General features: G+C 40.3%; 3 protein-coding genes across 11 annotated transcripts; 1 reads left to right on the top strand and 2 right to left on the bottom strand.

Moving 5' to 3' along the window:
- Positions 1-9,167: 9,167 nt before the first annotated feature.
- Positions 9,168-70,063, bottom strand: LOC131258148 (sister chromatid cohesion protein PDS5 homolog A-like). 7 transcript variants are annotated; one of them, XM_058259256.1, is made up of 34 exons: positions 69,835-70,062; positions 63,372-63,575; positions 63,055-63,236; positions 59,450-59,576; positions 59,007-59,225; positions 58,448-58,664; positions 58,203-58,348; positions 57,961-58,106; positions 55,231-55,380; positions 55,047-55,095; positions 54,772-54,963; positions 54,453-54,635; positions 42,520-42,677; positions 42,306-42,432; positions 42,042-42,191; positions 41,892-41,948; positions 41,320-41,456; positions 41,052-41,169; positions 40,718-40,855; positions 40,365-40,564; positions 34,240-34,390; positions 33,929-34,075; positions 30,032-30,112; positions 29,239-29,904; positions 29,027-29,131; positions 17,853-17,929; positions 16,516-16,567; positions 16,339-16,425; positions 16,180-16,217; positions 15,471-15,539; positions 15,212-15,366; positions 10,580-10,663; positions 9,993-10,135; positions 9,168-9,904 (listed from the first exon to the last, which is right to left on the bottom strand). In XM_058259256.1, exons 1-34 carry the CDS (start codon positions 69,940-69,942, stop codon positions 9,869-9,871), a joined length of 4,899 nt encoding a protein of 1,632 aa, XP_058115239.1. In that variant the 5' UTR covers positions 69,943-70,062; the 3' UTR covers positions 9,168-9,868. The 7 variants fall into 7 exon arrangements, with proteins under 7 accessions (XP_058115239.1, XP_058115237.1, XP_058115238.1 ...); XM_058259254.1 differs by having other exon boundaries at positions 15,212-15,372; positions 69,835-70,061; XM_058259255.1 differs by having other exon boundaries at positions 15,212-15,372; positions 40,718-40,852; positions 69,835-70,060.
- A 21,318-nt stretch (positions 70,064-91,381) lies between these two features.
- Positions 91,382-125,879, bottom strand: LOC131258145 (probable L-type lectin-domain containing receptor kinase S.7). Of its 3 annotated transcripts, none has more exons than XR_009177898.1 (3): positions 123,354-125,879; positions 122,840-123,219; positions 91,382-91,790 (listed from the first exon to the last, which is right to left on the bottom strand). XR_009177898.1 is itself a non-coding variant. In XM_058259253.1 (2 exons), the coding sequence occupies exon 1, from the start codon at positions 125,401-125,403 to the stop codon at positions 123,355-123,357; it is 2,049 nt and encodes a 682-aa protein (XP_058115236.1). In that variant the 5' UTR covers positions 125,404-125,878; the 3' UTR covers positions 91,382-91,790; position 123,354. The 3 variants fall into 3 exon arrangements, 1 of the variants encoding a protein (XP_058115236.1); XR_009177899.1 differs by having other exon boundaries at positions 122,870-123,219; XM_058259253.1 differs by lacking the exon at positions 122,840-123,219 and having other exon boundaries at positions 123,354-125,878.
- LOC131217423 (uncharacterized) lies at positions 91,604-101,285 on the top strand. The gene is made up of 4 exons (XM_058212345.1): positions 91,604-91,783; positions 98,107-98,548; positions 99,523-99,617; positions 101,199-101,285. Exons 1-4 carry the CDS (start codon positions 91,604-91,606, stop codon positions 101,283-101,285), a joined length of 804 nt encoding a protein of 267 aa, XP_058068328.1.
- Positions 125,880-130,773: the final 4,894 nt, after the last annotated feature.

Below are 130,773 nucleotides of genomic sequence, written 5' to 3'. Positions count from 1 at the left end.
GGTATTTGTGGGAGCCACTGGTGCAGTCCTAGGGGTTTGAGATTGAGATGTTTCGGCTATCGATGAGATCCTAGATCGCATGCCTAGGGAGAAGCATCTTTCCGTTATATGATCTCGGCCTTGATGGAACTCACACTACTCGTTCTCATTGTAGTTCATCAACAGAGAATTTGGTGGTCTCCTAAACTTCATGTTCACCTGTCGATTTTGATGGGGGTATTGGACATTTCACTTGAATTATTGATGTTGTTGTTGTTGTTGCTGTTGCTGAGGTTGTGGTTGTGGATTTTGTCGAGGTGGAGGTGGTTGTTGATACCTCTGTTGTTGATGCTGAGGACGGTACTGCTGATGTTGTTGGCGCCCTTATTGAGGTGCACGCTGGGTACCTTGAGTTGTAGCAATGATGTCGTTGCCTTAGGCAGCACCTTTGCCATTTCTATTTCCCTTTCATATGCGTCTTCCTTCGACCTTGTTCCGCTTGAACGGAGCAGCCCGATGAGGCCATAAGGAGATTGTTCCTACACATATTCCCGCTTCCACTTGCTCTCCAACATGGATAAGTTGAGTGAAGTTCATGTAGGTATGCGAGATCAGATATCCAGAGATGCCCGGATTCATGGAATGGACGATCATGGAAATTTGCTCCTCATCGTCGATTGGAGTGCACATCCTAGTGGTCATTGCTCGTCATCGCCCTACATATGCTGATAGCGTTTCGTTGCCCTTTTGTCTTAAGGCTGTCAAATCTGCTCTTCTGGGAGCCATGTTGAGGTTGTAGGTAAACCTATCGACAAATGCTTATGATAGCTGTTCCTAGGTATTGATTGGTGGCAATCCAAGGAAGTATACTAGTCCAAGGCATTGCCCTTCAGATATATTTGAAATAGGCGGATAAGCGCTCCTTCATTTCCTACCACTACATTTAGTTCCCCACAAAATGCTTTGAGATGTGTCGTAAGACATCTGCTGCCATCGTATCTTTTGACTTTTGGTACTTCGAATTTTTGAGGCACAAGCGCATTTGAAAATGGACACAAGTCCCTAAATTTTGTTAAGGGGAGATCGACCCCTTGCTCTCTCTGAAGCTAATTTTGCATAGTTTGGAGCTACTCCTGTAACTCTTCTATTTCTGCGTAGCTCGTTTGAGGGATCGGCGTCTCTTGCGGCAAGGCCCATTCCGCTTCTTCGGCATAGTGATCGATTTCTTCGATCTTATGGCTCCCGTTAGGGGGAGCTTGTTGGAATGTAACCGTATTCCCGTGTGTGGGGAATTGAAATTAAAAAGAACTCCTGGTCGGGGGAGGTTGAGATACTAGGAAGTGACCCCCTTGTTGGGTATTCGCCACGTTCCGCTGATCAAATTGGGCTTGACATTGACCCCCATTATGGGCATTCGCCAGTGATACTCCAGGGCTTTCGGTTGAGGGAAGCTGCTCCTTGAAATTGATTTGAAATCCTTATTGCGGGATGTGCTGGAATTTGATTAGGGACCATGTTTGTTGGATCAGTTTGAAATTGAACTAGAAATTAACTAGAAGTCTCGGTTGTGGGATTTATTTGAAACAGTGTTGGAAATTGACTGAAAGCCTGGTTGTAGGATTGGTTTGGAATTTGACTAGAGACCTTGTTTATAGGATCGGTTTGAAACAAAACTAGAAATTGATGGGATGCCTCGGCTGCGAAGCTGCCCTGAAATTGACCGGAGATCTTCTTTGTAGGATCGGTTTGAAACTGAGCTGTAAATTGATGGGAAGCCTCTGTTGTGAAACTATCCTGAAATTGACTGGAGATCCTGTTTATAACATCAATTTGAAACTAATTCGAAATCCCAGTTGCGGGATTGTTCTGGGATTGACTCTCGGCTGCGGGAGGGTACTGAAGAAAGTGCCTTATGGTCGAGGGTTACGCTAGCTGGTGTCGGTGGTCCCGTGCAGAGTCCGACGGTTGTGGTTGAATTGACCTGGAGGTTGGAAAGAGCCTATGAGTTTATTGTTGTTGTTGTTGAAACTCGACCAACTTAATTGTTGGCTACAAAAACTTGCGCTTGCATGAATTGTCGGAACATGTCTTGTATCGCTTTCATGCCTATATCAATTCTTGGATGTAGGCAATTGACGCGGCTTCTGCTTGTTGTCGTTGTGCAGGCTGAGCTTCTACGAGATCGAGAGAGTGGAAGGGTTGAACATCTTGCTGATGGTGATCCATTGTTGCTTGGGATCTAGTGCAGATTATGTTGCGATAAGGGAGAATTTTTCGAGGATGCCTAACTCGTAGAGGCGTAAATTTTTTATTCCTTTTAGTATGAATGATGATGTAGATGTAGATACAAATGCAAATGCAGATGTACGAGAACTTATATTCTTCAGGAATCTATTAGATTTTGTTTTTCAAATCGGATCGCGACTAGTGTGGCTAGTTACTTCCCAGTGGAGTCTTCATTCCGTGGACGCTGGAGAGCGGACTTCCTGAGGATACAAAAGATCTACTCTATTCTTTCTACTGATTACCTCGCTCAAGAGCTTTTTTATTGGGGTAAAAGGGTGTAATATTTGACTAGAGTCGCCACTAACTAATTATTACGATTCTAAAGTCGATTAGAGCTCGTAGAAATACTTAATATTAAGAATCTAAATATCCTTAAGCCCAAGATGACTCGTGAGTTTACATTCCAGAGATTCCAAGCAAGGGACCGTAGTTACGGAGAATGAGTATGTTGGGCACCCACTTTGCCTATATGGATGGTCTTTACTTCACAAGATTTAACTAATTTATGAGGAATCAGGGTAGTTATCGCGTGCAGAAAATGTAATGCGACGCAATAGTAGTAAGGATTGACTGATCCAAATTTTTAATCGACAAGATCTAACTATATTGGCACGCCACAGAGTATACGCTCAAAACGATCAAGTGCAGAGTGCAAAGTATGAGATGCTTGATATTGTATTAATGCTTATGATAAAATGATGGCCAACCGGCTAAGGTTTCTGGTGAACCTGCTGTGATTATATCGGTAGGTTTCAGAGCATATGCTCGTCTATTAGATACGATGAAAAACGATGGAATACAATGTATATGTTAAAATAACAGCTAACTAGTTAAGGTTTATAATGGGTAAGATCCGATTAGATCGGCAAGCCACAGAGCATACACTTGCCAGTCAGATGCGTGAAAACGATGAAAATGCACCATGATATTGATGTATATTTAGGAGCAGTGGGGTTGAGAAGAGAATGAATGTTGCATGATGCTAATGCGCTGATTTGTTAAAACTGATAGAGGCTTGAATGGTAGGATGAACGGTAATGTCGCAAGGTTAGATTGAATGGCTCAGATTTGAACTTAGGTGGCTCAAGAGGCTTGAACTTTGGCTAAGCTAGGCTAGACCAAGGTTGAGCTCTCTCTCACTCTCACTCTCCTTTGTGAAGGGATGCTTCTACTTTCCTTGGATGCTTTTAAGTGCTCTGAGATGCGTAGGTGTGTTGAAATGAGAAGGAGAAGGGACTATTTATAGTCTCCCAACTCAGTTTGCTGGTAATTCCCAGTGATCCTAGGGCCAAAAGGTGGTTGAATGGATGGGAACAAAGATTGTCACATGACATCATCTCATGGGTTGGGTGAGCTTTGGCAGGCAGCATCCTACAAGCGTATAAAGGCTCTGATGTGATGGTTGTTTCTTTGAGGTTTCGGTAATTTCTACGATTGGGTTTGGGTTCAGGCTTGGTTATGGGCTAAACTATGTAGTTGACTGGGTTATTGGATTAGGTAGGCTGACTAGTTGAGTTGACCGGGTGAGTTGACTTGCCAAGTTGACTCAAGCTTCTAGGGTTTTGGGTTCATATGGTTTAGGGTTAGGTTGTATGAGTTGACTAGGTTGAATGGGTTGAGTTTAGGGTTTAGCACCGGGGTTCCTAGGGTTTAGGCTTCTAGGGTTAGGGTTTAAGATTGGAGTTCGGTTGTTCATCCATCCGTTCAAACTCAATCAACTTATCAACCTAGGGTGAAGTGCCTGTGGATAGTCACCGGTAACAATAGCAAGGACATTTCTCTTTTTTATGAAGGATCTTAACTGAGTTTTTGCTATAAAAGATCTTTTGATTTGCCTCGTCGAGCCAAGATGGAGGGCTAGAAACCTCTTCATTCTCCAACAGTTGTGTGCAATAAGTTATCTCGACACACTCGGGTGAACCCTTCTCTAATGTTACCACTTATCGAAGTGTGGCAGGAGCTCTTCAATATTTAACGTTGACTATACCCGACATCTCCTTCACTGTGAATGAGCTCTGCCAATTCATGTATGCTCCCACCTTCGATCATTGGCTTACTGTTAAGCGGATCCGACGTTACCTTAGGACCTCCCGATCATGGCCAACATCTTCGATCTAACTCATTTCAGTTATCAGCATTTTCTGACACGGATTGGAGATAATATTATTTCTTGGAGCGCCAAGAAAAAACCCACCATGGCTCGCTCATCCACAAAAAGTGCAGAGCTTTCATGGATTCAAGGTCTTCTCAAAGATCTTACCATTTTCTTTGGAATTCTCCTATGATTTGGTGCGATAATATCAGATTATCAGTGCTCTTCATGTTGCAGCCAATCCCCTTTTTCATGCCTGCACCAAGCATGTTGAAGTCGATTATCTTTTTATTAACTAAAAAGCCAATTTACGATATCTACTGGTTAAATATGTTGCTTTTAAGGACAAAATTACTGACATCTTCACTAAAGGAATGTGCAGTGCTAGATTCATGAAACTGAAGTCCAAGCTCAACGTCGTGCCACCACCGTTGATCTTGCGGAGGCATGTCAACCAAGATAACAATCACACGTGTGTTGAAAGATAAAGCCAGCCATGCATGCTTATCTCGACATCAGCCCATTCCTAAAATAGTGATTGCTTCCATCATGTCAAGAGATTTTCTCTCCTCCAGCCATGTAATTAGTTTTACATCAAGATTGTAATTGTATATTCATGTGTAACACTTATCTATAAAAAGACAACTTTTCCTTCTCCTTTCTATAAGAATTCTATAAGGTGGGCCTTACTAATCAACAGTCTAGATTATCCCAAGGGTTGAATAATGTGATCGGCTATACCAGTAGGCCCCACTAAGTTGTGAGACATTAAGAAATTCATGTAAAGGGTGGAGTGCTACAACTGTGATACACAGTAGTCAAGATGAATTAGGATTGTCAAGTTCATGAGGGAGAGGAGTTTTGATGGATTTCAAACTCCTCTGCCCTCTCCTACAACTGTGATACACACACAATCTCTTTCATCTCTAATATTCTTTAGAAACCTCCTTTGGGAACCCCTTTCGGAGGTGCATCCAAAGGGCCCGTTAGTGTTTACCAACTTTGTTGGTTGGAGAGGGGGATTTTTATTGCCTATTCTTACAAGTGGAGGATCAAATGGGGTTTGGCTTAAAATGACCCTTTGAGGGTGCGTCCAAACGGGGCCTAATCTTACCAGCAGAGAAAACCTTCCAATTCGTGTGTTAAATGAGAGCAGAGATGTTTATAATTTGTATTTATTTCATTCCAAAAAAAAACAATTACAGTGAGGCCAAGGGTCCATCCAAAGGCTGTTCCATTACAAACAGCCATTGATAAGTGTTAGTTTTGGACACTTGAATGCCTCTGCCTATGAGCCTCCAAATGCAATTAGTTCGAAGTACCTATCATGGACTCAATTTCACCATAAAGACTGGTTATATGGGATGATCCCAAAAAAAGATACATTGATACTCTAGCAACATGTGAAGGATGATATGCAGATACTTAGAAATAACTAAGCAATTCATATCATGGGCCCACTTTAGACGTATCATGAACTGAGAATTAAGCTTTTTTGTTTTGACCATCAGATTGGTGGACATTTCTTGAACGCTTAGTAAGGAAAAAAAATATGGGATGGTCCTATTTCAACAACAAAATGTATATTAGTTGGTTTTAATTTATGCCACATGCACAATTCCTGTGTGCCTGCTTATCAAGTGTCATACTCTGCCAGAGTGTAAAATAACTAGTAGGTAGGTCTGGGGCTGATATTGTGGATCCTTTTGACACCTCAGTGGAAGTTGAAAGGCATATATATTTTTATTTTGCCGAACCCAAGGAACAAACCAAGGTCCAGTCCAAGAACAAGATAGATTTTATAACGTCTAGGCACCCTGCATGTGAAGGGAGTGTAGTCATCTAGCCGCTAAGCTCGTTCGCAGATTGAGTCTGCCGCTGATGGCTACTCTTTGAGGAAGATCGCTATATAACGTGAGAAAACGAGAGACACGAGGTATAGTTTCATTCATGTTCAACAAGCAGATTTACACACAATAAAGAAGGCTCTTCATGTTGGAGGAGAAATATCAACGGTGCCCAACTTGCATGATAGCCCATGGAATCTATGCTTCTTTGTAAAAGAACCTGACAATCGATCGTCCCTTCTCACAAATGGAAAAGTAATCCGTTTTGCCTGAAATTTCTCTTTGACAAAATGACAATCTAATTCCATGTGATTTGTTTTATAATGGAACTCGAGGCTAAACACAACAGAGATGGCTCATTGATTGCCAAATAACTCCTCAATTAATTCGTGAATTGTAAACTTCATGTCTTTTAAGTATCTACCAACTAATGTCTTTAATAGGCTCCCAGAGTCAAGCTTAACTCAGAATGGGTGTTAACATCAAGTAACATAACTCATTGCCCATTGGTGCTACTCCCAAGTTCCCTTACTTGCATTCACTTCTAATTCTATCCATCATTGTATTTCCACTCATCCACCTCAATATCATTTCAGCTATGCCCATCTTATGAACATTTTTTTTAACACATGCACTCACACCACAGTGGGATTTCACCACAAGGGGTACACAAACCCATGAACATGTTGTTCCCCAACCGCCCAAAATCCTTTCCCCATAAAGCATGGCTGGTCTTATAACAAATACTATTAAATATCCCCTTTAGTTTCATTGGTACACGGCGCATCTCCAAAGGCACATCCCCATTTCATTCTAAATTATCAACGCATGTATTGAAATGCCAAACAATTGAACTTGGTTTCTCCGATAAGGCTCTCCGGGTGATTGTTTAAAACCATACATTGTCTTCCTCAGCTTACAAACCACATATGCTCCCCCTTTCAAGGATGTCTTGATGAAAGCCTCGTATTGGCTCATCATTTAGATCCCCTCGTAAAAAAGTTATTTAAAAGAAAAATAAATAAATAAATCTAACTGATTAAAAGGCCATCAATGATTAGCAATGACTAGGGTTGTACATCGAGCCGAGTCGAGTCTAGGTGGGCCGAGCTTGGCTTGATTCATCCGTGCTCTCCCCGAGCTCAAGCTTACCATTGGAACTTGGCTTGTTTGCCAAACCTTTCGAATCGAGGCGAGCTTACGTCAAGTCAAGTGGAGCCTGCTCCCAACCCGCACCCAACTCAACCCAGCCACCCGACTCAACTAACCCAACCCGCACCCAACCCAACTTCCAAATCAAATATTCAATTAATAATATGTATAATATTAGATAAAGCCATAGAGGTACCTTGTTGTTGGTGCTGAGAGAGAGCTCAAGCGAGTGCAGGTCATACAACTGAGACGAGCTAGGCAAACACTAAGTCGAGCTCGGGCGAGTGGCGGAGAGAGAGAGAGAGAGAGAGAGAGAGGAACTCGGGTGCGGTGGGTTGGGTAAGGAAGGAAAAGAGTAAGAGAGGTAGGGTAGGTTTTAAGTTAACTTTTAAAACCTTTTCCTATATATATATATATATATATGGGAAAAGGTACTATGTGCTCTGTGGGCCCCACCGTGATGCGTGTCGACCATCAACACTGCATTTGATGGGTCCCCTCTAAATTATGGGATATCCCAAAAATCAGCCGTATACGGAACTCAAGTGGGCCATACCATCTAAAATCATGTGAAGACATCGTTAAAACATATAAAAGCACTTGGTGGGGCCCACCTGAGTTTTGAATGCTGCTGAAACTTGGTCTGAACCCTCATCCAAGTGGGAAACACATAATGGATGGGCTGGATTTGCAAACCGCATCTCAGTGGGCCCAAAAAATGATTATGAATGTTTTAATGGTGCACGGCCCCTCCCCACTTTTATATGTTGTGTGGCCCACACAAGTCACGGATTGAGTTGATTTTTGAGACCTAGGCCCACGATGGAATGGTGCATCTAACTGATGGGGTAGATGTTCGAAACGCATCACAATGGGGCCTACACAGCTCGACTTCATGGGACGGACTCGTGAGGTCGAGCGCATAGTACCTTTTCCCTATATATATATATATATATATATATATATATATATATATATATATATATATATATATATATATATATATATATGAGCGAGAGGGGCATGATGGAACTCCATAAACGGAAACTGTTGAAGGAAGATAAGGTGTGTAATGTGGATTTCTGTTGACCTCGAGTCATCGTTCAAGCCGAGTTAGATCAAGCCAAGCTGAGCAAGCTTTTTGAGCTAGCTTGGCTCGTGTACAGCCCTAGCGACAACTAAAAGTTGTAGATGTACAAAGCTCAGCTTGGTAGTTGAAGAGAGTTTCCGAGTAGTCAATACCATAAGTCTAACTAAAAATTCTTTTTACAGCCAATGTAGTCCCATAACTTTTGAATAGCAGCATCACTTCTATATTCGGTCTTGTAAATTCATTTACACCAACACCATCATCTAAGCCTTATCCTAATTAATCGGGGTTGGCTACACTAATCATGTTCTATCATTCCACTCTATCACAAACCATATTCTCGGTTAAATCATTCGAAATGTAGTGGCTAAATCATTACACTGGTTGCCAACATGACATGATCACCCTCCTTTATCCAGGCTTGGGACCGGCAATGAGAGTGCAAAACTACCAAAAACCAAAAATGGCAATTTCCTTCACCCAAGCACACCATCTCCAGGTGTTATTCTTGTCCAGGGCAACTAATCCCCCATATATAGCGTCTTCACATAGTTTTGAGATTTTGCATCAATAGAACTTAATGGTTCAAAAAGATGCAACAACAGCAGCAAGAAACATAATGTGTTCATTTTCTATTTCAAGGAGACAGATGATTGAATTGGATCAATAACATAACATGAAGGAAAAAAGAAAAGTAAAGAAAGGATAATACAAGTGGGAAAAAAAAAAAAAAGAGGAGGATCCGTTGTACTAATTATAATGCATAAACTACACATCTGAAGTCAAGTATATAAACTATTTCTACAATACAACCACATACACATTGATATGGACCATCAATAAATCTACTGACTGTTCCATGGCATGCAGCCCAAAAATCAAACCATTGAAAAGACCTCAACACTTAGGTCCAAGGCCTTTTCTAAAGACCAACTGCTGTAAGGGTAAGATGTCAATCTGACAGCAACTTTACATCATACAACCCATCGATCAATGGCATGTGCACCAACTGGAGGGATGGGATAGGTCATGCACCAGAGTTTGTATGGTTCATAAATGGAATCATCTACCTTCTCTACTAGCTCCTTTCCTCTCAAATCTCATTGTATTTTCTGAAGCAACATGTCAGTGGGCGCCTTTGAACTCTCGCAAAAGGCGCAAGAGGGAGAAAAGCACTCTGAACTTTTTATTTCTACTGGAGATATGGCAACATGCAGATGGTTTGTTAAACAACTATGTTACATGGTACACAATGACCCGCTTCCCTATCCTGGCAATTGTGGCACTATCATTTACTACCATCTGTGTGAGCATCAACATTCATCACTTACCATCAGCAATCATATTGAAAAGCCCAACTAGACCGTACCACATGGCTGAAATCCATCCATGGGTCCTCAAAGAGAAGGCCAACCTCAGGCTTTAGGCTACTTTTACTGCCCGTAGCTTCCACATGCTCTGCATTAAAAGAAACAAAATGGAATTTAGAGTGGAACTATATCATGTTTGGAGATTCTGTTCATGAAAATAAGGCAAGAGGGATTACAAGGGGCTCGTCCTCGGAATCCCCACCGGGCCCTGCATTGGGAGAATCTGATTTCTCTTCTTCATCTGATTCTTTTAGGTCTTTTGGGTCTTCTGACTTCTCTGTGCCTTCCGAGTGGGATGCTTGTTTCTGTTCAGAATTCTCTGGAAATGAAAGAGCAAAACTTGAGAACTGATGGAAAAATAAGATCTCCTTCCCTACAAAGGTTTTCATAGATAAGTTTCGATCTCTTATATAAAGAGAATCGTAGGATTCAGTATGTTCATGAGCTCATTTTGGATGCCCCTTGCAAAGGAGGGGCAAGCAGGATATCTTCCATCCAGAAGTAATATTCTGTCGTTTTTCAGGTTCCTGACCTGAAATGCAACTAATGTTGATTTGTGTTGGAAAATGGTGGAAAAGAAGAAATCCACAAATGGGGGAAAGAAAGAGGAAAACTGAACCTATTTGATTGGACATATACCAAATTGAGCTTGCAATGTTCATCTTTATATGCCACAAGGTCCGAGAAACTCCCCAATACTGGACAGTGGAATATAATTACCAGCAGTATTCTAGTTTTGAGAAATTAGAAATGGTGAGCAGACCTGAAATTAGGGACAGATGGGACTGTGGAAGACTACACCCTCCTAGTAGAAAATCCACTAGAACAAGAACAAGAAGAATGCACCCTTCCCAATGAAAACAAATAATATAAATTAAATATCAACATATCATGACTCTTTAGATCCATATTTATGGCTATATGTAACCCTTTTGTATACAAAAGAAGAAACTTATAAACCCTATTAGTTCATAGTAAATTGCTTTATTTAATTCAAACTAGCCTAAACTACTTGTAATAAAAGCAACAAAAGAACTTGACCTAAATATTTCAGAAGTCCACCTCAAATTATAAAAAATTCTTGTGCATACACAACCAGACAGTACAAAACCTTGTTTTATTGCACACAATGCTGTACAATTTTACAGAACCTTGTTTTACGGTATACAGTTTGTGTAGAAACCCTAGAGAAGTAACTGATTGGACTTGTGGATCCCACATCTAAGAGGTCCATTCTCTTGGCCGTTCAGTTGGATCATGGGCCCCACAGTCAAAATGGGACCCTTAATCTGGTCGAGGTCTTCAACAGCCTGCAGCAGGGTCCACTTTTGGACCTTTTTATGATATGAGAATCCTGCATGATCTGCCCAATGTGACTACAGTCTTTTGTGCTGTCCAAAAGAAGATCAGATAACCACTTGTTCTACCAATAGAAACAGAATGTTAAGACAAATGCTAAGAGCCCATTTGTTTCACCAATTACCCAATAATGTAAAGGAAGTGTGTCATCATTATGATTTTACCATTGCCAAACGAAAAATCAGAATCACTGGTCAAATGCATATGCATTTACGAGCCATGTAAATGAATTTGTAACCACTTCAATTTTTCATGGCATTACCATGAAAATCTCCTATCCAAACAACAACAACAGTATATTTTCATGATGATTTGACATTAAAGTAATGCAAATGCCATAATCGCGATTTTACTGCCAATAATCCAAACATGGGAATCGGCGCTAAAATGCAGTTATTGTCAGGAGACGGGTGAAGCAATTTGTAATAATTGCCCATTTCCTTGGCCATGTAAAGGAAACTGATGACTGGCGCCAGACTATGATTTTCTACACCTATGCTAAATGTGGAGAAAAGAATTGCAAGGTGATCATCAATAGTGGCGACTGTACAAATGTGGTCTCCATTAACACATTATCCTGTTTGGGTTTAAAACCCAAACCTCACTCTCAGCCTTTTAGAGTTTCTTGGGTTGACGCATCTTTCATCCCCGTCACCTAGTGATGTCTTGTGACTGTTCATTTTCAGTCCTATATAGACTTGTTGTGGTGTGACGTCCTGCCCATGGATGTTGTATACATCATTTTGGATAGGCGTTGGTTATTTGACCGCGATGTGACGATATATAGCCATTTGAATGTGTGTTCATTCATGCATCAGGGCAAGAAGATCACTTTAGTTCCTCTCCCCACCAAAAAAGCAATGCAGAGAAGAAGTCGAATAATCTAAGGGATACGAGGAAGTTCCAACCTAAATCTCTCCATGTCATAAACGCCAAGGAGTTTAAGTGAGAGACTGAGGTGGATTTGATGGTTTACGCCCTTGCGGCTAGGGAAGTTACACCCGAGGTCAGTGTAGGGGGACCCCTGAGGTGAATCCGATTCTGGACGAGTTTCACAATGCATTCCCAAAGGACTTACCGGATGAGCTTCCACCCATGAGGAACATTCAACATGCCATTGATCTTGTCCCCGGGGTGACCCTACCAAACCTTCATCATTATTAAATAAACCCTACAAAGCATGTGGAGTTGAAGAAGCGAGTAGATGAGCTCCTTAGGAAGGGTTTCATTCAAGAGAGTTTGAGTTTGTGTCGTTCCAGCGCTTCTTACGCCTAAGAAAGATGGCACGTGGCACGTGTGTGTGGATAGTAGAGCCATCAATAAGATCACAGTCAAGTACCGATTTCCCATACAACGTCTTGATGATATGCTAGACATGATGGCAGGTGCCACCATCTTTTCAAAGATTGACCTCAAGAGCGGGTATCACCAAATACGTAGACGCCCAGGAGATGAATGGAAGACAACCTTCAAGATAAAAGATGGGTTGTACGAGTAATTACTCATGCCCTTTGGCTTGATTAATGCCCAGAGCACATCTATGAGAGTGATGATCCAGGTGTTGAGACCCTATATGGGTAAGTTCCTTGTTGTGTACTTCGATGGCATTCTTATCTATAGCACATTAAAGGAACAACATCTCCACCATCCGAGACAAGTTTGCTGGGTCCTCGGAACTAAAAAGCTTTATGCTAACCTTAAGAAGTGCACATTTATGTCAGAAAACGTTATTTTCTTAGGGTTCACAGTATCATCTAAGGGCATAGGAGCGGACCCTGAGAAGGTCAGGGTCATAGTAGAGTGGCCTGAATCGCGCAATATTCATGAGGTGCGGAGCTTTTACAGCTTAGCAACTTTCTATAGGCAATTCATTAGAAAGTTTAGTTCCATCATGGCTCTCATTACCGATTGCATAAAAAAGTAGAGTTCGCATGAACTAAAGCAGCCTCAAGAGCATTCAAGGAGATAAAGGGCAAGATGAGCAAAGCTCCTGTCATGGGCCTTCCAAACTTTTCTAAAGTCTTTGAAGTTGCGTGTGATGCAGCTGATATAGGTATAGGTGGAGTGCTTAGTCAAGAAGGGCACCACATTGCTTACTTTAGTGAGAAGTTGAATGAGGCAAAGCAACGGTACTCTACCTATGACAAGGAATTCTATGCGGTAGTCCAGTCCTTGAGACATTGACGACATTATCTGCTGCCACAAGAATATCTTGTTTTCTTATCACGAGGCCTTGTGTTATCTTAGCCCCTAAAAGAAGCTGAACCCAAGGCATGCTAAGTGGGTTGAATTTCTTTAGGAATACTCATTCGTTTTGAAACACAAGGCCAGGGTCAAAAACAAACCTGTGGATACCCTTACTCGTAGAGTGACGCTTCTACAGTCCATGAGCATAGAGGTTATTGGGTTTGAGCAACTTAGAGATGAATACCTTACTTGCCCAGATTTTGAGAAAGTACATGCATCGCTCTTGGTTGACCCGTCGAGGAATGACAAAGGATTTGTCCTGAATGATAAATTGTTATTTAAAGATGACAAACTCTGCATTCCCTGCACCTATCTTCGGGATTGTCTTGTTTGGGAGCTTCATGCTGGAGGAGTAGCAGGTCACTTTGGTTGTGACAAGACCATTGCCCTTGTGGAAGATCGATTGTATTGGCCAAGTCTCAAGTGAGACGTAGCTAAAATTATTGGGCAATGTAGTACTTGTCATTTGGCAAAGCAGAAGAAGCAGAACACAAGGTTATATACACCTTTGCCGGTGCCACACACGCTTTGGCAAGACATTAGCATGGACTTTGTACTTGGACTTCCCAAGACTACCAAGAAGCATGATTCCATCTTTGGCGTAGTGAACTGTTTCTCTAAAATGGCCTACTTTCTTCCATGTTTCAAGACATCGGATGCCTCTGACATTGCGAAGTTATTCTTTGGGGAGGTAGTCCATTTGCATGGTTTGCCCAAAACCATTGTGTCTAACAAGGATGTTAGGTTCATGAATTATTTTTTGAAGACACTTTGGCACATAATAGGCGCGAGACTCCAGTTCTCATTGGCATACCATGCTTAGACCGACGGTCAAACTGAGGTGGTCAATAGGAGTCTAGGGAATCGATTGAGCTGCCTCATGGGTGACCACATCAGGACTTAGGATGTTGTCCTTCCTATTGCCAAGTTCGCTTACAACTCATCAGTTAATAGGTCCATAGGCATGAGTCCTTTCGAAGTTGATCAAGGTTACAAACCGAGGAAGCCTATCGATCTCACACCCATGTCCTTGTCCCATAGGCCTTCGAAGTCTGTAGATACATTTGCATGTCGCATTCATGACTTACATGCTGAGATTAGAAAACGGATAAACATAAGTAATGAAAAATACAAAGGATCTGCTGACTCACATTGCAGATTTAGGGAGTTCCAAGTAGGTGATTATGTAATGACTCGCATGAGGCCAGAGTGGAACCGTTAAAAAGTTATAAGCCCATAGTATGGGACCCTATAAAATTGTCAAACGATTAGATCCTAATGCGTATATAGTGGAACTTCATGGACAAGGGTTGTTAGAATGAACACACACTTATGACGGGATCACATGTGTGGTCATCTTGATTGGGTTCAGTCTTTATGTATTGGAGGCATGTGTACATGAGCCTTTGGCTCTTTGGTAGTGCTTTTTAACTATTGAGGGTATTCTTGATATTTCACATTTTAAGTGAAAGCCCTAATATAATAAAACAAGTGGTGGGACATGTGGGGCTCTAGAGCATCCCATTCTCTCTCTCATGTTTTTCTCCTTTTTTGCCCTTTTTTTCTCTCTTTGCTTTTCTCCAAAATCAACAAGGGTTGAAGGCATAAAGTAAGGACTAAGGAGCGCATGTGGGCAATTCAACTCAGACTATAGATAATGGTAAAACAGCTCACAAGCAGATATGATCAAAGGCTTGAACATTATTGGTTTTTTTGCCCCATCCAACATGAATAAGACATGGTTGTTGATATTAACATGGCAATGGCCAAGTCAGAGAGGAAGGCTCACCTAAGTTATCATCATCAACTTTGGGAACAGTTTGAGTGTGGAAATTTGATGAGTGAGAGGCATCTCTGCTCTCAGTGTCACTGGAATCAGCATCAATGTTGCTTTCTGATATTCCAACATGGATGTGCTCTTTACTTTTCTTTGGAGTTTTCCTTCTGAATCTAGAAATGAAAAAAAAATAAAAATCACGCATTCCAAAAATCACTAGGCAAAATATATGCAAGATACAAAGAAACCAACAATGAAAGATTTTGCTTACTTCTTAATGGAATTCTTATTTTGTCTTGAGCTGCCTTGTGGCCTTTTACCCTTTTTCTGTTCTGGTGATCTGCAGAATAAAAATATAGATGAGATGTGTGTTGGAAATGGCACTGCCAAAACCATTCAGTTTAGGTAGGTCATCTATGGTTAGACGAGAAATGATCTGATCTTTATGCCATGGATCAAGAACAAGTAAGACTGCAGAACTACGGCTGCATCTGGAATTTCCAGTTGGCCAGTTCCCAAATCTGATATATAGGCTGACGCCAAAATCCAACTGAGAAATGTTTGGCTGTTTGTAATATTCCAAAACATATATCACCTGTGATTTGGAGCGGACATAGAAGCATTCTGGATGTGTTTAACATTTCCCATTGGCACCTCAGGTGCTACACTCAGAAAATCCATCCAACAGCAATTTCCATTTACTTTAAAAAATAAAAAAAATAAAAAATAAAATAAAATAAAAAAAATCCTGTAAATCAGTCTGTTCACTATCAAAACGAGGGCATCAACAGAACATCCCACATGTTTGTCAAGTTAAAGCAGACATATTCAAGATTCTTGTGCTATCCATTGTGTTATCTGTGATTCAGGTCATCCGACCCACCATAATACAGATCCTAGTCTCTCCAAAGTGACTTCCCACTGACAAAATCAAGAAAATAAAATCCACACCCAAAGAAGGTTCTGGGAATGCTACTTACGTCACTTGAGATGGAGAAATGCTTGGTGATTTTTGTTGCTGTAAACAGGTTGAACACATTATACACTGTATTAAAACCTCATACATGTTTTCATAGCTTCAACTTGTTGTAAAATGAAAATTACAAAAGAATTATAAAATTATAAAATACAATCCATACCTTCCTAGGCGTATAACCATTACTGACAACCTCCCACCGCTCCTTAGCTAACTGGAGAACTTCCACATCTCCGTCATCGTACAATATCTTCAATAAAATATCAATAATCAGAAATGAGTCTTAGATGCAGAAGACACCATAGATATATAAGACTTCTAGAGAAGTTTTGCATCTTACCACATGTTTATTCTTTGTCGGGTCATAAGATTGAACCATGCCTTCATAAAACCTGTCAATAATGGCATTATTTACTATGTATACAGCAGCAAACAAGCCCACTTCTAAATGTCTGATTAGCATCCAGAAATCCGAACTTTGTTGCCACCATGATGTCAGAAAGTCCTAAATCATGTGGCAATACAGACTCACGGAAATGGATTATAATTTTGTTGGGAAGCTTTTACATCTTTGATTGTGTAAGGAAATTCATAGAACATAATCAGTGGACTAAATCACTATAGTTCAAGTCAAGGTAACAATTGTTTACAGTGAAAGAGTTTATGAAATGTTTTCGCGAAGAATGCATATCTTTGCCTTATGTTGAGAAAGAACAAGGACATTGCTCACACAGTCACACCTTGCTAAGGTGTCCAGAGAGGTTGCCTTGTGTTGCAGCTTTGTTTCCTCTACCCTAATGTATCTTTTGTACACTAGTATGTATATATTTTTTTTTCAGTTAATGATCACAAAAAGAAGAAGAAAACAACCAAGCATGAAAGAAAGAACCATGAACATCAGGCAGCTCAACTTAAACAACCTGGAATTTTATGACCACAGTGAACTATAATTTATGACAAGACCAAGGTATTCAATAACGGTAATGGCAGTCCAAAAGTTTTTTTAAAGGAAGAAATTGTATTAGCCCTGTATCCTTGAGGTCCATATTGACCCATTATGCTCCCATATTGGCCCAAAAAAGTACTGACCTTTTTTTCAGAATGGGCGTTACAGCCCCGTATTGTGTAACAGGCTCCACCATTACCATTACATAACAATGTTACATGATCATTTTTTAATGCCATGAACAAAACATGGACAGTCAAATTTTCTATCTACAATTAATCTGTATTATAATCTTCTATGGCTCATCAAACTCCAAGGCCATCTTGGAACCTAAATGAAAGATTCAGGGACAAGGTTAATGATCCATCGCCTTTGTGAAACTATACTATGTCATTTGACTCCCAGTAGTATTATTCATGAAATGGAGGGCAGACCAGGAAGAGAAGTTTTCTAGAGGCCAACAAAGGTCTGTGGCTATAGTGACTGATGCATATGTAATATATTAATTCTTACAAAGTTCTACTCCTACAAGACATTTAACACATCGTTTGATAGAGATAAAATCCTATGGGTCTCTTTTGTCTATATATCACATACCACATTTGTGCCTAACCCTGAACTTGAAGAGCTGGTTTCCACTTTTTAGTTTTCTATTTGCATTTCCACAGTCGCATCCTTTATTATATACTACAAGCTCATCCAGAAACACTAAACACAAAACAAGAACTTACTTCTTATCCAATGGCCACCAAATTTTTACTCTGCACCCAATCAATTCCTTGTGTTTTTCAGCACTCTCAGATGAACACTGCAAAGACAGTAAAGAACCCATTGATGGGATGGCATATTATTCACAAAGGTGAAGCTTTGGAAATTGTCAGTACTTAAAATTTGACCAGAGAGAAGCAACCAAACATAACAAATGCATCATGTAGTTGAATATTTGCTACTCCATGAATAATCAATGCATGCAGCAAAATGCCATGACGAATATTTATTTTCAGCTGTATGCCTGCAGTATGCATCTCCATTCATCCTAAGGTATTAAAAACTTCAATTTGGCGCAAGCATGGTCATTGTTTAGATAAAAAACTCTAGTACACCTGGCAATAGGACAGGTCAGCCTGTGGCCTAGTAGGCCTGGCCAGCTTCTTAGCCAGGTGCGGGCCACGCTTAATGGGTGGTGCCGTGGTGGATGAAGTTCGAGCCAGAAAATGAGACCCATTAAGTAAACATGTAACGTTTGGTCTGCCCCACCAGATATGACTCAATCCTCTCATAGGAAGTTCAAAAACTGTAAATGTAATTGTAATAGACAGCTTTAGGGTACCATTTGGTAACATTTCGGGTGAGAAAATATTCTTGAAAGAAAGACTATCAAAAGAAAATAACCCGGAAGAATACTGTTTTAATGTAAATACTGTGGAAAAATAGATTCTAGGCTTGCTTTCATATTGATTATGATAGAAGGTCCAAATATCAGTCTGGATGATGCATTTCGCTAAGCACTTCATTGGTTGCACAAGACCTTCCACAACTATTTTGATCAAATTGTCTAAACATTGATCATTGGTCAATAAAATGTACTGCCAAATTCATTTTTTGACAAAAAAAAGGGGGTCTGACCATGGAACTAGATCATCCATCATGTGGATCCCACCTTTAATTCCTCCTACCTCTCAAGAATCCCTCTGATTTGACAATCGTATCCATCTGATCCATGGCCAACAAAATGGATGGTCAAGACCATTAAAATATATAGTAATGGATTTGGACTGTCCACCATGTGGGCACCTCTGATTCCTTCCTCTTCGGAATCACTTTGATATGACAATCCAACCATGATCAACAAGTTGTATGGTCCAAATCACAATGACAGAAGTTCTATTCATGGGTCTAGACCATCCATCTTGTGGGCCTACATATCGTTGTGGATTAGAGGTGTGGCCCACATGGGCATGGATTATCCACCATGTGGGTTCAGAATCCACAATCATTTTACTAACAAAAGGAAGGGGAGAGAGTTATGTCACCTGGATTGCTTACTTGGGCAGGTTCCGTGGGACCTCGCTTTGTAATTTGAAAAGGAAGAAGGGAAGATTAGGGGATTTGGCATCCAAACACTCAAACACACAAAGGCATCCCTCTACTCAATTCTCTCAATTCTATTACAAAGGCCGAAAAATCCCTCACAATGCTTATTGCAAGTTACACATAGATCTCCTACAACCACCCCTTGCTAACTTCCAACAAATCCTACTGAACTCCTAATTAATCATGATTAACACTACCTAATTATCGTGATTAGTTGCTAATCACAACTACCCAACAACCAAAAACTAACTTAACAAACTTTGTAACTCCCTAACAAGCAACTAACAACTAACTAATGTAAGGAAATTACAAAGATACTGTCCGAACTCCAAAATTAACAAAAATGCCCCACTTGACCTCATTTGTCTCATGTGTCTGACAGTGCAGGCCCCAATCTTGGGTAGTGTGATCCAAGCCGTCTGAGTAGGGCATGGCCACATTCCTATATCAGAGAGTGAGAGAGTCAATTCTCAAGAAACATAAGTCCCTACTATTTCTCAAGAGAATTCTGGCCTTCTTTTGGAGCCCAAAAGAAAAAAATAATAATAATAAATAAAATAAAAAACTTCTTTGAAAAATTGCTTACTAAACAGTTATTAAATGGGTAATAATTTCTTCTGATGAAAAGATGTGACAAGAATTGCATCTCGGGTGTTACCAAATGCATCCTCAATCCCAATTTCTTAAATAGTACTAATAGCCTAGAAAATATGCCCGCTCAGTAAACAACTCTAGTTGAGTGGGGCTTGGTACTAAGAAATTGTTTTGATTTGGGCCACGAGCTCAAATTCTAGACCCTTACAGTAAGGCTGTGATACATGGGTAATGGAATGGAATTCGATTTGACTTCTTGACCATTTATTGAATAGGTCGGACCAAGCTGACCCTGACCCAACCCACTGCCACCCCTAAATCGTAGGCCTCCAAAAGGATCAATGCTAAACAAGCTAACTTCATGATAAGGGCATGCCATGATGTTTTAATTAAAAAGAATAGGCATGAAAACCAGAAAAAAAAAAAAAAAAAAAAAAAAAAAAAAAAAGGAGGAGAAAATATAAGAGAGCAATTCTTCGAGACCGTGGCAATTACAAACCCGAAAATTTGACTAAGACGGGTTGGCCAGGTGACTTAGGCAACTTTAATAAACTTTGACAAGGTTAGTCAAACCAAAAACAGAACATAGAAAGGAAGATAAAATAGGAAATGTTGAAATATAGTTTGAAAAAGAAAAGAATTAGAATGTTATTTTGGGATTTAAAAAAATCATATTTTAAGAACATATACAATGATCAACAGCAGTAAAAGAAAAGAAAAAAAAGGTCTTAATAAATAGAAATGAGAAAAGATATCTTCTTGATCATATGTAGTGTTCATAGTATCAATATCACTAATACCCAGAAATGTAGCGCTGACTAAGGGAAACATTGGAGAAACATGGGGAAAACGGTGGAATTTTTCAGTGAAATACAAGGAAATGCTAAAATACACATTTACATATTTAGGAATAAAAAAATTGCAAAAAGAAACATATATAATAAGTTTCCATTTCATTGGGAGCTTAAAGCACGTGCTATCGTAGCAAATCAGTGCAATAGTAACCAAAATAAGTTCATAGAATACAAATGCAGTAACCAAAAAATAACTTAGACACATACACACATGCATAATCCATCCATCCATGCATACATACATCCGTCCATGATCCCATCATCCATGCATGCATACACACACGTACATACATAGACACATCCATAATCCATCCATCCATCCCCCCGACTAACCAACCATCCATCCATGCATGCATGCATACACACACGCATGATCCATCCATCCATCCACGCATGCATACATTCACGCACACACACGCAAATAGATATATTTCATCATACAACCATGCATCCATACAAAATAAAAAATAAATCAAATGGAATCTTTTAAATAAGTAGATTTTTATTTTTTATTTTTAAAAAAATGATTTTCCACCAACATATACAACCCATTGATCATAAACATGGACCAAATAAGAAAACATAAAACAAAACAAAAATCTGAAAAAAAAAAAATGTTAAATTTATTTTTTCAAATTAAATAGATAATTTCAAACAAAAGAGGAATGACGTTATGAATGGTATGGATGGCATGTAAACATCACTATCGATGCCAGGGAGGTTTCAACGGTAGGAATTTCCCTACCCACCTTTCCTTTAGTGCGGCCCACTTGAGTATTGTATCCCCGTTACTTTTGGTCTCAAGTCCTAAAATGAGCTCAAAAAATGGATGAACGGGGTAGATTTTTCACAAACATCATGGTGGGCCCCACTTAGGTTTCCAGCACGGTAACTTCCTATGAAAGCTGGGAGCGGATTGCGTCCAAAGAATCCAGGAGCGGATTGTGTACTGACAACAGGTTTCCAGCAAAAGCCTGCAGCAGAAAGTAGGCGTGCTGGGATGCTATCTGGAGCCCACTGTGATGTTTGTGAGAAATCCACCCCGTTCATCTGTTTTGTGAATCATCTTAGGACATACGACCAAAAATGGGATAGATTCAAAACTCAAGTGGGTCATACAAGATGGAAAATTGGGAAAAGACTTTCCTACCATTGAAACCTTCATGGACTCCACCTTGATGTTTATATGCCATCCAAACCGTTTATAATGTTATTCCTAATGGGATGAAGTAAATCACAAAAAACTTGGCCCGATAAGTAGCTTTTGTGACCGAATGAATGTTTCAACGGTAGTCATTGAATCCCCATTGTTTCATCTCGTGCAACACAATAGATTTTGGATCCACTCCAGTTTTGGCCTAATGTACTAAAATGATCTCGCAAAACGGATGGACGAGGTGGATTTCTCACAAACTTCATGGTGGGCCCCACCTAGCATCCCAGCGCAATAACTTCCTGCGAAAGGCTTCCATAAGAAACCTGCGCCAGGAGGCGTGAATGTGGGAGAGCATCTCTCTCTAGGAGGTGCGAGTGACCGAAACTCACTCTCGAACTCGCACGTCATCTACTCATACATTAGATCATACGGCTAACATCAAGGTTTGCACATAATGACATGCGAACCGGTGCGTGCGTGTGTGTGTGAGTAATGCTCACACACAACTAGTTGGACCATTCAAATTGGTCCAACTAGCTGTGTATTAAATAGCACAAATTCCTCTTTCAATTCAATGTAATGCACCACGTGAAGATGTGTGAGATCAAGTCTCCCCTAAGTGTCTTGGAAATAATTTGTCAAAGATACAGTCTGTTTGTCAAATAGGGTCTATTAATTAAAATTTATATACTAAAAATTAGTAAATAGTTCTCATCATTGCAGCCACACATGTAAATTGAATATGAACCATTGGAATGGATTTTTAATAGCCTATTTTATTTTATTTTTTACAGAAAAATAATATATTATTGATCACAAAAAATAAAATAAAATAATGTCTTCACCTGCTTATAGGGGACCTTACCTAATCAATATATTGGATTTCTTACATATATGTGGCACTTCATCCAAATACATAACGTGTGTACAATTGTTTTAGTCATCCTATTTTCTTTAGAAAGAATCATCTTCCTCTTTTTTTCTCTCTTCATTGAATGCATCTATCTCGTTTAATGTAATCTCTCCCGTTACAAAAATGAAAGCGAACCTAATTCTCTTCAACCTAGAGAGGGCTCTTGGAGGGCCACCATGATCTATGGCTTTTATCCGCGCTGACCATCCATTTTGTTGGATCATTTTAGACTATGAAACCTAAAAATGAGGCAGATCCAAGGCTTAAGTGGATCACACAGTGGGGATTGAACGCCCGCCATTAAAAACTTCTCAAAAGTTAGAAGTTTTGGATCAAGCTGATATTCATGTTTTCCCTTCAGCCAGGTCTGTGTGACCTTGTGAACAGGTAAGATGGCAAATAAACATCATGGTCAGCCCCAAGAAGATTTCAACGGTGGGATTATTGTCGCAACTGTTTTTGGTGGTGTGGTCCAATTGAATTTTGGATTTGACTGGTTTTTGGGCTCATGCACTAAAATAATTTGAGAAAATTAATGAACGGTGGATATAACACATGCATCATGGCTGGCCCACAGAAATTTCCATGTCAACACAGCACTGAGAACTGTCAAATGTATAATTAGGAAACAAATATGAGCAAAATAAGGAAACAAACAAATACAATCAATTACACGTTTGTAGGAGAAAGTTACGCCAATAGCTGGATTATTTTGAATTAGTAACAGAATGGATGGAGTGAAGAATTGGTGCAGATGCTCCTGGATTTTCTGCTGAAGATTCTGATAGTCTAACAGCTGTGTCGCTGCCCAATCTGAGTCAGTTTGTAACTCGGGTGTTGGTTTGTAACCCTGGGTCACACGTTAGTGGGTGTTTTACTGACCGTGGGGCCATGTTCATGTATGTGTTGTATATCAATGACGTACATTAGTTTTTCTAGATCCATTTAGGGCATGATCCCAAAAATGAAGTAGATCCAAATCTCAAGTGGACCACACCACAGGAAACAGTGGTAATTAACCATTAAAAACTTTGTGGGGGCTACAAAAGTTTTGGATCAAGATGATATTTGTGTTTTCCCTTTATCTAGGTCTCTCTTACCTTATCAACAAGTTGGATGGCAAAAAATCATTACCATGGGCCTTGGGAAGTTTTTAATGGCAGGCGCTCAATGTCTATTGTTTCTTGTCATGTTGTTCACTTGAGATTTATATCCACTTTTTTTAGACCATACACTAGGATGATGTGTAAAAACTTATGAATGGCGTGGATATACAACTCATACATGAAGGTGGGCCCCATAGTCTGGGAAACACCCCACTACTTGTCATTTGGGTAACACGTATCCAGTCCCACCTTCTCAGTAGCATCGCACATTTTCAAGAACTAACAGTCGAGAGGAATGCCCGCCCTATATTTTGTACGGGGCCCACTGTAATGTGTATCGTGAGATCCACTCCGATCATTGAATGTGTAATTCCATGCAGGGCTCAGACAAAAAAATCAAGCTGATATATGATCCAAGTGGGCCATACCAAGAGAAACAGTTTTAAGGGTTAGTTTTCCCTGCATACTATTTTCAATCGTGTGGTCTACTTGAACCACGGATAGGGCTGATTTTCAGGCTCTTGGTGTAACGTGGGGTGACTTATCTAATGGCTGGGATGGATTTTACATAAACACCATGGTGGGGCCATCCCAAGCCAGCAACTCCTCTCATTCTTTAATTAACTTTCCATAGGCATCATTTGTTAATGTTAATTAGCATTTAATTCAGACAGCTAGTTGGACTGTCCAACTAGTTGTGTGTGAGCATTTCTCTCTCTCTCTCTCTCTCTCTCTCTCTCTCTCTCTCTCTCTCTCTCTCTCTCTCTCTCTCTCTACACACACACACACACACACATATGCTTAGCTGCGCACCAGTTTGCACAGAACTCGTGCGAACTTTTTCGAGAACTCATCATACATGATGTGACTCCAAAATTTGAACGGTCCACGTGAAGCAGCACCTCATGAAACCCCCTGGGCCCAAATTTTACTTTGATCCAAAACTTTGGTGGGCCATGAAAATTGAAAACAGTTTCGTCCCTTGATTTGTATTTCTCTTTTCTATGACCCACCTGAATTTTAGATCAGGGTGAAAATTTTCCCCTTAGGGTTTCATGGGATTCTGCATCACATGGACCGTTTGGATTAGACACCTATGACACGTGTGCAAAGGTGCGCATGTGCGTAGGTGAGCATGACTATATATATATATATATATATATATACATACATTGAAATGTGCAATGGCAATATATTGACGAGATATCATCGAAACTTGGAAAAATCTCAATTTACAGTGTTCTTTGTATTGCTAAGGTCGGTGGCTGTTACTATTATGATACAGGCCATAATGGCCGTGACGGTTCTCATATAGGCCATTACGATTCTTTTTTTAAAACTATTTTTGGACCGTTACAAGACCATTACAACTCTTCTTCTTCTTCTAATTCTTCTTCTTCTTTTCTTTTGGAAAAAACAAAACTGTTTTTGGACCATTATGGGTTCTTAATAGCTTATTTTTTAAGTTACAGCCGTTTCAACCTCATGATCAAAGGTTGGAGGTTCAGTTCATATCATGGTGTGCCAACCATTATGGGTTCTTAACAGCTTATTTTTTAAGTTACAGCCGTCTCAACCTCATACGTTACGAGATCATAACGGCTGTAATAGCCGTTATGGAAAAAATGACCTGTAATTGCCATTAACGGCATGCTACATCCCCTATAATTATAAAGTCCATAATAACCCCATAATGGTCTATTATGGGATAGATACAGGTTTTTCATATTTTTTAATCAACATTACGAGGCAAATACAGACTTTTCGGGGTTTTTTTCAATAAATAAATAAATAAATAAGAGAGACCGTAATGGCCGTTATGCCCCGTAACGTAAAGGTAACAGTGGTGGCCGTTACGGCCACCGTTACCGTTACGGAACATCTTGGTTCATATGCTCCTCCTTAGGTCAAGGTTTTCTATTGGGTGGCCATGGCCAACAAGATTAGGGCATTCCGTAACATTAACTGTGGCTGTAACGGCCACCACCATTACCTTTACGATACGGGTTTTAACGGGCCTTTACGACTATTACGACCTTGTAACGTGTAACGGTTGCCACCGTTACCTTTACATAACAGCCTTTACAACCCCATAACGGCTGTTACTGCACACCATGAACAAGATACTAAGGCTTAATAACTTCGATAAAAGAAATTGGTTGCTTCTTAAATCCCTAATTGCGCTTCATGTCTTGGAACCTAGTAGGACGTGAAATCGATGAATCACTTGTTTCACTAGCGTGAGGCGGCTTCCTATACTTAGTGCTCCCAGTGTTTTGAGTATCGACGATATCAACCGATATATCCCACGATATATCTTGTATCCCACATGTGTGATACGAAACGCACTAGTGGGATTTATCCTGTGTGTTCGATCTGGTGAGCATTTTCGATTTCAATCCTTTTTTTAATGTAAATCATGTTAAATCAATGTCAAATTGTTACAAATTCATAATTTTTCATGTTTTGCATGAAAAATCATGGATTGGGAGCTTCGATTTCGAGATTTGGAGATGGGTCGAGTTGCGGAAATTTGAAAAAAAAATCAAAATTTCCCAATTTCTCACAAATTGGTTGCAATGTTTGTGTCCAAACATAAAATCAAACGTGTATGTAACCTAATCTAGTGATTCTTCTTTTGTTTTTGAATATATTGTTTGTCTTTCCACACGTCTTCTTACATTTATAAATTATATTAATAGACTTTGAATACACTTGCATCAATTCAGTTAGACAGCGCATAGATTAGGACCCTATACAAAGAAAACCTATTATACGTTTTTTTTTTTTTTTTTTTTACTGCTTTGATTTATAAGTGTGTATTGATGTCTTTTTTAACAATCACTGAAGTTTCATTGAAAAAATCGACCAATTTCTCAATGTTTCCCCATGTTTCCAACAACAACGATACATTACGCGATACAACCGATATATCTAATGCGATAACCGATACGTATCCATATCCTAAGGGTGCGATATGTAACGCGATACGATATTTTGAACATTGGGTGCTCCTTTTAACTCCTCGTGATTGAGTGTTTTTTTCGGGGCTTAATTGGTAATAAGCCTAATGTTATGGATGTCTGTGAAACAAGCTTCTCAAGAAGATGTAAAATCATGTGGAAGATGTTCCCTCTTAGTATCATGGGCATATAAAAAGAAAGTATTGGAGGCATCTTATAGAACTAGATGTATAATTTTCTGGCTTGCAATACAACTATTTTCTTAGGTCAATGGGGACTATCCACAACATTGATCTAAATTGTTCATTCACGTTTATCCATATTGGCAAGTGAAAGATGCAATCATGTTACTTTTGTCCTTTAGCAATCAAACTCTATTATTAAAAATTAACAATTTAAGGAATTTTATTCTCGTGGACATCTTGATCAGTAAATGACAAATTAAGTGAAGGGAAAATGTCGACACAAAGTTGCAACCATTGTTCCTACCACAATATATGTTGTCACACTTAGTGTTCCAAATATTGGAGATATCAACGATAATATCATCAATATTATATTTATCAGTATAGCTGGGTCAATGATATCGAAACCCCAAGTAATATAGGAACTTCCAAATATCGCCGATAATTTCGTGATACCAATGGTTATTCTCTTAACAATATAAAAGTTCACTGGTGGTATCAACGAAACCAGCAATTATTGCTGGTATCATGATACTTCCGTAAAACCCCGGAAATTAATGAGAAAATCTAGAAAAAAAAAAAAAAAACTCCAAAATTGAAAAAGTCATCTTTTTCATATGATTTTTTTAAAGGGGGATTCCCAAAATTGAATCAAAGCTTGGATTTGGGGGAGAAATCTTGACTCAAAGCAGAGACAGGCTCGAACTCAAATGTACCAAAAAATTCCATAGAAACTTCACTTTTTTTCTTTAAATGTGAGCATGGATTGCAATGTCTATGCATGATTCTCATGCACTAGCATGAGTTTGTGGCAAATAAATCAACATTCGAGTGGGTGAATGGGGAAATTTCAGGAAAATACTAATTTCCTCCATTTTTACCTTTAAATTGAGAATTGATATTTTATTACTTGCTTAAATTGAGAATTGATGTTTTATTACTTGTACTGTATGATATTTAAATGATGTGAACTCATTTTGGACATAATTGCGCTGCTTTCTCCGAAAACACGTGATTTAGGCCCCTATAAAATGGAAACTTAACGTGTATAGTTTTTAATTTTGCAATATGTTCATTTATAAATGTGTAAACTATCTTTCTAAATGTGCAAACACGTGTCTTTTAATATCTCCCGAAGTTTCATTGAAAAAATCCACATTTTTCTTAATATTTCCCTCGGCCAGCAATATTTTCCCTAGTATCGGTGATAATATCAGTGATATTGATACATGTTCCATATTTCTAATCATTGACAAATATAACAGTACCGATACCCTGAACATTGGTCACAGTACCAAATAAACTCTAAATCCATTATTTTTCAAAGGAAACATTTACTTTTGGAATGTGGCATAAGCATCTTTTTGTTTTTGTTTGGGTTAGCTGGTTAGTACACACCCTGCTGTTAGTAAACCCTCCACTGTTAGCCACCCCCACTGGGGAATCGATATCATGACCTCAGTGTTGAAACGAGGTATCTTCTGTCAGTCTACCACTTGAGATACAGATCAGGGTGTTTATAAATATATATATATATATAGAAAACTGTCCAAGTTTGCAGCATTTTTCTTAATGTATGAGACAATTTTCGCTGATTTTTTATATTTTTTTAGTTAATTTTTCAAGTTTTATGATTTCTTTCTTTAATAGTTTCAAGTGCGTCATTCAGTGACATCAGATTGATTAGCCAAGCTACAATTAAAACATCCCATTCTTTTACCCTTGAGCTTCATAATTTGTCATCATAAACCTATCCTAGCAAATTGTGGTCGGCTTTACGAATCCTGTTTTCCAATCATATCTTAAACGCGCGCGCGCGTGTGTGTGTGTGAGAGAGAGAGAGAGAGAAGAAAAAAGAGGCAACCCATAGCAACACAGTGACAACTGACAATGAAGCTCCTTGTATTGGAGTTACTCAGTAACAGGTTCTACTTCCCCATAAGTCTTATTCAAAATAAAAACTTAAAGTGAGGAAGAATAAGTAGAACAGAGAAGCCACAGCAATGCAGATTAAAATAAATAAAGGGATGAAAGAATCACCTTTTCCAGTCCAATACTTCTTTTACGCTTTTTGCCAGACACCAGGGATATTTTGGGATTATCGATTGAATTCTTCTCATCAAGCTCTACTAGTGGAGAGGACTTCTGCAAACATGCGTCCAAAAGTAATGTGCATTCTTACATCCAAAACCAGATATGGGAAAATTTGCATGATTCCTATAAACTTGAACAGTGATCTATGGCAAAGTTACCTTTGGCTCATGGTTGAGAGCTGCAACAGAAGGATTTGCCAAGTCATTAGACTCCGCGTGTTTCTTTTTATGTCCTGAAGAGTTTTTAATCATTGGGGAGCATGATAACATCAAGTCTGGTTTGGTGAGTTCTGCCATTTCTTTGGCCTTAGAAGGTTTTTCAATGGATTGCAAGGTGGAAATTTCAGCTCTATGCAAACTTTCCACAGCATCTTTTCTCAGGCCCTCTGCTGACTTCTTTGAGAAAGACCATGCATGAATGTCCTGACCAAAAGGTGGTCTCTTGCTCTTTGGAACTGGTATAGATTTTTCCCTGCTGCTTCTCTTTTTCCTTTTGACAAATACAGGAACTTTCGTACTAATTTTTTGATAAGCGGTTTCTTCTCTTACAAAATGTTCATTATCATTGGCTAACCTGCCAAATTCCATATCATTGGCCCTTTCCAGATTATCCAGATTTATTTCTCTCACCATTCCCAAAATATCGACATCATTTTCAGGGTTATTTCTTTCATCCAATGGAGGGTTTTTCGCTGGTTTCTTTTTCTTGGTACCCCGAGATTTCAGATGTTTCATCACCTTCCGCAAAGGCACTTGGGTCTCAACTTCATCACCATCTTCTACAGCCTCTTCAATGTTCTTATCATCGGGATTGTCTGAATGAATCTGAAAATAAGTCATGGAAAAGAGACCTCATGAAGTTAGAACAATGGATACAAAATCAGAGAATCAGATAATTTAGCATGGTTCCCTGAAGATTTAAAGAGAAAATCACACACGGAGTAGAACACACCGGTTGCTCATTCTCACAGTAAAGTGATTCAAAATGAGCCAAGACGCTGTAACCAGCCAACCACGACTGCTCTCTGTTGGCCTAGAGAAACAATTAGCAAATAAGGTATTATACAGCAGGGAATAATACACTGATTGCATTAGCAGAAGAAACAGCTCAAATGTGCTTTCAACACTTTTTTTTTTTGGGTGAAAGATAAAAGCTACAAAAGACAGCCCAGAAACCAATAAAAGGAGGTGAGGCCTCATAGATGCAAATAATGCAAGGCATAAAAAAATAATAAATAATAAAATAATGAAAGACGAGTGACCCCCTTGTTACTCCACAACCTGCCCCACAAAACCACTCTGATCATAGAAATACAAGAAAAGACACAGAGAAACACAAGGTCCCTAAAGTACTGATTTAAATGCCTCAGGACCTGTTTGGTTTGATTTAATTATGAGTAATTTCTCTCAAATCAGCATTAAATGCATACATCAAACAACACGACATGCGTTTGAAAGCGAAGAGGAGTTGCCCCCCATAAGATTTCATGATAATTCAAAGCCAAAGCTTGGTGGCCCTCACCATGATATATTCCATCCATTCATTAGTGCCACACTACATAATATACTGGAGATTGAACACTAACCATTTACACACTCTACCTGTATCTGACGGGTTTTGTATTGCTGGATTGCGATACCAATAATATCGGCCGATAGTATCAATATTGCGAACACTGGCCAGAGGTATAAATACAACTCCAAGCTTCAATGGAGCTAATATTATGAAGATATCTTTAATTATTTCTACTTGCGAACAAGGCCTTGATCTGCGTTGTATATTGGGCAAAATTCTCTTGATGACATTACTACAACCATTTCAACACCATCTCTATGACATGTTTATGCAGTCAGCAGTATCGACATTGGTGTTTAGAAAGCATGCTGCATTTACTAAAAATTCAATTAAGGTTATTAAATGATTATCACATATAAAAGAATTCTTGCATACAAAATTAAAAATTAAATACATAACAACCTGGGTAATGATGGGAGTTTTCCTTCCACCTTGCGTCAATTATCTTGATTTGTACACTTTGTAATCCATGGTTCACAACTTTAGCACTTGCTTCACCCTCGCAATCTCATTATATATATGATAAAGTCGCCTTCATTTCACCATCCACCATCTTCAAAACTAGGATCATTAGATTGTAATTGGGACAATCTCTTCCTTATTGAAAAAGGAATTAGATTTCACAATATTTAGGATCTGTTTAGTTGCACCTCTCCACTTGGCCTACTTTGAACCCACCAACTCATGAAACACAAACAATTGCATAAGTACACTCTTATATTGCATGAGTTCTCCAATAATATATGATATAACAAATCATGTGATGTTCGGTTGTAACTAGTTGTTGTTGCCTATGAATTTCTTCATCAAAGCTACCAACCATATGTGGTTATAAATGAAGCTGGTGATCCGCTCCTTAAACTGACAAAGCACTCAATATTCAGTAACTTAATAATATGCTCCAATATGAGGTCTACATAATGTGTTGCATGTTGGGTCCTGAAAATTGTTGGCCTTTTCTTCATCAACTCATTCCTCTCTTTCTCATAGGACAATTTGATTATCTGTGATTATTTTCATAATGTCCGACTCACCAATCTCACCCACCATAGCAACGATCAAGCCAAGCACATGTATTTTGTTCATAATCTCATCGGATGCATCAAATGATTTATAAAACATTGTACATGTTGTGATCTGATCATGAAGTAGATAATGAACTCCTTCATTGGACATGTCAATTCACCGCACATGATTGTGCAACGATAGTTGCTCCAACTCCTCTGGAAGGTCTTTATGCAAACCCTCAACTCATCGACATCAGCAAAATCTTTCCAATATTTCATACGAGGTAAGGCACAAAATATGTGAACCTGCCTTTTAAAGCTCATGGATTACCAAGTGATGGTATGGAATATTGGCCACATTCGTCCGAATGTGATTGTAGTGGAAGAATTTAGAAATCACCCAACTATCTGTTTCAATGTCTTGTGCCATATTCCTTCTAGTGTTTTCTTCTTACTACTAGAATTTCTCATCCATATGAGGTATATGGGGCCTATAGTACTGTCACCTGCCCCCTATCTTAATGCCCTTCATCATGAACAACAACTGTCTACTAGTGCGCCAAGCATAACAACTCATGAACTCCCATCCTCACCGCCGTACTCCTTTCCCTACCTGATGCATTGGAAAGGATTGTTAAAATCGTCCAGAGCTGCAAAGCTACTCTTGCTCATACTACTAATGACTAGCACTAAGGCCCCTATACAGCTCTTTAAGATCATCACCCCATCTTCATCTTCAACACCAATGCTAATGCTAACTCATCTCCCTGTGTTGCTTACCAATCTTTTTTTTCTCCTTTTGAGGACCAAAGACTTCTATCTCACTACGTACTTGTACCAGCACATTTTCCCATCTCATAGGGTCAAAGGATTATCTTGGTTTATAATAGGATTGAAAAGAGAATGCAAGATCTCTCATTCAACTAAACCTGATTAATGTACCCTTATGTCTAATTGTTTGGGACCAACAGCCAGCTTGGACGAGAATTTCATGGTCAAAGAAATCAATTCTGCAATGATTACAAAATCCCTTTCCACCATGTTGGAAATGTCTTGATCAGGATTCCCTTGATAAGACAACAGTGGATGTTTGGATTAATGGATTCCACAACGTAATCATTAGAGGCTTATGCATTGTCAGGATTATCTCGGGCAAGAAACAAGGTGAGCATTTTCTAATGAATCTACAATTTCTACTTGCTATCCGAACAAGACCCCTTAATTTGGAATCCTATGTTTTGCAGTAAAAAAGGAAAGAATCACACATAATCATTACACTTTACATATCCACGACATGGATTTTTGCAATCCAAACATAGCGGAATTGTAATAATTTCAGTTGTGATTTCTTTCTCCAAGGAGTTCTCCAATCCAAACTTGCCCTAAGTTATTATCTAAATCACAGTTGCATGAAGCATGAATGAAAGTGACAATGATTCGGGTGTGGAAGCATGAAGCATTTGTTTCAACACATTAGCAATTATAAATAGCTAGGAAGGGGAAGCTGGAGCACGAGACCAAAGCGTGATTTGAAGCAAGAGCGACAACTTGGTAGAAGGTTCATTCAACTAAGGTCCTAAAGTAGAAAAAACTAATATTAATCCGTAGTGCACCTTTTCCTCCATTTCTGTGTTTCTTCATGTTTAATTGGCATTGATTTATACAAATTTGCCGTGAACCATGTACAGTAGTTCACAGCTACTAATTTATAGATGTCTTGGGGGACGCATGATATTTTACACATTTTTTAATCACGTCTTTTGTTAAAGATACACCTTGGCATAGTCCTCTCCACTGGTTCTTCCACCTGCCATCAATAGATGGGATGGGGAAATTAAGTGGCTGAACTATATTATTTTTCTTGAGTGTCTGTTTCAACAGATAATTAAGAGAGAGGAAAGGAAGGAGGGTCATCAGAAACTGATACTAAAAGTTGCAAAGCACCCAGATACTGTTGAACCATTTTCATTACCCAAGCAACAGTAAAGGATAAAGGAACCATTTTTTTCTTTGTTATCCTTTCGCTCTTTCACTTTTTTTTTACCAAATTAAGAATACAATAACCTCACTCACGACGACAGAATAATAAAAGTCAAGAACTTGTATCAGCAGAGCAGTCTGGTCCATAGGACAATGTGGATTAGCATTTAGCATGCCCAACCAAATCTACCGCACCAATCAGCACCTTTACCTTTTGCAGGGTGGTCAGCCCATTCGAAATAGACCATAGAAAAGCTAAATCAATTTAAAGGTGAAAGGTATTCACCTCAGGGTTGTCACTTTCATTCTTCTTAAGTGATCTGTACAGTGATGGAGGTAGCGGAGCTGATGTAGTTGACTCAGAAAAGTCTGCCTGGTTACGAACTAAACGCTTGACGATTGACATCCCAAGGTCGCATATTGCATGTGAGTTCTGCAAATTTCAGAATAACCAGATCATGTAACTATTTATAAGCAGTCACGAACAACAAATAAAAACATTTGACAAGCAAAAGAAGATATTTTATTTCAACTTCAGGTGCATCGCAAACCAAAGAAACATCATAATACTTGTGAACTAAGAAAAGCAACCCATACCTTCAACTTCATTACATCAACGATATCTTCAGAATACTTGATACTCTGGAAGATGGACATTATTACAAAAACACTCTCTTTGTTGAAATTAGCCCCCGATTGCCCATCTTTGTGTCCAGGCATCAGCACAGAAAGAAACATATGTAATTGCCTGATAATACCAAAAAATAATAAGAAGAAGAAGAATACTTTGGTTGACCAAAAAAGAAGAAGACGCGTGAATTCTCCCATGTAGTTTATTACCCTTCTTCTATAACAACGGGCATACATAACATCTTTTACAGAACACATAGGTGGCTAGAGACAGTTCAAGAAAGCTTCTACTATTATGTAATTGCCTGATAATACCAAAAAATAATAAGAAGAAGAAGAATACTTTAGTTGACCAAAAAAGAAGAAGACGCGTGAATTCTCCCTTGTAGTTTATTACCCATCTTCTATAACAACGGGCATACATAACATCTTTTACAGAACACATAGGTGGCTAGAGACAGTTCAAGAAAGCTTCTACTATAAGATAAGCTGGCAAAAGCGATTGGTTCCATCGGTTTTGTAGAACACATAATGGCTAATATGGGGGCATAACCAACCTCCCCCCCCCCCCCCTGCCGGGTCGATTTTTAATTTTTGTCCAAAAATATCCAAAAAATCTAAATATTTCAAATATGTATTCATTTTTTGTTTTGAACATATTTATGGTGGTGTAAGTGTTGTATCGGCCTATCTGATGAATTTATGAACCTGACAAGCATAGATTGTTCTCCAATTAGCCCACAATTCGTGCAAATTATAACACTCATCACACTAATGCACATTCCTAAGCATTTGACATCATTCCCCCAAAGAAATTTTAAGAAAAAACTGAAATTAAATTCGAATGAATAAGTCAATGATTTAGGGGGCCATCCAAATGTCCCCAAATAGTCGCTAAATTCATGTAATGTATGGCATTCATTCCAATGATATATATCCCTAAGCAGTTGACATCACTCCTCTCAAGTAATTATAAGAAAAAACAAATTAATTAAATTTGGATGAATAATGTCGTCGATTTAGGGGGCACTCAAATGCCCCCAAATTGGCCCCAAATTCAATGAAGTTATGACACTCATTCCACTAATGCATATCCCACATCATTTCCCCCAATAAATTTTAAGGAAAAATTGAAATAAAATTTGGATGAATAAAGTTGCAGATTTGGGGGACCACCTGATGCCCAAAATCAACTTCAAATTCATGCAATTTATTGGCACTCGTCCCACTAATGTAATTTGCCCCAAATCGGTGGACATTCATTAGATCGTGAAGAATAAAAAATATCCAATCATCAGTCCTATTTCAGAAAACAAGTGTGCAGGACATGGAAAATTAAATATGATATGCAAGATTGCAGGCTTAGATCACACCAATTCAAAAACAATCACACAAATTCCACATCCCACATGAAAATCCAAACATTCAATTAAAGGGGAATCTATGCGGGTCCAAGCCGACACAGGCTAGGACTGGACCGATAAAATTATAAACCAAACAATGTCAAAGGGAAGTAAAATCAACTACTCATGCCTAAAAATCAGTCCCTAATCCAAGGGATTCCCTAATTTCAATTCAAGGAACCCTAAGGTGATAAAAAGGGGCAAATCAATTAGGGATCATGTAATATAGGGTTAAGATTCATGAAAAAATGGCTATGAGAGGATAAAAGAGGATAAAAACCTGAGCCAAAAGAAAATCCCGCGTGTGGACAGCAACAATGGCCCAGACGGACGTGCGTGTGATCCCGGCCGCACGCGTGTGGGGCCCACTATTCAGAAAAAGGCCACCTTGGCCCTGGTCAGCCAGGGATGGACTCCAAAACCTCCAAATTTCAGCTCGATCCGATGTACGGTTTGTGTGTGGTGCTCCGCCGAAGTTTTAGCTCGCCTGCGGGCCGAAATCTGGAAACCTGCTTCAATGAAGAAATCTGATGCAACAAAAGGACAAATTCAAAGTACGGATGGTGGGGGAAGATGGAAAAAAAAATGATGGAAGATGGGGGTGAATTGGGATCGATGTGGCTTCGCACCACGGTAGTTAGCCCTTCGAAAAGGGAGGGCTTCGCACCCACTTTTGAATTCTTCCACAACTCACGAAGAGAGCAGAAAAATAAAGCAGGAATTTTTTTATTAACTTCAATGAATGAAAAGAACTACAAGGGGTGCCTATTTATAGGGAGAACCCTATACCCAAAAACTCGCACCATGTGCGACACCTATTACTTGGCGATTAAGTAAACTAAAATAAAAATCAAACGAGGAAATCTAAAGCGTTCACGATGTTCTAAATAATAACAATAAGCAAAACCTAAAATATAAAACCAATCCGATGAGTGGGCCACGATCATGAGATCCCATGGTGGGCTTTTCTTGACTATCGGGCCACTTTTCTCGAACCAAAACTTGTCTTCTAGCTAGGAGGCCCTCTCTGACGTCGTCATCGAGCCAAATCGGTGGACATTCATTAGATCGTGAAGAATAAAAAATATCCAATCATCAGTCCTATTTCAGAAAACAAGTGTCCGCAAATCAACGGTTAAAATCACTCAAACAAATTGATTTTTGGTATTGTGCGCTAGCAACAACGAGTCCCATAATTTAATTGGTTAATTTTGAGTAAATATATGCCACGTGTATAATTTCTTTTAGGGTGAAGATTAGATGAGGCAAGGATAGCAACTTAGTGGCAAGGCCCTGACTGTGGGACCCACCTCGATATATGTGTTGTGTATCCATACCATCCATCCGTTTTGGTAGCTCATTTTAGGGCGCGGTCCCAAAAATGAAGCGAGTGAACCACACCACGAGAAAATGTGGTCATTGAACGCCCAACACAAAAAAACTTCCTAGGGTCCAACGTAATGTTTATTTGTCATCCAACCAGTTGATAAGGTCACACAGACCCGGATAAAAGGGAAAACTAATGCGGGACAACTAACCATTTGCTCTAAAAGCTCGAACTGATAGAGTGTGGCAAATCAATCTCTTTATCTCATAGCCCAGGCCCCACATCCCATGGGTTAGATCCTCAGCTGAACACCCCTCATGGGCCCCACATCACATGAGTTCTACATCACATGAGCCACCAGCCTCACACAAGCCGCGCACCCCGAGTGTGTCCCCACATACCACAGGCCACCCCGCTCAAGCCAAGTGTGAAAATGCCCCTGCATTAATAACACAAATGGCAACTTGATCTAAAACTTTCTAGCCCCCAAGAAGTTCTTAATGGTGGAAATTCAATCCCACCTAAGATTTTTATTTGCTTCATTTTTGGGACCATGCCCTAAATGAGCTGGCAAAACTAATGGACGGCGTGGATCAAGGGTCACACCTAATTGGCGTCCATTTTTCGAGCACAAGTGCACCTAACATCATACACCACCAGAGTATTTTTTATTTTATTTTAAAAAAAAAAAAAATTGTCTTTTAAAACTTGGCTCACAAAGGGCCACGTAGTCATAATTGCTTAAAAAGGGGCCGGGGGGTCACAGAAGAAGCATAAGAAGAAGAAGGTGAGTATTTTTCCAATTTTTTAGCAATTTTTTCCCCTTTAAAATCGTCGTTACGAGGGTAGCAACCATTATGTCCTGTAACGGCCACTGCGCTTCAAAAATTCAAACCCGCCCCATTTCACCCCTTATCGCATATGGTCAAGGCATAACGGTTGTTTCGCCTGTATCATAACAGTTTTGATATACCTTGCCTTAAACCAAAGATAATCCGAAAAGTGAACTTTTTAACCAATGCCCTTTGAGGACAACTACCCCACCCATTTGAAGAATCTCCAAATATAGAGATGGCTTTCCAAATTAAAGAACTGAAATCGTTGTTGGAGAGCAACTTCTCTCCATCTCTACGTATTTGGAAGTAATGAAATGCAAACAAAGAAAGAGCCACTTGCCAAAACGCTACCACTGTTTCACCAAAAGGGACTTTTTTTCCGATTTATTTTACCAAAACTAAGGCTTCCTTGTTCCTTTTATTTTTTGGACTTCTACCATACCAACAAGATGATATCTATGACTGCCTACACAACCCTCCCACAAGAAATTCCTTTGAATTTTTCACAAGCTTCTTCACCACTTTACTAGGGATCTTGAAAGAGAGAGAATACAATCGGAGATTAGATAGAGCAAACTTGATGAGCAAAATACAACCTCCATGTGCCATGTAAGATCTCTTCCGTGGTGCCGACTTCTTTTCAAACATCTCAACTATCAGGTCATAAGTGACTATCGATTTTGAGGGTCGCCCCAAGGGGTCGACCTAGATAGTTCATTAAGAAAGAAGCTTCCTTGCATCCCAAAGTAGAAGCAAAATCTTTCACCTCCTCATCACTAGTGCAAGGCATGTTGCAAAATTCACATCAATTGGATGACTCTAACCATGCAACCAAAAGAATGAAATACAAACACTCAACATCTAGTAGAGAAAAGAAAAGGTTGAATCATCATATTGTGATGTCTATTCAATAGGCCCCAACATATGGGTTCTTATGACTTTAAATGAGCACTTACGTTAGATTATGCTAACCATCCGATCCATGGCTCCTAAATATGTATGGTAATAATAAAAATGACCAACATACAAAAGATTAGTATCATTTAGCTGATATCATAGATATACATATAAGTATCATATCGTCCGATGCAGCTGTATCATATCCGTATCAGCACAAGACAGTATGTGATACAGGTCCATATTGGCCCGATACCCAAACTGACCCACATCGGCTTGTATCAACCCATATCGGCCGATATGAGGCGTATCGACATCGATATGGGCCAATACATGCCAATACGCCCATAAAAGCTCAATTTTGAAGAAAAAAAAAAAATCAAAATTTCACTCATTTCCCCTATTCTTTTTGTTATTTAAACCATAGGGGAAGCTTAAAAACTAATTTTAGGCTAGATCTAGACCTATTTTGAGATCAAAATAAATGATTTGAATGGGATTCAACAAATCAAAATGAAGTGGACCATTATGTGAAAAATCGGAAAGAAGAGTAAACCTACACTTTCTTTTTTATATTTTTTTCTTCTTTTTGTTGTATTTCAATGTAACAAACCCTAATTCACCAAATCATGCTTGATTTGAGTTCAATTAGGGCCCATTTAGTTTACCTTCAACAAGTCAAACCGACAACCCGCATTCTTATCAAAGAATGGTCTGATGCAACACCATTGCACTAAAAAAAAAAAAGGTATATTCTTGAATATCTTATTATTCTCTTTTTTTTTTCTTTAATTCTTTGGCTTAAATTATTTTTAACACCCCCCCGAATTGAATGGGATTCAACAAATCAAAACGAAGTGGACCATTATGTGAAAAATCGAGTAAACCTGCACTTTCTTTTTTATATATTTTTCTTCTTTTTGTTGTATTTCAATGTAACGAACCCTAATTCACCAAATCATGCTTGGTTTGAGTTCAATTAGGGCATATTTAGTTGACCTTCAACAAGTCAAACCGACAACCCACATTCTCATCAAAGAATTAAGGAAAAAAAGAGAACCGCAATACTAATATTCAGAACCATGGCCGATATGATCTTTGCACCATGGCCTGTCAATGGTTGTGTGGAAAACAAGTAGTCAGTTCAAAACAATGATTAGGTGACCCAAACGTCATTTAAAAGTTTAGGGGCACTACTAACATCCCCATGGAGGTGGGGAATGTTAGCATTTCCCTCTAAAATATCATATAAAGAAAATGCATTTGTTCTTACACTAAATGTCAACTATGCAATGAGGTATTGTTACTACATTAAATTCATTTCTTGCTTTCAAAACTCAGCCCTCTGAAAATTTGAAAATCAACAAATGGACCTTCCATGGCATATAGTGGTCAAATGCCTCCTATTAAATTATTATAATATCTGATGTTAATACTATATGTGTGCAACAGTCCCAAGTTCCATATACGGTTAATGGAACAGCGAGATGAACATAAGATCTAAAACATGACGGGATCAAGCACATATTCGATCAGGAAACCACCTTTAACAGGAACCTCTATAGAAGCACTTTTAAGAGAGGTAAATTATACATGTCAAAATTGACAAAGGAAGAGAACAAGGCTTACTGGTAGACTGGTTCAAATGCTTGAACATCCTTGCAGTCGTCAATATTAGGAAATGAAGAATGATGTGCTAGAGCATGGACCAGATATGCAAGAATATATTCTGGATACGCCACAGGTGAGTTTGCATCATGTGGCCCAGATAGCTGACATGCCTTTTCTTGGTTACACATTTGAACAACTTCAATTAGGTAGTCTCTGCCCTATTAAATAAAATGCAAACAAAAGAACAATACAAGACATTGGCTGGTATAAGAAATTTCATGCTCATTAAAATAAACCAGAAAAGATAATGCAAAGAAAAATGCAGCAAAGAGATAATTTTATGAACCAATTGGCACTATCAGAACACTGACCTCTTTAAGCTCAGCTGGACAAGATCCTGTTATGTTGAATAAGAAAGCACAAGCATACTTTGCATCCAGCCGCTGCTCCTTTATATATTGGTGTACTTTCCTGAGGAATATTTTCCTAGCTTCAGGATGGATCTCCTGCTAGACAAGATAAAGGTCGTAATATTTACTGGAGAAGCTATTAAAATCTTTGCCTGAACATGTGCTAACTTATATCGAATGACATACCAGCAATAAACCAATCAGCACATCTTTGAACTCTATGGTGAATAAGAATAAAATGCTAAGTAAAGAAACTGTTCCGAGGAGAACTTTTGAAGGAAAGAAAAGGCTCTACCTGTGATGTTCTTAAGGTCAAATGAAAGATATCAACAGGAATTTTATGATCCCAGTACTTCGACAAGCGTAGGATTGCTTTTGCTGAAGCAAGCCTCAGATGGGCCCTATCTGCAGTACTACAAAAATGGAGAAAAGAAAATTCCTTTGATGTAGTTTTGCAATCAACTTTTGGAGGGATAACTAATATGTAACATTTATGTAAAATGAGCAATGATACCTGTCCTAGGAGAAAAAGGGGCCTACTGGCTGAAGTAGAGTTTCAATACCTTGATTTTATATCCTTCGAAATCTCCCCAAAAGAAGATAAATTCTTTAGGATTCCAAACAGCTTTTCTATTCCCAGACGCAGATGAGCGTCTTTTGCAGGTAAGTAGCTCTTCACCAAAGCTTTAATGCCAAATATCTGCATTGCAACAACCAGAGCTAAAATCCGCATGAAGGGTGCACCAGGGTCACATGGAGCTAAAGGCAAATAAAACAATAGACAAACTTCAGGAAATCAATGTGTTCCAAAACGGTAATGGTGGCCGTTATGATACAGACCGGCCGTTACGGCCCTTTTTTATTTTTTGAAAAACTGTTACAGGACAATTAGGGGGCCGTTACGGGCCTTACGGTCCGTTACAAGACCATTACAGGGTCTTTACGGCCTGTTTTTTCTGTTACGGCCGTTACAGCCATTTCGACCCTGTAACGTGTAACGGTTATGACCGTTACCATTACGTAATGGCTGTTATGTAACCAATTTTGAATACCGTGCAGGAAATAGATAGTTGTAAACATTGAAATTTAATAAGTAGAATAACTAGAGGAAAATAACCTCATTCTCCTGGCTCACCTTCAAGAAACATAGTTCACTTTGTTCTTCCCAATAGGCTTTAGTGTTATCTTCCTCCTGAAGTGGTGACAAACATAGAGAAGTGCGTATGAAATGGACGAAATGGATGATAGCAGCATAAGATTAATCAATTTTGTAGAGAAATCATACATTACTGCACTGAAGAATGTTTCCCATTATAAAATCCACAATTTCATCCTCTCTGGTTTCAAAAACTGGCAATGCAGCTTGCGCTATGCATCCCAGAGATTGTAGTACAGCAGGCATATGTGTTTTTTTCTCCAGCATGTCCACAAGCTTCTGTAATTCCATAACAAATCCCATTGTAATAGGTATATTGTCATGAGTAGTTGCAAAATGGCAGATTTGACTGAAAAGAATGGCAAAGGATGGTAACTTTTGGGGAAGATAAACCTTGTATAGAACTGAAAGAGACTTGAGCCCATCATCTTTCATTATCGCTGCTAAAGCCTGTACAGAATACTTGGCTTGCTTCCGGCTACCTTCTAAACATAGCCTCTCTAATAGAAGTTCTACTGAACTGCAATGAAACAATTAACATACATAAAAAGCATGTTAAACCAAGATGCTTTGACATGACCAAGTTTAAGATTTCTTTTGCTTTCACCTAGAGGTCATTGAAAGTTGTTCTCGAATGTTTCCACCAGCCCTTGCCAGAACATGCACAATACCCTCTTTAATTATCTCATTGTCCTCTTTAAGTAGAAGATTAAGGAGGTTCTCCTCAGACCCAGCCAGAAACAATGGACAGAATGATGCAAGAACCTGAAAAAGGTAACTAACCATGGTTCATAAACATAGTTTCAATTATGCTGCAGAAAATTAAGCAATGCCATGACTGACAGGAAAAAAGGGGCCAGCCCCATTTTTATTTTTATTTTATTTTTTTAAAGGAAAAACTTAAAAGTATTTCTCAACAGGAACCATAAAATAGAATAAATGTAATCTAAGGATTTTGCACATCATCATTATCATGTTAGCCTTTCTACTAGAAATTTGGGGTTGGCTTTCAAATGGTACACCCGCAAAAGTTTTACAATCGCTGCCAACTAATCATCGACCTTCCTCTTTTACTATGGCTCTTGGGACCATGGCAGAAGCTCAGATTGACACCATTCACATACCACCAGTCCCACTCAACAATGACCCCCAGCAGTACCAAGCAAAATAGGATCATGAAGGGGCAGGCAAACCGCAAAGCACGAAGCACCCGCGCGCATGAAAGGACATCATCCAATGGCAGGCATCATAGCCACTCTCACAAAATCTTAACCATTTATTATAATGGCCGACATAATACTCGTGATAAAACTAGTTCATATTTTCAATATTAACTATCTGATGGGCCACAGCCTACAAGTGTGTTAAAGTGTCAACTCCATAAAACTTAAAATCCCATTTTCTACAATGCAGTCTGTGTGGTTTAACAATTTTAAATAGCGAACAATGTGCAGCATAGCATTCACCCCTCTTAAGTGTGAGGCTTAAGCTACATGCTACTTCTAAATTTTTAATTAGGGTTGTGCTTAGTTGCGCTAAATATTGTAAAATGTTATAATATTTTGCACCAAATTAGTGTTGGTGCAACCAAACACAGCCTAAAATAACAGGAAAAATAGACAGATTAAATATAAAGCTAAAGAAAAAACAACCTAACTAATTTAATTCTATTACTTATATTATTTTACTAAAATCATTGAAAATATTAACTTTTTTTAAAAGAAAAATGTAACAAATTATTGAAAACATTAATTAATTCTAATGTTTTAGTGAAAAATAACTTGTAGTGTAACTGCGTAAGCTACGTAACATGTACCCAAAGTTCAAGTATCGGTATCACTACAAGTTTCGCTGGCTGGAGGTATGGAAACAATATCGATATCGGTAATAATATTGCCAATAACTGGAAATGTGGAGAAACACTGAGGAAACATGGGGAAAACAGTGGAATTTTTTAATGAAACTTTAGGAGATGCTAAAATGCACATATTTGGATATTTAGGAAACAAAAAATAAATAATAATAATAATAATAAAAACAAAAGAATGCATACATAATAAGTTTTCATTTAATGGGGGCCTAAAAGCATGTGCTATCGTAAGAAACCAGTCCAACCATCCCATCCATCCCATATATCCATCCAACCATCCATTAATATTTCAGAATATCAACAACACACGCTATTTCACTAAGAAATTGTCGACAACTGGAAGGGAAACGAAAGACTATGGCCTCGTTATCACCCGTGTTGCAATAACGATAATATCGCGATATAACCGATGTTATCATCGACAATTTGACACTGCATACAACCATGTGCCAATTAAATTTTGAGATGGAAATTTTCTTAATAAACAAATCTTTGGCAATATCTATACATTAGCGATATTATTAATATCTCGCTGATACACCGACGATACACGCGACACTTAGAATTTACACATTTGAAAATATCGGCGATATCAATACATTAGTGATACCCGCGAACACCTGGAATTTACATGGTCGAAAATATTGGCAATATATTGGTGATACTTAATGATGCATCGCCAATAACTAGAATTTCTTAGACTACCAGTGTTAGCGGTATCGTGAAGCTAGGGATACTGATAATATCGAGGATATTTCGATAATATCGGGAATACTGCAAACAATGTGTGTGCTATAGGCTACGTAGCATGTAGCACATGCAAAATTAGCATGTAGCGTAGGCTACAAGTGACTTAAGCTATTTTCATGAGCTACGTGGCATTAAGGCAAAGCTACGCCACGTAGCGTAAGCTACACGCTATATAGAGAAGCTATTTGCAACATTGGTTATGATATTCAGACCCTTCAAAAACCTCAAGTAGTAGACCCAAATGCTAGGATAATAGGATAGGGATAAGAGATCTGCCTCCTCTAAGATTGAACCCTAGATATGTTGGTGTTGTATGCCCTGAAAAGCCAATGTGACGATCTTATCCATTGAATTAATAATCTTAATCGTAGATCATGATGACCATGGATCCTTTGTGGACATGTTATTCATGCCATAACTAATATGCGGCTGTATCTTGATCATACACGTATATAGGTTAAAGTAGAGGGTTTCCTCTAATGTCCTTGAAAACTTGCTTTGGGCACAACTGTCACTAACCATGGAAGAGTTGTCTTCCATAAATCTTAGTGCCTTGTTACATGACCACCTAGCAGCTTTTAGGACGAACCTATGGTAATTATTATGTGGTCATCCTGTGTCAAGAAACCAATGACAAACCGGAAGGGAAGGTCTCCACCATCAGGTTCGATTATGAGTCGGTGCCTTTCCCTAGCACACATAAGAGTGTCACTGTTTATGGATGTGGGATCCCCACATAAGAGTGTAAGTGTTCATAGATATGGGTTGTTGTTATTAGACCCTTTGGATACTTGTATTGGAGGATCACTTCAAGTCTCTAGATCTAGAGACCTATCATGCATGAAAGCTAAGTTCAATTAGGGCTGGATTTGTGTAGCCATGGGAGGGGTTTTAGGGCTTGGTTTTACTAAGTATGTTGTGTGCCAAGCACTATACTTTCTAAATGACAAAAATACCCTCAAAATAAATTTTAACCCCTTCTCAATGTCCTCTTAAAAATCCAATGTCCATCACTATCAGAAGGCTATTGCAGGGATGAAATTGGCTAAATGTTGTCCGAGTTATATAAAGTAAACATTGCCAGACCGATCCCGTGGGATTTGGAGGGATGGAATGGAATTTAAGGTAATGATGGTGGTGTCAGTGGATGTCGTCTAAACCTATGGGATGGAACGAATTCCAGGATGACGGAGTGCGTGTTTGGGATGGCGGTTGGATTCGGTGTAGACCGTGGATTTACAGCCAGGCGTGTTTGGAGTAGACCTCTGCCATATCCAATGCCCGCGCATTTCATCGGCTATGTGGGCCCCACCATGATGTTTGTGTCTCATCCATGCCGTCCATCTACTTGCTGGATGAGCCGCTGTGATCTTCCTTTATTTTTAGGGTGTCTGGTCGTTGTAGATTTTTACCATCTTTGAATCTGGTTAGACTCCCATGATAGTTTATCACCGTCTAAGAGCGACACTGACTCGTCCAAGTTAATTCTTGTATGGACATCCAGACCGTCAAAGTTGTGGGGTACATTGTTGATGGAGTGTACAACTATCATAGTGTACAGTGGAAGAGGCATTGCCATTTTTTTAATGGTGGTGAACGGTCACAGGAACTCAGATGAGGTGTGGGGTATAGCAGTATATATCTTTTCTTTTTTTTTCCCCTATTTATTTCTTAAACCGATGGAGGGAATGGAGAAAACGGTGGGACGGATTCACTGAATCCGATCAAAATCCCACGCAGCGTTTACGAGGGCGGCGCCATCGCCCGTACATATACTGGCCAAACAGCTAGTGGGATGGACGAGTCTGGATAACCGCAGAAAATTGACGGATATCCCATATCCAGCGCCCGACTATATAAAGTAAACATTGCACCTCCACCTCATGGTTCTAAATGATGGTATTGGTCGTCATATCGGCCCCATGGAAAAATGATATGATACGGCGTCGTGTATTGAAATCGAGGTCGCATTGGCTCGTATGGGTTAGAATTTTTTTTTAAGCAAAAAAATGTGAAAATATCAGAAAAAATGAAAAAACAAAATGAGATATTCACGAATCTATCTTCTTCTTCTTCTACTTCTTCTTCTTTTTGTATTTTGACCATGTATTCAATGGTATATCGGACCGTTCTTTGGTAAGAATGTTGTCCTAGCGGGTTGACCTACTGTAAGTTTGGGTCCCCAACTTCAATTTCCCCAATAATAACTAAATCACCAATAAGCTTTGATGTAAATCTGATGCAAAATACTCCCCCTAGACATGCATTACATTTCAAGTTTCAAAATATTTATAAAAAAAAAAAAAAACAATTAACAAAAGAAAATGAATTTGAAGAAAACTAGACATAATATTTGCAAAAATAATAAAAATAAAAAAAAATTCAAGATCTTAATAAAATTACCGTGTAATTGAAAAAAAAAAAAAATTCTGAAATTTCTGTAGAAATTACCCAAAAAAAAAAAAAAAAAACTTTATTTCTGATCATATTTGATCGAAAATGCCTCCTTAGATTTGTGATCAGATTAAAAAGAAAAAAAGAAAAAAAATTGGAAATTCCAGAATTTTCGACGGAATAAATAAATAGAAAAACTTTTTTTCCGATCGAATCTACTATAGATCTGATCAGAAATGGTTCCCCACTCCAAGTCAAAGATCAAATTCAAAAAACATAAAATGTCTATGGAATTTTCAGAATTTTCGACAAATTTAATTAAAATAAAACTTTTTTTCCTCTGAGCAGATTTGTTGTAGATCTGATCGGAAATGGTTCGGTGATTCCCCTCTCTAGATCTAAGATCATATTGAAAAAAACAATTTTCAAAAATTTCGAATAAATTTGGGCGCAAATGGCATAAATTTTAAAAAAAAAAAAAAAAAAAACCCAAAAATGATCAAAACGATCTTCAAATTTGGTAGTTTTTAGTAGATCTAGGCATATAATTAAAAAAATTAATATGGATTTCAACAAGGATCAATAGAAAAAAATGGATTTTTTTAACTTATTTTCTGATTTTTTTCAAAACCAGCCCAAAATGTTTCGATCCTTCAAATCGACCGAAATCCGATGTTTTGATCCTCCAATTAGTTGTTAATGGCGCTAAAAATCCCTATAGGTTGATATATTTGAGGGGTTTGAAAGCTTGGATGAGGGGGAGGGACATCAAAAGGGGGGGGGGGCTGCTTTTTGCTGTTTTTATGCCAAACCGATACGGGTACAGCATATCGGCACCGGTACAGGCTGTATCAGCAGCCAACCGATACCGATACAAGCCTATATTATGTATCGCATCGAGCCAATACAGACACGATACATCCGTATCGGCCGATATAATACTCATTTTATGGATCTATGCTCAATTTCTTTTATACATAGATGGTCTGATGTAAGACATGAAATTAAATATGATATGCAAGAGTTCAAGCTTTAGATTATACCAATTTTAAACAATCACAAAATTCCACATCCTACATACGATCAAATATTCAAAAAGGGGAATCTATGGGGGTCCAAGCCTACCCAAGTTTAGAGCTGGATCAAATAAATTTATAAACCAAACAAGCCCAAAGGAGAGTAAGATTCAACCATTCTTGCAAAGGATTATTACCCAATTCAAGAGATTCACCATGTTTCAATTCGGGAGAAAATCTAGGGCTCAAATTTGGGAATAATTGGGATTTGGGATTCTTTGTGATTAAGGATCTGGATTTGGGTTTCAAGAGGAGGTAAAATAGAACCTGCGATGAGCCACATGCGTTAATGCAGGGGCATTTTCGCACCGGGCTCGAGTGGGGTAGCCCGTGGGATGCGGGGACACACTCGGGGTGGGTGACCCATGTGATTTGGGGCCCAAGGGGGAGGTCTCGTGTTCGAGACTCCTCACCGAGGGTGATTGATGCGCATTTCACACCAGGCTCGAGTAGGGTAGCCCGTGGGATGTGGGGACACACTAGGGTGGGTGACCCATGTGATTTGGAGCCCACGAGGGGGGTTCGGCCGAGGTCCCAACCCATGAGATGTGGGGCCTAGGCTATGAGATAAAGGGATTAATTCGCCATACTCAAACAGTTCGAGCCTTTAGAGCAATTGGTTAATTGTCCTGCTACTCCTGCATCAAATTGGTATCAGAGCGGGAGGTCTCGTGTTCAAGACTCCTCACCGTGGATGATTAATGTAGGGGTATTTTCACACCGGGCTCGAGTGGGGTAGCCCCTGGGATGCGAGGACACACTCGAGGTGGGTGACCCATGTGATTTGGGGCCCACGGGGGAGGTCTCGTGTTCGAGACTCCACACCGGGGGTGATTAATGCACATTTCACACCGGGCTCGAGTGAGGTAGCCCGTGGGATGCGGGGACACACTCAGGGTGGGTGGCCCATGTGATTTGGGGCCCATGAGGGGGGTTCGGCCAAAGTCCTAACCCATGAGATGTGGGGCCTGAGTTATGAGATAAAGGGATTAATTCGCCACACTCTAACAGTTCGAGCTTTTAGTGCAAGTGGTTAATTGTCATGCATCATGTGTGGACAACGGCTGGCCCTGGACGCACTTGCGTGACCACTCGTCCTCACGTGTGCAGGGCCCACAAAGTCGAAAAGCAAAGGTAGGATTGCCTCCATGCCAAATTTGGTGTCGATCCGATGCATGGTTTGTGCGTGGTGCTCTACTGAAGTTTCAGCCCCTCTGATGGGACCCGCCATCTGAAAATCTGTTGTTGAAGAAAACTTGGGTACAAGAAAGGGTGAATCTGAATAAAGAAGGGATGTAGAAGAGGATGGTTGTGGGGTGTAAAGAAGTGGGGATGATTTGGGATGATTGTGGCTTCGAACCACGGTAGTTAGCCCTTCAAGGAAGGGAGGATTTCGCACCCAATTCGATTCTTCAACCCAAAGAGATAGAGAAGAAGAAGAACGCAGAATTTTTATTCATAAACTTCATTGAAAATACCTACATGCGGTTGCTTATTTATAAGAAAACCCTAAACCCCAAAAAACAACTTTACCCTTGCGCCATGTGCACACACTAATACTTAAAACTAAAGTAAATAAAATAATAACTACTCTACACAATCAAAATCGTTCATGATGTTTCTAATAACAAGAATAATCAAAACTCAAAATCCTAGATAATCTAAGGTAGTGGGCCACGATCATGAGATCCGATGGTAGAATCTATATGATGATCGGGTCCACTCCAATGCTCCATAACACAGCCCCTAATTGTGAGGCCCTCCAAAGATGTCGTAATCAATCCAGATCGAAAGTGGGGCCCTCCTCCTCGAATATGTGCGTAGGGTGGGGGGCGTGCGCATGATGTCTCCATCATGGTCCCTCCTTTCTACTTCTTCGTCGTCTTCTTCTTCTTCTTTTGGAGGGTTTTGTGTGTAAAAACCTTGAGGTTGCAGGTTCAATCCAAGCTTACCTCGGGGGGTGGGGGGAGGAAATCTTCCATCACTCCTCAAAATTCGGCTGGTGGAACTAGTTGCAGGAAAGGCAAAAGATTCCAACATGAGTAATATTAGCAAAGTGTTTAATTTGCTCATGTTTATGAATGATTCTTTTTTCTTCTTTTTGAAAGTCAACAATATATTATTGCTAGGTTGACACCAAAAGAATACAATAAATAAATAAATAAGAAGGAAAAAAGCCAAAACATAGTAAAGCTACCCTACCGCTTCAAGGCAAACAGACTCCCAATCCTTTACATTCGCTATCGCCTTTTTGAAAACATCGCTTGCCCAACTAATTCTATTCCGAAAACATCTATCATTCCTTTCCTCCCATACTACCCAAATTCCAACCAACAACAACATCTTTCATTGTGCTTTCGCTTCCTTACCAATTCCTCCCCCATCCCATACCCAAAAAAAATCCAAATTCTTTAAATTAAAAATAAATAAATAAAATATCCCATACTTCTCTAGCGGAAGGGCAATAAAGAAAAAGATGGTCCACCATCTCTTCATCATCAAACATATATTCATTATCCCCATCCCTCTCCTTTGATGATTATCAATTGTTAGCACCTTCTTTCTTCCCACGAGCCAAGCCAAAGCCGTCACTTTATGAGGAGCCCTATAAAACCACACCGGGGATGTGTGGCCATATATTCCTTTTCTGACAAAGACCCAACCATGAAGTAATAGAATGATTTGATCCAGAATTTACCCGATTCTCTTTTATCCATACCATAGAGTTCTGCTCTCCCACTGATGGCGTTACTTTTTGAAGCATTCCCACCAATTTAATCATCGCTTCTTCTTCCTCTTCCAATAGATTTCTTCTACATAACAGGGCCCAAATCACCTCATTCCCTTGCATAAAAAAACAACTAGCGACCAAAATATTCTGATCCACCGAAATTCTAGCCAAACTAGGAAATTCTTCTTGAATAAGCTTGTCTCACATCCAAAAATCAACCCAAAAACAGGTACTCCGTTACTCCTTCCATCCCCCAATGAGAAACCTACCCCTTAAATTTCCCTCTCAATCTTGCTATTGCTTTCCAAACCCGATGCTTTATATAAGAAGACCCTCTTATCTGCCTTCTTGCTTCCTTTAATCTGTATTTCTTTGATATAGCCAGTTTCCACAGACAAAAAAAAAAAAAAAAAAAAAAATCCTCCTTGCCAAGACGCCAAAGGCATTTCCCTAGAAGCACATTATTCATCACTTCCAAACTTCTCATGCCAGCCCCACCTTCTTGAAAAGGCTTGCATACCTCCTCCCATTTCATTAAATGCAATTTTTGTCTGTCTTATGCTCCTTGCCAAAGAAAATCTCACCTAGGTTTCTCCAATCAATTTATGCCCCATTTCAAACATCTGAATAGAGACATGTAGTAAACCGGGAGATTTGACATAGTCAACTTTATCAACGTTAAACTTCCCCCTAAGGAAAAATGTCTTCTTTTCCAAACTGATAGCTTCCTTTAAAATCTTTTTATCACCTTGTCCCACAAATGCTTAGTTAGTTTTCATATACATAGTAGTAAGCCTAATTACGCCGAAGGAAAAGACCCTATCCGACATCCAAAAATACAAGAAAATTCCCCCACCTCTTCCTTGGATAAATGTATCCCCAACAATTCATATTTACTTATACTTACCTTTAATCCTGAGACAACCTGAAAACAAGAAACTATCTTCCTTGAGTTATCAACCATTTCTACCCTTGCATCACAAAATAGAATCATATCATCAACATATTGCAAGTGTGACACTTGAAATTCTGACTTGCCCACCTTGAAGCCTTCTATCAGTTTTATAGCAACTCCTCTTTGAATCATATGACTTAAGGTCTCCATCGCTACTACGAATAAGTACTGAGATAGCAGGTCCCGGAGATAGCGGGTCCCCTTGCCTCATCAGCAAATGGAAAAAAAAAAAAAAGTAAAAGCAATACAAAATTGGTTTGGATTAAAGGCAGTCTTGGCGATTTAGTGAGTGGTGGGTAAATTGTGAGTTTGTTGGAGATAGGTTAAAGAGAAGCTATGGAAACATATGATTTGAAGAGATTTCGGAATCAAATTAGTGGCTTGGGTAGAAGATGCCCACTACCAATGTTTTAAATGTCGACGATATCGGTCGATACATCCCATGATATATCTTGTATCCCACCTGTGAGATACAAAACGCATAGATAGTGCCGATATATCCCACATGTTCGATCCGATGAGCATTTTCAATTTTTTGTTAAAATTATGTTAAATCAGTGTCAAATGATTACAAATCTATTGGTTCTTCATGTTTTGCATGAAAAATCATGAAGATTGAGCTTTGATTTCGATATCCATTGGTTCTTCGTGTTCTCCAAAAAAAAAGTAAAAACAATACAAAATTGGTTTGGATTAAAGGCAGTCTTGGCGACTTAGTGAGTGGTGGGTAAATTGTGAGTTTGTTGGCGATGGGTTAAAGAGAAGTTATGGAAACATATGATTCGGAGAGATTTCGGAATCAAATTAGTGGTTTGGGTAGAAGATGCCTGCTACCGATGTTTTAAATGTCGACGATATCGGCCAATACATCCCATGATATATCTTGTACGCACAGGTAGTGCCGATATATCCCACATGTTCGATCCGATGAGCATTTTCAATTTTTTCTTAAAATTATGTTAAATTAGTGTCAAATGGTTACAAATCTATTGGTTCTTCATGTTTTGCTTGAAAAATCATGAAGATTGAGCTTTGATTTCGATATCCATTGGTTCTTCATGTTCTCCATGTTTTTTTTCGAAATCTTCATTCAACTAGCTATCAATTGAGACTAATTTCGAAACTTGCGTGTAGGTGGTCCAATTTGGGAAATTTTGGGGAAAAATTTCCCCAATTTCTCTCAAATTGCTTGCAATGTTGCACTCCAAACATGAAATCAAGCATGTATGAGAGCTGATCTACTGATTTGTTAAGTACTCATCAATTTTCAGAAAATAAAATCATTTTTAATTAAAATTAATAAAAAAAATAGTAAAATATTAATTCTTTTTCGAAATTTCCCTTCAACCAGCTGTCAATTGAGACTAATTTCGAAGTATCTAGGAGGTGTTTGATGAAATAATCATCACATATACTTTAAATGTTATACATTCAATTTGAATATAGTTGCATTAGTTCAATCAGATAGCACATAGCTTAGGACCCTACACAAAGGAAACCTATTATGTGCACTTCTTTTTTGAGATGTTATTATTTAAAAGTGTATATTAAGGTCTTTTTTAACAATCCTTGAAGTTTCATTGAAAATTTCAACCATTTTCCCAATGTTTCCCAATAAGTGAGATAACTTACCCGATACAAACGATATATCCCGCATGATAACCAATACGTATCTGTATCCCAAGGATGCGATACGTAACGCGATACCGATATTTTGAACACTGCCTGCTACTAAGCAGAAGACTAAAGGCAACTGTCACATTATCCAAGTGACTTTGGAGAATCCTATCAGCAGTGACCCAGTTTGTGGAGCAGATTCTAAAGACATTTACACCAAAGATGTGATTTATGCAGATTCTAAAGACATTTACACCTTAGCTGTGATTTGTTACAAGAAGGCTTTTGAAAAATCATTACAAACAACTTAAGAATATCACGGAAGGAGCAAACATTTTTCCCTTGGGATCTATTTTCTTGTTTGATCTCACTGTTTTATGACCAAAGGAAGCACTATCCATGGGCCTATTAAGAATATGCCACTGGATATTCTCAAGAGTCTTTTAACTTTCATTGTGCTTCTTCTACTTGATTGTTTTTCATAAGATTTGACAGAATCCTCAAGTACAATAAAGTAAAATGCTAATCAAGAAAAAGAAAAACCCAGAGTATATTGAACCATTAAGTGGTGCACCACTATGACCATGTGTATATAGCATTACAAAGAGAATAATTTTGTAGATTGGACACATTTCTCAGGCTAATAAAACTGCCGCCTCGCTCTCTCCTTCGAGATGGTGGAAGCTCAATGGAACTCTTGGTAATCCAGGGTGTTCTGGAGTTGGGATATTGTTAGACATCACAGGGGTTGTACTAGGCTTGTCTTTGCTGGCCCTTCTCGATGGATTGACTCTAACCAAGCCACTAGCTGGGTTGCAGCTTTCTCTCACTTCCATTCAATCCTTGGAAAGGGTAATCATTGGATGAGACTTGAAAAGTGCACCATCATGGGTCTCTGAATTTTTGCCTTGCACTTGAAAGCATTTCTTTAATGTTAATAAGATCAAAGGGTTGTTAGCATGTACATCTTTTAGCTAAGTTCCTAGAGAGGAAAATTCTACACCCCATGTTTTGGATAAATAAGGGAGTATCAATGCAATCTTTGTATGTGGTGACGCCTAGCCAATACCTTAATGGATAGGACCCCTGCTTTTCTCTTAATTAATAAATATTTGTTACTTATAAACAAAAAGATTAGACACATTACCACCAGTAGATTCATGCATGATTGAACGAGTTCTGTATTTCCTGCAGATTTGTATGCATCAACCTCCAAAAGAATTTCCCTCACATACGCCTTGTTGAAGAGTAAGTAAGAGCACTTGATTGACAGTGTTCCCAGAAAATCATGAAGTGGGTGTTTCTCAACCAGGATCTTAAGCAACTCATCCTGCAATGAAAAGGGAAACTTTATCCTCTGAAAAACATTCGGCGGAGATGATATTTCCATCTCCAGCTTTCAAAGATTTGCATGTCACGTCATCATTTGTGATTTCCTCAACAATAGAGATTTAAAAAGAAAATACCCTAGCAGTATAAGCTTGCTGGAAACTAGTGTCAGGATCAAGTAGCTTTGTTAAAATCTTCCAAATATTTGCATCTTTCAATTGATGAAGAATCCGAAAACTCTCCTCAGCCTTCCCAGGATCGCCAAACAACTGAGACATGGTCCGGAAGCAGAGCACAATTCTCTTTTGCAGCTCAGGAGCATCACTGTCCTGCATTACAACAAGATTGAATTGCTATGACATTTCCAACATCAGTGTTAAGATTAGCAATTCAACTGTAGAGAATGATGAACCTGATTTGTCTGTCTAATAGACAGATACTTCTGCATTTCTTGCTGTAACCTGCAATCCAAGAGGAAATGCCCTGAAAATCCGTGAAAAATCTATCAAATACTAGAAAATGAAGAGGAAGAGAATTCTGTAAAACATGACAAAAATGCATGATGTCAAAATCACACATTTTGATTCATAACGAACCTTTGCTTCTGCGCAAGAAGCTTCTCAAGAGCTTTCATGTCAACTTTTTCGAACCCTGAGAAAATTGTTATCCAATATTTTACTTTATCTTTGATATAGAACTCGGCAACGGGTAGAGAACCACATAGAATAACTTCAATTGCCTCGGATCTGTAGGAAGCAGTTCAAGGCATTTTAGGACATCTTTCTTATCAGAAAATGAGAAGACTAGACTGAATATAAAATAATTGCTGTTGTAGAATTGAAAGATGCATCAATAAGTTTGAAAAATCGAGAGTACAATTCAATACAAGACACACTTTCAAGGAGAAAATATGACAAGGTATGAATGGAGGACCCCACCATCGATCTGGCTCGATGACGACGTCCAGGGAGGGCCTCCTAGCTAGAAGTCAAGTTTTGGTTCAAAAAAGTGGCCTGATAGTCAAGAAAAGCCCACCATGGGATCTCATGATCGTGGCCCACTCGTCGAATTAGTTTTATATTTTAGGTTTTGCTTATTGTTATTATTTAGAACATCGTGAACGCTTTAGATTTCCTTGTTTGGTTTTTATTTTAGTTTACTTTATCATCAAGTAATAGGTGTCGCACATGGTGCGAGTTTTTGGGTATAGGGTTCTCCCTATAAATAGGCACCCCTTGTAGTTCTTTTCATTCATTGAAGTTAATAAAAAATTTCTGCTTTATTTTTCTGCTCTCTTCGTGAGTTGTGGAAGAATTCAAAAGTGGGTGTGAAGCCCTCCCTTTTCGAAGGGCTAACTACCGTGGTGCGAAGCCACATCGATCCCAATTCACCCCATCTTCCATCATCTTTTTTTCCATCTTCCCCCACCATCCGTACTTCGAATTTGTCCTTTTGTTGCATCGAATTTCTTCGTTACAGCATGTTTCCAGATTTCGGCCCGGAGCTGAAACTTCGGCGAGCACCACGCACAAACCGTAAATCGGATCGAGCTGATTGGGGGTTTTGGAATCCATCCCTAGCCAACCAGGCCAAGGTGGCCTTTTTCTGAATAGTGGGGCCCACACACGTGCGGTCGGGATCACATGCATGTCCGTCTGGGCCATTGTTGTTGTCCACACGCGGGATCATTTTTTAGCTCAGGTTTTTATCCTCTTTTATCCTCTCATAGCTGTTTTTTCATGAATCTTAACCCTAGATTACATGATCCCTAATTGATTTGCCCCTTTTTTCACCTTAGGGTTCCTTGAATTGAAATTAGGGAATCCCTTGAATTAGGGACTGATTTTTATGCATGAGTAGTTGATTTTATTTCCCTTTGACATCGTTTGGTTTATAATTTTTATTGGTCCAGTCCTAGCCTGTGTTGGCTTGGACCCGCATAGATTCCCCTTTTTAATTGAATGTTTGGATTTTCATGTGGGACGTGGAATTTGTGTGATTGTTTCTGAATTGGTAGGATCTAAGCCTGAAATCTTGCATCAATAAGTTTGAAAAATCGAGAGTACAATTCAATACAAGACACACTTTCAAGGAGAAAATATGACAAGGTATGAATGTCAGGGAAAAGCCCAATGAGGTATGTCTAGGCACGTATCTTGCCTCGATAGTAGAGGCATGTGCTCCTGAAACCGTTTGAAAGCTTCTGCATCTAGGCACCATCTTTTCTTTCTTTTCTTTTCTTTTCTCCCTCCACTTTGGGTGCAATATTTTTTCTTCTACCAAGCTCCTCATATGGGATGAGACATGTCGCATGGACTCTTCTAAAGAGACAAGGTACCTTTGGAGATTCACCACATTCCAAACTCCAAAACAATACTTCCGACGCAATACTTACCTACTTTTCTCTTCAATTTTGATCTTAATATGACATAATACAAAGTTGCATATACCTTTAATTCTTTTCCACCCTTTCCAATTGAAACGTTCTATAAAGACAAGATCGCATAATACCTTGACTTTCATTAACCATGCATACTAATCACCATGGCTTCTTATCCCCTCTACAAGCGGTAGAGAGGCCATTTTGGATACCAATTCAACTGTGAAGTGGATCCTAGATGACATGGATACTTCCCATTTCATAACCAACCAAAATAGTCACCGTCAGAAACTTCCATACACTGAAGTGAGCCACTTCTGCCTCCAGACAGATGTCTAAAAATGCAGAGGGTGATTTCACATGATGCAATTACGTCCCACCTAAAGTGAGGCAGCTATCTCCTTTTATATGCAAGGACCACAGCTATACTGTACAACTGATGTATGGAGTAGGGCTAATTTATGAGACCAAGTGTATTTTGTAGTCTGATGTGGAATAAAGGGTAAGTGTTAGGTAGCCTGCAAAGTTTGTGATGGTTGGCTTTTTGTTCTGTCATGTAATAAACAGAGAATTTCAAACCTGTATATACACTTTATAAGCTGAACATATGGCTTGTTTAAATTATTTCCAATTATAATTATTCGAAACCGTGAGGTTATGCCTCAAAGCCCTTGGCAAATGCCTGCCTTACCCTTCATCTTTAGAATCAACAGTAGCTTGCAGGGCTCTAGAACTTTGAACAAAACTTTTTTTAGTGATTCAACTGTAATAACTATTAACAATGCATTAAACTGGAGTAGATGATGGAGTCCATGTAACCAAAACATCAGAAGGTAGGGAATGTCCATTTAGGTTTTCCCAAAGTTTGTGTCAAAGAATGAGGCAGCAAGTCTGCAACAGCCAAACACACACCTTCCCAGAAAAATTGCAGAAATCAACATCCCACCTGAAATCTCTGTCGTAGATACATCTTAATATCCTCCCAGGCATCCACTTGAATTCATCAGCACTAACTGAACCCCCAGAATACTTTGAGCAATAATGCCTGTATAGCTCTGCTAGCCTCTCCATAGTATATTTTTTAACACTAATCTGAAAGATTTTCAAAAGAAAATACCCAATAACAAAGTTGACCAACCTTTATAAATAGAATAACCAAACAAGTGAAAAGATGAGATGTGAAAGTACAGATTTGTCTCGAAGGCACTCAGCAACAAGTTGAATAGTCTCAGCTGGAATTGATTTCAACTCGAGACATGCTACATCAAAAACTGCAGAGACAACTAGTTTCCGAACATTTTCATCACAGTCATGAAGCTGCTTGCAGAGGGCAGCTGTAAATGTTCATCCAGGTAAAAGTCAATCTATGCACCTAACATGATTTATCCTTTCCCAAACAAAATAAGGCAGACAACAATTCAGAAACTTCTTACTTATGATCTCTGGAGCTTCGGTTCTGGAAGGATTCAACAGCAGACAATTTTTTACATTCTCAGCAGCAGCAACACGAACTTCCACTTCTCTATCAGATAGCTGGTTCAGAAACTCAGAGAAGAGTGGCTGAAATGTTTCAGAGATGGCATGGCCAGGTAAAGCAAATAGGTCTCCAAGGAACTTCACCGCTTTCAGCCGCATATCTAATTGATCTGTCTGCATAACTTGAACCATGAGCAGTGATGTTGATAACCAGTTTGCTAAACTTATTACACAAGGAAAATAGCAGGAGAAAGGTATAAGACTATCAAAGCTGTCTGGCATCAAAAAAGATATACATCTCCAAAATTCATGTCATACACAATAACAAGCTACAAATGGGATTATATCCAGAATCGCCTCCAAGTTCCAATAAATGAAAGAGGCAACTCCTTTACTTTTCATATGTTGGATGATTCATTTAGTTTATTTGTCACTAGCCACTGTACAAAAAACGATTTACTTCTTAGAACTACATGGTAGAAAAGGAAGACATGCTGAAAACAAAGGAATGATTACCAATAGTTCTCCTCTAAGGTATGGAACAATTTTGCCAAGGATCTGAGGAGCACATTGATATATATCACGAATGACTTTATGATAGTTCAGTTGGCTCTTCAAAGAGCTGTTATCCCCTGACATTGATGATACAATAAGCTGCTTGATGCAAGGTTCAAGCTTTCCTGTACAGTGTTGTATAACATGCATAGCAAGCCTCCGTGCAGCCATAGAAGAACCCTAACATCACAAACCCCAAAAAATAATAATAATAATAAAATCAACTGTAGAAAGAAAAGGTCGCAGAAGTATCTTAAACATGAGGGGCCATAGATATCTGTTTAAGGAAATGAGATTCCAATTGACCAGTAAGCAAAGAAAACTATATTGATGGGAAATATCAACGAGAGACGGAGCATATATCTATATATATATATATATCAACGAGAGATGGAGCAACTCACATTTTTTTCCCAGTCTAAAGCAGACAACAAAATTAGTAACAGCTGCTCCTGGATATCCTCACTCTCATCTAAAAGAAAGACCATGATTGTCTGCATTGATGTGAGAACACTCTCTGGATGATCATCACTGCACACATAAAAAATCAATAAGAATAGCGAACATGCATGTCAATCTCTTGAATCAATTGAAAAAATAAACAAAGACAATTTAACAGGAATATTGGAAAATCTGTTAGATACCATCATTCCCATACATATAAGATTATAACAATATTTAAATGCAGAGGCATCGTGAGTTTCCTACAAATTAGTGCAGAATAGACCACTGTTTGGTTTTAAATGGCAATGTTTTATGTAATGGTATTGCACAATGTATCGCACCCTTGGGATACAGAAATATTGTGGGAATATTGGGAAATATTGCATTTATTGCATAATGCATCACAATCTGGAAGAAAAATAATTGGTGAAACATTAGAAAAATGGTGAAAGCTTCAGGAGATGTTACAAGACACATGATTACACACTTGCAACACAAACCATTAAAAAAATTTGTTATAGTTTTCAATTGTTCAGGGGACCAAACTCTCCGCTGTCAATCATAAGTGATGCAATTATATCCAAAGTGAGTTCATATCATCCAAATGTCATATAGTACAAGCAATAAAACACAAACAATGTCCCCAAAAACTAAAAGAACCAAAAGCATAACTTGGTCCCAGACCCACATGGAGTTATGCTGGCATGGACGAAATATGGGAGTTGGCGTGAAGGACAAACATTTTAATTTGCCCATGTTAAGAGGAGAGTGGGTGTAACCGCAACATCCTTCTTAATCAATCGCGGATTATCGCCCTTGTGATGTAGCAAAGAAAGGGATCAAACTTCTTTTTTATGGGTGAGAGATTGAAATGTATTGAGAGGTAAATGTATATATACCAATGACCTTAAATTTGGAGAAAAAAGTATGCATGCCAATTGTAGATTCATCATTCCCGCTTGATTGCCATAAATAAGATAAGAAAATATCCACTAATAAACTCTGGGTCTTGGGTGGCATGGTCACAGGAAATATCACAGTTGTAGCGGGAAATATTGCGGAAATCACAGAAACATTGCAGATATCGCAGGAAATATCACAGACATCACGATACATCTTTTTTATTCTTCTTCAAAGGATAACTAAAATTCATTAAATTAAAGAAAGGGAAAGCAATTCCCGAAACAAAGATAAGGGCAGTGATGGAGACATCAGAGGACCTACTCAGATGTACCAGAGACGGAGACGACCACCCACATCAACGCAACTTTCTTTGCAGATGGGTGACGAGTTCCAGATGGGGCCCGCCGGGCCATTTTGAAGATTCCGCATGCATTAAACGTGCATCAGGAAGACCCCGCCTTGGGATGAAGCATGTAGGCTGCTTAGGAGATCATTTAGTCATATGATTTCTATTTCGTGTCAATCCGACCGTTGGATCTTGTCGATCAAGCCATCAAGCCACCGAATCTTTTAGATTTGAGTCCCTTGGACTCTGATCTTACTTTCATTATGTTTTTTGTTATTTTTAGAAGTTATTTGATGGTTGAGATTGATAATAAATGTTTTAGTTTTCTTATTTTGGATGATGGGTCACTTCACTTACGTGAGTGGCATAGTTGTAATTATGCTGGATTTTTAATTCCGAATTTTTTAATTATAAAAGCACGGGGTGGGTGGAGTTCCAACCCTAGTAGAGATTTGAGAAGGAAAAAAAAAAAACTCTCTCATGTGGAGGAATTTTCCTCCTTCCAATTAAATTGTAAAATGATAGAAGCTTGTTTGGTGGTGGATTCATCACGGTATATCCTTATTCTTTCTCTTCATCGAAAGGTATTATTCTTCTTCTTCTCTTATCTTCTGCTTTTCTCTTCTACTATAACCTTCTAAATCATAGATCTTCAATTTCCTATTTTCCCCAATTTCTAAAAACCCTAATTCCAAAATCTTCAATTCACATGAACCCTAATTTTCCAAATTTCAGATTTTTCTCTTCCTAACCCTAATCATAAAATCTACAAATCTGTCCCTTGAGTGTGGAACGTGCCTTTGCTATATTGGAAGTTTTATCCTTCCATCGGGCTTAGTTTTAATTGATTTATGTGATTTCTTAGCATGCGGGCTTGTGATTTAGGTTAAATCAGATTTTATTTCCTATTGTTTACTCTTAATTACTTGGTGGATTAACATCTTTTGTTAATTAAATTACTTATATAGACTCTTTCATAATTTTCACGTCGCATGCTAGCATTAAATCATGTGTCCTGCATCAGGTAGCTTGCCCCAGAACAAGCGAGCTCTACCAGAAGAGGATGGGGTGGATCCTTTTGAGGGGGTAAACGATACTTTAACCCCCCAGCAAGGAACCTAGTCTCTTTGAAAATACAATCAGAACCCCCATGATGATTTCTGCACCCTAAAACCCAAGAGCTGACTTCTTTGTGAGGGACCTATATCACTTTGGGTAGCTGACAGAAATGCTTGTGAATGGCCGCACTGCCTCACTGATAGCTAGGGAGATGGCTTTGGTGCTGGAGTCAGCTTGATGGGACCAAAGAAAGCTGTCAATATTGATACACTCATCCAGAGGCAAACCAACCATCTTGCAGGACCCAAAAACCCCCCTAGAAATCTGGTGCCTTTGCCGATGGTGAGCCTCTCGTAGCTAGAATCGTTGCAATCACAACCCACGGTGTTTAGCCATTTCTTCCAATCTTTCTAAATCTCAGAGGGATTCATTATCACAAAATGAATATGGCCTGCCCACGAGATCACATTACAACTGAGTTTCTGGGAAAGCTTTTCTGCTGTGCATTCTGTCTCCTCGAAGATACGAATGTTTCTCCAGCATATAGAGAATGGAGTTATGGACCAGATAAGTTTACCTATCTTTAAATTCCCATCTTTCTCAGCTGATCATCTCTCGATATATCATCATACATGGAATTTGTTGTAATACCCCATGTTTTGTATTGGTTCCAAGCGATCTATAATAGTGGCTGATGTATCAGCCAACATGGTTGATACATTGAAAGGTGGTAATACATATGGATTTTAGCCACTCAAGGAGTCACATTGCACATTCAAATCACTATTTAGGCATAGCTACATGCACATCAGGTGGGCATAAAGTAACTTATCGGCGACTTAGTGATGATTGATGAATCACTAAAGTAGTATTTGAAGAAACAAAAGAGAAAGGAAAAGGTTGAAAATGTTCATTTGGTCATTCTCCATCAGAGAGAAATCATGTGAGCATTGTGTACAGATATCCCAAAATATTCTTAAAATGCCAAAGGACTTAGACAGGATCAGATGTGCATAATCAATGCAGCTCTAGTAAACAGATGATTTAGTGCATTACATAAAGAGATAAGCATTCCAAAGCCAACAATTATGATGTTTTTTTTTTTTCTAAAAAGAAGTGGCAGCCCCTGCAGTACTGAGGATTCTCAATGCATTCAATTCAAAGAGGAAGAAAAATCAATTGTAGAAAACAAATCATATGGTTACTCTTGCATAAGGTAAGTAAAAAATGCTAAAATCTATAAGGAACTGACCATACCTTGCAACAGAAAAGAATGTACTGAACATTTCATTCACTAGATCATCACATTCAAGGTCCAACATGACAACACATGACCTATATTTTGCAAGTGTTTCCAAGATAACGACCATCCTACCAAATGACGGATCATTGACATCGCCCAACCTACTAAATGTACCCACAATCAACTGAAAAATGTCCTGCAACAATGAAACGCTTTAATCAGGATGTAAATCTGCAAAGTGAAGATATGGGTTAGAGTATAGATTACAAAATGGACCTATTTAATTTGAAGATGAAAATAGAGTTAGATGCCTGTTAAGGAAGAAACATACCTTTAAAACATCATCACTGTAAGGAGCTTCCGGAGCTGTGATACGGGTAATCTCACAAATGCAATTTGCAACCAGGACATTCACATCTCTATCTTGGTGTTTCAGAAGCTCTGCTTTGGCAATTGAGTTAAGACATGGCTGCATTGACTCCATCATTAATAGTGATGGCGATTGGTCCAGCTCAGAAAGACAAGTTGCAGCTTGCTACATAGTGAAATGGCACCACAAGTGTTAATCAGAAGTACAATGTGACAAGAAAATGATTATTGTAAATGGAAAGTGTGGTGTGACCGTGTGATTGATAAAAGAGAGAGAGAGGAAGAAAAGAGGAGAAAGATTGAAAGGTGGAAGAGAAGGAGAAATTGGGGTTCACATCCATCCAATTTTCTAGGGGTTCAAATAACCTTTATAAAACCAAATGGAGCAATTTATCTGTAGTGGCTAAATCGATCCAAGCATTTTTTACAACCAAAGGAAAATTAAAATATCAGACCACGAAAAAAAAAACAGATGAAAGTTATAGCATGTACAATCGGTATGGAAACATCCACTAGTGGGAATATGATATTTGTAGATACTGCAAATGAGGTGTGGGATGCATTACAAGTGATGTATTCATCCAATAAAACATCTTCCATCCATATCAGTTGTTTGAAGAGATTTTTTTCATTCTAACAAGGAAACAAGTCCCTTAGTGAATATTATTCGAAACTCAAAAGGAATGCAGGAGGAGTTGAATACTATAATGTTTTAAGTTCTAAGTGTGTGTTCATGTGTCCTTTAATATTTCTTAAAGATTCGTTGAAATCTTTCATCATTTTCCCAATAGTTCCCTTGAACTGCAATACATTCACCGATATGTGCCATATTTCCAATGCAATACCGATATGTTCTTGTCTCCCAAGGTTGCGATACAGGCAATGACCTTAAAACACTGATCTTTTGCACACTTGCTTAGATCATGTGTCTTTTAAGTCACTTGTTTATGCATTGCCCTTTTGTGATTGAAGTGTGATCTGCAATTCTGGCCAAATTTCTCTCCCTAGGTGATGCCCGAGGAGATCCTTGACCTGTTGTATGCCTGGCATGGAGGAGGCATTGGTAAAGATTTTAAAGCAATCTGGCATCTAGTGCTAATGGCCACCCTCTGGGCAATCTGGAAGGAAAGAAATCTTTGCTGCTTCAGAAACATCTCTTCTTCTTCAAAGGTTGTGGCTCAAATCTTCAGGGACATGAAGGACTGGTCTTCAATCCTCAATCTGAGTGATATATCATTTATCTTACCCCTTCAGAATTAGCGTACCTGCCTCAGTTAGGGTCTGCCGGTGGGGTTTTTGTGGGTTCAGCCTTGTTAGCCTGTTTGTACAATTGGTTGTAGTCTCTTTAGGGCCTCTTCGTCTTTAGGCCCCTTGGGTTGTATAGTTGCTTAATAGCTTTGTTTAGTTTTCTTTTGTTTTGGCTTGTGTCGGTTTTGTTTTTTTGGGTTGCCTTGGCTCCCTCTTCTATAATATATATTCATTCTTCAAAAAAAAAAAAAAAAAAGGTGTCTTTCAAGTTTCTTTAGTTTTTATTCCCGAATAACTTGTAAAGGAGTATGATTTTCAATGCGAAGTCTGTCAAGTGGCTAAACACTGTAGAACTTCTTTACCTTCACATACCCAAGAAAAGTTCCAATCCCTTTATCTTATTCATTTTGGTCATTGGGGACCAGCCTTGGTGGTTTTTATTTTTGGATTCAAGTATTTCATTTCATTTATTGATGATTATTCGAATTTACATGGAAATATCTCATAAAAAGCAGGGATGAAGTGGTACCCATTGTCAAAATGTTTCATAAAATCATTCAAAATCAAGTTGATACTAATATGTAAATCAAGTTTATTACTCAGACAATGCTAGGGAATACCAACATCACGAGCTTCATAGTTATTTTCTTGAAGAAGGAATGGATCCCAAACCTCTAGTTTGTATACCCCCAACAAAATAGGGTAGAGCAGTAAAATCATCATCTGATGGAGGTTAATAGATCCATTCTGATGGGGACGCTGGTCGCTAACATCTATCAGGACAAAGCAGTTTTTTGCTGCAGCCTATATGATCAATAGGATGCCAACTCCAATTTTGGATGGTAGTTGCCCTCTAAAGCTTTGAGACCTATTTTTCCTTTATTTTTTATTCGCCAAAAGTTTTTGGATGTGTATTTTTGGTTCGTGTCCTTGGACCTACAAAGAACAAGTTGGGACAACAAGTTCCAAAGTTTATTTTCTTAGGACACTCTAATTCTCAAAAGGGATATAAGTGTTATTGTCCAGTTATGAGAAAAAGGTATAATCGTAAAGCTGTTACCCTCTTTAAGAATGTACCTTATTTTTTTTCACAAGGCAAAACTATTACCATAGGTGATGAGTCCTTTTTTCTCCTTGTCATTGTTGATAGTTCTTATAGTTTGAGTCGGGAACAGTCCAAGACAATTGAAAATTAGTTGAAGGTGTACACTCGAACAAGGACAGGGAATAAGGATATGCTCACTGTGTCAATCATCAACCATCATCAATCCTCGGACTCAATCTCTTCTACTGCATTGCCCACCTCGTCTAGGCTACCAATTGCACTTTGAAAAGCAAAATCGTGTACATTTCATCCCATCAGTAATTTTGTATTGTATAAATCTATTTCTCCTTCCTACTATGCATATCTCCCATCCATTTCCTTTGCTTCTATTCCTTCGAAAGTTGCAGATGCCCTAGCTAATCATAACTGCAGAGCTTCCATGGTGAAAGAGATGACATCCTTAGAAAAACAAAACACTTGGGATTTTCTCCCAAAGGAAGCTCTATTATAAAGTACTTCCTAGAGATTGAGGTGTCAGGTCCACGCAAGGGATTTTCTCCCGAAGGAGCATCTCTTAGATCTTTTGATTGATGCCGAAATGTTGGTATGTTAGATCATCCAATAGTCCTATTGAAGTGAATCTTCATCTCATGACAAGTAGTCTGTACCTCTTGGTGATTCTGTAGATATCTTCATCTAGTGGGCAAGTGTCTCTATTGGACAATAACTTGACATTGCGTATGCTCAGTATGACCAATCAGTTTTTGCATGCTTCATGTACATATCAACTCAGGGCAATTTATTTGATTCTTTGATACCTAAAATCCTCTCTAGGGAAAAGCTTATCGTATTCCAATCATGGTAATTTGATCCTAAATGAATATTGTGAAGTAGATTGGGGAGGATTTTCAAATGATAGGTCCAGAAGTGGCTATTTCACCTTTATCAGTGAAAACCTAGTTACTTGGAAAAGCAAGAAAAAAATATGTAGTTGCTTGCTGATATGCTGAAGTGTAGAACGGTGCGATGGCTCATACTACATGTGAAGTTATATGGCTTTGGACTCTTCTTCCGGAAATGAGATTGGTGGTTCTATACCTATTCCATTACACTGAGATAATCAAGCTATTATCCACGTTGCCAAGTCTTTCAGACATGTGTAATACACCCCCCCTCAAGCATAAACATATGTGTCAATATACGTCTGATGGGCAGCACAGGCTCCAACAATTAGATTGAGCAATTGCTCCAAATTGGTCTTAGATGAATTACAATGATGAATTCAACGTGATCAGTTGGAGTTGAGGGAGAAATCATACGAAGAACAACACGGCCTTGCCATTTAGATTGAGCAAGCAGAAATAGCAACTTCAATAGAAATGAAGCGGTCATACAATATATAAGGGTGGGAAATAAATCAATAATGCATGCAAAATACATAAAAACCATGCAGTATGAACGTGGCAAGATTTTTAATCCTGCTACTTATAAATAGCTAAACCTGAAATTCTTAATCCATAACTAAGCATTAAATTTTACATTGACTTCTTTAAAATGGCTCCTTAAATATTCAAGGTTGCAAATCACAAGCGTGAGAATGTGCCCATGCTAGTCTGGCACATGTATGTGAGATGGAGGTTGTCCTTCAGGTGGATTTGATTGTGTAGGTCACCTAGAAAACATCAGGGATTCATGCTGGTCTACTCATTCATTAGCTAGGGTGTACAAAACAAATGGACGGCTATACCATGTTTTTTAGCTATCAATTTGTTTCATCCACTATTGGCCCACCTAATAACTGCACCATTCTAATTTTTAAGTCGTGGCATCCACAGGGTGGGGGCTACGTGGTGAACCTTTTGACATGTGCCAAAATGAAACATATTCGAGCATGGAGATGGCATAGGCTATAGCGAATGGGAACCCATGTTGGACTAGCAAAGCCCTAAATTCTCAATCGAAGGTACGATAGATTTGAACATTGACTTGCTAAAAATGGCTGGAATATCTATGTTTATAAAGGATGATATTGGAATAGTGGAAGGATTTTGAAGTTGAAGGTCGAGGAAGATTTAAGCTTTTTTAAGAAACTTCGATTTCTAAAGCACAAAATAAAGAGTTGGAACAAGGAATCATACAGTGCAATGAAGGAAAGTGGTGATTCTTCAACAAATTTCTTGATTTTGATAATAAAAAAGGGCATTGTTAAAGAAAAAGCAAAATGAAAGAATGAGAATCATGATATCATAGAAGTGGAGATATATTGGACGCAAAAATTATAGGGTAGATGGTTGAAGGGAGGCAAAAACACACCTTTTTTCCCACACAAGATTACCAATGCTGGGAGAATAAATTTGATATAAAAGATGGGAGGGAGATGCTTTGACAGAGGACACAAAATTTTCAATGACTTCCACAAACAGGAGAAGCTTACGTGACTAGTTTTTAACAGATTATTGTTTGATGTGCTTTCTTCCAAATGAGCTTCTTGGATGAAATGATGTTTTAAGAAGTGGACATTGGAAAAGTAGAAAGAATCAGAAGAGAATGATGGAAAGACAAACAAAACATAGCTTTAAAATTTATTTCTATGAATTAGAATGGACACAATGTGTAGTTTCCAGAATAACAAAAACCAAAATGAATGGTTTAGAATTTAGATTTTAATACTTTAGATCAATGTACCGAAGGAAGAGATTATCGATTCCGTTCTTATTCAAAACGAATAAGCCTCTCTACGATATATCCTCAATGAAGAAGAGATGCCTAAGCAAGTTTAGGTCTCACTATAGGGTTGAGATCTAGAACCAACAGTAGAGATTAACCCAAGAGATGGACCACATATTACGGAGGAAGGACAAGATCTCCTTCACTTTCTCTCTCATTTTTCCTTTCGTTTTACCTCTCCACTTGTTCTCTTCTTGGAAAGCATTTGGAAGGAGAATAGGCTTCGATGTCCACTCTCTCTATATGCTAGAGCACCCATTCTCTTCATAATACAACATATACATAGAGGGATTAAGGTTATAGTGCTCCACCATAAATATAGTAATCCACCACCCCATGCACTTCAATATGCCCTGAATCATCAAAAGTGCACACACAACATCTAACCATGTACCCCAATGGACCATATCCCTCCACAATTGTGGTCACCCACTCATGTCCTAATCTTGCTGGACGAAGTGCAGGTCACTAATAAATCATGAACATTGGTTATCCCTCAAGCATAATAAAATAAAATCAATGGTTAAAACAATTGTTCCACTATATCTCTTTTTTGCATGAGATGGAAAATTGTTTTGTTTCGTAATCCACTCTAAATCACCACCTTTTAATATGCTTCCTTGACACTTTTATATTGGAGCACAGGACAAGCTCTTAGGTTCAAACCTTGATCCGTCTTTATATTGTTTCCATGCTTTTGATTCTAAATCTACTTCAGAGAGGTCAACGCAAAATTAACTTTGTGGAGATAACCCATCACTCCCCACATCAATTTCTCTTTGGATTAGCCCATTGTTGGGCAGATACAAGGTACATCCACACATGCGTGGCATAAATGCACACAGGCAGTCCGAATCGCATGCCTCATTGTGGAAGGATTTATGGAGCACAACCCAATAATGAACGCTCAATGGACAATCCTAACCATCCAGATCCACCCACTGGATGGTGGACCATTTTCTTTTCAACCTTCCATTCGTTAGCCACAATCTGATTAGTCTGGTTCTTGGGCTATGCTCCATCCACAATATGGCCGACTACTTGGATGACCCAGATTGGCACAAATGTATGTCACATGTAACTTGGATGTGTTGCTAATGCTCTTTACAGTGGAGCAAGCACACACCATAGTCTAGTTTAGGGCATCAAAATTGCATCTTTCTCCACAACTACACATCTATTTGCCAACCATACCCTAAAAGAAGCTAATTTTTTCTAAAACGCCCTTCAAACAATGAATTTTCACCCCAAAAAAACCCCAAGTTCACTTCCAAAACCCTCATTTCTAAGCAAAAATCCGCATGACCCTGAATAAGAACTCAAAGAACTTGAAAAAGAGAACAAAAAAAAACATATATTTTCCCGAAATTTGCAAGGAGTTCAAAGATTCCAATGGGAGAAATACCTTCAAGAGCTTGATTAGAGCGTCTTTGGAAGTCGGAGGGTTTTCGAGCTTCGATCCGAGCTCTCTCAGCTGCTTTTGCAGCTGCTTCTGCAGCTGCTTCTGCGCCATTTCTGCTACAGAGACGGAAATCTCTCTCTCTCTCCCTCTCTCTCTCAAGAAAGCATCTGATCGATCGGAAAGAGAGAGCAGAGGGTTTTTTTCAGTTTTTCTTTCAGGTGAGCGAAATTAGAATCAAAATGAAACGTAAATGAAGCGAAATGAGAGTGAAATGAAATGAAATGGCGTTTTTCAACCGTAACCGAAACGAGAAAGAGTAAGCCCGCTTCTAGGCACGTGTGTTTGCAGTGCTGTATGCGCTCGTGGATTGTCCGAACTAAGCAGTTTGAGGGAGCTGATACACTACCTCCGGAGGCACTGCATTTTCGTGCCTCAATGTCAGGTCCCATACACGTGTAAAAGTTTGAACATGATCCAATCCATCCATTATGTGGGACCCACTCCTTTTAGATAATTTTGGAAAAATATATACTATTATAGCCTCTTAGTCATCTATTAAATGGATCTTTCATCATTGAATCTGACCATTGCTGAATTTTTCTTTCGGTGCTCTTTTTTCTACCACAGTTTGAAGAGTATGATTGTACAAAAGGTGTGGTTTGACCTACCAGACATCTGACATATAAAATGAACGGTTCGATATTTTCCACGTTCCCCATGTGTGTAGAAATGACGTGGAGGCACGGTACTCCCATGCATCTGACTGCGCTTTATCTGGCACCTTAGTTTGATGTCTTAAGCCCGTAAACGCCCCCTGAGTGAGGAATAATCATAATAAAAGTTTTCAAATCCAGCCGGTTGCACTATGAATTATGGTCCACCGATGAGATAAATTCCAATCGTTCATATTATAAAAAATCTAACCCGTCTAATATCTTTTTACCTATCATATAGAACTTTTTCCTGAAAAAAATAAGCCATTTTATTACTACGGACTACATTTATATTTTTCTTATTTCCAATGGCTATAAATTGTTTTCTACAGTAAGGACCACCTGACGAGTATACAGGGATGAAATTTCCAAAGGATTATTTTCATAGTGGGCCAACATATTTTAAGGGTTGGATATCACACATGCTTAATAGATTGGAATTTACCCCTGGTTGGACTTTAACTTGTGCTCCAACTAGTTGGACTTGATACCTTCTTGTTATAATATGATCCTCGACCTAGGATCAGATCTTCGTTGAAAGTTTGTACAGATGGGACCCATGAACCATCGATCCAGGCCGTTCATCATATCCGTCCTTCTAATGGTGAATGGATGCATACGCATAATATCATGGGTAGGAAGATCCTACCCACAAATCATGGACCATTTTCAGTTGAACATGAACCTTTGTTTTATGTGTCTTCTTATCCATTCATTTTTTTTGTCCATAAATTGAAAGGTTAGATTACCTAATCGAGGATATGTTCGGTTGGGCCTAACAAGGTTAACTCCAATAGACCAACGGCGTAGATATCTGATTCAGAAGCCTCAACTGTCCAAACTGAAACCCGTGTATGCTGTGCAATCCTCGGGTCGAGTTTTTAGGGACTATGATTCCGATTCCTCGAGGGAAAAGGATTGCGTACTGAGTAACTCAGTACGCTTAGCGTACTGAGTAAACTCAGTGGAATACACCATGATCCATGTATTTTATCCACTCCGTCCATCTATTTTATTAGATAATTTTATAACATGGATCTAAAATTGGAGGATATCCAAATCTCAAATGCACCACACCACATGAAACAGTGTGAATTGAACTTATACCGTTGCATAATTCTTGAGTGTCACATAATCTTTGTATTAATCTTATATTTGTTTTTTTCCCTTCATCCATGTCTTTGTGATATTATTAACGGCTTGGATGACAAATAGACATCACTGTAGGGCCTAGGAAGGTTTCAATGGTGGAAATCGCTTGGATGACAAATAGACATCACTGTAGGACCTAGGAAGGTTTCAATGGTGGAAATCATTATTCTCACTGCTTCCTGTGATATGATCCACTTGAGAGTTGGATATGCTTCAACTTTGGGCTCAACGCCTTACATGAGCTGAAAAAACGTATGGACGGTGTGGATAAACCACTAATTTTCACGATGGGCCCAACATAGTTTACTTAGTACGGTAAGAGCGTACTACGTAACTCAGCACGCAATCCGATTCCTTCTCCGAGGCCCCTCACGAAGAGATTGGATTGCCTACTGAGTTATTCAGTACGCTCTTATTGTACTCAGTAAACTCAGTTGGGCCATCTTGAATGTATGTAGTCTATCCACACCGTCCATCCGTTTTTCTATCTAATTTAAGGAGTTTAGCCCAACATTGAAGCATATCCAAAGATCAAGTGGATCATATCATGGGAAACAGTGGAGATAATGATTTTCACCATTGAAACCTTTATAGGCCCTACAGTGATGTTTATTTGTTATCCAACCTGATCATAAGATCATACAGACATGGATGAAGGGAAACACAAAGATAAGCTTGATCCAAAACTTCCGTGGCCCCCAAGAATTTTTCAATGGTAGAAGTTGAATTCAAATATTTCCTATAGTGCCGTCCATTTGAACATTGTATATGCTTAATTTTTGGGATCAAGCCTTAAATTTGTCAGGTAAAATGGATGAACAGAGAAGATAAAATAAAAAAAACATGATGAACCCTACGGAGTTTACTCTGTACGCAGAGTGCAGTGACTTACTGCTCAATCCGCTTCCCAAGTGGATTAGCTGGTGCATTAACGTCAGCAAATTCTGTGGATCCCATTATGAGGTATGTTTTATATCTACACCGATGAGATCGTCTTACGGCTTGATAAGAAAAATAAAATAGATCTAAAGATCAATTGGACCACACTGCAAAAAACAATGGGGGATTGAACGTCTACGATTGAAACCCTTTTAGAGGTCATGGAAATTTTGGATCAATATGATATTTGTTTTTCCTCTTCATGTATGACCCTATGAACAAATTTGATGGAAAATAAACGTTATGGTGGGCCCTATGAATGTTTTAACAGTGAAAATCATTATCTTTGCTGTTATTTGTGGTGTGGTCCAGTTAACCTTTGGATATGATAATTTTTTGAATCACGAACTAAAATAATTTCGAAAATTTGGGTGAACAGTGTAGATAGAATGAGTACATAATTTCTGGGCCCACGCAACTTTGATCTCCTTTGAACCATTTGAGGCGTGAGCCCCACAATGATGCATTTATTGTATCAACACTCTTCATCCATTTTTCGAAATCATTTTAGAATACCATCCAGATAATGAATCACATACAGAGATCAACTGGACCACACCACAAATAGCAGCCACAATAATGATTTTCACCATTAAAAATTTTGTAGGGCCCACCATAACGTTTATTTTCCATCCAATTTGTTCATAACATCACAGAGACCTGGACGAAGAGGAAAAAAAATCATATTGATCCAAAACTTTTGTTGAACCCCAAAAGGGTTTCAGTGGCAGACGTTCAATCCCCCACTATTTTTTTCAGTGTGCTCCACTTGTTCATTAGATCTATTTTATTTGTTGTCTCGGGCTTTACAACGAGCTCACAAAATGGATGGATAGTTTGGATGTAACACATACCTCATGATGGGACCCATAGAACTTGTCGACGTTGATACACCGGCCATGTAGCTAGTGAGTGGTACACCAGCCAATCCGCTCGTGCTGATTAGCTACTAACAGGTTGAGTAGCTCAGGAGTGAAATGAAGTCACTAACTTATGTGGCCCCACCATGATGTATGTGTTGTATCCACATCATACATCCATTTAGAGAGGTCATTTTAGGGCATGAGAAAAAAAATTGAGGAAAATCCAAAGCTTGAGTGGACCCTACCATAGAAAACAGCAGAAAGAGTGACGCCGTTGAAACCTTCCTAAGTCCATTATAATGTTTATTTGAGATCCAACCTGTTCATAAGTTAACAAAGACATGAAAGGGGGGAAATATCAGCTTGATTGAAAACTTATGTGACCCCTAGAAGTTTTTAAGGATAGGCGTTTAATCTTTGCTGCTTTCTATGGTGGGTCCACTCGACCTTTGATCTAACTCATTCTGTCTCATGCCATGAAATGATCTTTGTAAATGGATGGACAGTGTAGAAAAACCACATATATCATGGTAGGGCCACAAAATTTGGTTACGTTACTTAGTCTAACTGCTCAACCTGCTAGTAACTAGGGGTGTACATCGAGTCGAACAGAGTCGAGTTGGCTTCAGCTCAACTCAGCTCGGCCACTAGCTGACCTCAACTCGAACTCGGCTCGTCTCGATCCTCGAGCTTGACTGGTCAGCTCAACTCAGTTTGGTCAACAGCTCGAACTAGTTCGAGCCGAGTTCGAGCCAAGATTGAGCTAAGTTTGCTTGTGCGGCATTTTCACAAACACCTGGACTGCACCTTCAAAATCTCACTATATGGGAAATAGTAGCAGTGGTTTTCAAGGTATTTTATCAAACACATTCTAAGCAACATAAAAACCAAGAAAAGAGGGTATTTATTTCATGTATATACATTCCTTGCCACCACCCACACTTCGTTGAGTCATGTAATTAACACTTAGTGAGCAACATCAATATCAAAGTAACCGAGTCGCCGAACTGGTTCGATCTGAGTTAAGTTGAGCTGGGGCCAGCTCAAACTCAGCTCGAACTCATTTTCGAGCTAAAAAAATCAGCTCAACTTGCCTCGAACTCAGCTTCGAACCGAGTCGAATCAAGCTTTTTCGAGTCGAGTCGAGCGAGCTAACCGAGCTAGCTCAATTCACGTACACCAGTACTAGTAACTAATCCCCTTCTGCCTTCATGAGGGGCCTCATGGAATCGGACGCAAATTACCTACTGACAACGCCAATAAAAAGGTGGCTACTGACAATACTCTAGGGCCCAGCATAATATATATGTATTTTATCTATTTTTTCAAATCATTATAGAGCATGAGACAAAAAATGAGAGAGATCTAAATCTCGAGTGGAACGTACCACAGGAAAAACAGTGTCAATTGAATGCTCACCATTAAAAAAATCCTAGGGTCAATGTAATGTTTATTTGTTATCTAACCTATTGATTAGGTCATGCACACCTGAATGAAGACAAAATATAAATAACAACTTAATCCAAAGCTTTTGTGGCCATTAAAAGAAGTTTTTAACTGTAAGTGTTCGATCTCCACTTTTTTACTGTGATCTGATCCACGTGAGATTTGAATTTGCCTCAATTTTGATCTCATGCGTTGCAAAATAGTCTGGAAAAATAGATGGAAGCCATGGATAAGATACACACATAGAGCCAGGCATCGTTCGGGTCGAACTGGATTGGGCCTCACTCGGTCAGATCCGAAAATCTAATAGGCTGACCCGAAATCGATTTGATCCAAGACCGAGTCCAGGTCACCTGATTCGGACAGATCCGATGCTTGATTTATTTGACCCGATCCGAGTCTGACTCGGTCAGGGAAACCGAGTCGGATTAGGTTGGGCACTATTCGGATCATTTGATATGGTGTGGTCCACTTCAGTCTTCAATATATCATAATTTTTTGTTCAACGCCAAAAATGATATGTCAAAATGGATGATCGACTTAAATAACATATATACATCAAGGTAGGCCCCACATTACTATAAAAAATTTGTATCAATGTCTGCTGTATGTGTTATATCCATACCGTCCATCAATTTTGAGATATCATTTTAGGGCATGATCCAAATAATGATGTAGATAAAATTCTGCAGTGGACCACATCACAGAAAAAAGTGGGGAGAATGATTCCCACCGTTGAAACTATCCTAAGGCCCACTGTAATGTTTATTTGAAATCCAACCTGTTCAAAAGTTGAAAGATAAAGAAATAAGGGAAAACACAAATACCAGGTTGATCTAAAACTTTTGTAGCCTTTAAAAGTTTTTAATGGTGGGCGTCACTGTCCATAGAGCTTTCTATGTTGGGGTCCATTGGAGCTTTGGATTTCATTCATTCTTTGGATATTGCCCTAAAATGATCTCTCCAAATGTATGGAAGGTTGGATACAAAACATAAATCATGGTGGGGCCCAAGGAACTTGGTTAAGTCACTTTAATACATATTCTCCCAGCCTACCGTGTTGACGTGCAAAGCAACTAATACATAATACAACTGTTGCCCGCCTGTTGACATGCCGTGCAAGTAACTCATACTCACAGGTGAGTGAATTCTGTTGGGGCCCACCATGAATGTACGTGGTGTATCCACGCCATCCATTCATTTTTTCAGATTATTTTAGCTGTTGAACCCGAAATTGATGAATATCCAAAGCTCAGGTGGACCACACCATAGGAAAAAGTAAAAATATTAATTTTCACTCCGGATCTAGCCGGATCGAAACGGTCCAAATCTATTCAGATCGGAACGGTCCGGATTAACCACTATCCGATCTTGATCTGAAAACTAATCAGATCTAAATGATCTTACCCGATCCTACCCGATCCAGGCCGTCGGTTCAGTTCGGAACGGGTCGGATCGAGTCGGATCCACTAGATTGGGTCAAAATTGCCCACCTATATACACACATCATGGCAGAGCCCACGGCGCACTCTCAAGTCTTAGTAGCCACCCGCTGTTGACACTGTCATACAACCCGCGTTCGTCCTCATGAAGGGGGTAAAAAGTTGGTCAGATATCAGGGAACTGGCACACATACCAGAGATCTGGGCCATTCATAAGGTGGTGCGCATTATGAAAATACCATAGACCAAAAAATAGCATCATATGCTGACCAAGTCGGCCACACGTACTTTCAATCTGGACAGTTGGACATTTTTTTAATCGCCCGTTTTTATCAAACTAGTTTGAACGTCTGATAAGCAGACTAGCGTCATTTTTTTACTATAATATTTTGAAGTGTGTGCTACCTGATGAACGGCACGGATCTCGAACACGTATGCCATCTTCTTGGATCTCTAACACATGTTCCGTGTCCTCACTAGTTCATTGGGAAGCGGATTGCGCACCCAGTAGCGTAGCGTACTTTGTAAACTCTGTGGGGCCACTATGATTTATATATTTCATCCACTCCATCCATCCATTTTATCCGATATTTTTATAGCTTTAGACAAAAAATAAAGCATATTCAAAGCTAAGTGGAATAAGGGCCACGGAAGTTTTGGATAATATAAACATAGTTATACAGGACCTAAGTTAGCTCTAGCTCGCTCAACTCGACTTGAAAAAGCTTGATCCGACTTGATTCAATGCTGAGTTTAAGTTGAGCTGATTTTTTTAACGCTAAAAAAATTTCGAGCCGAGTTTGAGCTTGCCAAGCTCGACTCAACTCGGATCGAACCCCAACTTGAATCGAACTCGGATCAAACTAGTTTAGTGACTCAATTATTTTGATATTGATGTTGCTCCACAAGTGTTTGATGAAATGACTCAACAAAGTGTTGCGGGTGACGAGAAAGGTATGGATATGAAACAAATACCTTGCATTTTAGTTTTTATGTTACCTACTAAGCGTTTGATGAAATATTAGGTAACCGATACTCCCATTTTACATTTCATGAGAAATTGACGGTGCACCCCCATATGTTTGAGAAAATGTCAAGGAGGCTTGATCTTGGCTCAAACTTGGCTCGAATTGGCCCGAGCTACTTATTGAACTGAGTTAAGTTAGCTAATCAGGCTTGAGGACTAAGCCGAGCCGAGTTCAAGCTGAGGTCAGCTAGTGGCCGAGCCGAGTCGAGTTATGCCAAGCTAGACTTCGTTCAACTCATGTACACCTCGCGTACACCTCTAAATGTAGACCCTAAGAAGGTTTCAATGGTGGAAATCATTATCCTCACTGGTTCCGTGGTATGGTCCACTTGAGCTTTGGATATGCTTAAATTTTTAGTTCAACACTTGAAATGAGCCGGAAAATTTGGACTGCGTGGTTAAACCACGTACATTCATGGTGTGCCCGATAGAGTTTACTCAGTACGATGACAGCTTGCTGAGTTACTCAATACGCAGTCCGATTAGGCTTCATTGAATCGATTCACGACCCAGTCAAATGGTTTTGAAAAACTGGTTCGAGGAGGAGAAAACATAGCTACTCTAGCAGAGCAAAACCATTTATGTACATGCACACGCCTACTATACATGTAGAGTACAATTATTTCAATCCAAACCGTTCAAATTGTATCCCTCTATAGATGAGACATTTCCTTGACATCATTTTGGAAGATCTCAGCCTCTGATTAATGGATACCAGTCTGTAGAATTTGGGCCTAGAAACATTACTTGATGCCACAGATCATACAACTAGAATGATTCTCACAGTCTGATTTTTAAATTATGGGCCATAAAAAACATCTGCTGCTATTCGACGTGTTAGGATTGAGCTACGTTTAGGCCACTCGTACAGTTTCCGAGTGCATGTGTATTAACCATCACGCTCTACTGAAGTATTAAATAACTCCACCTTTAGACACAGCTCTCAAAGTAAGATTCCAGTGACCCATATGCATGCATTCATTGTAGTCTGCATACTTTTATCCAGACCGTACAAGTCAAGGGATGATCTGTAACTCTATAAGTGGTCAATACCTAAAAATCTTATAACAAGGTTTTAATAAAACTTGAGAACCTAGTCCATACTAAAAATAATGTAGCTTTTAGACATCTTTGCTGTTGTGATTATTTTAGAGAAAACTTTAAATATTTAAACAATAAAAAATAAATTTAAATGAAGTTAAATGATATTTTAGAAACCAAAAAACGTAATTTTTTAATTTCGGTATGTCTGTGGGCATTTGGACAAATTTACTTTAAACTTTTTTTTATTGATTTGAATTAATAAAATTTTTGTAACCGCATGGTTATGAACCGAGTGAATTAAAACAAGAAAAAAAAAGTATAATAATTATCCAATAATAAATTTTTAAAGATTTTATAATAACATTAAATCCTAGATTCTATTCATGCATAGAAAGCGAAAATCTTATTTCGTGAGAAAATGTTCACCTTATATCTTATGATGAAATTTTTTTATTATGAAAAGGTATAACAATGGCTGCCGGAGAATCCACTACTATTTTTACTATTTAAGCATAGAGAAATGTCCTATTTATATGATATGTGTTTCCTCTTCTTTTATTATGCTTTCCCTCGATCTAAACATGCCATAAGATACCTCTTTTGTGTGAAATTTAATGGGGTGATTGACATCGTGTTTAATAATAGGTCCTAAAGTGTTTTGATCAATCAAATATTATATTCTATTTGAATGCTTGCTTTCAAATGGCGTCCACATTGTTTACAAATATTTCATTAATGTAAAAATCGTGATCGTATTGAATCTTTCATTAATTTAAAAATATATCCATGTACGCGTGGGAGAATGATTACATACACCTAACAAACGGACAGTCATTACCATGCGTTTGAGCAGTGTAGGTCCATGATGTGTAAAGTGTCATCCAACTCTCAACAATACTATAAGAACAACTAATTTACCCGTGATGCTGTCAAAGTGTTTGATGTAGATATCCATAAGCAATAAAAAGACTATTATGGGAAAATATAGTTCAACCACTTTTGGGGTCAACTCGGGCCAACAAGTGTACTTATTAAGGTCTCCATCAACAAAGAGATCAGTCCGACCCTCAGTCCACAAAATTGGCGACTCAAATGACCAGAGTAGGACTCTCGAGCCCTCTCACAGCTCGGGAGGGATAGCTCAGCTTGGATTAGTTCAGCTCGAACCGCCTCCGGTTGACCAATAGAGCTCAGCTCGGATCAACTCAGATCAGATCGTCACCGGTCAACTGATTGAGCTCGGCCTATATAGCTTAGCTCGGATTATCTTTGGTTGGCCGAACAAGAACCCATACTACCTCAACCTGTGACGTCCCAGCTAGAACTACCTTGACCTATCTCATCGGCTAAGCGAATGACCTTCCTCAGAAATACATGATTCAAAAAGTAATCGTTAATCCCCACCGCTTGCCCTTAACCGTCCAGTGCGTGATTCTAGAGTAACTGCCGACATGCACCACTCGCACACATCTCGCCTAACGGCTGAGATCGTACCTAAGATTATGAGCCATCCTGTCCTGTGAACGCTATAAATAAGGGACCCACCTGCATGAACATGTACGCAGAATCTCACCCCCTAAACCCCTCAACACAACCAGACCCAGATTTATAGCCTAAGTTTGGCATCGGAGGGTCCCCTGCTCTAGCTAGGGTCTCCTTTATCTTCTTCCCGTGCAGGTGCTCGGAGGTCGGAAGAGGGCAGTCCAGATTCATGCATCAACATTTTGACATCGAGGAGGCAGTTATATTTCTTTGTAGAACCAGGTAGAAACATTGGTTGATGAGCTTGGCCAGATGAGACAACTGTTAGAAAAACAACTTCCCCTCCCTAATCAAGAAACAGTCGCCCCAATAGCTGTCGAAAATTCTACGCCAGTCGGTTCTCAGAGGGAAGCATCCCAGGGCGTATCTACCCGAGCAGCGTCCCACGTTTCAAGGACCTCAGTCCTAGCGCCTTCTGATCTACGTCACGAACTGGAAAAGAAGAGGTGCAAAAAAGCACCCCAGGAAGATTTGGCCCCCGAAACTATCACCGAAAACAAGGACCTTTGGGATGCCCAGCTTGACTAGCTATGGGGCCAGATCGGTGTCATGCGCCGAGCTTACCATGCGCAAGCTTCAACTACGATAGATGCGATGATGGAGGAAACAGAACCGCCATTCACCAGCGAGATCACAAGCTCAGCTTTACCCTCGAGGTTCCAGATGCCACCCATCACCCCGTATTCGGGTTCCGAGGATCCTACTGAGCACCTGGAATCCTACAAAGCTTGGATGGAACTCTAGTCGGCATCCTGGTCAATTATGTACCACGCCTTCTCCTTGATCTTAACAGGAGCCGCGCGGAGCTGGTATAGACACCTGAAGCCGAGGTCAATCAGTTCCTTTGCCGACCTCAACAAAGCATTTCTTACATAGTTCATTGTCGGGAAAGAATGACGGAAGCCGTTTACTCACCTACTCATCATCAAGCAAAAAGAATGTGAAACTTTGAAAGATTACATCATACGATTCAACAGTGAAGCAGTGCAAGTCGATGACTATTTGGATAAATAGTTATGACCACAATGATAGCAAGTCTCAGAGTAGGAAGGTTTCTCTTCTCGATAGGGAAAAACCCTCTGACGACCTTGGGAGAGCTCATGAATCGAGCACAAAAGTATTCCAATGCCGAGGACCTCTTCAGCTCTTGAAAAATTACTCAAAACAATGAGAGCTCGGCAAAGGATAAGAAATGTCGAGAAGAGGTCTCATCTCAAGCGCCCTCATGTAAAAAGAGGGTCGGACGAGAATACGACTAAAGGACAATGGTCAAGCAGATGTCCTGAGAGCCGGTTTAGCTCATACACCTCTCTTAACGTCTCACTGGAACAAGTCCTTTTAGAAGTATGGGATCAATGACCATTGAAATGGACGAGCTACATGAAAACCAGCATGGATCAGTGAGACAAGCAGAAATACTGTCGCTTCAATCGCGACCACGACCACAACACCAGTGACTACTTCGACCTTAAAGAAGAGATCGAGACCCTCATCCATAGCGGACACCTGAGGGATATATGTCAAAGAGGGATGATTAGGTCGGAAGGATGAACAGTCGAGCAAAGCCACCGATAGTAGCCTCGAAATCCTTACCATCTATGGTGGGCCTGCGGGGGGTGGTGATTCAAATTGAGCTTAGAAGGCTCATGCTTAGAGCACCGACCTAGGCCATTATATCCATCTTGCCAGCAGGCCACCCAAAGAGCAACGAATGCACCCATGCAGTTTAATGTTCTTTGAGGAGGACGCCCGCGGCATCCAGCATCCACATGACGATGTTTTGGTCGTAGCCATGACCATAGCTAACTGGAAAGTGTACCCCATTCTCGTGGACATGGGAAGCTTAGCTGACATACTCTTCTTTGGAGTGTTCGATAAGATGGAGGTTGAAAGATCGTGCCTTCGACCTGTCAAAACCCTGCTGCATGACTTTACAGGGGATAAGGTTATATCTGAAGTCACTATTCTACTCCCTGTCATTGCCGGGGAAGGACATAATCAGATTACAATAATGATCGACTTCTTGGTGGTGAACTGCCCCTTGACCTACAACGTCATCCTCGGATGACATCTCTCAACTCCATGAGAGCCGTGGTATCCACGTACCACCTCACCATGAAGTTTCCTACTGAGAAGTAGGTTATCTCCGAGAATATCAACATGAGGCTCAACAATGTTACTTGACTGCATTGAGGAGAAAGACCCCTAAGCAGACTCTAGTGGTCAACTTGGTTGACCCTAGGGAAGACTCGTCGGAAAGAGGTTCTTTAATAAAAGACCTCCTAATCGTTCCCCTTAATGAAGCCGATCTCACCAGAACAGTCCGGATTGGATCATTGCTGACCTCCAACCACCACGAACAAATAATGAGCCTCATCCGAAGGAATGATGATGTGTTCGCCTAGTCCCATTAAGACATGCCGAGTATCAGCCCCGAGGTGATGGTTCACAAATTAAATGTGGACCTAAACTGTAAACCGGTCAAGCATAAGAGGAGAGTGTTCGAGCTAGAGCGGTATGCTGCGATTGTAGAAAGAGGTCAGCAAACTCTTGGATGCAGGGTTCATTAAAGAAATCTATTACCCCGAATGGATAGCCAACATCGTCTAGGTGAGAAAGTCTAACAGGAAGTGGCGAGTTTGCATCGATTATACTGACCTAAACAAAGCGCCTACCCCAATGACAACTTTCCTCTTATTAGAATTGATCAACTGGTCGATAGCAGGGTCGGGCACGGACTCTTAAGCTTCATGGATGCATACTTGGGCTACAATCAAATAGCGATGCACAAATTTGACAAATAGAAAATTACCTTCGTCATGGACAAAGGCCTCTACAGTTATATAGTCATGCCTTTCGGACTGAAGAATGCTCGGGCCACATACTAGCGGTTGGTAAACAAAATGTTCACTCAGCAGATCGGGCGGTCTATGGAGGTCTACATTGACGATATGTTGGTAAAGAGCGTTAAGGCTGCCAACCACATGGCCAACCTCGACGAGACTTTCTCAATCCTGAGGTAATATAAAATGAAGTTGAACCTGACCAAGTGTGTGTTCAGAGTCAGCTCCTGCAAATTCCTAGACTTTCAGGTTAGTCAGAGGGGAATCGAAGCAAATCCCGGTAAAATCAAAACCTTGTTAGATATGGAATCCCCTCGGATAGTGAAAGAGATCTAATGGCTCACTGAGAGAGTTGCTGCCCTCAATCGCTTTGTCTCCAGGGCAATCAACAAGTGCCTCCCCTTCTTTTAGCAACTGAAGGGCAATAAGAAGGCAGAATGCACTCCAGAGTGTGAGCAAGCATTCCAGTAGTTAAAATAGTACTTGGAATCACCCCCGCTACTGTTAAAACCAGAATTGGGAGAACCTTAGTTGCTATACTTGGCGGCCTCTACAACGGCAGTCAGCTCGGCCCTCGTCCGAGAATCTAAAGGGAGGCAGCACCCGGTGTATTACGTCAGCAAGGCCTTGGTTCCATCCGAGACGCGATATCCGGACCTAGAGAAACTAGTCATAGCCCTGATAATCTCTTTTCGATGACTTTGCCCTTACTTCCAGGCTCACATGATAGTGGTCCTCACCAACTAACCTCTCCACCAGGTGCTTTAAAGGCCCAAGGTATTGGGAAGGCTCACTAAATGGACGATCGAGCTCTGCGAATTCGATATTAAGTACCAGCCCAAGAGCGCTATCAAGGGCCAAGCAGTGGCTGACTTCATCGTTGAACTCGCTAGTCAAGAGAACGAAGTTGCCTCGGATAGCTCGGAAGAATCTCTCGATCCAACCAGAAGATCTGACCTAAACAGCGAGGCTTACGAAGCTGGCCGATCGATTATTATGGTGAATAATATGGGGCTTGGTCAGCTAATCGAGAATGCCCAAATGACAGAAGCTGACCCAAGCACCTGGGCACTATACGTGGATGGGTCGTCTAACTCCAAGCGTGGCGGGGCCAGAATCATCCTCCTAGCCCTCGACCTGACGATTGAGTACGAAGTGCTACTGGCAGGGCTCAGATTAGCGCTAACCATGGGGGTTCAACTCCTTGAGGTCCGTTGTGACTCTCAAATTGTCGTCAACCAGATCTCCGCAGAATATCAGGCGAAAGAGGCACGGATGATCGTGTACCTAAATGAGGCTCGGGAATTGATGGGCAAATTCTAGAAATGTAGTGTCAACTTAATCCCAATGGCAAAAAACTCATAGGCAAATGCCCTAGCGAAACTGGCATCCGCAACTGAAGGAGTCATCTCGAAGAATGTCTCGATAGAATTCCTCATCGAGCTGAGCATTCATCGAGCCGACCATGAAACCGTCCAGCCCATACATACCGCCCCAAGCTGGATAGACCCGATCGTAAAATACCTTGAGGAAGGAAAGCTCCCCGAAGACAAATTGAAAGCACGACAGCTCAAGCTCAGATCGGCAAGGTATGTGATGATCGAAGACATCATGTATAAAAAAGGGTTCTCCCTGCCCTATCTCAGGTACCTCCGACCAGAAGAGTCCAACTACTTTTTGAAAGAGATCCATGAAGGGATATCTGGTAATCACTCTGGTGGCCGGGTTTTAGCCCACAAGGTCATCCGGCAGGGCTACTTCTGGCCAACACTCCAAGAAGATGCCAAGCGCTTTGCTCAGAAGTGCAACAAGTGCTAGTGATTTACAGCTGTTCCCAGACAGCTCGCGGAAGAACTGATCCCAATGAATTGAACCTAGCCATTCGCTCAGTGGGGCATCAACATCATAGGGTCATTGCCCCCGGGCAAACGACAAACTCAATACGCTATTGTAGTGGTTGATTATTTTACAAAGTAGGCGGAAGCTGAGCCCGTAGCTAAAATCACCAAGCAGAAAGTTACCGACTTCGTGTGGAAGAACATCATCTGTTGATTCGGCATCTCGCACACTATTGTCTTAGACAATGGGAGGTAGCTCGACAACAACAAGTTTCGCGGCATGTTTCAAAGGCTTGGCATTCAAAATGTCTATTCGTCACCTTGACACCCCCAATCGAATGGACAAGTTGAAGCAATCAATAAGATAATAAAGAATCATTTCAAGATCAAGCTCGAAAATGTCAAAGTTGCCTGGGCCGGAGAGCTTTGGGCTTACAAGACTACGACTCGGTCCTCGATTGGAGAAACTCTGTTCTCTCTCTCTCTCTCTCTCTCTCTCTCTCTCTCTTTCGGATCCAAGGGAGTTGTCCTAGTTGAAATGGGACTCCTTACAATGCGCGTACGGTCTTACGCCGAGGACCAGAATATTGAGCAAATGACTAAGTGCCTCGATCTCCTTGAAGAAACAAGGGAATTGGCTAAGCTCAGAATCGCAGCTCGACAACAATAGGTCGCTCGATTTTACAATTCCAGAGTCAAGATCCGATGATTCCGACCAGGGGACCTTGTCCTATACAATACGTTCCAGAACACCGCAGAACCCGGGACAGGCACCCTAGGACCAACTTGGGAAGGACCTTATCGGATAATCAGCGCAGCTCAGTCCAGTTCCTATCGACTGGAAGATTTGGATAATTGACCTGTGCCTCATCCATGAAATGCCGAGCATCTGAAAATCTACTGTTCGTAAGGTAGATTGTGAGGAAAATCGACTGAGGTTAGGAACTGCTTGTGCTTCATGTAAACCTTTTTCTAGTTTTCATAATAAAAACTCTTGCAGAGCAAATAGTCGAGCTGATGCGGGGATTGTCCACTTTTATAGGCTTGCTCAGTTGAGAGCAATCATAACTGACATTAAACGCTGAAGGCGAAGAGCCGTCTGCTCGAGCATCGCCTTATACGTGGCAACACTCCATTAGTCCAACTGATACAAATCCTCGAGCCACGCTAAACTGTTAATGAGCGGCATTAAATGCCGCAAGTGAAGAGCCACTCCCTTGTTCACCACTTTACATGTGACAACTCCTCATTCACCATGCCGATTTGCTTTCTCGGCCTGTGCCACGCATCTGCTCCCCACAGGCTTGTAGTCGAAAAGCTATCATAACAGAATATGGCGCCTTGACTACAACAAATCATCATTGCATATTTTCTTCGATATTACTGCCCCCGCCAGTTGGCATCCAACACCCAATAGCTCGTCAACCTGACCTCTCTCCACCGACTTACTTCCTGAGCTCGTGCTGTAAAGCTCAAGAAGTAGGGAGCTTTTGTTATGGGAAAATATGGTTCGACGACCTTTGAGGTAAGATTAGGCTGACAAGTGTACTTATTAAGGTCTCTATCAACAAGGAGATCGGTTTGACCCTCAGTCCATGAAACTAGTGACTCAAATGACTAGGGCAAGACTCCCGAGCCCTCTCACAGCTCAGGAGGGATAGCTCAGCTCGGATTAGCTCGACTCGGACAGCCTCCGGTCGACCGACAAAGCTCGGCTCGGATCAACTCAGATTGGATCGTCACCGGTCAACCGATGAGCTCGGCTCGGGTTAACTCAGCTCAGATTATCTTCAGTTGGCCGAACAAGGACCCTTACTACCTTAACCTATGACGTCCCAGTTAGAACTATCTTGACCCATCTCCTCGGCTAAGCGTCAGAAATGCACGATTCAAAAAGTAACCGCTAATCCCCACCACTTGTGCGTAACCATCCACTGCGTGATTCCAGGGTAACTGCTGACATTCACCACTCACACACATCTCGCCCAACGGGTGAGATCGTGCCTGAGATTAGGGGCCATCTTGCCCTGTGAACACTATAAATAAGGGACCCACCTGCATGAACAGGTACACAGATTCTCACCGCCTAAGCCCCTTAACACGACTAGACCCAGATTCCTAGCCTAAGTTTGGTATGGGAGGGTCCCCCGCTCTAGATAGGGTCTCCTTTGTCTTTTTCTTGTGCGGGTGCTTAGAGGTCAGAAGAGGGCAGTCTAGATTTGTGCATAACAAAGACCACTCACTTTCTTAGATTGCATCCGATTCTTACCATGAACCAGGTGGTTGAGACTACTCAAATTCTTCCAAAACAAGAGACTGAGTGACTGAATGAGTTAATTCCTTCCGACGACTTCCCCAAAAGAGAAGACGATAATCTAAAGAAGCTACCCTAGATTTCGGGAACTTGCTTTGCTTGAAAGAAAGGTCGAAACTGTAACTGGTAAATGGGTCATCCAAGTGGGCCCCACCCATTGAAAGATAGAGAGATAGTTTCTTGCAATTTCGAAACTATTTTTCTTCCTAAGGGACGCCGATTGTGTCCCACCCCGCCCCTCTCTAGCCACGAACAGGTAATTCTGTGGGCGGGCCCACTGTGATTTATCGGTTTATCCATGCCGTCCATCCCTCCTCTTGGATCATTTTATGATACATGCACAAAAATGAGGTAGATCCAACGCTAAAGTGAACCACACCAAATAGTAAGCTTGGTTGCATTAAATGCCCAGAGCATTAAATGCCAGTTGCTTTAAATACAAGAGTCATCTGTGGTGTGGTCCACTTGAGCGTTCGATCTGCCTCATTTTTGTGCTTGTATGTTAAAATGATGTGATAGGAGAGATGGATGGTGTGGATAAACCGATACATCACAGTGGGCCCTCCAACAGAATTGTCCGTTCGTGGCTACAAATCGGCGGGCCATGCCCTTCCCAAGCAACCTTTGATCTTCCCAAGCAGCCTTTAGTCCGACAATTTTGGAACTGTTCATCTTTTGCTATAGAAGACATTTATGGCGGTATCCCTATATAATGGGCAGGAACTCAGGATCCGAAAACACGAAATCAGCGCAAACCTATAAAGTGCAGAGAAGTACTACGAGAGGGAAGTCAGGTGCCATCACTACCACGCGACTTATGGTGTGGATGTCATTTTGAAAAAGAGTGTTCCTATAGACATCTTCTTACGCCAGTGAAAGTGGCATAACTCTCTTCCGACAACGTGAGATGCATCTAGCAAGATCTAACAACTGAGCCTCCATCTTCTGTTGTTGTTGGTTCAAGGGAGTTACTTTGAGAAGCCATTTCCTAACGGAAACTAATGAAAATGCCTTTGTTTGATAAATGCCAAAAAATGAGTCCATCTTATTTTAGTTAATAGCAATTATGTATAAGACATCTTGATTTTCTAATACATAATCATTATTAACATTAACTCATTATGTACTAGAGATCAAAATCTCTAATACATAATTGCCATTGACTAAAATAAGATTAACTTGTTTTTAGTTCTTACTCTTCTCAGATAGTTTATCAGTAAAACGTATCTGCATTGAGATGCTATGTCCATGGTGCATGCTACAGTTCCAAGTTGCACGATGTAATACAAGCGATGCATGCGACAGAAACCAGTGAAAAGATAACAGTAAAGATTCTATTTATCCATCAAAACATTAAGATAATATATAAAGGATAACATCAGGTTTAAGAGAACATTTTTATATAGCGATGATGGAAATTGTCATAAAAGACCAGCTCCTTGGTCCTGGTGGAGAGGTGATGGAGCAGAAAACCGCATGATGATTGGAGTGGCCTGATTTTCATGTTACGGTGTACACATGATGCAGCCACAAGATCAACGGCCTAGATTTAAAAAACGTGACACACTAGCATGCAGTGGAAAGAGTATTCATCCCATATCTGATCCTCAATTTACAATAACATTTAAAAAAAAAAAAAGGAGTGGAAGCTCTATTGTAGCGATGCTGCCTTCGCTGGGTCCTATGACTATTTCGTGGTGTCAGCTTTGCTTGCGGCATGCAACTGTATGAGGTACCCGTACCACTTATAGGGTATAGCCGTTGCAGGTTTGATGCATGTCAGGTTTTCTCAAAAAATACAATCAGGAGCAGGATAGAAGTGCCTCATCCAGCAATAAGAAATCTCGACTTGGCGTCTCTTTAAAACAAGCTGATGAGCCTGACTTGGTTATTTCTTGATGAGACTCATCGAATCAGCTCAAAAACTCGGTTGATTCGATACAACTTCGCTTGACTCGACCGAGTCACTCACCCAGTCTACCGTTTTTTGTTTAAAAAGACGATGAAAATGACACGAATCAAACAAGCAACCTCCTCAGCAAGAGGGACCTGCTACCGGTGCACCACACAAAGTAGTTATGGTTTATTTTTTGTTTGTTTGTTTGTTTGTTTGTTTGTTTTTTTTTTTTTGAGCATATCATTGTAAGTTCTTTTTCACCATGGTGAATACTTTATAAATCATTAAAACATTGAGTCGAGTCAAAAGTACAGACTTGGTCGAGTCTTCGAGTTGACCCAATACAACTCTCTCTCTCTCTCTCTCTCTCTCTCTCTCTCTCTCTAAGTTTCATCCAAGGTGGGGGCCATGAGACCAACGACCTCGATCAGACAACACTTCGTTCCACTAGTACAAACTGAAAAGTGTAATGCTACCATGCATATTGTTGGGAATTTATGTTTGGATACACTGAAAATATCAAAAATAAATTGAAAATAAAATATTTCACTAGGCTGAATCACGTATAAAATACGCTGTCCTTAAAGCGTAATTTGCCCCTTATCAACTACTGATGGGTTACAGGCGAATTGCTTCCAGGATAAGACAAGCTTTATCTGGATCTAGCGTGCAGCAATCACGATAGGTCCACTATGGAATAATTTTAACGCAACAGATTTCTTCTGGCAGACTCAAATGGTAGAGGTTTTTCCAAAGTATTCTATAAGAGATATTTGGATTGTATCTGATTTGATGGGAGGGATGGTGTGTTGAGATGATGAAATCGGATTGGAATGGTCCAGTTTATATAGGCATCAGGTATAGCACCGTTGCTGTGTGGTATTCAATCGTCCAGAATGTTTGAAAATATTTCTGGCCGTTGTCAATTAATCTCAGACGTTTCTGGTCGTCAGATCAGAAGATCTGACCGTTGGATCATCCTGGCCCGTCCGTTTTCGGACCGTTGTGGCTTTTAAGGTGACTATCTGTTTTTAAAAACGGCTGAACGTTTTGGATTTAAGATCAAACCGTTCTCAGTCACCTATAAAACCCAGGCTTATTTCGGATTTTCAGATCCACCGCCCTAAGGCTTTAACCAGACTTATCGTGCCTTCTCGCATCGGTTTGTGTAAGGTCGCGAGGGAGCAACCACTCTGCGACACAATGCGCACGTGTGAAGTGCGCTACTACTGCCACACTGCCACACTGCCTCACTGCCCACGCCCGTGCCCTTGCCCCAGCGCGAGCGCGCACATGCGTGTGTGCGTGTGTTCTAGTGCTATGCACTGGAACACGCAACCCGAGTATCATCTCCTCTAAAAACTCCAAGTAAGAATACTCTTCATAACATCTCATATAAACCACAAAATCATTCTTTGCATTTTCGATGTGGGATAAAGCACACATACTGCACTTTTTAATTCAAAAAATTCAGAAAACGTTTTGGCGAGAAATTCCCGAAAATTTAAAAAATTTGAATTTTCATTTTATTATTTTAAAAAACCATTGATTTTCAACAATTTCTTCTTGTAGTCTTTCCATCTAGTGAAAAAAGCCTAAGAAAAGATTGTTGAAAATCAGTGGTTTTTCAAAATAAAAAGAAAATTTTAAAATTTTCAAAATTTTGAGAATTTCCCGCCAAAACGTATTTTGAAAATTTTGAATTAAAAAGTGCGGTGTGTGTGCTTTGTCCCACATCGGAAATGCAAAGAATGATTGTGTGGTTTATATGAGATGTTGTGAAGAGTATTCTTACTTGGAGTTTTTGGAGGAGGTGATATTTGGGTTGCCTGTTCTAGTGCGTAGCATTGGAACGCACGCATGCACTCGTGCGCTGGCGCTCGGGCACAGGCGTGGGCAGCGAGGCAGTGTGGCTGTAGATGATGCACTTTGCACTTCGCACAGTTTCTAAAAACGGCTCTCTGCCTTGAAAGCCAAACGGTCCGAAAATGGACGGACCATGATGATCGAACGGTCAGATCTTTTGATCCGACAACCAGAAACGTCTAGGATTAATTGACAACGGCCAGAAACGTTTTCAAACGTTCTGGACCATTGAATACCACACATCGACGATGTTATATCTGATGCCTATATAAACTGGACCATTCCAGTCCGATTTCATCATCTCAACACACCATCCCTCCCATCAAATCAGATACAATCCAAATATCTCTTATAGAATACTCTGAAAAAATCTCTACCATTTGAGTCTGCCAGAAGAAATCTGCTGCGTTAAAATTGTTCCATAGTGGACCTATCGTGATTGCTGCACGCTGGATCCAGATAAGGCTTGTCTTATCCTGGAAGCAATTCGCCTGTAACCCATCGGCAGTTGATAAGGGGGCGAATCACGCTTTAAGGACAGCGTATTTTATACATGATTCAGCCTGAAATATTTTTTTGATTTATTTTTTATATTTTCGGTGTATCCAAATGTAAATTCATCTGTTTGAGCATATAATTCATCTGTATAAATAGTGCCAAACATGAACTGACAGGAAGAATACAATTCAATCTGATATACAACTACAATGAATCCAATAACAAAACGATTAAAAACAAAACACGACGTATGCCATTATCAGAGCTTATTCCCATTACAACTGCTAAACACATAGACACTCATATACGATAAATGTCATCCAAAATCCTCACAGTATGAATTCAGAAATGAGCATAGATAAAGTAGATATACAGTCTAGAGCTGAGATGATGAATTCTTCACACGGGTGCATATACATGGGAATTCAATATGAGGGGTGCAACGGCTGTCTTTTCACTCCCGATGACAGCATTCGGCTGGATCTCTTTGATATGCTGGACGTCACAAACGATGAACAAGCTTCTGCTGTAGCATCTGCAATGGAAATAAACACGAAGATTTAATTACTTGAGTTCTCTTTGGAATAGAGTAACAGTGAATGACCAAAGAGTTCGATGAGTAAAACATACAGGACTGCACTCTGAATCATAGTTCAAAAACTCGACTAGACGTGCAGCCAGGTTGGGTTGACTCAAAGACAACTTGAATCAACTCGGTATTTAAAAATGAATTTGAGAAAAGATTAAAGCAATAATAGAGATTTTAAATAATATTAGTTGAAAATAATGATCAGATTGCTAAAAAGAACAAGCCATGTTGGGATAGTATTCATTTTTTTCACTAAAAAAGAAGTCCAATAACCGAGTGACTGGGTTTGAGTCTTGCTGAGTCGGGTCAAGTCGACCAAGTTGGTGAATCGATTTGACAAGTTTCGACGAATCAGTATCAAGTCGGGCTTGCCAACGAGTTTGAAAGTGACTTGGCTCAATATCTCGTCGAGTCAAGTTGACCAGACCGTTCAAGTTGAATTACTGCCCAAAATGAAGGTTTGCTAATCCAAGGGTATCTTGATGATGGTTGAAAATGGAGATCCGCTAACCTCCAAACATATGACAAAGTGTGTAACATGTATGACATCCAAACTACTCATAAGATGGGCTCACCATGTTGATGACCTGGCCCACGAACCAGGCCAGTCCACTCACATGGTATGGTGGATTTGGACCTGTTCGAACTGTGTCTGTTTCCCTGCATGTGGACCCATCTGATGACTTTTAGATGAGCCTGGTTTTTGAGAAAATTAATCTACACAGTATGGACCACCCGTCGAGTGACTGGATTCGATGTTATGCATGCAGGCTCAGGTTGGCATGTGCACCTGTGCGTGGTATAGAGGATTTCAATTCAAGTACTTTTGAACTGCCATGGTCAAACAGAGTGGGTTGATGGAATATGGCATAATTGAGCTACAAAAAATGCAGTGAAAAGCATGGAAGGAGAGAATCAAGGAATCGATATGCTGTCAACCTTTAGAATACAAGAGCTCACAAATACAGTAGGTGATGACCACATCTCATTTCAGAAGTTTAAGAAAATCAAGCATCAACTTGCTTTACATAGGTCGCGGTTATTAGTTGGCATTTCCATATGCTGATAGCTACACGCAACCAGTTCGGTCTCAGTTCCGAAAACCCAGACTCAGCTCAAAACTCAGTTGGGTTTGACTCATGATCAGTCATGGCTCATCTCAGCCTTATGATAGACAAACTACATATTATGATACATTTTTTTTTCCTGGTAATTTACCATAAGTACCAAATTATCATTTGCAGTAAGATTGGAAGCATAGTATTCCCATAATACTATCATTTGGTGTGCTAGAAATGTCGAAGATATGGACTGTTCATTTGCTGTCATTCTAGTTCAAAAACCTGAAATCTCGACTTGACTCAATCACCAAACAGGTCGGGTCGAATCGAAGACTGGATCAAGTCTTTACTTGACTTGACCCTTTATTTAATAATAAATTTAAATTTAAATAGTTACAAATGTTAATGAATATAAAATACCCAAAACAAAGTAAATACAAGGTCACTAGTACATGCTTAGAGGTGTTTTCTTCATAAGTGGAGGTTGAGAGTTTGAAATTCACTACTCATTTTAAATTTTTACAGATGTATTAACCAAGTGACTCAGTCGAGTTGACAAGTCTTGCCTATTCGAGACTGAATCACACTTACGAGTGAGTTTCGTAGTAAGTCGGCTCAATTCATCAAGCAGAGTTGACTGGGCAGAGTTTGGAGTTGAGTCACTGAGTTTTACTACCATTAGTTTGGATGGGTGTGTGCCACAAAAATCAACACCAGTTGGATAATCCTAGCCACCGATTGGACAACCTTTGAAGATTTGCAATTGGGTAGTTATAAAATAGTTAACCATCTTTTGGCATTCAAGGATTGGAAGTCCTCCCAGTTCCCATTAGTGGGTAGGATCATCCAAGGGTGTGTTTGATTTTTCAGGGTAAGTGTAAATACCCTTGAAATGGGTAATTATTACCATTTCACCCGTTTGAAAATCGTTTGAAAATCCACCGTACTTGCTACATTGGAAACCGGTTCAAAAGAGCTCTTTTATATTTGTGGACCCCAAGGTGATGTATATAATATATCCACTCCGTCCAGCTGTTTTAACACTATTTTAAGGCATGAGTCGAAAAATGAGGCACATAGAACACTCAAATGGCCCACACCACAAGAAACAGTGGCCCTAAGAGGTTTTTAATGGTGAGTATTCGATTCCCTTTTTCCTGTGGCGTGGTCCACTTGAGCTTTGGATATGCCTCATTTTCTGGCTCATGCCATAAATGCATTAGGCATGATAGATGAACGGTGTGGATAGCAATATACATCACGGTGGGACCCACAATTATGTTGTGGTGTTCTCGATTTTTGAATAAAAAAAGCATGTGGTCAAATCAAACGTTGGAAAGAGTGAGGTAAATACAGGGGAAATAATCATTAGATATTTACACGGTATTTTCCGGTGAATTGAAAAAACAAACAGGCCCCAACTGATGTGATTTTCGGTGTATCAACCCTCCATGGAAGGGCCTAACCGCCTAAGACATGGATGGTCTGGATCTCATACATGTATGCATTTGGACCGAGATCAAGTGCTTGATGACTGACTTTGATATTGGCATTTAGTATCAGATCCTTTCCCTAATATTTAATTATCATTGGTAAGATGCCTTTACATTAATTGAATTAAGTAATTGATAGGGAGGATTATTCCATTCTATAGTTCATACACTAGCAACTGGCATCCGTGAAGAGCGGAACGACTGTAAAAAGCTCAGGATTTAGTAGTGATCTGGGGTCCACCACTATTTGAGTTACAGATTTGCTTAGTGGGCCCAAGACCTCCTTAGCACGGTGAGGCTTGTTGTTGTAGAATCACGATCTGAGGTTCATCGTTCCTCTAAAGACAAGATCGAGTAACTAGCACAGGCAATGGAGCATTTGTCATAAATAAATCATCATTATCATGGCCTTGTCCCAGCTATTTGAGGTCAGTTTTATGAATCCTGTTTTTCCAACCATATTCAAAACATGGATTCTCATGATAGCTTGACAAAATTTCTATCATCAGCTGACAACCTGACATCAGCCCTTCTCCGTTGACCAGGCTCTGGACTGGCTGGCACACATCACTTACAAGAAGAGTTTCCAAACTCATTTTCTCCATGTTTCCCCAAAAAACTAGTAGATGGTGAGAGAAGCAAGAAACCAAAGATAATGGGTTCCTCTCGTAGGAGTGACAAAACCAAGAGGAGAATATTAAGAAACAAACCAAGAGGAGAATATTAAGAAACAAATTGACCATTTACACTTTGATGCAGGGTAACAAACATCAGGTGTTGGTCCGAAGCACTCTAGATGAGTCTGCATCAACAGAGATCTGGATTTGGTAGCACGCACACACACACACACACACACACACACACACAAAAAGGAAAAACAAAAAAGAAAGAAAAAACTAGAATGTACTATTGGATCGACATAATGACTGGTATCGATCTGCTAGTAGCTGGATTGCCAAAAAAATTCATGGGAGGAAAGGGACTGATAACCATATGGATATCCTCCACAAGAAATATACCCTTAGATCTTTGTAGGAATGAAAAAGGAATAGGAAAGGAAGTATATGGCATGAGTAGTGGTATACATAGAGATAACTATGGATTTGCAAAGCAACATGAAGAAAACACTAGTCAGGAGTTATGGAGGAAGAATTTTAATCAGTTAGGTTCTTCAAATCAAACGCTGCCCAAGCATCATGTTGAAATAACCAATACAAATTGAAATCATCGATAGTAAGCTTAATATCGATTAGTGAATTGACTAAGGCAAAATTTCCCCTCACATCAGGTTATAATAAAATTTATTTCATATGAACCAGATTATTTTAGGTTAGATTTACTACTTAAGGGTGGACTTTTCCTGGCTCCGAAAGTTTGAAGAATCATTTCATCTTTAGTGTTTTTTTTTTTTTTAAAAAATAAAATAAAATATCGAAAGGTGAAATTTTTTATTAAAATAAAAAAAGTAGTAAAGAATTAAGAAATATGTGAAGAAGAATTGATTGCAAATTACCCTCTTGTCACTCCAGCTCCAGCAAGCCTGCAGACCACCTCATTGGCCATTCTAGGGGCTAAAGGATAAACATGTTTCCAAGGAGGATGCAATTGATTTTGTCTCCTTAATCCAATACATGGATTGCCTCCAGAGACCTAATGAATGCCTGATATGAGTCTCCCTAGACAATTAGCTTCCCAGAAAAGAAGAAGAGAAAATGCGAAGCCCCGTGCTAAGTGTGATATGAGAAGCTTTGTCTCCCTCTTTCATCTCTCAACACACCTTCAGTCTTAGAAGGGCCCAAGTTTCCGAGAGAGCACCAGCCCAAATCAAGGTTAAGGAAACCTACCCCCGAAGCAGACCCCAATATTCTTCCTTCATGCCTTTTCTCTCATTGGGCCCTTTACTGGGAAATCTTCCTTCCAATCCTGTGAGAATTGAGAAGTAGAAACTCGAAATTCATGAGTAACAAGGGCCTACTCAGTAATCAAGAAACATACTCTTCTTTTGATCCCATCCATTGAAGCAACTTTGATATCGAAGATCCAACTATTCCTCTCCTTCTAGAGCCCCTAAAGGTTGAATAAGGAACCATCTTCCAAACCAACCCCACAATGCTGCTAGCCCTCAACCTGCCTCCATTCTCTTGTTATTGAAAACCACCCATAAGGAGTTCCTCTCAATCCCTCAAATTTTTTTCTTTTTCTTTAGAAACACCATGGCCCATATAACAAAAAAACAAAAGCCTTTTTGTTAATTTTTCCCCTTTTGTTCTTTTGTTGGTGTTCTCTAATAATTTAACAGAGAAAATAATGTTCATAGAAACTACTATTTCTTGAGATGATTATATGCGATCTTTATGTTTTTTTATCAATCATCTATTAGTTTAGATTACCAATAATTGGACTTTATTGAAACTGTGCAATTCTAATTCTTAAATCCTTTCTTTTTAATGTTTCCTTATTTTATTTTGCATTTTATTTATTTGCTGACCAAATTAATTGGGATGAGGCTTAGATGACGATGATGAGTTAAATCTTATTTATTTGTGTGCGGAACTGTTCTCATGCCTAGATTTTTGGAGTTTGCCTTGCCGGGCACTTCAGGACACTTTGACAGTTGGCACTTGTCCACGTGTCTAGGTAACACTGTTGATGACAATGGAGAACGAAGCTGCAGAACACATTAAAGAATCCATCTCATTTATTTCTAACTGACGTGACCATGAACTTTTTTCTTGCCGATCTTAAACAACATAGCCATCTCATGTGACTTCTCCTCAAAGGAATGCATTCATTTGCAACTATGATGCCGTTGAGAATCTGCTTTAACAAACGCTCCTTGGATGGAGAGATGATAAAACTCATAGCCTACCTGAGTCTAGACGAGAGTGTTCTCACCAAATTTTTGTACACCCCCTGCACCAGACTAATGGGCTAAAAATCATGATATCGGCTACCTCTTTACTTTGGAATTAAGGTAATGAAAGCTGTAGTAATGCCTTTTAGTCAATCTAGATCTATCATGAAATTCATTCATAAATTCCATCAAATCACACTAAATCACTTCCCAACAAAATTGGAAGAATACAATGGTAAAACCTTCAGCCTCTGGTGCGTTTTCCTTGTTCATATCATCTATTGGCCTTTTAATCTCTTCCTCCCGAAACTCCTCGGGCTACTCAGCCATCTTCCTCGCCACTTAGCATTGGGCGTTGTAGATCTTCTTTGGCACACAACATGGTAAAGATTAAAAAATTCAATGATGGCATTTGTTACCTTGACCAGAACATCCAAAATGAGCAATTTATGGATGAGATTCAACCTAAACTGGTTTACTTTATTGAGTAGAAGTATAATTGATTTAGATATTTGCTATTTTGTGCACTTCAGTTTCATTTAATCCTTGAACCATTCCATGGAATTTAGTATCGGTTAGGTGTAAGACGGATAAGTTTTTTGAAGTACTACTTTTTACTTGAGTCCATTGTAACTTTTACTAGAAGAATTTCACAAACATTAGCAAGGTGAAGATCTTGTTAGATAGGAAACATGCCTTGTATAGCTAATTTCCATGTATAGATAGATGATTTTGTTTTTATCATTTACCTTGTATAGATGATTGTAGATCTCTATATATTCAACCCTTTAGGGTTGTCTCAAATACAAGAAAACCAAAAGAGGATTCTCTTCTCTTTGTTTTCATGGTATCAGAGCCATACCGATCTCCAGCAATCCAACTCTGCTCCACCATCTTCAGCTGCACATCCTTATCCGGTACCTCCTTCATCACCGGCACCACCTCCTGACAGATCCGGCCCCTCCTGCGTCAGCAAACCCTGTTCCGGCCCCTTGCGCCCCTGTTGCGTCATCGGCACCACCCCCTGCGTCCCTGCTGCATCACCCAGCCCTTGTCCAACCACCCTCTACGCCCCTGCTGCGTCACTGGCACCACCCCTTGCGCCCTTGCCGCGTCAACCACCCTTGCTGCGTCATCCATCCCCCTCCGACCACCCCGGCTGCGTCAACCACCCCCGTCCGACCAACCCTAACCCCTTTCCTATTGCTGTTGCTGCGTCCAGATCTTCTGCTATTGCTGCAACCAGATCTTCTGCTGTTGCTGTTGCTGCGACCTGCTCTACTCTTCTGCTGCAAGGTATATCCTTCCTTGGCATAGTTTACATCATTTTAGATCTATGGACAAAGACTCCTCCCGTACAGAGGGCCCACATTGTGGTTTTGATGGTACCAACTACAATCTATGGGCCATCCACTTTCAGAGTTTCCTCAAGGATCGTGGTTTGTGGGGACTAATTGATGGATCTGTTACTGTCCCCACTTCCACAGATGCCGACAAAATAGCTGAGTGGGAAATAAAAAATGGACGGATTATTACCTGGATTCTCGATTCAGTCGATCGGTCAATTGCTGTTGGCCTCACACCACACTGCATTGCTAAGGCAATGTGGGAGCATCTCCAGACAATTTATCAATAGAGTAATGCGGCTCGGTTATACCGCCTGGAACAAGATCTGGTTCACCGTATTCAGGGTGACAAAAGTATTCAAACATTCTACTCTACAATTGTTGCAATTTGGATAGAGATGGCTATGACGGATCCGGAATTTCCTCATGACTTTCAGATATTCCAATCAATGCGCGATAGTGCGCAAGTTCGACAGTTTCTTATGAAGTTGCGTCCGGAATTTGAGTATTGTAGGGCTGCTCTCCTGAACCGTAGCTCAACTCCTTCATTGAATTCGGTTATTAATGATTTATTAGCTGAGGAACAACGACTAAAAGTTCTCTCTCCCACTTTCCCACCTCCGAGACCATTTGATCTGGTACTCGCTGTATCCACCTCTGCACCAAACAGTGGTTCAACTCCTTTAACTTGTCGCGGCTACAACAAAGTAGGATATGTCGTCGCTCAGTGCAAAGATTGGTGCGCTTATTGTCGACGGACTAGTCATGGTATTCAAGACTGCCGTTCACGTGTCTATGCATCCTCTTTTAGCTGTGGACGTGGTGGTCGAGGTCATGGCCGTGGTCGTGCTCTTTCTGCTACTTCTGCCACTATTTCTTCCGAGCCTTCTGTTAGTGATACTGCATCTACTGTTTCTACTGAAGGACTTTCCTCACCTTTTGACTCCTGCGATGCTCCAGCAGATCGTGCAGGCCCTTTCTCCTGCCGGTACGTCAGGTATATCCTCATCTTCTACATGGTTCTTCGATTCTAGTGCTTCCAATCATATGACTGGTGACATATCACATCTTTGCGATATTCGTCCCTACACTGACAATCAGGCTATTTCTACTGCGGATGACACTAGACCACCTATTCAGTCCATTGGTTCATTGACTTTCTCTCCTTCTGCCCATTGCCAGTTCACCCTTTGTGATGTGTTTCATGTCCCTAAACTCTCCTCAAATTTAATTTCTGTTGGTCAACTTACATCTAATAACTGCTTAGTCATATTTCTTCCAACCTATTGTTTTGTGCAGGATCTGGCAACGGGGAAGGTACTTGGGAGGGGTAGGCGGCATGGTCGTCCGTACGTGCTGGACTTTGACTCATCTGTCACTCCGGCTCGTTGTTTCTTTTCTTCATCGTCCTTAGATATTTGTTTGGCAAATAAAATGTGGAAACTCTGGCACTATCGCCTGGGTCATCCACATTCAGATCGGTTGATTCAGTTATTTTCTTCTGGCATGTTAGGGAATATTTCTCTTAATAAAAGTAATTTGGATTATTCTTGTTCTTCCTGTTGTCTTTCAAAAAGTAAGTGTATTCCCTTTCCTCTAAGCACTACAAAATCATCATCTATGTTTGAGCTAGCGCATACGGATGTCTGGGGTCCTTCACCAATTATGTCACTCTCCGGACTACGATACCATGTTATATTCATTGATGATTTCACACGTTACACCTTAATTTATTTCTGCACTCTAAGTCACAGGTTTTTGAAAAATTCAAGATATTTCACTCTATGGTGGATACTCAATTTCGGGTAAAAATTCAAACTCTTCGCTCTAACTCTGGGGGAGAGTATCTCTCCACAAATTTTCATACATATCTTCAGGGTCATGGGATTATTCATTAGACCACTTGTTCTGATACTCCACAACAGAACGGGGTGGCTGAACGAAAAAATCGCCATATTGTTGAAACTACCAACACCCTGCTGACAGCTATGAGTGTTCCTCGTTCTTTCTGGGCGGAAGCTATGATGCATTCAATCTACTTGATTAACCGGATACCAACCAAAGTTCTGAACAGTAAATCTCCTTACTTTGTTTTCACCAGTTTACTCCATACATATTCCACTTTTCGTGTTTTTGGTTGTGTATGTTATGTTCACTTGGCTTCACGAGAACGTAACAAACTCTCCCCAAAATCAGTCAAATGTATGTACTTGGGATTTGGAGAAACTCAGAAGGGTTTTCGATGCTATGATCTGGTCTCTCGTTGTGTTCGGGTGTCACGACATGTTGTTTTTCTTGAGCATATTGCCTTTCATTCATCTGTTCCTCCTCCGCACGCACCAAAATCTCCTGGTCTTACCGCTTTTCTTGACATTCCTTTTGCCTCTAGTACACTCTCTCGTCCGTTGCAGGTTTACTCATGACGACTACGTACAGATCCACCACATATTCCTCTCCCTACTATACCTGTTGCCGATCTAGAACCCACCTTGATACGTCGTTCCGCTCGTGTACATCGACAACTTGATCGCTCGATATACTATATGTCTACCATGAATGCTACTCTTGATACTGTATCTATTCTTACTTCATACCCTCAGGCAACCACTCATGATTGTTGGAAGAAGGCTATGGTAGAAGAACTTGAAGCATTGGATGATAACCATACGTGGGACATTGTCAATTGACCCACTAACCAACAATTAATTGGTTAGTAAATGGATTTATTCTGTAAAGCTCAAGTCTGACGGATCATTGGATCGATACAAGGTTCGGCTTGTCGCTCAGGGATACAAACAGGAACACAATTGATTATGATGACACATTCGCTCCTGTGGCCAAGATGAAAACTGTTCGCACTCTTCTGGCAATATCATTCGTTCGTTCTTGGCCACTCACTCAGATGGATGTGAAAAATGCTTTTCTTCACGGAGACCTCCAAGAAACAGTATATTTGAAACCTCCTCCTGGCTCTTTAATCCCTGCCAATAAGGTATGTTGCCTAAAGAAAGCTATGTACGGCCTCAAACAGGCACCTCGGGCATGGTTCCAATGCTTTCACGATGTTTTTATGGGTGCTGGCTTTACTCAAAGTGGTCATGACCCATCCTTATTTTTGCGCACCACTGATCACGGAATTGTCATTGTTCTCGTATATGTTGACGACCTACTCCTGACTGGTAGTGATGCTACTGACATCTAGAAATTAAAGGAGGTTCTGCAATCATCCTTCAAGGTGAAGGACCTCGGCCATTTGACATACTTTCTTGGGCTTGAATTTTCACATTCTAAATGTGGGATCCTGGTCAGCCAGCGTAAATATACCAAGGGTCTTCTCGCCTTAGCCTCATTGATGGATTAGAAGACAGTTCAGACTCCCTTAGAACTTAGCATTCAATATGGCCGTGACGATGGTGATCTCCTTGCGCAACCCACATTGTACCGCTGTTTGGTTGAGAGTTTGGTTTACTTAACAATGACTTGCCCTGATATTGCCTACGCTGTCTAAGTAATTAGCTAGTTTGTATTTGCTCCTCGGACTCTTCATATGACTGCGGTGTTGCGCATCCTATGGTACCTACGTGGAACTCTGAATCAATCACTATTCTTCTCCTCCACGACAACTCTGGATCTTCGTGCTTATTCGGATGCTGACTGGGCCGGTTGCACTCTCACACGAAGACCTACCACTGGCTACTGTGTTTTTCTCGGCTCTTTTCTCATCTCTTGGAAGTGTAAGAAGCCGACCACTGTTTCCAAATCAAGCACGGAAGCAGAGTATCGAGCGATGTCAGCTGCTTGTAGTGAGCTTGTCTGGTTACATGGACTTCTTTCCGACTTGGGCGTTCATCTACAGAATCCTACTCCACTCCATGTAGATAATCTCAGTGCCATTCAGATTGCCTCTAAACATGTTTTTCATGAACGGACAAAGCATATTGAGGTTGACTGTTACTTCATCCGAGAGAAGTTTCAGTCTGGGCTCATTTCTCTTCCACATGTCACATCCCATGATCAGATTGCAGACATTCTCACGAAGTCCCTCACTTCTGTACGTCACTCATTTCTAGTTGGCAAACTATTACTTGTCGATGACCAGCATCAGTTTGAGGGGGGATGTTAGACAGGAGACATGCCTTGTATAGCTAATTTCCATGTATAGATAGATGATTCTATGTTTTATCATTTACCTTGTATAGATGATTGTAGATCTCTATATATTCAACCCTTTAGGGTTGTCTCAAATACAAGAAAACCAAAGGAGGATTGTCTTCTCTTTGTTTTCAGATCTAACAAATTTGATGAAGAGCATAACTGGAGGAAGATCACAGTATGGAAACAATCAATCTATATAGACATAAATAGGGGGCCAGTATATATATATGTGTGTGTGTGTGTGTGTGTGTACACACACACACACACACACACACACACACACACACACACACACACACACAGAGGTATGTATGTAGAGGAATGCTCACCTGCGCACCAGTTCTCATGAGAACTTTTTGACAACTCATCTCCTGTGATATGAGTGTAAGATCTGAACTGTCCACGTGATGCAACTCTCCATGTCCCACCAAAGTTTTGAATCAGGGTAAAAAGTTGGGCCTTGGGGCTTTTATGGGGTGCTGCATCACATGGACAGTTCAGATCTTACACTCATATCACGGGAGATGAGTTGTCTAAAAGTTCTCACGAGTTCTCGTGAGAACTGGTGTGCAGGTGAGCATTCCTCTATGTATATACATATATATACATATGTATATATATGTATATTTATATATATGCCTTCTCAAAAAAAAATAAAAAAAATCGGAGTTTTGCATTGTATGTTTGTTCCTCGACAATTAATAGACGAGCAGTTGGCAACTATTCTTCCTCCCAGCTGGACCACCGCCTACAAGTAGCATCAGGTTGCCACTCGGGTGCTTCAAAACACAGAGCCCTCTTATATCCGCCAATAGGATGGCAATGTTGAAACAAAGTTTCCAGTCTCCTCTCAACAAGAGCAAGTATTTTCCACTCCCCTTCCTGAGATCAATTTTCTCACCCATGCAAAATATGACCTTAACCTTGGTGGTATCCTTTATACCACTCGTTGTCGACAACAAAGGAAAACACATCTTGTGGGATGTATGCAATTGCGACCAGTGTTATTTCGATAATTTTGAAGATAACCCCAGGACCAGTCTCCTCTCAACAAGAGCAAGTATTTTCCACTCCTCTTCCTAAGATCAATTTTCTCACCCATGCAAAATATGACCCTGACCTTGGTGGTGTCCTTTATACCACTCGGCGTTGACAGCAGGGAAACACATCTGGTGGGATGTATGCAACTGTGACCAATGTTATTTCAATAACTTTGAAGCTAACCCTAGGAGAAGAAGATCCTCCTTCTAAAAGGAGCTTGCCAAGTGCTATGCAAACGATGATCTAGAAGTTGGACTTCTCGAAGAAACCTCTGGAAAGTTCGACTATTATGTGCTCTATCCAAGGAACCTGTCCTCAAAACCTTCTCCACCATCACTGATCAAAACCTTGAATCCTTATTCTCCTCCACCTAAACCAACTTTAGCACCATACTGCCAAAAAGCCATCTCTCTAGTTTCTTCAAAACCTTTCTGTGCATCACTACCAGACACGACTTTCCTCACTCCCAGCATTCCTGAAGTCTTGTCTTATGGACTCTCATCCTTCTCCAACCTCTTACCCTTCAAACCCACCCTCATTTCCCCTTGTTGAGGATTTTGAGTACCCTTAAAAACGAGAAAAGCACATCTGGAAGATCAAAACTCTAGCGGGCGTCAACACGGATGGCACCCCAAGAAAGATTTCTGCAACCGAAGTTACCCTCAATTGGCAAGCAGAAAATGCGATTCACTAGAACCAAGCCCTGTAACAAATCCTGGCTTCTCAACAACAACTCCTAACCTAGACAGGCACCAATTACTCAAATATGGTTGTCATGGTCCAGTAAAAATTTGTTGCCCTTGAGCAAGAATTACATCAAATTGCTACAATTGTTTCCGACTGGCAAACCGCTAACGCGCTCATTGTACCTAAGGAAAAGGAGAAGTCTCTGGAATCTCAACTTGCATTGATCATGGTTGCACCTGCACCCCAACCCACTTTCCTTCAAGCTTACCCACCTACTCTACACCCTCCACCATCTTTGCCTTAAATTCCAAACTTGCAACCTCAACCCTTACCTGCTATATCCCCTGGGGCCATCCCATTCAAGGATTCATTTCCCCCCATCCTTACAAGCCTACCTTAACTCCTAAACACATGTTCCCCAAAAGGCCAAAAATTCCAAAACCATACACCAAAATTCCTCTAAAGCCTCTACCTGTCACTCATATACCCCTCCTCCGGCTTATCTAGCAGAAGATATTTAGGCTTTCTCCATTCCCATTGTAAATCTCCCTACTAGCTCTATGGATCTCAATCCCATTACCTCATTCCTTAGAGCCACAACCCTTAATATGGCTTCGCCATCTTCGGTCATGCAAGTGCAAGCAGAAGATCTCTCAACTTCAGCTTCGTTCTTTTCGGTCGATAATGATTCAAAATCCCTGCATAAACCCTTCAAGCAACATGGAGATGTCCATGATCCTACTGATTATGAGTCTGATAATGAGTAAACACAACAACCACCACCTATTACCATTCCAATAGGTGTTCGTTATACCGAGACAATTGATAAAAAAACATCTATTCACTCTTGATGACATACCACCATCTTAGTGGCAAAGTAGAGTATTTGGGATTGAAAACAGTGAAAATAGAGAGAAGCTAAAAGGTTTTCTATATTTGAGACAAGCCTAAGAGGTTGAATATGTAGAAATTACAGTCATCTATACAAGAAGAATAATAAAATCAGAATCTTCTACCCATGGAAATGAACAATACAAGGTATACTAGCTATACAAGGTATACAAGGCATGTGGCCTGTCTAACATCCCCCCTCAAACTAATGCTGGTTATTGACAAGTAATAGTTTGCCAACTAGAAATGAGTGACGTGCAGAAGTGAGGGACTTGGTGAGAATGTTTGCAATCTGATCATGAGATGCGACATGTGGAAGAGAAATGAGCCCAGACTGAAACTTCTCGTGGATGAAGTGACAGTCAACTTCAATATGTTTCGTACGTTCATGAAAAACCGGGTTAGAGGCAATCTAAATGGCACTTAGATTATCTACATGGAGTGGAGTAGGATTTTGTAGAGGAATGCTCAAGTCGGAAAGAAATCCACGTAACCAGACAAGCTCACTACAAGTAGTGGACATCGCCTGATACTCGGCTTCCGTGCTCGATTTGGAAACAGTGGCCTGCTTCTTACACTTCCAAGAGATGAGAGAAGTGCCGAGAAAAACACAGTAGTCAGTGGTAGATCTTCGTGTGAGAGCGCAACCGGCCCAATCAGCATCCGAATAAGCACGAAGGTTCAGAGTCACCATGGAGGAGAAGAACAGTGATCGATCTAGAGTTCAACGTAGGTACCGTAGGATGTGCAACACCGCAGTCATATGAAGAAGAGCAGAAACAAACTGACTGACGACTTGAACAACGTAGGCAATATCAGGGCGAGTCATTGTTAAGTAAACCAGACTCCCAACCAAACGGCGGTATAAGGCGGGCTGCGCAAGGAGATCACCATCGTCATGGCCATATTGAACGTTAAGTTCTAAGGGAGTCTGAATTGTCTTCTGATCCGTTAATGATGCCAAGGCAAGAAGATCCTTGGTATATTTACGCTGGCTGACCAGGATCCCACGTTGAGAATGTGAAAATTCAAGCCCAAGAAAGTATGTTAGATGGTCGGGGTCTTTCATCTTGAAGGATGATTGCAGAACTTCCTTTATAGCCGAGATGCCAGTAACATCGCTACCAGTTAGGAGTAGGTCGTCAACATATATGAGAACAATGACAATTCCGCGAGCAGTGGTGCGCAAAAATAAGGATGGGTCATGACCACTTTGAGTAAAGCCAGCACCCATAATAACATCGTGAAAGTGTTGGAACCATGACCGAGGTGCCTGTTTGAGGCCGTACAGGGCTTTCTTTAGGCAACATAACTTATTGTCAGGGATTAAAGAGTCAGGAGGTTTCAAATATACTATTTCTTGGAGGTCTCCATGAAGAAAAGTATTTTTCACATCCATCTGAGCGAGTGGCCACGAGCGAACGAATGATATTGCCAGAAGAGTACGAACAATTTTCATCTTGGCCATGGCAGCGAATGTCTCATCATAATCAATTCCGTATTCCTATTTGTATCCCTGAGACAAGCAGAGCCTTGTATCGATCCAATGATCCATCAGACTTGAGCTTGATAGAATAAATCCATTTGCTACCAATTATTTGTTGGTCAGTGGGTCGAGTGACAATGTCCCACGTATGATTATCATCCAATGCTGCAAGTTCTTCTGCCATTGCCTTCTTCCAACAATCATGAGTGGCTGCCTGAGGGTATGAAGTAGGAATAGAGACGGTATCCAGAGTAGCATTCATGGCAAACATAGAACATATTAAGCGATCAGGTTGTTGAGGAACACGAGCGGAACGCCGTATCAAGGGAGATTCTGGATTGACAACAGGCACAGTAAGGGGAGTAATAGGAGGTGGATCTGTACGTGTTCATTGTGAGTAAACCTGCAACGGACGAGGGAGTGTACTCGAGGCAAAAGGAATGTCAGGAAAAGTGGTAAGACTAGGAGAGTTAGGTGCGGGCTAAGGAGGAACAAATGATGAAAGGCAATATGCTCAAGAAAAACCACATGTCGTGATACCCGAAGACTACGAGAAATCGAATCATAACATCGAAAACCTTTCTGAGTTTCGCCAAATCCCAAGTACATACATTTGACTGATTTTGGGGAGAGTTTGTTACGTTCACGTGATGCCAGGTGAACATAACAGACACAACCAAAAACACGAAATGTGGAATATGTAGGAAGGAAGTCGTTGAGAACAAAGAAGGGGGATTTATTTTTCAGAACTTTAGTTGGCATCCGGTTAATCAAGTAGATGGAATGATACTTGAAGACGACGAGAAATCGGATCATAACATCGAAAACCCTTTCGAGTTTTGCCAAATCCCAAGTACATACATTTGACTGATTTTGGGGAGAGTTTGTTACGTTCACATGATGCCAGGTGAACATAACAGACACAACCAAAAACACGAAATGTGGAATATGTAGGAAGGAAGCCGTTGAGAACAAAGAAGGGAGATTTATTTTTCAGAACTTTAGTTGGCATCCGGTTAATCAAGTAGATGGAATGCAACATAGCTTCCGCTCAGAAAGAATGAGGAGCACTCATAGCCGTCATCAGGGTGTTGGCAGTTTCAACAATATGACGATTTTTTCGTTCAGCCACCTCATTCTGTTGTGGAGTATCAGAACAGGTGTTCTGATGAATAATCCCATGATCCTGAAGATATGTACGAAACGATGTTAAGAGATATTCCACCCCTGAGTCAGAACGGAGAGTTTGAATTTTTACTCGAAATTGAGTGTCCACCATAGAATGAAATATCTTGAAATCCAGGTGTAACATGTGAAATCATCAATGAATATAACATAATATCTTAATCCAGAGAGAGACAGAATTGGTGATGGACCCCAGACATCCGTATGCACTAGTTCAAACATAGACGATGAATTTGTAGTACTTAGAGGAAAGGGAATACACTTACTTTTTGAAAGACAACAGGAAGAACAAGAATAATCTAAACTACTTTTATTAAGAGAAATATTCCCTAACATGCCAGAAGAAAATAACTGAATCAACCGATCTGAATGTGGATGACCCACGCGACAGTGCCAGAGTTTCCACATTTTATTTGCCGAACAAATATCTGAAGAAGATGGAGAAAAGAAACAACGAGCTGGAGTCACAGATGGGTTAAAGTCCAGCACTTACAGACGACCATGCCGCCTACCCCTCCCAAGTACCTTCCCCGTTGCCAGATCCTGCACAAAACAACAGTTTGGAAGAAATATGAACAAACGATTATTGGATGTAAGTTGACCAATAGAAATTAAATTCGAGGAGAGTTTAGGGACATGAAACACATCATGAAGGGTGAACTGGCGATGGGCTGAGGGAAAGAAAATTAATGAACCAATGGACTGAATAGGTAGTCTAGTGCCATCCGCAGTAGAAATAGCCTGAGTTCCAGTGTAGGGATGAACGTCGCGAAGATGTGATACGTCACCAGTCATATGATTGGAAGCACCTGAATTGAAGAACCATATAGAAGATGATGATATACCTGACATACCGGCAGCAGAAAGGGCCTCCACGATTTGCTGAAGCATCACGGGAGTCAAAGGGGAGGAAGGTCCTTCAGCAGAAGTGGGAGATGCAGTATCACTAACAGAAGGCTCGGAAGAAGTAGTGGTAGAAGTAACAGAAAGAGCATGACCACAGCCACGACCTCGACCACCACGTCCACGGCCGAAAGAGGAAGCATAGGCACGTGAACGACGGTCCTGAATACCATGACCAGTCCATCAACAATAAGCGCACCAATCTTTGCACTGAGCGACTACATGTCCCACTTTGTTGTAGATGCGACAAGTTAAAGGAGTCGAACCACGATGTGGTGCAGATGTGGATACAGCGAGTACCAGATCAGATGGTCCTTGAGTTGGGGACGTGGGAGAGAGAACTTGCAGTCGTTGTTCCTCAGCTAATAAATCATTAATAACTGAATTCAAGGAAGGAGTTGGGCTACGGTTTAGGAGAGCAGCCCTACAATGCTCAAATTCTGGACGCAGCTTCATAAGAAACTGTCGAACTTGTGTATTATCGCACATTGTTTGGAATATCTTAAAATCATGAGAAAATTCCGGATCCATCATAGTCATTTCCGTCCAGATTGCAACAATTGTAGAGTAGAAAGATTGAATACTTTTGTCACCCTGAGTAAGGTGAACCAGATCTTGTTCCAGGCGGTATAAACGAGCCGCATTACACTGTTGATAAATTGTCTGAAGATGCTCCCACATTGCCTTAGCAGTGCGATGGGGCGTGAGGCTAACCGCTATTGACCGATTGATCGAATCGAGAATCCAGGTAATAATCCGTCCATTTTTAATTTCCCACTCAGCCATTTTTTCGAAATCTGTGGAAGGGGGGATAGTAACAGATCGATCAATGAGTCCCCACAAACCACGTCCCTGGAGGAAACTCCAAAAGTGTATGGCCCATAAATTGTAGTTGGTACCATCAAAACTACATCGTGGGGCGTCTTTGTCCATAGATCTGAATTGATGGAAACCAAACCAAGGAAGGAGATACCTTGTAATAGAAGGGCTGGTCGCAGCTATGACAATAGAGCAGTAACAGCAGGGACGGCCAGACGCAACAACAGGTGGTCGGAGTAGCAACAGGGGCGACCGGACGCAACAACAGGGGTAGCCGGACGCAACAGGGATGGCCGGACGTAGCAGCAGGGTCAATCGTAGTAGCAGAGGTGGCCGGACATAGCAGTAGGGGTGGTTGAAGGCAGCAGAGGTGGCTGGGCGCAGCAGCAGGATGGTCGGACGGGCTGTGTGACGCTGCAGGGGCGGTTGGACGGGGTTGTGCGAAGCGGCAGGGGCCGGATCTGTCAGGAGGTGGTGCCGGTGACGAAGGGGGTGTCGGATTTGGATCAGTATGTCTCTGATACCATGAAAACAGTGAAAACAGAGAGAAGCCAAAAAGTTTTCTGTATTTGAGACAACCTTAAGGGGTTGAATATACAGAGATTACAGTCATCTATACAAGGAAAATAATAAAATTAGAATCCTCTACCTATGGAAATGAACTATACAAGGTATACAAGGCATGTGGCCTGTCTAACAGAGATGTACTCATGGTGTGTAGCTAAGATGCATACCTCAAATGCCATATAGTTCCTTGCACTATCCAAAAGTTTGTTGATCGTCTAGCAGGGCGATTGCGAGAATGGTGGAATAGTCTTGGCGAGTATCGGCAACTACAAGCTCTCTAATCCTAGACTTTTAAAGCATTTATGGGACTCATTTATAGTGAATTCATTAGCTCCATTGAAGCATATCAAGATTCAGCTCAAGAAGAGTTTCTCAAAGTTGAGCTTTGTTCCTATAAGAAGCAAGACATTGAGTCACACTACTGTCAGATTTGCTCAATGACCCTCAATCGAGTGGTCCTTTACTTATATAGAAATCATTTTCCCTAACCTTAATTACAGTATCCCCAAATTACAGCACAACAACATCTATATCCCCTAATTACAACATAATATCTCCTAATTACAGTAGCATCTATATCCCCTAATTACAGCACAACAACATCTATATCCCCTAATTACAGCATAAAGCTCCTAATTATAGCAACATCTATATCCCCTAATTACAACATAATATCTCCTAATTACAGCAGCATCTATATCCCCGAATTACAGCATAATATTTATAGATCTGTTTCCTAAATAAATATACAACAATATATGGTAGGTTTGACAGATTTGTTTCCTAATTGTAGAACAATTTATTTATGGCAAGTTTGTTGTCTATCCTACTAACATCCCCCCTCAAATTGATGCTGGTCGATCAAGAAGCATCAATTTGCCAACAAGAAACTGATGACGTAGTCGTGTCATAGCTTTAGTGAAGACGTCCGCTATCTGAAGGTCGCTTGAGACATGTGGAAGAGAGATAACCCGAATATCAACAGCTTCCTGAATAGAACGGAGCTACATAATCTCCGAGCAGGCTGCCGACATGGCACGGTACTCGGACTCAGTCGAAGATTTGGAAACACGATCCTGTTTCTTACTCTTCCAAGAGATAAGTGAATCACCAAGAAACATACACCACCCGGTGACAGACCGGCGAGTATTAGGACATCCTGCCCAGTCAGCATCACTAAAAGCTACAAGGCGAAGAGGAGTACTAGTAGAGAAGAACAAGCCACGGTGAGAGGAACTCTGGAGATATCGAATAATTCGGCGGACCGCGGCAAGATGAAGGTGATAAGGAGACTGCATAAATTGACTGACTTACTGGACAGCAAAGGAGATGTCAGGCCGTGTAATAGTGAGATAATTGAGACTACCAACTGTCGAAACACCATGGGATCAGGAAGGAGATCCCCCTCCTCACGTCGATACTTGACATTCACTTCCAAAGGTGTATCCACTGAAGAGGAGTCCTGCAAACCAGACAAGGAAATCAAGTCCTCCGTGTATTTATGCTGATGCAGGAAGACCCCAGAGGAATCGGATTGAACTTCCAAACGGAGGAAATACCAGAGAGGACCAAGATCCTTCATATGGAATGAATCATGAAGATGCTGCTTGAGTTGATCAATGAGGGCAGAATCAGTCCCAGTGATGACAATGTTGTCGACATAAACTGGAAGAAGAATGATACCAACAGAAGTCGTACGAAAAAAAACGAAAAATCATACTGGCTTTGGATGAAAGAAAATCGAAGTAAGGTAGTCCGGAACTTATCAAACCAAGCCTGGGGAGCCAGTTTCAAACCATACAGAGAGCGCTTCAGCTTACACACATTCGACGTCGACGACGAGCAGAGGCCAGGAGGAGGTGTCATGTAAACATCTTCCTGTAAATCACTGTGAAGAAATGTGTTCTTTACATCCATCTGGCAAAGGGACCATCCCTGAGAGGCTGCAATGGCAATAATAGTACGCACAGTGGTCATTTTAGCGACAGGAGCAAAGGTCTCCTCATAGTCAACCCCATACTCCTGGCGGTTACCAAGGGTAACCAAACGAGCCTTATAACAGTTCATAGACCCATCAGGCCGAAGTTTCACAGAAAAAACCCACTAGCACCCACTTAGCCTGACATGAGAAGGACAAGGGACCATGTCCCAAGTATGATTTTCTTGAAGAGCTTGAAGTTCTTCCTGCATAGCCTTTCTCCAACACTCATGTTTATCAGCTTGTGAGTAGGAATTAGGAATCGACACAGTTGATAAGGTAGCCGTGAAGGAGGTATGAGGGAAACCATACCTATCCGGTTGATGAGAAGTACGGCTAGATCGTCGAGGAGGATGCAATACGAGATCAGGTGGCAGATCAGACGCAAGAAGGGGTAGAGTTGGTCGCCGGCGTTCATACACAAAACCAGGTTTGAAGTGTTCAGGAGGGCACATCAAATCATCAAAGTGAGGAAGAACAGAATCTGCAGAAGATGATGTAATAGAACTACGAAAGAAATATTTATGCTCAAAGAAAACGACATTACGAGATATATGAAATTTATTGGAAGAAGCATCATAGCACACAAATCCTTTTTAAGATAAATTATATCCCATAAAGACACATTTCACAGATTGCGCAAAGAGTTTGTGACGTTGATGCGGGGTAGATGCACAAAACAGACACAACCAAAAGTGTGTAAGTCAAGAAAGCTAGGGTGTTGTTTATGTAGACGATAGTATGGGGAGTTGAAATTTAGCACTTTAGAAAGCAACCTGTTAATCAAATATACTGTTGTAACTAAAGCTTCAACCCAAAATTTAGGAGGAACAGAAGATGCAAGTAACAAGGTCCTAGCAACATCTAACAAATGTCGATTTTTGTGCTCAGCCACGCCATTCTGTTGAGGCGTATAAGGACACGAGCGGTGAGAAACAATTCCTTTGTGACGAAGAAACTCAAGAAATTCATGAGACATATTCTCCACCAGAATCAGATCGTAAAGTCTTAATACTAGTGGTAAATTGATTCTTAATTTATGCTAGAAACGATTTGAAAACAGTAAAGACTTCAGACTTATAGTGCAGAAAATATACCCAAGTATGCTGACTATGGTCATCTATGAATGTCACAAAATATTTATAATGAGCATGAGAAATGATAGGAGTAATGCCCCATACATCACTATGAACAAGGTCAAAGCAATTCTTTGCCCTACTCCCAGAAGAAGGGAAGCGAAGAATCTTACTTTTTCTGATTTTATATGTAGAACAATCAAAAGACAAAGCATGAGGCCAAGAAGAATCTTTTTTCCCCAACGAACCGGAATTCAACAAATGAGATAAAACAACATTGTTTTGATGGCCTAAACGTTTGTGCCATACTTCACAATTATTGGAGACAGTAGTACAAGCCTAAGAAATGATACTAGGAATGGAAAAGTATAACGGAAACAATTTCTGAACTTTAGGCCCCTTCGCTATTGTCTTCCATGACACCGGATCCTGCACATGACAACCATCATGAGAAAACTGAACATTATAATTATCATCCACTAATTGTCCAACCGAGATAAGACTCGTAGAAAGCCCAGGTGATACAAAAATATTAGTAAGTGATGGTGCAATATCATCAACCCCAGTAATCGGTAAACGACAACCATTAGCAACTTGAATATTAGAAGAACCAGTGTACTTACGAACCTTGCTAAGCATATCATGAGAACTGGTCATGTGATTGGATGCAGCGGAGTCAACAAGCCAAGATTGAGAGGGTATAGTAGTATAGTACCCTTACCTTGGAGCCCTAAAGCAGAAAAATGCCGATACAATCATTTGCTGCACCATTTCTGGTGTAAGGGCAGGTGTTGCAGCAGTGGAAGATGACACTAGAGCGAGATTTTGAGTGCTGGTTACCCCATCCAAAGTGTGGCCAGTAGCAGTAGCATGATAAGCATTCACGGGTCAGTTTTGAGGACGTGTTGGGCATTCTTTGATGATGTGTTCCTTTTGTTTATAGTAGCTGCAGAACTTTTTAGCACAATGGGCAGCAATATGCCCATAATCTTTGCAACTGTAGCACTGAACTGTACACATGTCTCGAACCCTTCCTTTGCCTTGAGCAGCGTATGCGACAACATTCTCTTGCATAAGCGTAGATTGAGTAAGAAGAAGTTGTTCCTCTCGAAGAAGTGCTCCAAAACACACGTCAAGAGATGGTGAAGGATCCCTGTGCATCAGGTTAGAGCGAATAGACTCAAATTCTGGCCTTAGTTTCATTTAAAACCGGTCTCTTTTGCTAACTCCATGGACTGCTTGAACAATAGAGAGGGACTCGGTCGACACGTCGGCATACACAATTTCGGAAAACTCGGCCCAAAGATTCTGAAAACCACATAAATATTCCTAAACAGAGAGTGTACCTTGGGAATAGGCAGCAAGATCAGTTTCCAACTGAAATCGCCGGGCGGAATGATCGTGACCTTTTTCAAGTACTCTCACATCGATTTAGCCGTCTTATGCGGCCTTAAATTGAGTATAAGCAGTGGATCAATAGACCCAAGGATGTAAGTCATCACACGAGCATCTTTCACCTTCCATTGAACCAACGTCGTAGGATCGGTAGGTGCTGGATCACTCCCATCAACATGACCCCACAACTTCTTTCCTATGACAAAAAGTTGAAACTGAAACTCCCAGGCAGCATAATTCTTCCCTGTAAACCGAGTTTGAAAGACTTCTGAGTTGGAGTTGTTAGCCATAACTAGAATCTCTCGAAATGCACCAAAAAAACTGCAAACCAGAACCTGCACCCAAGAAACCAGAAAACCAGAGCCTAGAACCACAAATATTGGACCAAAGACAAGGTTGTAGAGAGTGGCTCTGATACCATTTCAGATTTGCTCAATGACCCTCAATCGAGTGGTCCTTTACTCATATAGAAATCATTTTCCCTAACCTTAATTACAGTATCGCCTAATTACAGCACAACAACATCTATATCCCCTAATTACAACATAATATCTCCTAATTACAGCAACATCTATATCCCCTAATTACAGCACAACATCATCTATATCCCCTAATTACAACATAATATCTCCTAATTACAGCAGCATCTTTATCCCCTAATTACAGCATAATATTTACAGATCTGTTTCCTAAATAACTATACAACAATATATGGTAGGTTTGACAGATTTGTTTCCTAAATTTAGAACAATTGATTTATGGTAAGTTTGTTGTCTATCCTACTAACAACTACAACAGCATTTCTCGCTGGTTCTACATCCTCAGCGATGTAAATGATGTGAATCTCAAACAAACTTCTCTTAACTCTCTCCCAGAGCCATTAGTCGATGAAACATAGAAGCTACTCACCCTCAAAGGCCTCAACCTCCAGCAAACCTCATTAGGGTTCATCCATCAATTCAGCTTACAAGCAATAGAAAAGCTATGTAACCAACACAAAATCATGCGTCGAATTAAGCAAATTGGAAAACGTTTGGGACATGCATGTGATTATCCAAACCTCTATTAAGTGCAATGATCCTACAAATTGCACCTACCCCACCAAAAAGAAGTTTCATCCCAAGAAAATCAAACACTTCATCCAAGAAAGGCGCTCATCATCTCCTCTAAGGAAAACTTCATCTCGCAAATGGAAGTTTCTTTGTCCAAAGAAGTTTCAACATCGTACTGATGATCAGTGTTATCTTTGTGGCAAAAAAAGCCACTTCTCCAAACAATGTTCGTAACACCACACGAAGAAGAATATTGCTCCTTTTCAAAAGGGCCAAGGCATTACTCAAGAGGATTTTTTAGATCTTGAATTGGTTTTCTCTCTTGATGATGAATATGATCCCTAGTCAGTTTTAACCCTCCAGTAAGAAGTCATCCTACAAGAAGGAACCTACTCGGCCTCTGACTCTGATCCTGACTTGCTTCCTATTCAGCCAAAGGGCCAAGGCATTGCTTAAGAGGATTTTTCAGATCTTGAATCGGTTTTCTCTCTTAATGATGAATATGATCCCTAGTCAGTTTTAACCCTTCAGTAAGAAGTCATCCTGCAAGAAGGAACCTGCTCGGCCTCTGACTTTGATCCTGACTTGCTTCCTATTCAGCCAATTCCTCTTGTTCAAGTCCACCTTCTCTTTGACACATATGCTCTCCCCATTCCCATCATAGCCTTTCTAGATACTAGTGCTTCCTCCTCTATTCTCAACTCCTCCATCCTTCCAAACTCGTTCTGGCAACCTCATACCTAGGCTTTCCAAGAAGCAGATGGAAACGTATTTCATACCAAGTTACATAGTAAAAAGGTCATCCTCAAGTTGTTCCCTCACCTGCAAATCCGTCGCAAATTAAAGATTTGATTCTCGGCTTTGATATTCTTCATACTATCAGCCAATTGCAATGGACTTGCTCCGGCCTCTCTTACAAGAATCACTTTTTGCCATGGACGAACAAGTCCCATTTGTACAGCTTGGTTCTAGTCCCCATTCAAGGATGATTTAAGCAAGATTGTTGCGCAGAAACTAATGATGAGTTTGCACTAAAACATCCAAGGCCTCAATGGACAAATGATGATTTCTTTGTCCATCTCTCCTTCAAGAAAAATGAAGATATCAATCCAACAAAAGCATCACACCAGGGAATGTCTCTAGAACATCTCCGCCTAGCCCAGAAAGAACTTTCAAATCTCTTAGCACAAAAGCTTATCAAGCAAACCACTTCACAATAGGCTTGCAAAGCTTTTTATGTCAACAAGAGAGTCGAACAACCTTGAGGAAAACCCCGTCTAGTGATAAATTACCAGCCATTGAATTCCTTCCTTAGGGATGAAAAGTTTCCTCTTCCTCATAGGATTTCCCAGTTTCAACAAATTTCTAATGCTCACATATTTTTAAAATTTGACTTGAAAGCAGGTTTCTAGCAACTTGGAATCCATCCCGATGATCGGCATAAAACAACATTCGCAATCCCAAATGCTCACCACCAATGGACAGTTCTCTCCTTCGGGTTAAAAATGGGTCCCTCACTCTTCCAGCAAGCAATGGCCTGCATTTTCCAGCCTATTCTACCAAATGCTCCTTTCTACATTGACGACATTCTACTCTTTTCAGCTACAAAGGAAGATCATCTCAAGCTTCTTGAGTAGTTGTACCAGTTGCTTCAACAACATCACATCATACTCTCAGCTCGTAAAATGATTTTATGTTCCTAGAACATTGAGTTTCTTGGCATGAACATTAAAGATGGAGCTTACTGTCCTCAGCCGCATATTGCCTCTCAACTTTCCACATTTCTTGACAAACTCTTGAATTGGAAACAAATTGAGCAGTACCTTGGATTAGTAAACTATGTGGCTGATTTCATCCCTCATATTTCCCAGAAGACCCATCTTCTTTCCCAATAGCTTTCAAAAAAGCCACCACCCTAGTCTTCACAACATACAACTGCAGTCCAAGCCCTTAGCGAGACCTCTCCCACTTGCCACCATTGGATATCCCTGGCTCAACTAGAAAACGAATTCTCCAGACAGATGCTGCTGATAAATTTTGGGGAGCTGTCCTCTTTATTGATGATGGACAAGCTCGACGAATATATGGGGGGATATAAAAGTTGTACGTTTAAACTAAGTGGACAGCATTACCACTCCACTTTCTAGGAAATTTTTGCAGTAAAGAAGGCAATTCAAAAATTCCAGTTTTACCTTCTTGGACACGATTTCCATATCGAAATGGGTGTCTTCCTTCCTGTGTATGCTGTAATTCAGGAAAAAACAACTACCTCATCCCTAGTTGCTCAAATGGGCTGAATGGCTTTCCTAATGGCAAGTCACTATCGCTCACATCAAAGAAAAATCAAACACCTTGGCTGATTTCATCTCCCCTATCCACGTTCATCAGCCTCTCTGTGTTTTTCTTATTGACAGAATCCCACATTTGCCCCCACAAATTGAAGAAACCATTGCCACACACTTCTTTGGCCATCGAAGTACTTACCGGCTTTATCACCACCTTGAAATCTATCTTAGACAAAATATCCCTCTAATGGATCAAATTCCTCAACTAGAATACCCATTTCTTACTCCGTTGTCCTTCAAAAATCTATATGGAACCACAAAAGAATTGATCTATAAGGAGACCTGCTGAATCCAATTAGAGAAGATACCGTGGAGTCAGAAATTCAGGTGGTATAGATGGCCATTACTGGCCAAGACGGAAGACAAGTTTTCTCTTGTGAGAGATCCGACTAAGCGGCAGTCACAGAGGATATTAATCATGTCATAAGTCTGATAATAATAAGTTAAACCTCAATTCCACATGTTTGCTAATAAATAAAAAATATCAAATGCAACAATGAGGTCTTTGTTTGTGAGGGTTGAGCCAAGAAACTTATGTTAGATGTTTAGCTTGGGGAAGAACTTAAGGGTCACCGTCTTGCTAATTAGATGGGTCTGAAAAATGCTTCCATTAGTGGCTTGAAAGGACTAGGTATGCGGTTGCCAGAAAGATGGAAGGAAGGAGAGTAAGGTTCAGGATAGAAGAGGCTGCTCCAGTATCAAGGAGAGCTTGAAGTTGGATAGGCTTGGCATATTGTTATGGGAGAAGCTGGATTTTGACCATGGGTATGCGCTGAATGGCAAAAGAGGTTTCTTCTAAGCAGAAGATGGCACTGATTTCTTCTAGGTCATCTTCTGAGGAGGAGGAGATTTGGATTGCAAGGAGGGATTGAGGGTGAAAATCTTCATCGGCAGAGAAAGTGGACTCAATGTCTTAGTAAGCAAAAGTGGTTACTTCCTTTGCTCTTTGTAACATAGCAACATTATTTTTCTTGTGATGTTAGGGGAAATCTCTGGAAAAATGCCCACGTTATCCATAGAGATAGCATCGATTGGTGGTTTCATGGAGAAACTTCTTAGGATGAAGAAACTTCAATTTACGACGTCGGAGGTGAGGAGTTTTCTTTCGATGTGGAGGGAAAGAACTCTGTTCACTTTTTGGGAGATTGAGTTTGTGAAAACTCACCAGGACCGGTCCATCTGACACTGATCAAGCTCCCGGACCTAATCTGCCATAGATTCTGGCCCGACTCAACTTTGTAAAAACCATTGATAAGAAACATCTATTTACCTTCGATGACATAAAACCATCCAAATGGGAAGATCGAATCTTTGAAATGTATTCATGGCGTGATGACCTAATCCTAGATGCATGTATAATCAGGTTAAAGAATGTTCACGTAAATACAAGAATCAACTAACCGTTTCCAATCAAAGGGATTAGGTAAATTTCAACACAAAGATGAGGTCATTCCGTCAGGATCATGCCTCTTAGCATAAAATCGCGTAAACAGTAAAAATGAAGGATATAGGGATATGAGGATGTCCCAGATCTAGCATAAGTCAATCCACGGTCAAGTTTGGATCTGATTATACTGACTAACCATCCTTTTTTTCCGTTCAAACTAGAAATGGGGTATCCAGAGAGGAACAAAAGGGGTGAAGAACGAAGGGTTTGAGATGAAGAAAGTACGGGGCCTTTTGTCGTCAAAAGAAAAGGAGGATGATTCTTACCTTTTCCTGCACCTCGAAGATCTAGAAAGAAGGAAAATTGAAATCAGAGTGGAATCCTCAACACCCAAGGGCCAATCTTGAAACCCCAATCTCTTGAATAAAGAGAAAGAAATAATACAAATTTCTATTCATTTAATAATAATGAAAATAGGGTTTCTCATAACGTATATATAAGCTATGGAAAAAGTAAAAGTGCACTAAAGCCCCTGAAAACAAGAAAAATAACAAAAAGACGAGAAAACTAAAGAAAGTGCAATAAAGCCCTTGAAATAAGAAAAAAGAACAAAAACACCTAAAACTAAAACACTCGTGTGGCAGGGTGTGAAATCCGATCCATGGATCTATGGTCAGGGTGCGGTCATGCCGCTCCTGCACTCATAGCGTGTCAGAAAATAGGTCCGATGGACCCAACGTCCATCCACATCAACTCCTCCGCTCCGGTACTTTGTCGGCGACGCCTCCTCCTCTGGTACACTCTAAAGGGTCCACCACTGATGTCCGCATCATGGTGCGCTGTTGAACTCCACCAACCTAATGCCATCATTGCCCGCACAATCAGAAAATCCGTAGATCGCCTCTTTGGATGACTAAGAGAATAGTGGACCAATCTCGGTGAATATCGTCATTTACAAGCCTTGCAGTCCCCGACATTTGAAGCCTTCCTAGGAATTTTGTACAATGAATTTATTAGCACCATCGATACATACCAGAATACAACTTGAGAAGAATTCCTTAAAGCAAAGTTGTGCTCCTTCAACAAAAAGGATTTGGAAGCCCATTCGCGCGCGCGCGCGCACACACACACACATATATAAGAATGGTGTGAGTGACATTCCTATGTAGAAATGAACTCTATGTCTATAGAAGAACATAAGGTAGGCACCTCTGAAGGTGCATGATTGCCCTTATCATTATTTTCCCTCTTTTCCTCTAAATAGACTATGTATAGACCATTTTATACACACATTTTCCTTGCTAGGCCATGATAAATGTGCACTGACAGCACTCATGTGGGCAGATTTATTATAGATGGAAATAGAAACATATAAATATAGTACAATAAGTTTAAAGCTGGGATTGCAATGTTAATATTTTCTAAAGAGGCTCAGTTTGGGCCATGTCATTGCCAATTCAAAGTTAGTGACTCAGTCTAACTCGATGGAAGTTCATTCAAATGATATAGAGCCTTAATGTAGTAGCTCCAATGAATAAAAAGAAGACATCAAATCACTTAATCGAATAACCTATAGCTAATGGAAGTTGCATAGTGAAGCCAAGGTTGCCTGGATTGCAGGTCGCTCAGGTTCATGGTATGGGAACAGCCACATGGTATGCCACTCCCTCCAATATCCAGTTTGGTAGGGGTAGGATCATGTGGATTGCTCCAGTTCATACACTATATATATCCAATATAGTTATATATTGAAATTTATATTGTCACACACACACACACACACACACACACACACACACACACTCAAGTCCGACCGGTTGGACCACAAGTTATAGTCCACCTAGCTGATAACTCCCAACTAGTTAAGAGTATGTGAAATCCAATCCCTTGAATAGGTAAGCCCAACCATGAGGATCGCCAAGTACAAAACCAGTCCCGTCTGCTCATTGGGCGGACCGCAACATAGGAAACAATTTCTAGCCATTGATAAATAGAAAATTACAAGTGTGGTCCACTTGAAAAGTGGTTGTGGTTGATTTTTGCTGAAGGCGATTCTGATGATACGGCCAACCTATTAGATGGATTGCATCACGGGTTGGAAGTTATTTTCTGGGTGGTCTGTAATTTCTAGTCCAACCAGATGGTCTTGAGTACTACTCTCTCTCTCTCTCTCTCTCTCTCTACACACACACACAGATATATATATATATATATATATATATATATATATAACGAATGTTTTTATTATAGATCCGGCATGCACTAGACTATAAGCATGCTATTGCACAAATCAAAGTATAAATATCTACTTCTAAATATAAATTGACATTTTTAACTTAATTGACACTTCGTGTATAGAACAATAATTTCGGGTCGGTAAAAATAATGATCTGGGTCGCAAATGACCCATAATCCAGACCGCATGACTTTGAATGGGAAATGTAGGGGGTTTGGAGGTTTAGTTAACATTAGTTGAACCCATCAAGGCAGCTTGTAGCATAATCCAATAAGAGAAGCTTTGCAAGTCGCATATTTCAACATGAAACAACTTAGATATCTAATAGTAGCTGATTTGCTACAATATAACAGGGTATATTAGTGAAAAGTAGGTTGAGAATTTTCATGCAACAGAATTTACATAAAGCCTTCTAAGAACAAAAAAAATGAATTACCTCAGTAGAATAGCAAAGAAGTTATTTTCTGGGTGGTCTGTAATTTCTAGTCCAACCAGATGGTCTTGAGTGCTACTCTCTCTCTCTCTCTCTCTCTCTCTCTCTCTCTCTCTCTCTCTCTCCACACACACACACACACACACACACACACACACACACACAACGAATGTTTTTATTATAGATCCGGCATGCACTAGACTATAAGCATGCTATTGCACAAATCAAAGTATAAATATCTACTTCTAAATATAAATTGACATTTTTAACTTAATCGAAACTTTGTGTATAGAACAATAATTTCGGGTCGGTAAGAATAATGATCTGGGTCGCAAATGACCCATAATCCAGACCGCATGACTTTGAATGGGAAATGTAGCGGGTTTGGAGGTTTAGTTAACATTAGTTGAACCCATCAAGGTAGCTTGTAGCATAATCCAATAAGAGAAGCTTTGCAAGTCGCATATTTCAACATAAACAACTTAGATATCTAATAGTAGCTGATTTGCTACAATATAACAGGGTATATTAGTGAAAAGTAGGTTGAGAATTTTCATGCAACAGAATTTACACAAAGCCTTCTAAGAACAAAAACAATGAATTACCTCAGTTGAATAGCAAAGAAGTTTTAGTACTTGACCATCAATGGCTAATGGATTTTCATCATTTTGAGGGAAAAGAACATCCATATCAGCATACTGATAAGAGGCTAGCTAATCACACATACACGCCCACAAGTGGGTGAACTGCGAATGTGTGTATTTGTGTGACATACGAGCTATTCATTAGGTGAGCCAACCATGTCAATGCCCTTGCCCAACAATCAGGCCAGTCCACTTCTTCAGGCGGTCTGCGCATGCACCTTGAATATGGGTGCCAGTCGCCCCTTTAGTCCACATGATGATGAGTGGACCGGCCTGATTAGACGGAGAGAACTATGTGATGGGCCCCATGGCACACCAGATGAGCTGTTCAATTGTCAAACCTGTCCATATGCATGTGAAATTAGCAAACCTCTACAGATGAATATTATCAGAATCCAAGCATTCTGCAACAAAACCTTACTCAAATCAAACAATTCATTCTACTAAAAGGAATAAAAAAAGGAGATTGGGTTACCTCAAAGGACTTTCAGCTCATACAGGGGGCTGGCTTTCATGCTTTCTTCACAATCCGAAACAATATCCTCTATGCTCAAAGGCAAGCTGCAAGAAAATGTCAGGCTTGGCTTCCTCTTCGGCACAACCTGAAGCTCCGCCTCTTTATTAAGGATCTGTAAGACTCTTCTCATGGTGGGTCGCTTTGTGCAATCCGGATTCACACAGCTCAGACCCACGAGCAACAACCGCCTCATCTCTTCATTTTCAAACTCGCCTTTCAATCTCGAGTCCGCAGCTTCGATGATCCTGTCTTCCGCATACAAACCCCACACCCAATCAACCAAATTGATCTTCTGACTGCGGGCATCTTTCTCAATGGGCCGCCTTCCACAAGCAACTTCAAGCATGACGACCCCAAAGCTAAAAACATCTGTCTTTTCAGTTGCTTTCCCATACTGGAGATACTCAGGTGCGAGGTAGCCCATTGTCCCAGCGGTAAGAGTTGAGACAGGGCTCTTGTTGTGGTCTGTCAGCCGGGCCAGCCCAAAATCGCCCAACCTTGCATTCAAATTTGCATCGAGCATTATATTGCTGGTCTTTATGTCTCTGTGAATGACTTGCTGCTCGCATTCTTCATGTAGATACATTAGAACAGAGGCGATCCCAACCACGATCTTGTACCTGTGGGCCCATTTCAGCGTGGTCCCCGCCTCGGATTCTTCATATAGGACCTTGTCAAGGCTCCCATTCGGCATGTATTCATAGACAAGCAACAATTCGCCCTTCTCAGAGCACCAGCCTTCGAGCTGAACTAGATTCTTGTGTCTCAAACAAGCTATTGTTGACAGTTCAGCGAGGAATTCGGTTTTACTGTTGTGGGTATGTTTCGATCTCTTCACAGCAAAAGTGAGGCCAGATTCCAGAAGCACGGCCTTGTAAACAGTCCCAAATGCGCCATGGCCCAAGATCCGGCTCGAATGGAATCCTTTTGTGGAGTCTCTCAATATTCTATAGGTGAACGGTCGTGGGCCCTTCATGATCTCCGACCTGAAGCTCTTGCCCGTCCTGATTGGCTTCCATTTCTTAGCTGAAACCCAGCCGAAGACGATCAAGATTGCGCAGAATACAATCAACCCGCCTGTGATTCCGAGGCCTAACGCGAGCGTCCTGTGGAACTTGTGGGTAGAATTTGAAGCAGGGACTACGGGGGTTACCGGGATTATCCTCCCTGAGCTGTCTGATACATTGCGAGGCTGAGACTGAGAGTTTGAGGGCCTGAATCCGAATGTCCTAAAGCTCCACTCCTCGATCAGGTGGAGCTCAGTGCTCCCTTCTGTGGACCCTGAAAAACCAGCATACATGATATCGTTGAAATCCTTCGAGAGGTTGAATTTCACAGACAGGAGTGGCTTCTCAGGCTTGAAGCTCGAGTAGCTCAACCAGACCATCAGCCTCTTCTGATCATTCTTGTAATCAATCCATGCTGTGATCAGATTCCCACTCTTGAGGTCAATCCCTGACAAGTTAGCATCGGCAGTCTTGATAGATATGAGGCCCTGGCTGCCAACATCCAACCCAATGTGGTTCGAATTCGGATCATTGAATTGGCTGTCCAAACGGGTGTCAAATTCAATGGCGATGATCTTGTTCTTGGTTGGGTTCGAGGAGTTGAAGAGACCCAAATAGCTGCCGGGGCTTCCGAGGGTGACATTGTCGGTCGAGAGGAAGAACGTGAGCCCATCGCCGTAGGATTCAGGGTTGACATTTGAGATTGTGAAGGAGAACTTCGTCGAGAAGGAGGCGGAGATATTGGTTTCAGGATCGAAGAAGGTGATGGGGGTGTTGTAGATGATGGTGCCAGCGCTAGAGGTGGGGACACTGAGTTCCCGAGTGAGGCCGACGGCGCCATTCCGGAGATAGGAGTCGCCGAGGAGAGTGAAGTTCCGGAGGTTGAAAAGCGGGAAATCGAAGCTTTGGTTTTTGGCAGATGCAGGCAGAGGGAAGGAGAGATTAAACACAGTGAAGAGAGAGAAGAGGAGGAGGATTCTTAGAGGAAGAGGCACCATCATGGTGGGGATGATGAAGTTAGCAAGGATTTTCAAGAGAATGAAAGTCAGGAGGCGAATTCATGAAGAGAATAGGTTTATGTCGGATTTAAATTAACAAAAACAAAAATGGGGGTTGAAATTAACAAGATTTTTCAAGAAATTGGATTGAAATCAGACAGAATTTTCAAGAAAATGGGTTGAAATTGGCAAGATTCGAAGACGGAAGTAGAGAGAGAGATTGTCCTCTTTCCTCTTCCAAGAAATGGGGTGGAAGTTAGCAAGAATCTTCAATAGATGAGGTTAAGATTAGCAAGATGTGAATTCACGAGGAGAAAGAAGGTTGAAGTTAGCAGAGGTTTTACAAGAAGCTGGGTTGAAGTTGGCAAGATCGAAGAGAAAAGAGAAAAGAAAAGGTGGAAATGGGAAAGATGATAGGGTTTGGGTTAGAAATATGGGGTTTTAACGGTACGAAGTCGGCGCGTGGCGTTTGAAAATTAGGATTTTGCAACGGTTGTGAAGGTTTTGGCGAGTTCTTCCCAGGCGATAAAATGGATACGGTAAATGACGCAATATATCGTGAGCTGTCGTCATTGCTCGATCATGTGTTTTACTTTCAGCCCCATTTTGAAAATGGTGGTGACTCGTCGTCCTCACATGTGGCCCTGATGTACCGCTATCCAGACCATGAAAATTGTGAGGGTTTTTCGATTGTGCATGGTGCATGGAATACAGTCTAAAATCACAATGATAAATTATTCCTAACCGTTCAATTATTGAATTATCAAACGGACGGTTAAAAAGTGCTGTAGCGAGTTGTTGAAAATTGAATGTAAAAAAAATTAGATGTTTAACGTCATCTTACCAGTGATTTTTAAGTTTTTGAAACTTCCACTGTTTTTTCTTAAGTTTGAACGGTATGGATTGCAATATAACTATGCCATGTCGTGGCTGAGTAGTCACCACCATTTTACAAAACTGGTGATCAAACTAACAGCCTAGTCAAACTCTCGTTATCATATTAGGCGTAACGTAGGCCTTCCTGGGGCATTCGCGCGAGTTTACTTATTTTGGTTGGGTCAGCCGCTTGCACGTGCAAAATTGGCATGCGTGTAAAATATCCAGGGCTTTCATCAGGAAAGAAGGGGTATTAGATAAAAATCCATCTGATCCGTTCATCAGATAGGCCACGTGGATGCCGAAGAAACGGATGGTTGGATGAAATTGACCTTACATGGTGGTCTGGAAAATGAGTGGACCACCTTGTTTTCTTATGAAGTGAAGCTAGATTATGGTAATTATTTGATGTGTGGTTTGAAATCTACAGACTTTAGATATTTTGACACGTGTAAAAGTAGTACCATGAAAGTACAATCGCGGGAGTGAACTTAGAATTTCTCTTTGTGCTAACCTGATATCCGGTAGAGAATGATTATCCATACACGTTCACATGGCCAATAGAGAAATTTACCACCGTACGACCCATTTACGCGTTGAAGCCCACCGCTTTTTACCTCACCAGAATAAGTCCCAGCTGTACGGACGACCAGTCAAAGGTCGAAAATGCCCCTAACTTTTCAGCCTAACGAAAAAGCGGGGCGGGGGGGCTGCCTATAGCTACAGATTATAACCGTAGCTATAACCGTAGCATTAATCTGCTAAATGCAAGAGGGGGACAGCGAGTATGGGTAGACGGGTTAGAGCTGGGGCCTATAGCTACGGGTTATAACCGAAGCTATAACCGTAGTGCTATACACATTCTTTTCTCTTGTTTTTAATTTTTATTTTTTACATGGAGAACTTTATTTTACCTAAATTTTTCTCTAATACATATTTATATAAATATATATATATATAAGCATATAAATTTCTCTCTCTCTCTCTCTCTCTCTCTCTCTCTCTCTCTTTTCATTTCTTTCTCTATTCATTTAATATGAATGTCTTCTAACCCAAAATTAGTTACTTGATGTACCACATGATTTTGGAGTAGGAGAAGCAACTTTAGCCAACGAAACTGGCTATTTTTCAAGATTCCATCAGGTTGATGGTCGAAAATCCATTTCATTCACTTCACGGTTAATTTCAATCAGTTCACGGTCAATTTCATTCACTTCGTGGTCAACTCAATTCATTTCATGGTCAATTCCCTTCACTTCACGATGAATTCCATGCATTTCACGATCAATTCCCTTCACTTCATGGTCAATTTCATGCATTTCACAATCAATTCCATTCACTTCACGGTCAATTTCATGCATTTCATGGTCAATTCCAGCGATTCCCTTCACTTCATGGTCAATTCCCTTCACTTTACGGTCAATTCCATGCATTTCACGGCCAATTACGGCGATTCCCCTTCACTTCATAGTCATTTTCATGCATTTCACGGTCAATTCCCTTCACTTCACAGTTAATTCGCTTTACTTCACGGTCATTACCATGCATTTCATGGTCAATTCCGGCGATTTCGTTTCATTTCACGATCATTTCCATGCATTTCATGGTCAATTTTCTTCACTTCATGGTCATTTCCAAGCATTTCACTGTCAATTCCCTTCACTTCAAGGTCATTTCCATGCATTTCATGGTCAATTTCGGCGATTCCGTTTCATTACACGGTCATTTCCATGCATTTCACGGTCAATTCCCTTCACTTCCTGATCATTTCCATGCATTTTACGGTCAATTCCCTTCACTTCACGGTCATTACCATGCATTTCACCGTCAATTCCGGAGATTTCAGTTCAATTCACGGTCATTTCCATGCATTTCACTGTCAATTCGCTTCACTTCACAGTCATTTTCATGCATTTCATGGTCAATTCCGGCGATTCCGTTTCATTTCACTGTCATTTCCATGCATTTCACGGTCAATTCCCTTCACTTCATGGTCATTTTCCTTCACTTCACGGTCAATTCCCTTCACTTCACGGTCATTTCCATGCATTTCACGGTCAATTCCAGCGATTCCGTTTCATTTCACGATGATTTCCATGCATTTTACGGTCAAATCCCTTCACTTCACGGTCATTTCCATGCATTTCACGGTCAATTCGCTTCACTTCACTGTCATTACCATGCATTTCACATTCAATTCCGGCGATTTTATTTCAATTCATGGTCATTTCCATGTAATTCACGGTCAATTCCCTTCACTTCACGGTCATTTCCATGCATTTTACGGTCATTGTCGGTGATTCTGTTTCATTTCACGGTCATTTCCATGCATTTCACGGTCAATTCCCTTCACTTCACAGTTATTTCCATGCATTTCACGGTCAATTCCCTTCACTTCACGGTCATTTCCATGCATTACATGGTCAATTCCAGCGATTCCGTTTCAATTCATGGTCATTTCCATGTAATTCACGGTCAATTCCCTTCACTTCATGGTCATTTCCATGCATTTCACGGTCATTTCTGGTGATTCTGTTTCATTTCACGGTCATTTTCATGCATTTCATGGTTAATTCCCTTCACTTCACAGTTATTTCCATGCATTTCACGGTCAATTCCCTTCACTTCATTTCCATGCATTTCACGGTCAATTCCAGCGATTCCGTTTCATTTCACGGTCATTTCCATGCATTTCACGGTCAATTCCCTTCACTTCACGTTCATTTCCATGCATTTCACGGTCAATTCCCTTCACTTCATGTTCATTTCCATGCATTTCATGGTCAATTCTGGCGATTTTACTTCACTTCATGGTCATTTCCATGCATTTCACGGTCAATTACCATCACTTCATGATCATTTCCATGCATTTCATGGTCAATTCCGGCAATTCCATTTCATTTCACAGTCATTTTCATGCATTTCACGGTCAATTCCCTTCACTTCACGGTCATTTTCATACATTTCATGGTCAGTTCGCTTCACTTCACGGTCATTACCATGCATTTCACGGTCAATTCCAGCGATTCCGTTTCATTTTACTGTCATTTCCATGCATTTCACGGTCAACTCCCTTCACTTCATGGTCATTTCCATGCATTTCACGGTTAATTCCGGCGATTCCGTTTCATTTCACAGTCAATTCCCTTCACTTCATGGTCATTTCCATGCATTTCACGGTCAATTCCGGCAATTCTGCTTCACTTCACTGTCAATTTGCTTCACTTCACGGTCAATTCGGTTCACTTCACAGTCATTTCCATGCACTTCACGATCAATTTGCTTCACTTCACGGTCAATTCCCTTCACTTCACGGTCATTTCCATGCATTTCACGGTCAATTCCGGCGATTCCGTTTCATTTCACGGTCATTTCCATGCATTTCACGGTCAATTCCGGTGATTCCGTTTCATTTCACGGTCATTTCCATGTATTTCATGGTCAATTCCCTTCACTTTACTGTCATTTCCATGCACTGTCACGCTCCAAACTCGGAAACCGGGCTCACAAAATTCCCGATCGCTGAATCCGGTACTGACAGCCTCCGTAGTACCCCATTCTCAGCTCCCAGCGTATATACGCCAGATTCTGATCCTGGGATCCTATAAGGAGGATTTTTTTTAGCGTACATTTGTCTCGTAATGAGCAAAACCACAAGATTACCCAAATCACAAAGGCAACATCATCATCACATATCCACTAATAATCGTTTGAGTACAATACTGAAAGGGAAATACATATATAAAATAAATTAAAGCTCCAAACGACCGCTGCAAGCTCCAGGCTCAACCTAACATCACCTGCACGCATCTATCGTGCATAAGCTTATAGAAAGCTTAGTGGGTGGTGAAAGTGTGTGCATAAGGTAAGTGTCAAGTAAGCAATATCAGAGTAATCAGAGTAGGCGGAAATACTGATAAACCCATAATCATACAATATCAGAAACACTAGCAAGATCATAAATCATACGAAATCAGAGTAATACGAAAACATATTGATAGGCCCATAAATACCATCGGTTTTATCCAGGCTATGCGACGCAGAAATATAATAAAAACAATATCATATACTGATGAAGCAATGTAAATCAACTATGCAATGCGGAGACAACAAACCAAATATCAGATGTCGCTGATGCAATACAATATACAAATCCTGATGAGTAAAATAAACAGCGTCAGTCATATCATATGCCGCGGATGTAATGCAACATGTAGTGCAAATGGAATGACTATGCTGGAGTGTGAAGTCGGGATGGTAGTACGTAGTATCACAGGCTATGGGGTCCATCACAATGGACTTCTATCCAAACTAGTCCCATACCTAATTTGGATAGTCAGACCCAATATGGTAAACTCTTGATCTCAGGTTAGTCATGCGCCCCAACCGAAATCCTGGCCATTGCGAAGGTACACGTAACAAATAGTTGCGCACCACCAGCCCGAGTGGATAGTGAATGATGAATGAATGAATGAGTATGCAACTCACACTCACTAA

The sequence above is a fragment of the Magnolia sinica genome, chromosome 10 (assembly GCF_029962835.1).
Source record: "Magnolia sinica isolate HGM2019 chromosome 10, MsV1, whole genome shotgun sequence".
Classification (NCBI taxonomy): Eukaryota; Viridiplantae; Streptophyta; class Magnoliopsida; order Magnoliales; family Magnoliaceae; genus Magnolia; species Magnolia sinica.
Note: the sequence above shows the minus strand (reverse complement) of the source record. Positions and strands in the feature narration are given on the sequence as shown.

Bases quoted from the DNA above. Each gene is read 5' to 3' on its own strand.
- LOC131258148 (XM_058259254.1), bottom strand. From the start codon at position 69,942: ATGGCGCAGAAGCAGCTGCAGAAGCAGCTGCAAAAGCAGCTGAGAGAG. The intron at 29,132-29,238 runs GTAACTTTGCCA...GCATGTTTGCAG, and splicing joins CTCTCAACCATGAGCCAAAG to AAGTCCTCTCCACTAGTAGA. The intron at 10,136-10,579 runs GTCTGCTCACCA...TTTCATTTCCAG, and splicing joins CCATCTGTCCCTAATTTCAG to AGAATTCTGAACAGAAACAA.
- LOC131217423 (XM_058212345.1), top strand. From the start codon at position 91,604: ATGAGCATAGATAAAGTAGATATACAGTCTAGAGCTGAGATGATGAAT. The intron at 91,784-98,106 runs GTAGCATCTGCA...TCATGGTATCAG, and splicing joins ACGATGAACAAGCTTCTGCT to AGCCATACCGATCTCCAGCA. The intron at 99,618-101,198 runs GTTCTTCGATTC...TCATACCCTCAG, and splicing joins ATATCCTCATCTTCTACATG to GCAACCACTCATGATTGTTG.
- LOC131258145 (XM_058259253.1), bottom strand. From the start codon at position 125,403: ATGATGGTGCCTCTTCCTCTAAGAATCCTCCTCCTCTTCTCTCTCTTC.